The 144179-nt window shown below is 39.9% G+C and overlaps 2 protein-coding genes and 1 long non-coding RNA gene across 6 annotated transcripts; 1 reads left to right on the top strand and 2 right to left on the bottom strand.

Annotated features, from left to right (window-relative positions):
* Positions 1-79834: 79834 nt before the first annotated feature.
* Positions 79835-87036, bottom strand: LOC116439509. The gene is made up of 2 exons (XR_004238181.1): positions 86804-87036; positions 79835-80411 (listed from the first exon to the last, which is right to left on the bottom strand). It is a non-coding gene; the product is annotated as an uncharacterized LOC116439509 (long non-coding RNA).
* Positions 86946-103248, top strand: CHORDC1 (cysteine and histidine rich domain containing 1). Its single transcript, XM_032099134.1, has 11 exons — positions 86946-87132; positions 90492-90541; positions 92576-92632; positions 93118-93278; positions 93837-93937; positions 94864-94922; positions 95939-96009; positions 96286-96391; positions 97388-97507; positions 98142-98204; positions 98731-103248. Exons 1-11 carry the CDS (start codon positions 87069-87071, stop codon positions 98872-98874), a joined length of 996 nt encoding a protein of 331 aa, XP_031955025.1. The 5' UTR covers positions 86946-87068; the 3' UTR covers positions 98875-103248.
* A 6655-nt stretch (positions 103249-109903) lies between these two features.
* LOC116439507 (N-acetylated-alpha-linked acidic dipeptidase 2-like) lies at positions 109904-142192 on the bottom strand. 4 transcript variants are annotated; one of them, XM_032099130.1, is made up of 20 exons: positions 142058-142192; positions 140434-140545; positions 137305-137491; positions 135603-135704; positions 134654-134779; positions 133788-133974; positions 132603-132696; positions 132222-132320; positions 130451-130536; positions 129728-129847; positions 129250-129332; positions 126333-126396; positions 123508-123575; positions 119668-119759; positions 118141-118231; positions 117219-117483; positions 113891-113972; positions 113344-113460; positions 112801-112893; positions 109904-111214 (listed from the first exon to the last, which is right to left on the bottom strand). In XM_032099130.1, the coding sequence occupies exons 1-20, from the start codon at positions 142143-142145 to the stop codon at positions 111025-111027; spliced, it is 2346 nt and encodes a 781-aa protein (XP_031955021.1). In that variant the 5' UTR covers positions 142146-142192; the 3' UTR covers positions 109904-111024. The 4 variants fall into 4 exon arrangements, with proteins under 4 accessions (XP_031955021.1, XP_031955023.1, XP_031955022.1 ...); XM_032099132.1 differs by having other exon boundaries at positions 130451-130467; XM_032099131.1 differs by having other exon boundaries at positions 135603-135668.
* Between the last annotated feature and the right edge of the window lie 1987 nt (positions 142193-144179).

Raw genomic sequence — 144179 nt, 5'->3', positions numbered from 1 at the left:
ATCACTCTTTCTCAGTCTTACCCCTGTCAGCACTTCTCATGGAAACAGAGCTGAAAGCAGCAGGATCTTTCTCCCCTATTTCACCACTTGATGCGATGCACAGATGGCTTTTCCTTTCACTCCCTCCCTCCTCCTCACACAATTCCAACAGAGTAGTAGGAGGAGGGCTGTATGCAGCCTGCATGTTACAACACTTAAGATGGACTAAGGATGGTCACAGTACCTAAGTTTAAAATGAGCAATTCAGATTTTTTGCTGTGCTGGGACTATCAGGCCCCAATTCCCTGCAGCATCACAGGAAAGAAACAGTCACAATGGTTAACTTATGCTGCTCTTGCTGGTGGTCTAAATATTGCTCCTACCTTGCTCCACAGGCAGTATGGGATGCCAGTCCTTAATAGCCAGAGGTTGTAATTGCTTATTTGTCTTCTGAATTTAGACACTGTAATTGGAGTTTCATTTCATATAGAAGCCAGAATAGGCAGCCAGACCCCAGCCCTAAATCACAGTCTGAGCTGTTCATTGCTCTCACGAGGTTATTAGATGCCATAGCAGATGGCCTGAGGTACCAGAGGAGGAATTCCAATTATACCCTCAGGGCATCTGATAAAACTGACCTCTCATACATTTCATGAGACCCTCACATTAGAGTGTGTAACCTCAGGACTGTTTCAGACATATCTGCACACAATTTATTTTTTTCAATGCAGTTTTGCCTTGAATCACATTGGGCAGATAACAATGTTCCCTCAAATAATAGTAATCTTGTTTCCACTCCAAGCTGACAAAATTTGCTTTCACTTAAATAAAACCAAGAATTAAAACCAAAAAAATAATATAGAAATAGTGAATCCAGTATGTGGAAATAGTAAACAGTCTACTTTCATCAGATGTAGAGCTAGTGGGGCTGAGACAGAAAGAGAGAGGCCATCAGTGCTGGCCAGAATGGTGCATTCACCATATGCTACTGCTGAATGTCCAAGCTACCCCTAAAATTAGGCAGGGGGGTTAACCATGACTGGGTCCAGCCATGTGACAGCTGACATGACTTCTTCAGTCTTGCTTGTGTGTCTCTTGAGACATCTATTTCCTCAGAGAGTTGTGCTGCCCTTCATGCTATAAACTTTGTGTGTATTTAAAAGCTAAAAGCTTACTTTAACAAAGGGGACAGATAGCTGTTAATTCCTCTGTAAGGAGTGGGTAATTGCTGGCTAATATTGAAACCATGCCCAGGTCTTCCAGTTTTGGTGTAGCTGTGATGGCCTTTACATACAATAGAATATTATATTGGAATATGGTTCCTTCTTTGCCTGACACAATAGACTTCTCAGGACAATAATTTTCAAACTGTTACCTGAGCTTTCTTAGCATGCAACAAACTTGAGTAAAACCATCTCCAAAAAGGTTAGTACTGTTCTCTGATCCCTAATACTCAAAAAGAAACTTTAACAGGATAGAAGATACATCAAAACATATGCAGTGCTTTGTCTACGGTCACTTAAGTGCAATCCATGAAAAATATCTTTGAAAAATACCCATTTTCTTGTAATATTTCTGGCAAACAGTTTCTAGTAAATGATCAATATGTTGGTGTTTTCAATTGTTAAGACTTTACCTCTAGATTAAATTACTCAAGGAATGGTTTAAACCTGCATAACTCAGTGATAAACACCATGTAAGAGATCAGAGGAAAGAGGCAAAGAGACAGATATTTTCATCCTGAAAAAAAGCCATGGCTCTTGAACGAAGCAAATATTACACAGAGAACCAAATAGTGCTTGGTTAAGAACTCTTTTTTTTACTGCTGGAATGACTGACCTCAACAAAATTATTTGGATTTGGTCTCAATGGTTTCACAGTTCCTCAGTGCTGAGTTGGAGGCTGATTGAAGCACACAGAAAAGTATATATTAAGCAAATAATTAGTCTAACTGGGGAATAGATTTTATATGGTTGATTCCTCAGGCAAACCACCAAGAAGCTTTATGGTGGTTTTAAGTAACAGCTGCATGGAGGGATTATCAGTTTAAACAGGGGCTACTATTAACCTTAACTAGCAAGATCTTGAGCTCAGCTGACTGTTGTGTTCAGAGCACATTTGAATATGCCATAGTCAGGCCATGTTTGATATAGTTTCACCTTTCTGCTTCCTTCTTATCCAATATCTTGACTCTGACACTGGCCAATGCAGGCTGCTTAGAGAAAGATGCAAATAACCTAACAAAAAGCTGTTGTAGACAATGGGCGAGTTTATGATACACACAGCTCTGGCATCACCAGTGTTCTTCTCCTCAACATATCCACTGCTGGCAGTGTGGCTTCTCAGGCTGTGTGTGCCAGGAGATCAGGACTTCTTGACAGAGCCTTGTTTCCAAACCTGTAGACACATTCTTTTCTATTGTTTGGTTGAGATGTGGGAGAGCTGCAGGGGTGGTAAGTTGGACCAACAAGGACATAGGCATACATTAGATTCTGCTGACCTTTGGACCTACAAGGATGAAAAGCAGCAGCAAAGAAACAAGATAGGCAACCTGGAACAGCAATATATTAAACCATATTTGTAAAATTTTCCAGAACACTTCTGTCCACACCTTCAGAGAAACATGATATGATTCAACAGAGTTTTTGAAAGATTATTTTCTTTTTATTTAGTAGAGTAAATCTGAAGAACAAGACAAAACCAGACAAACTTACAATTGCTAACAAATCCAACTTTTGGGCTCAGGTCAATGTCTGGATTTTCCTTCTTCTGCCTTTCATAGGTTTGTTTGAAGCCCAGCTAGCCCACTACTATCACTAAAACTCTTCCCTTCTCACATCCAAAAGGAACATCCTCTGTAATCTAGGCTTGCCCTATGTCTTTGGGAGCCTACTTCTCTACTTTCTAAACCTCTGGCCCAATAGCTAGATTCATTATACCTGGGGGTTTGCCATGCAACAGACCCTTGCCTCCTGCAGACATCTGGAACATGTTGGCTCTACACAGTTTTAAAAAGCCACATTAAAATGTATCAAAGATGCACATAACAAAATATAGTCATTATGATTAATTACTCTAGATATACTCTCAGGACAATTAGATCAGGATGACTACTGCACAAACATATTCAGGATGATTCCAATAGCAGGGACAAGACAGTAAGCTACTTGCAATCCTGGCACAAATAAATACTATAAATCAAGTAGGCACATGCTGGAAGGCTCTTTAAAAAAACAGAGCTGCATAAAGGCATTTCTTGTAGAATCACTGCTCGTAGTAGCAATCAGAATTCCCTCATGACTTCTTAAGGTGTTAAAATTTTTCACTTTACAGTTTATCTCAATTGTTAAAGTTAAGAATTATACCACAATTCCTTGAGCTGATTTTAACAAAAAGATGTCTTTCCCTTTGGGCAGAGCCCCAAAACATCATATATATTCTTAGAATGTAGAAGTCTCTGCTCCCAAGACTGAATAATTTTTGCTATATTTACAACCAAAACCCCTCCAACTGTCCTGAGATAGCAACATATATGGCTTACTGAGAATCAAGTTTATGAATAAAAAAGGATTAAGCTGGCTGGCTCCCAGGATTATTAACTAAAATATGGTTGCTTATCTTTAACTGTAAAGTAGCAGTGTATCCCACCATGGCCCATTTCCAGAAGCTATAAACATTTTTCCTACTACATTTGCAGTACAGTTTTCAGGCATCTATTGATAGTTGAAATTCAAAAATATCATTAATTTTCCAGTTAATGTGTTCAACCTCCTCCACATGAAGAGTCCTTAAATAAAATAAAATCAGTGGAATGACTGGAATGACTGGTCAAGATCTCAGATGAATGTCATTTACTGCTAATATTCTGGCAGTAAAACTGGACTGCAATTATTAAGATCTCTAGCTAGAAACAACAAATACTTTGAATTTTGTATGCCTTTATAATTTTCAGGGGTTTTATATACACAAAAAACCCATGTGGTGATCTGCCAGATCTATCCAAGTTATATGCATATTAACTCTGGAAAGTGGAGTCAGTATATCCTTAACTGTAATCTATTTATCTATGTAGAACTGCATATACACATACCAAAGCAAAAGGGTAATACTTTCCACTTACAGACAAAAATTTTCCTGTCTGTTTTCATGGAGTGGAACAGAGCTTGGCAGAACAACTTCTCACTTTATTTTGCTTCAAAATACTTCTTTAGTTGTGCAGAAGGTTTTACAAATAAAGATTCATCCACAGGTTTTTCCATCTCTCCAATGACATTTTGTCCTGATTAATGAAGAAATTAAATATCTTCCTAAGGGGTACATACAGGGCCAACCACAAACTTTGAAAGCAGATCTTGCAGCTCTTTTGGCTCATAATGAGGACTAAAGTCAGTAACTGATGAGTGTTGATGAGAAAATACTCTGCTGACATGATATATTCTTCCTCCTTAGTCCGACTGGGTGCACCTAAACTTTCTAAATGTAGCACTCAGGATTTCATGTGAGAATTGTACTTCACTCACAGTTGTTAATTCATTGAATCACGGAATTATTTAGAACAGAAAGGTCCTGTGAAGGTCCTCCAGTATGACCCCTGCCCTAACCAGGGCCATCAGTGATTGCATTGCTCAGAGCTTTATCCAGTTGAGCTTTGACAGTCTCTAAGGATGGAGAGTCCAAAAGTGTTTTAGCCGACCCACTTCAAGTGTTTCTGGGGTTTTTTTTAAAGTCCAGTGAGACATTATATATGCCTTATTATAACTTTTGTCTGTTGCACCTCATCCACCCTACCTGCAAGCACTTTAGTTTTAACTTCCCACAGTTACCAAATAAATCTGGTCTGGATCAAAAGAACCCTCAACTGTTGTACATGGTACCTGTATTAGAGATGAAACTGGTGCACTGTAAAGGGCTTTGTTTGGACAGAGTCAGGATGTGACATGAGGTAAAGCATGCCCTAAGATGTTTACTGTAAACAGCACCTCACTTATTATAGAATCATAGAATCATGAAGGTTGGAAAAGACTTCCAAGATCATCAAGTCCAACCATCGACCAAACACAACCATGTCACATTGCAACCTGCTACTGTATTCTAGCAGTAAGACTGGAAAAGCCAGTGCAGCCTATTTGAAGCAGTTGATCTTTCCAAAGTATAAACATGTACAGACACAGAACTGACTGAAAAATCAGACTTAAGCATTCTCAGAAAAAAATAAATGTTTAGTCATACGTATTTTTATTAACAGTAATTGCATCTCCACTGCAGCAGCAGATGCTGCTATAGGATTACTAAGATACAGACAGTGTTGTACAGCCTCAACAGGACTGGAGACAAATTCACTAAGAAACACATTGAGTGACTTCTCCAGACCTACAGTTGGAAACATTTCTTTCAGTTAAGAGCCAGTTCTTTAAGACCTTCCTATAGTTGTGGGAACAGGTTAAGGGAGCTGATGATGATGAGGAGGAATGGTGACGTTTTCACCTAATACTTATCCTCAAAGATAAGAAGATAAGAAAAGGGCTCAGCATTTCCCAGTGGACAGCTCTGCAACATTGCACAAGATTTCAGCAGGGTAGTACTGAAGTTGAGTTAATGGGCTGAGGATGCTGGATCCTCAGATAGGAAGGAGGTCTGTGCATCCTAGGAGACCACACACAAAGCCTGCATAAGTGTGTACAGGAAAATGACATTGCTAATGAATCCCGCAGACAGGAAGAGTTTTAAGACTGCAATATGAATCAATTAATGGAGAAGGCAGGTCTGAAAATACACTAAAGAATAACCTCACAAAATGGAGTCTTACAGTGTCTAGCAGGCTCTAATGACAGCTGAGACTTAGGATGTGTTACTGCCTTCAGGAATCACCACCTTTCCTGGATGAAAGGACTGGTTTTAGCTCTGTGCTAATTGCAGGATATCTTCTCACTCCAGAGTGAAGGCGATTATCTCCAAACATAGAATAAGTTGACTAACTCCAGATAAACAACAAGACATTATCTTTCTTTGCCAGGCAACTAATTAAACAGGTTCAAGCTGTAATAATGTATGTACATAATTTCCATAGCATTGTAGTTACAAAAATTAATGTCAGGTACCAAAAGGAGCAGGAATAAGGGACGGATTGTTGAAAGATAATTAGGTAATTTTTACCTAAATATCTAGAAAAGTATATATGTTTGCACTGTAAAAATGCTCAGTTACAGATTATCTATTTGTCCCACAAATTTTTGTCATCTTTCTTTTGTTTCTCTGACTTGCTCTATGTCATTGTGCAATACTTGAACCCCACACCTTTCACCAAGTTAGGAATACCAAGTCAGTGGGTGCTTTACCAAATGAATTTCAAATTTTTTTAATACATTTGCAAGCAAATGAGGGAATGTAAAGTTTGAGGTTTAGTGTGTTTATATTGAAATTTGCTACTCAAAATATCCCGGCATCCTGGAATGCATTGTCAGGATTCCTCAGCATAGTACAGTGGATACATCCATCCTTAAAAGAAGAATGAAGTTAAAAAATGAACAAATATCAAAAATTACTAAATCTACACATTCAAAGGCACCCCGGGTTATACAAATCATTCTTCCATCATTGGATTGAAGGGCTTCTGTTGTAGTCGCTAGGTTTAGTTTAGCAAGCTGCAGCTTTACGGAGAGCTCAGCGGGGCTGCTCAGGGCAGTGCGACCATGGTCACATTCCTGTAGTCCATTTCGGACGGCCCTGCGGTTCTTGCTCCGGCAGCCAGCAGCGCTACAACCAGTGATGGCAAAGGAGGTGAGAAGGGTTTAAGCAGACTTTTAATCACATCCCGCCCCAGCGACCCTCAGAGGCAGAGAGACCTCGGGATCCGTCGCAGGGAGATTTTCTCAGGGGCTCAGGGGCGGTCCCTGGGCAGGGTTGGGGTACAGGAACCAATAACGAGAGCCCGAGGGAGTGGCGAGGGCTAGGGGCAGGGGAGAGCGGGAGGGGGAATATGGGATGCAGAAAAGCAGTGAGTAAGATCACCACAGGCTTCTTCAAGGAACAGGGCATCTCTGATCTGTATTTAAAATGAGCCAGGGGCAGGGAAGGTTTTGACCCCGCTTTATAGTCCCTGACTGTACTTGTTTCAGAAACCATCACTTCCTTTTGTCCTCTCTAATTTTGAGCTAATACCTGGCAAACAGGCAGCTGTTCAAAGAACAGTGATCCACAGTAATGATGAAGACATTTGAAATACAGACATACAAACAGTTTTGTAGAATTATCAGTTCCACTTTTCCATACTACACATAGTCATAGTCATGTTCAGAAACCCATCTCTGCAGTACCTTGGAAAGGAAGCAAAGATTTTTCAATGTGATTTTTCTATGTGATTTTTCTATGTGATTTTTCTATGTGTAGGTCCTCTCTCTTATTCAGAAAGGTGATTGTGGCATTCAGTGTGCTCAACAGAAGCCAGTCACTATTTCAGGCTCTCTTCTGCAAACCACCAGCCATCAGCTTTAAGGGTTACATTGCAAATGCCTCACACCGATAATTGGACAGCAGGCTTGCCAACATCTACCTGAGGAGCTGCTGACTTGAGACAAAAAAATATCAGCTTTTAGACTGTTTCTCTAAGTACAGGAGTTCCCATATTAAAGTGGCCCAGTGCTAAAGTTTCAGACTATCTGATGGAAAGTTTTGGAAGCTTGTTGTGACCATCATCAATCTTCCCAATGATGCAATTTTCCTGCTCTTACTATTTTGCTCCAGGAGTTGCAAGGTGTGCCAACACCCTGTGAACACTTTGTTCTCATTCTGTCCACTCAACAATCTTTCCACATTTCAGAAACAGCTCAGTGTCTCTCAAAGAGCCTAGTCTGATGCATAGGACTTTTCCTGTGAATGACACTGTAAATGCAGGCAAGAAGGGTGCCAGGTGTAAGATCTTAGGAAAAGAGTAATGTTCTGGAATAGGTGTGAGCATATGCTGAAGGCATAGCCGTACATACAGAACCATTTTCCCAGTTTAAATCAATATCGCTCCATCACCTTTGATGGAATTATGTGAATCTATCAGCAGAAAGCAAGTATGTTTCATTTTAGTACAAAAGCATCATCATCTCTTATATGTCTTGGAGTCTGCAAGTGGAACTGAGGACATTAAAGGGATGATCGTGCCCAAGCAAATCAACAATCAGTATTGAAAATGCATTTTTTACAGTAATTATTGCCAGAGCATTAACAACTTAATTTCTCATTTTCCCCTCACCATGTTAAGTCTTTAAGTTCTCAGTTCACTTGAATAAGATAATTATATTTGGAAAATTTTTGTTTGATGCTTCATCTTGATGCACAGAAATAGCTTCTCATTTCGTGGTTTTGCCAATTAAATAGATATAATGCCAATACAGATAAAAGTAATGAGTGAACATGTTTAACTCTTACTTCAGGCTGAGGCTCAAAACTATTAGAATACCTGTGTGTTTTTTCAGCGTTGCAAAAGTGGATTTGGTGCAGGAGTTACCAAGGCCAGAAAAACTAATCCAAATGCCAACCTTCTATTACAGGATAGTTTGGCTACATAACTGTTAAAAAGTTAAGAGATCAAATTTTTTATAAAAGCAGAGTAGTTTTTCTCCTCATACTGTAAAATTGCTGACCCATTATTGAGCATATTTTCAGCAATAAGGCTGCTCTTGGACAGAGCCTTGACAATTTCACCTTCAGAAAGTTTTGGAATAGAAGCTATTACACAATCTGAGCTATAACAAGCATCATTATTCCCTCTAAAGCTGCACCTTAACTAATTTTGTTGTGGACAGTAGGAGTTAGGTACTGTTAGGCCCTGTAAGCAAGGAGATTTAGAAAGAGGAAGGGGAACTAGCTACCACTTTATGTCCCAAATCCACAAAGGCTATGTGGTACTCATCTATCAGTGTAGTTGCTGGGAATTAGATGCCTAAATTACTTTGAGTCAGATGTACTTAAATACAAAGTCCCCCATAATCCTCAAGGTCTCTACATTTCTGTAAGTCTAACAAGTGCCCAGTTGAAGGAAGAATTCAAAACCAGATGTGTCTTCTTAGTTTTTTGTCAAGAAATAATAAATTCTGTAGTGGATGTTTCTTGATATTCCTTGCTAAAGGTACTGTGAATTGTCTATGTATGCAGAGCAGAGTAGAGGACATGAAGAAGGACATGAAGTCTTCCACACCCCAGAAGAGTGAGCAAACCACTAGGCCACTGGGTTTTAAGGGGAGTCAGAGGGAAGGAAATAATTTGGTTTGAGAACCAAAGTGCAGAAAATAAGTTTCCAATGTATCAGAAACTCCTAAAGCCAGTGAGAGATTGGTGAGGAAGAATACAAGATCACTGCAATGCTAGGAATTAGTCATTCTTCTGATTGTAACTGTCTTTAGACAATTTATTAATTTCATATCTTCTCTGTCAGCACAGTTTTTGAATGAACGCATGGAAGAAATTTCTGCTGACAATGAGAAAGACAGCTCAGCCAGTCCTGATCAGAAGCTAGCCTAGGGCTTGGGGTACTCATCCAGTACAGAGCAAGGTATGCTTCGGTATTTCAAAACATTTCTGAAGCAGAGGGGAAACTCCAATCCTTCTCCAGTTAGAAATAATGGAAAACATATGTAAAATGAACCCTTTCTCAAACCATAATAAGCTTTTCTTTGAATTTAAAGTGATAAAATTATTTAAGACTGAACTTTATTATTCTATTCTATCTTCTTATCTTTTTTACACCCCCAACATCACATTCTCAATCCATCAGTACCTGATCATCATTGCAGCAAGCCTCTTGTTATATCCCAAGCTGTACTTCTTGGAAAGTCATGCTATTTTTCTCCAGGTCACTGGTTCCTTTTCAAATTTAAATCCTGTGTTAAATTTCCTCTCTCTTCATTTCCTCTCTCTCATTCCTGTCCTCATATGCCCTCCCCTTTTATTGAGAAAACTTTGTATTCAGAATTACTTAACTGGTTATTGACTGTTGTGGAAACAGTGAAGCTGTGTGATTAATTGATCACACCATGTATACCACACTGGCAAGTTCTCTTGTGCCACACAGAACCAGGATTTCTGTTTTCATCACTTAAAACGTTGATAAATAAAACCAGAACCACTCAGTGCTCCTGTTTAACTTATCCACAGACGTTATTTCGAATACTCTGTGTTTCACATGCATCAGACAATGTTTCAAGAGATATTTGATATTCTTCAGCCTTGTTCCTCCCTGACAATCATGTATTGTACCAGGACACAAAGCTATCAGCAATTTAAGGAGTTCTATGGCAATAGTGTGGCAATCCTATTTAAAAAAAAAAAAAAAAGATTCTTCCAAAGAAATGGTGCTTGAAGCATTTGGCATCTTGCCTGTGTGTAACCATTCATGGTTGGTGCTCCTTGCCCCAAAAAACTGGCATGCCCCTGTGCGTGCAGGCATTGCACCATCCTCAAGTATAGGCAGCCAAGACATCATCTATGAACATCAAACATGTTTTCTGAGATCATAGTTCACAGCCAAGAATATTTCAATGGTTAGCTTCTTTGTCAGTGTAGGCAAGGAGAAAAGCAAGCCAAGGAGAGGCAAGCTCTCTCAAAAAGTCTCCCATTTTGAAAATGGCAAAAACTTACAGTCCAAAGCAATCAAAATGAGTCTCCCCCAAGAATATCTTGTATTCAGATACAAAATCTGCATACAGTGAGTTGAACAAGAGTCTCACTGTAGCAAACTTTTTGGAATTCAGCAAATTTGCTGCTAAATTGCAATAGGACCGTCCAAGACACTTAGCTCAGAGGTCATCAGCTCAGAGGACACCCAGCTGAACATCAACACCAGCTTTAGTTAAAACAGAACCAGCAATGTAGGACAAAGCCTTTGGAGAAGTCTGGAATTTTCAGTACTTTCAGTTGTATTTACTTGTACAAGCCTATGGTACAGAAATCCACAGTTTTCGGTAAATGTGGTTGTTACCCCATTAGACTTGTAACAATTTACTGAGGAGCTCTGCTTCTCTCGTGTGGGGAATCAGGAAAAGAAGAAAGAGATATGGTTTGAGCATCACACTAAACAATTCATGTCTTCATGATTTAAAGTGCTTTGCTGAATCAGCACTTGAATATATATGATCAGTATCACTGCTCACAGGAGTACTGTAAAGATGTGAAAAGATGGGATGTATGCTGAATGTATACTGAGTGGCAAAGAGGAACAAGAAGTATGAAAAGAGGAGTTTTATTCAGTGATGACATTAGCTGGTTTAAGCCGGACTGTTGCAGACAGACCTCTGAGGTGGAGTGCGTATTGTGCACCAATTCCTGAAATCCCCATTTTGTGTTGTTTTAGGTAATACACAGCTATGCCAGGAAACATTATTGTTCTTTTGAGTCTGTTTTGTCCATTCCATGGTTCCTGGTATGACATGTGAATTGCTCTCAGAATGCTTTTTGGGTATGTGTGGAAAGAATTAAAAAAACCCTACCAGGCTACTCATCTCACCTTTGACAATTAAAAACAAAATTCAGTTTAAACATCCCAAATACCAGGTTTATATACAGTATTTTCTCTTTTGTTGTTTAAAATTAATCTAAAATTTACTGTAAATGCATTTTGTTTGTATTTTGTAATCAAGCATTCCAAATCACTTCAAAGAAAATTGAAGAGTACAGAAGTGATCTCACCCACATTCCTAAAGCATGCCAACAGAAAAGCAATCATGCTGTAGTGGTTGAATACGCTCACTCTCATCCCACCCAATCAGATATTAGGCCCACTCTACTGCATATACAAGTCACAACTATGACCTGCAGCCTGCATTATTTCAGTTCATGATATTACAAAATAAAATCACCTATTATCAAAATTTCCTATTAGTTAAACCACAGTTCTTTGCCTTAGCAACAGCAATCAGTTTGGAATAAATTACTGCCCTTGTTTCAATTGGGATACAGTTAATTTTCTCCCTAGTAACTGATATAGTGCTGTGTTTCAGATTTAGGATGAGAATAATGTTGATAATTCACCAATGTTTTAGTTGTTGCTGAGCAGTGCTTCTTCTAAGTCAAGGACTTTTCAGATTCTCACCCCAACCCACCAGTGAGAAGGCCGGAGAGGCAAAAGAAGCTGTGAGGGAAAACGGCCAGGGCAGCTGACCCCAACTGGCCATAGGGATATTCCATAATATAAAGTTTCACGCTCAGGTTGTAAACCAGAGGTAAACCTTGCTGGGGGCAGCTGCTCAAGAGCTGGTTAATCATCGGTCAGCAGGTGGTGAGCAACTGCATTGTGCATCACTTGTTTTGTATATTTTTATTACTATTATTATTATCATAATTATTGTTGTTGTTATTACTGTTTTCCTTTCCTGTCCTATTAAACTGCCTTTATCTCAACACATGGATTTTAGTTGGTTTTTTTTCCTTCCACTTTTCTCTCCTACCCCACCTTGGGGGTGTGAGTGAGCAGCTGTGTGGTGTTTAGCTACCTTCCAGGATAAACCACAGCAAGTACATTGCTGATTCATCCTTCTGCACCAGTTTCTAAGTTTTCAGAGATCTGGGTGTGACTTGTGACTCAACCTCTTCCTTAGCTCCACACCCATCCATGATCACTCAAAATGCCCATGTTCCAATGAAACACTGTGAATGACTAACAGCAGCAAAAGACTTAAAAGAAAACAATTTTCTTGTGGAGGACTTCTTAAGTAGAAAATAATGTTTGTGTCCCTCTATTTTTCTAAGAAAATTTAAATGGAGCATCTCAACCAAATCAAACCCTTACATTTGGGCATTTTATGATAAATATTAATGAAGTTATATTTATAGTATTTGTAATTTGTACTACATTTTGCATTCACCTGTCAGTGAGCAGCTAGCAGTATTCTTTAGGGATCAGTACTGGAATCTTCAATGTTTAATGCCTTCATTAGTGACCTGGATAATGGGACAGAGTATACTCCCAGTAAATTTGTGTTTGATACCAAACTGAAGAGAGCACCAGGACGGGGCTGCTACTGCTAAGAACCTGGACAGCCTAGAGAAATGGAATAGGAGGAACCTCGTGGTGTTCAAACAGAGAAGTGAAAGGTCCCGCATCCAGGAAGGAATATGCTGGTGCAATATTATAGACTGGAATCCAGCCTTCTGGGAAGGAACTCCACAGAGCTTATCCACATAGAGGTCCTGGTGGATACCAAGCTGAATGCAGGCCAGCAGTGCACCATCATACAGAGCAAGCCAATAGTCTCTAAGAGATCCAGGTGAGTGATCTTCTATTCATTACCTGGGCATCTGAAGCAATGTGCTCAGTTCCGGCCTTCCCAGTACCATAAAAACTGTGGTAATACCGGAGCAAGAGCAGCCGTCACTCCCTGCCACCAAGTTAGACAGGAGTCTGGAGCACACAACACCCAAGAACAAGCTAAGATTGATGTGCTTGCTCAGCCCAGAGAGAAGGCAGCTCAGGAAATCATGATGAATTCCAGTTAGATACTAGGAAAAATATTTTTCATAAAAATGGTCAAATACTAGAATCCTTGGAGGCATTCCAGCTGAATGCGACATGGTCCCTGACAACCTCATCTAATTAGACCTCCTTTGGACAGGAGATTGGACTAGACATCCTCCAGAGCTTGCCTTCCAACCTAAAATATTCTGTGATTCTTTGATAAAATCTCTTGTTTACAGCAGTTACCTTCTTTGCCTGGGTACTGACTCCATGCTTAAATTTAGGCCTAGTGACACATACCATGTAAACCTTTTGAAGACTAAGCAGAGAGGAGGCAAGTGCAGTTTAACAGAAATCAGCACTGGTAGAAATGAAAGCTGTACTATTCCAGGTCGATACTCAAACTGTATTTCAACAACTACTTTGAAAAGTAGAGAAATAAGCAGATACGGCACTTTATTCATTAAATAGCTTACAAATACTATTTAAAAAAAAAACAAAACAAACAAACTTGTGATTCTGTATCTACTTTGATGGCAATATCAAGAGTGAAAGGGGGTTTTATAAAGTTGTATTTGTGTGTTTAAAAATAAATTTTAGAAGGACAGGAAAAGACCAAAATACTCAAAGTAAATGTTCAAAAGACAAACAAGGTTCTGCAATTTTGAAGACCGATCTTAAAAAAAATACATCTTTTTGTTCTTGGTATTTAACTGAAAATGGAGAATGGAGAAGGAGGCATCAAGTACTAAATTAGCTTGGGTGGGTTTTTTCTTGTTTTTCAGAGATTTTTATTACATGAACATGGGGTGTGCCCTTTTAATCAGGTGTAGGATTTGTCTGGTATCTTGTCTCTTATAGTAGCAGCAGATACATGAGAAAAAATTAAACTTTTAAGGCAGTGGTAGAATAAAGCACCTTCATGTTAGATAGCATATGCCCCTTGTATTAGTGATTGGCTTTAGCCTTGTAGCCTAGAATGTTAATTATGTTAGCTGTACTGTTAATTAGAACAACATTGTATGTTAGTGCAACCCTAGTACACCCCTTCTTTTATAGTGGAGATGTGTCATTTCCTGTGGCAATGAGTTCTTCAGGCTAATTGTACATTTTGTAGGTAATTATAATTGTAGAAAATTTTGTATTTCATCAGCTTTGACTGGTCTCCATTTTTATTTTATTAGATGCCCTCTTGTTCAAATATTTAAGACAGTCAGAGGAACAGCTCTTAAATTTACTTAAACAAGTGAATGCTCGTTCCTGTTGTTTTTGCAACCTCTTTTTTGTTCTTCCATTTTACACAAGATATTCACACAATGTCTGCTTGATTCACCCCGGCAACAATACCTGAACTCCATCAGCCTGTGGTTCACTTTCTGAGCCAATCAGATATAATGCAGGTCTAATTCAGAAGTTATAGGTCTATTGCATAACCTAACCTAACATGTCTTGCAAGCTAATTAGCAAAGTCTGCAACGAATGGGCAGACACAGCCCCAAACTGATGAAATCTTAGAAGCTGCAGCACTAAATTAGACTGAGTCCATTCACATTTACAACAGCAGTCCAAGTTCAGAGTCAGGGTATAACAAGCCCTCCCTTAAAAACTCCCCAACACCGAATTCTGTAGTCAAATTAACTTAATTAATATGACATCTATTAGAAACAACTCACACCTGTTGGGAAATTCAGATTACCAGAGAAGTCCTGCAACTGTGAAAAAATTTTTCCTCCTAAATTATTTCTGTTTGACATGGCCCTTAATATTTAGGAAAGAAAAATATATGTATTTGCTTTCCATGGCAAACATTATTTTTTAATGAAAGAAACCCACATGTGGTCACTTGAAATTTTGTATTTAAAAATACTGCTGCTGAGTCCCTTTGGAGCTGTAAGGGAGATTCCACCCCCTTCATCTCTCAGGCAACCCTTTCCAAGCAGCCTGTCAAAGCTGTTGATCAAGGTCATGATGTTGCAGTTCAGAAGTGAAAAAACATGGATTACACTAATATCTCTATTTGGTCAGCAATTTGTCCTCACTACCACTTTAGGACACTCTTTCTCTAAAAATAATACTAATATATTTGTGTACTATTAAAAACATAATATAAATATATCAATTAGATATTTATATGCTAAAACCAACTAAGATAAAGGCAATAGTGACAAAATTCTAGTATTGACAGCTTCAGAACTCCAGATTAGGATATAAGCCTTGGTATGAGCTTCCTGCTATAGTTATTAAAGCATTTATCTGAAGAACATGGAAGCACAAATTCCTTGGTCATTGCAAGGCAGCATCTCCATAGGCCATTCTAAAAGCAGGTCAATGCTTTGCAGAAAATCTGTGATAACTCAGTTCTCAACAAGACCTTTTCTTAGAAATATGCCTAAGAGTTTATACAAAAAGAAAAAAATACATCATTTAATGTGACAAACTGTAGAAGCAGATACCTTACACTGACTCCAGTGTATTACCAAGGCACAGATTTTGATAAAACTGAAGAGCAGCCATGTTACTATTACAATCAGCAGATGATTATTTGGCCCGTTTGAGCAGAAATAGCTGACACTACACTGAGCACAGCTAAACTACACTGACCAATGAATACAAAAGGCAGAATGAGTCATATAGTCCCTGTGTGTGCTAGAGGTTGAGAAACCGGGTTAGTAGTGTAGTTTATTTCCCCACAATCTGACTGAAGACTAGATAGATCATGCAGGAATAGAAGGCAGAATATTACTTCTCCTTTATTTAGGGCAATTTTTGTTACAATCTAGCCTACAGTGAAGAGCAATCTGTGAAAAATAGATGTCTATCATCCTATTTTACTAGCAATTTTTACTAGTAATTTTTTTTTTAGACTGATACATCACCAGGAAAGACAAGATTATTTTATATCTGTTAGAAAGCTGAAAACTGAAAGATTAAAGCATTTGAACAACGTAGCTAAGAGAAGAAGTGCTAGGGAGGAGTCAAGAATAAAGGGCTGTACTGGTCAGCGTTGCACAAACATGTGAAACACCAGTAGGCTGTTTAGCCAATTGTTCCCATGCACCACAGTTTCTGGGAAGAAGGGTCCCATGGCTTTTCATTCTACCAAGTTACTGTGGAAGAGGAACTGTTGTCTTGCACAAGGGCAGCTGCTCCCAGGTCCCAGTACCCACATTTCATGGACTGCACTTATACCACATGGTGGAATGGCCAATTCCCAGTGGTTACCACACACCATGCATTTCCTATGATTTGAAAATTTTCCAGAGCAATGTGAGTTTTCCATCAGTTGTTTCATCCATATCTTGAGGACCACAGCAGCCAAAGATTACAATGGAGATAACAGCATTATTTGCAAGGACGCAGGAAAGGAATCTCTATTCTTCCCAGGGGGAAAATAAAACTTGTTTAAGCTATTAGACAAGGATATGAAAGTTCCTGGGATGCCATCATGGCTCTGCAGATACCATTATGAGCTAATTCATTTACAGACAGAATATCCACCAGGGCTTTCTATTGACCTGGAAAGGCCATGGGATGCAGAGCAGTGAAGAAAAAACCTCCTGGGGCTCTCACAGATGCCTCTAACAGCAGCAAATCAGCCTTCCACATTCAGTGGTTTAAGTTAATCTCTCTCTCTGGTGCACGTTGTGGTGGGTCAGCTGCACACCCATGACTGATTATCACATTTCAGCTGGGGAAGGGTGTCCTTTCAAACTACTCTTTTGTTAATCTGATTATACTCTTCCATTTTTCCTGTATTCAACAAAATCACATTAGAATACATCCAAGGCAAAAAGTCTGCTTTTGTCAGTGGTGAGAGAGTCAAACACTGAGATTCAGTTTTTAAGGTGATACATTTTTTAATGCAGGTAATACAAACTGGAATTACACATGTTAAGGTAATTAAATCTCATGCTTCCAGGAAAAATGTCTCTGTCCTACTGATAGTCCTGGATATATGATTTATTGAACAGATGTATCTGTATCAAACACTGCTGAGCACAGAGCAGTGGCTTGATGAATCTATTATGTCCCCTGAAGGGGAAATCACCACTCTTCTGGTTTGTGCTACTCACAAGCTACATTAGCATAACAGATCAGACAGAGCAGAAGGCAACTACTGCTTTGGGAATAGAAGGCCAGGATCACATCCAAACTACAAGGCTTATTAGTGGAACAAGCAAACATCAAATCAGCATCTGCCGGGCCTGATGGGATTCACCATGGGATGCAAAACTGGGAGTCAACATATTCCTTGGCACAGATCAAAAACTCATTAAAATCAGAGATGTCACCAAAAGACCAGAGGAAATCTAAGTGTGGTGCCAATGTTAAAGTATGGGGAGATGAGAGTAATAGACCAGAAAATTTGGCTTCTGTAGCCGTAAACATGTTGGAATGAATCTTTCAATAGAGCTAAGGTGGTTATTAAACCAAATCCAAAGGGGCAAAATGATACAGTGGCAACAGCTTAATGTTTGCCATGTCAATAACAAAGGAACAGCTATGACCCTCTGTTTTCATTTTGCTCCATGGAGTTGGCTATAGATGCTGACTTTGTATTGGTCTTTGCCATAAATACCAGAGAAGAGCGCAGGAACAATGATTTTCAGAACAGAGGAGACACGATAATAGAAAAACAGCACATTCTGGAGGGGTTATGTTAAATAATAAATAACATGTAGGTACCACATATTCACATGTATATAACACATACATATATGTGCATATAATATGTAAATACTAAGTAATATGCATTATTTATCATAGAAAATATCAGACTGAAGTATCTAAACAACTGGAGGACACAGATGGAATTCAGCACAGAAAGCAAGAGACGTGGACAGAGCTGACAGGAGTAAAACTATAAGGCAGTAAAAGAGCCTTTTTTAGCTTTTTCTTTCTTACTTATCCTTTTCTACATACTAGAAAGCAAAATTGGAACCTACAGTATCAATGAATGCACTCCTCTCTTACAGTAAATATTGCTCATGAGCTTTAAGGATTTTCTGTATCACAATGGACAGAATTATCAGGGGGCCACTGAATCAACCAGTATTCATTTATGTCCTCCATTCTTCTGACAATTATTATTAAAGAGGAGACACTGGGAGAAATATATGCACTGAGACCTGATTGCAAATGGAACAAGCAAGTTTTATTACATTACATGGGTACATTACTAATAGGAATCCATACTTGCAGAGAAATTAACTGAGCTAGTGAGTGAATCAGCATCAATCTTCTCCATTCTGCAATATTAATAGAAATTACAAAAGGCTCATGCTAGAGATCACTTTCGGAGACAGCAATAGATATTGCCCTGCTTAAATGGATGTTCCAGGCAAACAGACTATTTTAATCATGGTGTATACTTCTGCCTCTTTGAAAAACTCAGTGTAAACCTTGAGGGCATCCTTGTCACTAGAACATATGGCTTATGGTTTTGCATCCCCATCTTCTAAAAACACACCATGAGAGGTCCTTTTTGGTTTCAAGCATTCATTTCTTATTATTACTGGAAAAGAATAATGATGCATTATTTTCTTATGTATAATTTTATCCAGCAGCTGGATCCAACTGCTTCATAGATGTTTGCACCACACAAGGTAATGCCAGTAAGAGATAAATAAAAGATGACTAAATTTACCAATAAATACTAGATAGATAGAAGCCGAGGGCTTGAGAGCGTTCCTGCTAGCAGCAGGTAGAGGTATAAAAGCATTTAAGGAAAGAGGCAAGTCAAGATGCAAGAGGGATTCTGCTAAAGAGTTTTTTTCAGGATATTAAAGATATACCCAACTTTTCCTTATAAAATACTTGAAGACATTAGGGGAATGCAGCTGATTTGTTGTCACAAAAGGCAGGCATCTACCTGCTTCAGAAACTCAACTCCAAACTGAATGTATCTCAAGCAAATTTACACAAGATAACATATCATAAATGTCTAGGAAACAGAAAAAGTCAAATTTAAGAGAAATTGGACCAGCTTCCATATCTTTGAATTTGCAGTGATATTCAAGACTGAGACCTTCCTCAACTTACATAATATCTTTTGAGAGGAGAAATCTCTCTGGATGTTTCCCCTTTTCCTAATGCCAGAGCAGGCAAAGAGATTTTCCCTTCTGATTCTGGGGAGGGGGGCGGGGGGGGGGAGTGAGCTGCTAGGAAGAAGACTTGAAACCACATAAATTTCACATTTACTGTTTAGAAAAGACTTATGCCCAAGCATGAATCTTCAGATCCTGATGAAATTTTATCCAAGGAAGTTTTTTTTCCTAGAAAATGTTGGTCAGTCCTTTCTGACCCTGAAGGATCATTCATGTTTTAGGGTTGCGGGGATGACCTAACAGGAAAGTATCTAAAAAACTATAATCTTAGGTAACATCTAGATCATGCCAGTGTAATGATGCAGAGATATTCACCTCCAGAACACAAATGCTTTTGTCCTGCTTTATGTTTGTCTTTTATAATCCCTTGAAAATTCCCAGTGATTTGCATCAGTTACTTCTGTAGAATGGTATTTTTTAGTACTCCTTACATTCATGCAACTATAAGCCTAGAAGATTTTTTAGGATGTGCTTAAGTTAGAGATTCTTAGAAAAGGAAAAAGGGGGAGAATGTGGACAGAGGAATTCTAGTTACTCAGACTCATTCTTCTCCTTGGGATGAAACATCATTTCATGACCACTATGCTGGGTGGTCAGCCACTCATTTGACCTGGTCTGAAGAGGGACTATGAATTGAGAACAGGTTGAAATTAATGCCTGGTTAACTTAATGTATTATCTTTATGTGATTATTGCACATTGTTGGATAGCTAACACGTTGTGGTTTGACACTGGCCTGACACCAGGCACGCACGAGAATCACTCGATCACCCTCTCCTGCCACAGCTGGGCAGAGGAGACAAAGGAAAAAAAATTAATGAACGCTTCATGAGTGAGATAAGGACGAGGAGAAACACTTCAAGGGTGAAACAGGCTCAACTTAAGGTTGCAAAGTTAATTTATTACTAACAGAATCAGAGGAAGATAATGAGAAATATAATAAGCCCTTAAAAACACCTTATCCCCCCCAGCCCCTCCCTCCTTCCCACTGACAGTGCAGAGAGACAGGGTATGGGGGGTTTGGGGTCAGTTCATCACCGAGATTTCCTTCCACTGCTCCGGGAGAGGTGTCCTTCCCCTGTGAGGCTGTGGGTCCCTCCCACGGGAGACAGCTCTCCGTGAACTTCCCCAGCGTGGGTCCACTCTCAGGAGCAGCAGCCCCACCGCCCCTGCTGCAGCCTGAGCCCCTCCCACGGGCGCACAGCCCTCCCAAAACTGCTGCACCGTGGCTCTCTCTTCCACAGGGTGCAGCCCTCCAAGGACAGGTTCCTCCAGCCTGGAAGCAGGGCCCCTCTCTCCGCTGGGTCTCCCACTGGATCACAGCCTCCTCCAGGCATCCACCCGCTCCGGTGTGAGCACCTCCCCCACGGGCTGCGGGTGGATCTCTGCATCCCCCATGGACCCGTGGGCTGCAGGGGCACAGCTGCTTCACCATGGTCTGCACCACGGCCTGCAGAGGAACCTCAGCTGCAGTGCCTGGAGCACCTCCTGCCCCTCCTTCTGCACTGGCCTTGGTGTCACCAGGTTGTTTCCCTCACATGTTCCCACCTCCTTCTCTCTGACTAGAAGCAAAACCTTGTGACTTTGTTTTGATTTTCTTCTTAAATATGTCATCATAGAGGTGTTACCAACCTCCCTCATTGGCCCAGTTTTGGCCACCAGCATGTCCATCTTTCAAAGCCATCATGGATTGGCTCTGCTGGACATGGTGGAAGACCAAGGATCTTCTCACAGGAGCCACCTCTGTGGCTCCCCTTCTACCAAAAACCAGCCCGTGCAAAATCAATACAACACATTACCTGGAAATGAATATTTATTGCTATGGGATTGACATTAGTGTCTTATTGTAAGTTGAATTGAAGCTTGGAGGTTTTTGCAGGGGAGCTTTTATTGTTTAAATCAAAACTGTCATTGTTGGCACCTGTAAAGGTTTTGAACTACACTAACTTAGTGAATTCAAACCTTTGAACTACTACAAGTCTGCAACAACCATGAGGGAAGAATCTTCATCTAGGAAAAACATAGAGAATACAAAGACAGGGAGATATTTAGATTAGCATACCTATAAAGGTAATCAAAAGGTAATCAAAACTGCAACAGCAGAACATCTTTTAAAAATTGTAGCTAGTTTTAAACATCATTTAGCAGAACACTGGCATGGCTGGGTAAGAAAAAAGTATAAATCAGACCTGCCTGGAGGGATTTCAAACAACATGTTTCTTCCCTTATATTTGCAGGCTATTAAAAACATCCATGCTGACTTGAGCAGCTTCTATTATCTACCCCAGCCCTTACCCAGTCCATTGCATGTGTCATGGCAAGGAAGGAAGACAAAAAAATTTAGCTCATTTTCTTTTAAGAAAAGAAGCTCACATGCCCACATTACTATTTTCTTTCATTGCTATGTCCTTCTCTAGTCACATTCTAGTGTGTTGTTTAAATGTGGCAAAGGGTGTTTAAAATAATTAAATTCATGTACTTTTTTGACTTTTAAGTGCACAGATGAATGGAAGTTTCACATCTCCACAAAACACAGGTCGATGCACACAGGGGAAAACACTACCAAATACAAATTATGGGTTGCTTCAGACACAACTCACAAAAGGCAAATTCAAGGACAATCAAGCTTCATTAGCTCTGATTCCCCCAGAATTGCTTCTTTATTGCTTCTCTTTTTAATAGGTACTTATTTCTGCAGATACTAAGGTGTACTGGATATCACAAGACTGACTGAAGCCTGTTGGAGACACTCTGAGTGTGTCCATTGGATCCAAAGGTTTTCGGACAAAGCCCTAACATAGCAGGAGATGACAGATTTCAGGAGCCAGAGATGTATCTTTGTGATATATGCAGTTTGTTTCTGCTACTGCTCTCTTATTGTTAACATCACAGAAGATTTATATACCACACTGGCAGTCAATAGAAATGGCAATCAAAAGGTAATGATGTATTTCCCAGGAGCTGGAATGTGGAGCTTTCACACTGTCTACCTTCAGGGTTTCTAACTTAACAGTTCAGTCTTGCTGAGTTTTATATTCCCCCATTGTTAAAGATTATTGTTGCCCTCTCCAGAGAGAATACTAATACAAACCCCTCTGTGAACTAACCCTTCAGATGGATTTCTTGCTCTTCATAGTGCACATGAAAGTTAGACGGCATTTAAAAATAGTGTGAATTTAGCCTTGGAGAAGCTGGCATAGCTCCTGAAGATGATGTGAATGAACAGCCTCCTTAACTTACCCTTGTGTGGCCTCCCTTAGTAAGCTTTTAGGACTCAGGCAAGTTGGTTTTTGATACTCCACCTTTTTATGTGCTTGCCACTGGGTATTTAACATGGACACAAATATTACAACCATCCATAAATCCACTCCTTTGCTTCCTACAGCCAACTCTAAGTTTTGGCTCACTGAGCTCCTGACATAGAGCATTCCACAGCCAAACTAAGTGCTTTTACTACTTTTCTTCTACCAGCTGGCAATCCATATATTTACTGAAGTCCAAAAAGCTCTCTAACATTTTGACAAGTCCCATGTTAGCATATGTCTTCATGATATCCATCAAAAAGACGTGGTGATTGGTTACAAGAAATGAAGATTTAGGCAACCCAGGATCCTGATCACCAGTTCTCACAGTACCCTATCATCAGTGCTGCCATGATTCCCTACGTCTGTTATACAGAGTAAAACAGAAATGAAGGGCTGCTAAGTTTTGTTTCCACCGTTTAAATCCAAGGCAGATAACAGAAATTCATCACTACTTTTTCGGCTCATAACTATTGCTGGACTTCCACTAAGGAAGAGGCCATCCAGGTTTCCTTCCACTAATGGCCTGTAAGACTGACACTACTCAGTCTCCTAGAGATAAGGACACTTTTCTAGTATTGAAAAGCCTAAACCTGCCTCTTTATAATTCAGACTTCTTACCATTTCTTCTTGTAAGTATGTAGGAACAAAACCGTCATCAGAAATCAACGGACAACACCTACTGAAGTCACTGGTAGCTGTACAGGTGCAAAACTCCTCAAAATAAAATTTTTAAATGGTCTTGTTCTCCTACGTAGGAGAAGGTAAAATATTATACTGCTTGCACACTGGATTTGCTACTTTTTTATATCCCTGCCAGTGAGGCTAGGACTGGGTCAGTGATGGGTGATGGTGGAACTGAGAAGATGGGATCAAATGCCTGTTACTTATGTCAGTGATTCTAGCCGAGGCTAGTCCTGCTGGAAATAAAACTCCACTTGTACAGGATTGATACATTTTGCCCTCAGATATGCAGCCATAGGCTATACTTCAGCTTCCCTGTGTGGATAAATTACAAAAAAGGTAGGAAATGGTCTGGAGAGGTTACCTAGTCAAGCCCTAAGTCCCATCAGAACTATTTACACTTGTGTTACCTGTTCCTAATAACTTCTGTTGATAAAAATCCCTCAAATTCCCTACATAATATATTCCCTGTGCCTCTTTTACTAGCTCCTACCTACAAAATTCATGGCATAAGTCTCAACAGTTCTATATAAAGGAACAAAGACTTCTCACATGACCAGGGTCATATGTCAAATAAAAGAAGAATGCAGTCATCTGCCACTTTGACCAGTGGGTAACCATCAAGGTACTGAGTTATCTGTACTCTGACCAAAGCCAGAGGCTCTTAAGAGTCTTATGCTTTGCAAAACTTGTTTTCCAGAGAAATAAAATAAAACCATTTGGCATGGCTCAGCTAAGGACTGTGTTTGCACTGCCTGTAAACAGCCAGCAAGGAAGCAGAATCCTGACAGATTACTGTGGCATTCCTTGCAGCACCAGCCAGAATCACAGAGAACTGACGTAAGAACACATCCCTGAAGGTCATCTCGTCCAACACCCCGTCTAGAGTAAGGTCAAGCAGAGCAAGTTGCTCAGGGCCATGTCCATTTGGGTTTTGAATATCACCAGGGTGGGGAACTCCACAATATCTGCAGGCAATCTGCTCCAGTCTTCAATTATGTTTACAATAAAAATGTTTTTTTCTTATTTTGGCAACATCTTGGAAATAGGATAAGCAATTGATCTGAATTATTAAAGGGATTGGTTATAAAAATGTCTATAAAAATAAGCTAAAATAAAGGAATATTTCTGCCAGTATATTAGTGGGATAAATCACAGCTAAAAACCAAGTCAGAGCTGCAGGTTGTCAGTAAACTGAGATTTATGTACTATCCGAAGCAAACAGCCTGGAAATCTATGGAAAAATAATGCTCTAATACGCATGCTGACCCCAGAGAAGTCTCCTTCTGCTACTCTCAAAACCTTGTTCAGGGGCAAAGAGAAACACACCTAAAGGCAAAATTTTATTCTTAATATAAATGAAGTCTTAACAGTTTAATTCAAGAATCATTATTACTCTAGATATAATTTAAAGCAAAGAATAAAGAACACATAGAAATCCAGTTAGAGACCTCAGTAATGGCAATATTGCTATTTAAACTGTAAAAAACACACTTAGTTTTTTTTTCCCTGAAGAAAAAAGATGCCTCTTCTCCAAGGAAATTAGTGACAGGACAAGAGGACATAGCCTGAAGTTGCACCAGAGAAGGTTCAGGTTGGACATCAGGAAGAATTTCTTCATGAAAGAGTTGTCAAGCACTGGAATGGACTGTCCAGGGAGGTGGTGGAGTCCCTGTCCCCGGAAGTATTCAAGAAATGATTGGACATGGCACTCAGTGCCAGGTTCTATTTGATAAGGTGGTGTTCTGGTTTGGCCAAATTTAGAAATGTATATATACTCTGAGAGAAGGCACAACCACCCCTCCCCCCACCAGGTTCGGGGAAAAAAAAATAAATTTTCCTCGAAGGAAAGTGAAGAAGATAAAACTATTTATTTAACAAGCACACGGGAAAGGAAAATAATGTTAAATGGTAAAATCTTTTGCTGTAGAGGAAAAACCTGGGAAAGTGTTCGAGTCCTCCCTTTGGTCTCCTCGGAGCTGGGGCTTGGCCCAGGGCCAGGCCCTCTGTGCCCGGTGGAAAGTCCTCCCGATGTGCTCTGATGTTACAGCAATCAGGCAGTCCAGTAGAAAAGGGAGAAAATCCGAAATTCCAGAGAAGGAAAAGTTCAGCTCTCAGCCTCTCTCCAGAGAACAAGGAACTGGAACAAAACTGGCCAAAAGCTGACTGGAAAAAAAACTGCCAGCCGGGTGCTTCCTCGCTCCCCCCTGCCCCAGCTGGAAAAAAAAAACCTGCTATCTTTATGTGACCTTGAACAAGTTTCAAACTGCTTTGAGAAAGTTTTGCTCAGTTTTTTCTTCCCCCTCTCAGGCTCAGTTCAGAGGCATAGAAAGGCCAATAATTAATTTCCGGGCATAGGCAGCGATATGGGATACACATCATAAGGTCACCCCAAGACATTCCACCCCTTATCCCATATTGTTGGCTCAATGCCCAAACTAAGATATTCTAATTCTCCACACACATTAATACATATGTAAATATATATATATAGCTATGTACAAACAGTGACAGTGACAATCAGCAAGCAGGGGTATACTGGCATTTCACACTACAGGTGGTTGTCACACAACAATCAGATCTCCCTGTGGTACACAACGTGTTGTTCCATCTTTCTGCATTACCCACCATGTGCAACCAGGTCCCTGAGCAAAGACAGCCCCACGGATGGGTTTGTCTGTACTCGGGGCAGAATTTATCCACACAGTCTTTCCTAACAGACCTCTGACATGCATTACTGGGACCTTATCTCCATCTGTTGTATGCAGGGATTCAGATTGGGCTGGACCAGCTCTATTGGTGGAACCTCGGGTGTTAACTAACCAGGTGGCCTTTGCTAGATTCTGTTCCCAATTTTTGAAAGTTCCCCCACCCAGTGCCTTCAAAGTGGTTTTCAACAATCCATTGCACCGTTCCACTTTGCCTGCAGCTGGTGCATGGTAAGGGATGTGGTACACCCACTCTATGCCATGTTCTCTAGCCCAGGTATTAATAAGGCTATTCTTAAAATGAGTCCCATTGTCAGACTCGATTCTCTCAGGGGTGCCATGCCTCCAAAGGACTTGCTTTTCCAGGCCCAGGATGGTGTTCCGGGCAGTAGCGTGAGGCACAGGGTAGGTCTCCAGCCATCCAGTGGTGGCTTCTACCATTGTGAGCACATAGCGCTTGCCTTGGCGGGTTTGAGGCAGTGTGATGTAATCAATCTGCCAGGCCTCCCCATACTTGTATTTGGACCATCGCCCACCATACCACAGGGGCTTCACCCGCTTGGCCTGCTTGATCGCAGCGCATGTCTCACAGTCATGGATCACCTGGGAGATACTGCCCATGGTTAGATCCACCCCTCGGTCTCGTGCCCACTTATAGGTGGCATCTCTGCCCTGATGGCCTGAGGCATCATGGGCCCATCGAGCTAGGAACAACTCTCCCTTGTGTTTCCAGTCCAAGTCTACCTGTGACACTTCTATCTTTGCAGCCTGATCTACCTGCTTGTTGTTTTGGTGTTCTTCATTAGCCCTACTCTTGGGGACATGGGCATCTACATGGCGGACTCTCACAACCAGCTTTCTTACTCGGGCAGCGATGTTTTTCCACTCTGCAGCAGCCCAGATTGGTTTTCCCCTACGCTGCCAATTAGCTTTTTCCCACTTTTCTAACCATCCCCACAGAGCATTGGCTACCATCCATGAATCAGTGTAGAGGTAGAGCTTTGGCCACTTCTCCCTTTCAGCAATGTCCAGGGCTAGTTGAACAGCTTTGAGTTCAGCGAGTTGGCTTGATCCACCTTCTCCTTCAGTAGCTTCTGCAACCCGTCGTGTGGGGCTCCATACGGCTGCTTTCCACTTTCGTTTCATCCCTACGATGCGACAAGAACCATCGGTGAAAAGAGCGTAGCGTGTGTCTTCTGATGGCAGTTGGTTGTACGGTGGAGCTTCTTCAGCACGTGTCACTTGCTCTTCTTCATCAGTGAGACCAAAGTTTTCACCTTCAGGCCAGTTGGTAATTATTTCCAAAATCCCAGGGCGATTCAGTTTTCCGATTCGGGCGCGCTGTGTGATGAGAGCAATCCATTTGCTCCATGTGGCATTGGTGGCATGGTGGGTAGAGGGAACCTCTGCTTTGAACATCCACCCCAGCACCGGTAGTCGGGTTGCCAGGAGGAGTTGTGCCTCAGTGCCAATTACCTCTGAGACGGCTTGGATTCCTTCATAGGCTGCCAAGATCTCCTTTTCTGTTGGGGTGTAGTTGGCCTCAGACCCTCTGTAGCTTCGGCTCCAGAATCCCAGTGGTCGACCTCGAGTCTCACCAGGCACCTTCTGCCAGAGGCTCCAGGACAGGCCATGGCTTCCAGCTGCAGAATAGAGCACGTTCTTCACTTCGGGTCCTGTCCTAACTGGGCCAAGGGCTACCGCATGAGCGATTTCCTGCTTGATTTGGGCAAAAGCTTGTTGCTGTTCAGGGCCCCAATGGAAATCGTTCTTCTTGCGGGTAACCAGGTAAAGAGGACTCACAATCTGGCTGTACTCGGGAACGTGCATCCTCCAGAAACCTATAGCGCCTAGGAAAGCTTGTGTTTCCTTCTTGTTGGTTGGTGGAGACATTACTGTGATCTTATTGATGACCTCAGTGGGAATCTGACGCCGTCCATCTTGCCATTTCACTCCCAGGAACAGGATCTCTCGGGCAGGTCCCTTGACTTTGCTCTTCTTAATGGCGAAACCAGCTTCCAGGAGAATCCGGATAACTTTCTCTCCTTTCTCAAACACTTCTGTTGCAGTGTTCCCCCACACAATGATGTCATCAATGTACTGCAAATATTCTGGAGCCTCACCCTTTTCTAGTGCAGTCTGGATCAGTCCATGGCAGATGGTAGGGCTGTGCTTCCACCCCTGGGGCAGTCAGTTCCAGGTGTACTGCACGCCCCTCCAGGTGAAGGCAAACTGAGGCCTGCACTCTGCTGCCAGAGGAATGGAGAAAAATGCATTGGCAATGTCAATAGTGGCGTACCACTTCGCTGCTTTGGACTCCAGCTCATACTGGAGCTCCAACATGTCCGGCACAGCAGCGCTCAGCGGTGGAGTCACTTCATTCAGGGCACGATAGTCCACAGTCAATCTCCATTCTCCTTCCGATTTGCGCACAGGCCAGATGGGGCTGTTGAAGGGTGAGTGGGTCTTGCTGACCACCCCTTGGGTCTCCAGCTCACGGATCATCTTGTGGATGGGAATCACAGCATCTCGAGTTGTCCGGTACTGTCGGCGATGCACTGTCGAGGTAGCAATTGGTACTCTTTGTTCTTCCACCTTCAGAAGGCCGACTGCAGACGGGTTCTCTGATAGCCCAGGCAAAGTGTTCAATTGCTTAATGCCCTCTGTCTCCACAGCAGCTATTCCAAAAGCCCACCTGAGTCCCTTTGGGTCTCTAAAATACCCGTTCCGGAGAAAGTCTATGCCCAAAATGCACGGGGCCTCTGGGCCAGTCACAATGAGATGTCTCTTCCACTCATTTCCAGTCAGGCTCACCTCAGCTTCCACCAAGGTCAAATTTTGTGATCCACCTGTTACACCAGAAATAGAAACAGATTCTACCCCCACATGCTGCGATGGAATTATTGTACACTGCGCACCAGTGTCAACCAAGGCATCATATTTTTGTGGTTCTGATGTACCAGGCCAACGAATCCACACAGTCCAAAAAACACGGTTTTCCCTGACCTCTACCTGGCTAGAGGCAGGGCCCCTCTATGCCTGGTTATCCTTCTTTCCCTGGGCCTGTATCTTAGAGGTTCCTTCATGGGAATTGGACATGCCGTCGTCTTTTCCATCATTTCCGGCAATTTGGCTACAGGCAACTGGAGCTACTTCCTTTTTGGTAGATCCTCCTTTCTGAGACTTGCGCTCCTTCAATTCACTCACTCGTGCTGCCAGAGCAGAAGTGGGTTGTCCACCCCACTTCCTCATGTTTTCCCCACTGTCACACAGGAAATTCCACAGCTCACTTCGTGGGATGTACCTTCTCTCCGGGGAACGTCCGCGGAGAAGGCACTCTTTAATCTCCTGGAGATTCTTTTCTATCTTATCTTCCATTTTCTGCATACGTGTTTCCACAGCTGCAATTCTTGCATGTGTTGGGCCATGCACAGAGTCTGCATATGCTCGGAGCTTCACTGCCATATCTTTCACAGTCTCATTTGCACCGTTGTCTTGTTTCATTATTGCTAAAGCAGAAGCGTATTCTGGTGGCCCAAGCTGTATGAGTTTTCGCCACATGTATGGAATAACTCTGGCCCGGTCTGGACTCCTCAATCCTGGGTCATGTGTGAAGACAACCTCTACCACCCCTAGTTCTCTCAGGCGTTGGATCCCTTGTTCTATGGTCTTCCACGGGGTTTGCTGCATGTAGAGATCATCTCCACACATATATCTTTCCATCACGCCTGTCAAAACTCGTCTCCAGAGACTGGTAGAGTTAGCCTCCCTTTTCATCTCTTGGTCGATCACTGGATCTTGTGACAGGGATCCCAAATGCCTCGCTTCAGCACCGTCCAGCATCACATCATCACCTGCCGCATCGGACCGTCGGGTGTAATCCTTTCTTAGGCTGTGAAGGTCCTTTATGGACATGGACTCAGTAATGGTTTCTGTGCCTGAGTCCACTGGTGGTTTTGAGGTTCCTTCCCCTGCATCTTTTGAGGTTCCTTCCCCTGCATCATCATCATCTTTCACTGGGCGATCAGTTTTGGTTGTGTGCTTTTTCCTCGTGACAGGAGCCACTGTCAGTGGCTTAGATTCTCCATCTGTTTTGGGCTGGCTCTCTGGTTTATCTGCAGCCTGAGTGACTGGGGTGTCTGCAGGCTTTGCTGATTGATCTTCCTGCCTCTCTACCTTTACTTGCTGCTGCAGTGTGCGATAGGCATATGCCAAAGCCCAACATATTGCAAGGAGCTTGTTCTCATTAGAATTGTCATTGTATCTCTCTTTCAGATATTTTCCCACCTCAGCTGGTTTCTGAATTTGTTCAGATGGGAAATCCCAAACTATCGGGTCAGAGAATTTCTTTAGGGTTTGGCCGATGTCCTCCCATTCCCCACACCACTCAGGATTTTCCACCTCTGGGTCAGGTGTCTCAGCAGTCACCCTGGAAATCTGAGCTCTTATTCTAGAGAAGCTGCGAATCATATAGAGGAAGATTACCAGATTAAATACCAGGAGGGTGGTCTCTTTAACATCCAGGGGATACTGAACATTCTCAAAAGATAACCTATCAAATTTAAAGGCAAGGGAAACCCCATCTCCTCCTCCTCTAACAATCTGGGTGCAATTACTAATAAATTCCCAAAACAGGCTACTGAAGCTAGGACTGGGGTTAGGACGGAGAAACCACTTATCATACACACGTCGAACAGCTGCCTGTACCTCTATCAACTTCTTATAAATCATTATCACTGGGCACAGCAAAATAGAAATCCTGATTCGTCTCCCTTCTCTGTAAAATTTACATATCAAGGACAAGATTGGAGCAAGTTGTGGATAGGCAAACAACCCTAGGGACCAAAAAAGCACCAGTACCTCTATGAAGCCTAAGGACCAGAAAGACATGAGTACATCGAGCCAGAGAGACATGAACTCAACCAGCATGGTGACTACTTTACTCCAACACAGAATAAGTAAATTCAACCCAAAATGTAATTAGCACAAGTTTTTCACTTTCCTTCGAGCCACACAGTTGGGTGCCACTAAATTTGTTCCGGTTTGGCCAAATTTAGAAATGTATATATACTCTGAGAGAAGGCACAACCACCCCTCCCCCCACCAGGTTCGGGAAAAAAAAATAAATTTTCCTCGAAGGAAAGTGAAGAAGATAAAACTATTTATTTAACAAGCACACGGGAAAGGAAAATAATGTTAAATGGTAAAATCTTTTGCTGTAGAGGAAAAACCTGGGAAAGTGTTCGAGTCCTCCCTTTGGTCTCCTCGGAGCTGGGGCTTGGCCCAGGGCCAGGCCCTCTGTGCCTGGTGGAAAGTCCTCCCGATGTGCTCTGATGTTACAGCAATCAGGCAGTCCAGTAGAAAAGGGAGAAAATCCGAAATTCCAGAGAAGGAAAAGTTCAGCTCTCAGCCTCTCTCCAGAGAACAAGGAACTGGAACAAAACTGGCCAAAAGCTGACTGGAAAAAAAACTGCCAGCCAGGTGCTTCCTCGCTCCCCCCTGCCCCAGCTGGAAAAAAAAACCTGCTATCTTCATGTGACCTTGAACAAGTTTCAAACTGCTTTGAGAAAGTTTTGCTCAGTTTTTTCTTCCCCCTCTCAGGCTCAGTTCAGAGGCATAGAAAGGCCAATAATTAATTTCTGGGCATAGGCAGCGATATGGGATACACATCATAAGGTCACCCCAAGACAGGTGGTGATCAGTCAGAGGTTGTACCTGATGATCTCAGAGGTCTTTTCCATTCTAAATGACTGTTATTCTGTGATTCTTTATTTTACAAAATTTTGCATTTTTACATGTTAGATACTGTTTCTTTGTACTTTTTCTTATCCCTAAAGTCTGTTTTTTTCAGTTGTAGGTCTGAGTTTCATTAACTACCACTGAGTTGTTTATTGTGTCAGCCTGTGCCCATTTCTCATAATCCCATGCCTGTACTTCTCTGCACCACATACATTGTCTCCACTTCTCAAGGCTTGTGTTTCTCTACAAAACATCGTTGTGTTAAGGTCATAAGTATTTCACTTCACATGACATATTTGTTTACATTTTGTTCCTGCTATCTACCTAAAAGTCAGGGGATATCATACAAAGATAAGGAAGTGATGCAATTTAGCCATTTACACCTGGTCAATAAAAGGAATTGATGTCAAGGCTAAATGAAGTCAAACAAAGATGCAGGCAGGTCAAACAAAGTTCACACAGAGGAAGCCTGACAAGCCCCCCTCCGAGAACTTGAAAACTCTGTAGAAACCCTGTGTCTGTGAGTAGCAGTGATGCATTACAGAGCTACAGAGGCACACTTGGGAGGGGATGACTGTGCTTCTGAGGTGAAAGCACATCAGGTTCAGAGTTGTAGAAGGTCCTCTTCAGATTTCATGCTAGAGCAAGTTATCTTTATCTCTTTATCTTGCCCAAGGTGCTAGTAAAGGAGGCTTCTGACATTTCAGCTCTGATATCTTTAAAACTCATTCACACAGGTCTGAAGTACAATCCTAAAACACCACCCATTCACACTCGTAGATTACTCTATAGTGACATGCATTTTGAGAAATAACACACTGCATCTGTCTGGTCTGTCTGGGCTAAATCTCTCTTGATCCAGATGGCTTTGCCATGGAATAATGAGAGGTAAAACCTGCATTTTTAGGTGTTTTTTCATTAAGATTGGATGGTATTTCAATAGATAAGAACAAAATATCCTCCTGTGACAGTATGAAATTTGTGTGGTTATGTCAGAGTGCATAATAACAAGAGTACTAGTCTGCATGAGGACACACAGACACACAACTCCACAAAACTCAGTGGCATTACAACCCTTGACTTAATTCCACCTTCCTGGGGAAGTGCTAGCAGCATGCTCTGAGATTAACTCATAAAAACAATATAAAATGTCTTAACATGATCATGGGTAGATTTTTTCCTTTGTGATTGACTCCTCACTGGAAGACCCTCAACTGTTAGGATGAAAGGTGATCTGTAAAGGCTACCCCTCAAAAAAAAAAAACAAACCAACAAACCAAACACCAAAACCAACCAACCAAGCAACCAAAAAAACCCCAGAAACAGGTAATACATATTTTTTTTAATTTACAAATTCCTATTCCCTGTGAATACTGTTTAAAGAATATAAAAGATATATTTCTTCAGAAGGAGAATAGATAGTTTCAGAATATTGGTATGTATACCAGGCTCTCTAATTAGTTAGCATTCAGATTACAGAAATGTTTTTATAACACTGTAAGAGAAAAGTTTCCCCATAATAACACGCCAAAATAATAAAATATGGCCAAAGCATCTTGCAAAGGCATGATTTTCCATCTGAAAATGCTGACTCCATGCAATAAAAACATTTAAAAATCATACAGTAATTTTCCTAATTTTCACACTTTGATATAATTAAAAAGTTTTGAGTTGTATCATTCTGACATTGAAGATTTATTACAGAACATATTATGGAAGTTAAAACAATGTAGATGAGTATAAATGAAATATCTTCTGAAGTGATCTGTAAGAAAAAAACAAAACCAAAACAACAGCTCTTAATTTGAGATGAAATAAAATAGTAAAAATCACATAAATTACTGCGGGACAGAATTTTTGTTTTCAAGCTCATACTAAGTGTTCTATTAGTTTGTCACATCATGTTTGAATCTTGGACAGTTAGAATAGGTAAAGTAAATCCAAATGTTCTCATAATAGTATTAGTATTGGTCTGAAAGTATATTACTTTCCCCAGATACCTAATTTCCTCAGAATAATAATTACTCTTTCAAAGAGATGAAACTCCTTCTTCAGTTACTAACTGCAATCTCCAAAGATATTTCAATTTTTCTCAACCAACATTAATTTAAAAAGACAGATTGGCAGTGATTTTCAGAGACTGACTAAAACCAACAACAATAATAAGAGATGTGAAACTTTTTGGTTTAGATATGACAAGAAATTCTCCATTAGAGCTGTTCATTATCTTGGCTTGGTCCCTAGTGAATTTCTAACCTGTCAGAGGAATCTATGGAATAGGGAAATTCCTCTAGGTTTTTCAAAACTATCTTTAAATAAAATATGTATTAAAAGTTTTTGAATAAAAAGGTTGGTCTTCTAACAAGAAAGCCTATTTCTGTTGCTGTGTACTGAGACAGAGATGGTGATTCTGGATCCTGTGCACCTTGTGACCACACGGTCAGCTTTTTATAAGGCATTCTGTACTGAAAATCGGCAGTGGTACTGTTTATGTACTAAGAATGGGATTTTCAAAGGTAACTCACTTGCCTGAATCCCACTGAAATCAAAAGGCCCTCCAAGTACGTATTTTCAAGTACTTCTCTTCACCCTAGGGTGGCATTCAGTCCATCTGACCTCACCCACTCTGAGAAGTAACAGTACCTCTTGTATTTGGTGCAGCCAGTGGATCAGGAGGCCTCCTAACCCAGGTGTTTAAGATTCATTGATATGAGAGCTTAGACACCTTGCAGTTTTATGGGAAATTGGCTTAGAGCTGAATATCCACACTTTCAAATGAAAAATCTGTAAGCAAGCCTACTTTTACTTAAGCAAGTAAAAGTACATTTTGATTGGTTGTTTTAAACCATAAATTATGAACTTTATGAAATTAGAAATTATTACAGCTGCTATTGGCATTATAATATTTGAGTATGGTCTAACAGCACTATTTGCATTTCAAAAAGGTGTTTTTTCACAGACACTGAAGCAGGTGATATGCATCTCTCTGCCTTTTGCTATCCTGCAAGTATCTACGTGGTACAAGGAGACACACGTGCACATTTGATCTGAGAATTGAGGTCCAAGTCCATTGTCAATAGCAAAATAAAGGCTCAAAGTTACATCTTTAAAGACCATATTTTTTATGTTTATATTGCAGCGGAAGATGTAATGAGAATAAGCCACATGGAATAAAAGCATAATGCATAATAAAAACTACAACTTAACTGCTATAAATGGTGGAATAACTGACATAGCTAAAAATATTAATATGGAAAATTACCTCTCGAGAGGAATAAACCACGAAAATATGAGGAGTTTTTCTTTATAAAAGATATATATACTTGTTCTGTGTTCAGAAGATAAAGAGAATAGACTGACTGAATAGGGTCTGAATAATGATGAGAAGAGAAATTTAATCATCTGAATGTATCCCACAGTTTGCCTTTCAATATACTTTAGAGTACAAGTCAGAAAGACCAAGAAAGGTTTAGTCAGAGCATACAGAACAATTATCAGAAGCTGGCAGTAATAGAGATGCCAGCTTATACAGCAGAACACAGACTATCTACTTCTTGAAATAAACTGGAGATGGGAAGTTGAGGAAATGGTCTTCTACAGTGTATTACAAAACCAGGGAATTTATGATGTGAGAGCTGGAGGAAGGGAAAGGTAGAACTGACCATTGAAAAACAGCATTCTTGCCTCAGGAAACAAAAGAAGGAGAATAAAGACCTCAAAAAAAAATAGCAAACTGAAATAGTTCATAACTGTGGAAGATAAGTCAGAGTCTACAGCTGTAGAACTAAAGCCACAGGCATTTAAGTTAGGTGTCACTGAGGGCTGATGGTGTCCTGGGTAGGGCATCAGGCACAGCATCGCCAGCCGGGCAAGGGAGGGGATTGTCCCGCTGGGCTCTGCACTGGGGCAGCCTCACCTCGAGTGCTGGGGGCACTTGGGGGTGCTACAATAGAAGACATTACAGAACATCCAAAAGAGGGCAACAGCGATGGTGAGAGGCCTTGAGGGGAAGCCGTATGAGAAGTAACTGAGGGCACTTGGTCTGTTCAGCCGGGAGAAGAAACTGAGGGGAGACCTCATCACAGTCTGCAGCTTCCTCATGAGGGGAAGAGGAGGGGCAGGCACTGATCTCTTCTCTCTGGTGACCAGCGATAGGACACCAGGGAATGGCCTGAAACTGTGTCGGGAGAGGTTTAGGTTGGATATTAGGAAAAGGTTCTTCACCCAGAGGGTGGCTGGGCACTGGAACAGGCTCCCCAGGGAAGTGGTCACAGCCACAGCCTGACAGAGTTCAAGAAGCATTTGGACACTGTTCTCAGGCACATGGTGTGACTCTTGGGGGTGTCCTCTGCAGGGCCAGGAGTTGGATTTTGGGTGCCTTTCAACTCAGAATATTCTATGATTCTGAAATATTTTTGACCATAAGGTTATGTAAACATGAGGACAGATCACCTAGGGAGATTTTAGTCTCTCTGTCACTGGAGATTTTCAAAAGCAGCTCAGAGGATCATCTGTCAGGAAAGACAGAGATATGGCTGATCCTTCCTCTGGAGTGGCCATGCCAATCTTCCTAAATTCTCTCCCTTTGATTTCTTTGATTTTTATGATCTGTGTTAATTAGCTTCCCAAATCCTTCTTTACCCTCTTTTTGCTGTGTTCTCCTTAGGGAATATATGTCACATGAAATAAAAATGTATTCCTTTGTTGGAGCCTCATTTGCTCTAAATTCAGCAGTTACAAAATCAATACCAGTTAGACAGCAATGAAACCTTTTTGCCTTCCTTTCTCCAATCAACTCTGTTTAAAGAAAAAGGAGGGCTATTACACTACATATAAAATATTGATCTGAAAGATACTAAAAGAAAGAAAGCATAAGAAAAGCTGAGATTTCTGTTTTGGAAAAGTCTAGCAAGACTGTTTTTTATTTTGTTATATAACAGTCCTGTTTATTGTCATTTTATTTTACATTTGGAATATGGATGAGCAACCCTCAAATGATTCCCCATAAAGCAATATGGGAAATATTTAAAATGCACAGTGAGCTGCTAGGCCATATCTCTTTGCAAACACCTAGCTCTCAGTCCTCAATCCATTTCCCTCAGTTTCAGCAACTCTCACTAGAACTGAGATTTAGGTCACCAGTGCCATTCCAGTCAGGGGGTGATTTTATTTGATCAGGAGGAAAACTGATAAGGAGAACTGTCAAATGCATCCTGGCAAGCCTAGCAGTATTGGTGGCAGGCAGTCCCACCTAGCAGAAACCAAGGTATTCAGTGGGACAATTCCCTCCCACAAAACTCTGTGTTTTCAAATGTATTATTGTACATAAATGTCTTCAATTAGCTAAAACAAGGTTTTAAATGCATTTTATTTAGTTCTGAAAATAGACTTAGTCAATGACTGTTTGACATCTTAATTTTATGTGCTTGGCCCTGGAGTGGAATTTAATATTACACAAAAACTTGGAAAGATGTTAGAATAACTATTGGAGAGATTCCAAATACCCTGAAAAACTGCCCTACTCAATAAACTACATAGTCATATTCAGTAGTGTTTGTTTCACCAAGGCAATGCATCTTGAATTTTTCTCTCAAAAGCAATGAGAAGAGGGACTGAATCCTCCTCCTGATTTCTCTCCAACTCCTACGTGCACTTGCATAGGTAAGGAGTGATGGCAAGTAGGAAGCTTCTGCTTCAAACTGCTCTTATTTTAAAGGAATCAAAAACTCCTTTTCAATTGACTTTTAGATTACAACAGCAAACATCATTCCTATTACTGAGTCCCTTTCAGCTCATACATGTGCATGCACAAACGCATGGCTAGCTTCAGTATCCAGTCGGTGGCAAAAGAGGCAGGATGAGTCTCTGCGCGTGTTCCAACAGGAGCATTTATGGCTTCTATACTGTCAAAGGTTACAGAGGCCAAGGCGAGAGCAATGCCGAACTCAGAGGTTTTATCCGGGGGCAGGGAAAAGGCGGGACTGGGGAACAGGACCAACGGGGAACTCTGGGGGAGTGACGAGGGGTAGAGGCTGCCAGCCAACCAAGGGAGCTAAACTGGGATAGATTAACAAAACAGAACAAGCATTGTGGGATAAGCCTTTCTGGTCACCCTAACCTTGACCGATAAGTCTCTGGCACCAGAGACTGTCTTACCAAGAGCTCTCTCTGTCCCTTGTGCCACAAGCCAATTGGCCACCACACATTCCTCCATTGGAGACTATTCTTACAGAAGTGTGCCAGCCTTGCTGTTCCTGAGAAAATCCCTCATGTGAGGCAGGCACAGGAGTATCTGCTCTTGGGATCACAGTCAAGCTTAAGCATGACAAAGAGGCCAAGGTGCTGTGCTACTGTCTGAGGTATATCAAAGTTAAAAAACTGAGGCAGCTTCTGGGGGTGCTCACATTAAGAATTGGGTGGCAACACAGTGGTCGTTTTTGGGATTGAATTCTATTTCAAACCTACTTCAGGACTGGACACAGATCCTTAACCTGTAATCAGGACAGGACAGATAACAGCCGACACACAAATCTTGACTTTTCTGGCTTCTGGTCAATTGAAATCCTTGTCTACAGGAGTCAATTTATGCTTTGGAGAGATGAAAAAATAGTTGTAGATGTCACATGTTTGGGAAAAGTCTACACTGTTTTGTGGGCATAGATGGGACCAGTTCTCTTCAACATCTTCATTGACGACTTGGATGCAGGATTTGAAGAGATACTAAGCAAGTTTGCAGATGATACAAAAGGAGGAGTTGTTGACTGCCTTGAAGGCAGGGAGGCCCTGCAGAGGAACCTTGATAAATTGAGTGACTGGGCAATCACCAACCATACAAAGTTTAACAAGGCAAAATGCCCAGTTCTGCACCTGGGATGGGGCAATCGTAGATGGACGTACAAACTGGGGAGCAAGGGATTAGAAAGCAATGCCACAGAAAGGGACCTGGGGGCCCTGGTCAATGGCAAGCTGAATATAAGTCAGCAGTGAGGCAGCCAGGAGGGCCAAGTGTCTCCTGGGGGCCATCAGGCACAGCATTGCCAGCCAGGCAAGGGAGGGGATTGTCCCACTGGGCTCTGCACTGGGACGGGAGATGTGGGAGACCTCATCACAGTCTGCAACTTCCTCATGAGGGGAAAGAGGAGGGGCAAGCACTGATCTCTTCTTTCTGGTGACCAGTGACAGGACCTGAGGTGTGTCAGGGCAGGTTTAGGTGGGCTATCAGGAAAAGGATCTTCCCCCAGAAGGTGGTTGGGCACTGCAACAGGCTCCCCAGGGCATTGGTCATAGCACCACCCTGACAGAGTTCAAGAAGCGTTTGGACAATGCTCTCAGGCACAGAGTGTGACTCTTGGGGATGGTCCTGTGCAGGGCCAGGAGCTGGATTTTGATGCACCTTTTGGGTCCCTTCCAACTCAGAATATTCTGTGATTCTATGAATTCACAGCTTCACTAATTCAGTTTTTCTATTGGCTTTAATGGAGTGATTAAACCTTGGGCTTACTTTTAGAGGAGTGGCTTAGTTTCTTCCTCTCTAATAAGAAGAGTGCTACTTCAAAATCTCTACGCTAAACAGAGATCTTGGCATGGTAGATCATAATAAATGTTTTGTTTCTAATCCTACAAAGACATATAAGATGCTTAAATATAAGAATGTCAAGCACTACAGAGCTGCTTCTCAGTTTGGACTGAGTATTCCACTCTCTTCCATGCTGCTAATTGCAATAATCTGGTGTTTTGAAACCTTCATTATTCAGTTTGCTCTTTTTAAATTATGAACAGAATTTGTGAACTTCATAGCCATGTTATCAGGGTAAATAAATTTCATTTCAGTATAAACTTGTACTGAGATCTTGGCCTGCAAATCATCATACAAGAAAGGGTTGTCAGAGTTGTAAATATTAAAGTACATGGCCAGACTTTTAGAGATGATTGGCATTAGCACTGGAAACATGAGGCCACCAGAAATTCTCTTCATCCGAAAAATACATTAAAATTTTATGTCTTTGATTACCCTTCCTTGCACATGGATTTGTATTTCTATATGGAGACAGTCAGATATAGTGCTTATGCATGTTCACAATCTTGAAGATTTTTTTTAAGACTTACAGAGATGTGTGTCTGAACACTGGTGAGCAGCATTGAGTCTTGGTGGAAAATCAGCTTAATTTTCTTCTTCATCTGTTTTCATTTTCCCATTTTCGCTTGAGAGATTCATCCCACATCTTATTATAACTTTGTGGCAATTTATTGTAAAGTTTTGGTAGATTTTCCTAGTAGGATTTAGTTATTGCAAGTTGTAAACTGATATTTTTACATCCACATTGTGACATTGACTTTTATAAAACCATCTAAATTACTGTTGCTTTGAAACTAAGCTGGAAAAAATATACTACAATACCAGACTTTAGTTCTGGTTGAGGAAATTGTTTGACAGAGACAGAATGATTCCATTGTCTAGGGACTAAGTCCTCACCTGAGAGGAAAATCACCTCCTTCTTGTAAAAGTAATTTAATAGAAGTGACTGGCAGACAGCCCTCTGCCCCCTCCACTCTCAGTGTTGTATGCTGTCTCTCAGCTGAGAACTTGTGGAGCACATCTTTCTCTTAAAGATTAACACATCTTTAAATATTTCATGTATAATGGCACAGCCTCCATGGGAAAGACTGATAAGCTGGGTGTCAAGGCAGTCCCCAAGGAAGTAAAAGTTTGGACATCTCCAAGCAAATTCAGAAGTGGAATCTGTATCTGCCACATCCTGTAGAAAAACCCCAAGCTGCCAAGTATCAGATAAAAAAGGGGCTGCACATCTGCTGCTGCTTTTATTTAGGACCAAACCCAGCAATTATGGTTTGGAAATTCCTTACCGATGCCTCCTGCAGACAGCCTGGAGGAATGCTGCACTGCTGAGCTAAATACAAGTTGTATAAATCACATCACAATAGATTAAAAACACCTACAGTTTTCAAAAATATCTAGGCACATAAAGGTGAAGATAGACGTGTCTGTGGGATCTTCACAGGTCCCTAAATGCCTAAATATGATTTGGAGATTGCATAATTAGGAGTTTTGCATTTTGTGTATTTGAAAATCTCACTGAGCTTCACATATTTCACCCCAAAAGTCTCGCTTTTAACTGACCTTTCAGCAAGTAGGGTGGTTCTTTCCCTCGTCACTCCTGTTTTATACTGTTAGCAGTGTTGTTTGCTTCATTTGTGCCGGAGCACAGCAAAGAGTCATGCCCAAGGAATGTCTCTTTGGATGCACACTCAGCTTCTGCTGTCAGTTTGGGATGAATGCCAGCAGCCCTGGTGTCACTGAGATCTCTCAAACCTCACTCTGTGCACAGTTGCTGCTCGATACTTATATAATCAACTCTTGATTCACCAGCTAGTAAATAGACAAAATATATGTACACATCTACTGAGACAGAATAACCCAAGAGGCTCAGCTTCTCTGCAAATCCTTTAATATTAAAAGCACCCAAGATACGCAGTTATGCAGTGATCCATTTGGGAATGTACACGTGCTAAGATATATAGATCTAATATTTCATTTTGGAGAAATGGTTTATTTCCAGCAGTAAATATGATGTTTGTGAAATGAGAATAGGCTATTTCAAACTGTTATAAGACCACTGAATAATTGAATTATTACTCATCAGGGGGAAGTGTAATTTGTTACCTGTGTGATTCCAACACTCTGAATCAAAGTAATTACATTCATGGTGTCATTTAGTGAAATAATGCCATGAAGGTCTCTATGAAGAGAAAGACAATTGCTGAAAGGATTTTGTCGAAATAATAGCACCAATTCAATTGGTCTTCTTTCTTCATTCATTTATTATATGGCTAAATAGCTCATTCAGCTCTGCTTTGTTAGAGTAATAAATATAAGCTTTGCAAATAGTATCTATGAAGGGAAAAAAAGCGCAGCTTCTAAGGGGAAAGTACCAAACAGGCCTTTTTAGGATCATAAATGTGCAAATGGCAAATGGTAGAATAAAATTACTAAAAAAAAAAAAGGAAGGAAGGAAGAAAGAAAGAACACAAAAGCAGATTTTAATATCCTTTGAAAGTTCAGTGATAAGATTCCACTAGAGGTTTGTCTGGTGTAAAGAACTGGTGGGAGATATCTGAAGATGGCTTCAAACCACAGAGCAATCACTGCTAAATCTCATGAACTAGGCTTCAGAAAACTATGAAACTGGCATAAAAAAAAAAAAAAAGTAAGGAGTCATTTTAAAGAGTAAGTATTTTGGAGTTGTTACGTTATGTTTGTCTACAAACTGTAAGTATGCAAGCATTCATGTATGACAGTATGAAGTGGTTTCTATTGTGCTACTTCATCCACATCTTACACCTAAATGCATTTATTGCCAAGACCTTTCTGTGATGTGGGACAATCCCACATACACTGTTCTGAGAAAACAAAGAGAAAGAGCTGAAAGCACATGATGGAAGCTTGGCTTACAACCACTTTTTCTTAAGATTTACTTTAACTTTCTCTTTAAAATTATTTATACATTGTTGAGCATGACCACAACCATCTTTGGCTTTCTTTAGGCATTTGGCTCCAGTGTGACTTAGAGAAGCACATGCAAGAGCCAAAAAAATGGGTGTTACAGAGTGGTGACCTGAAGCACCTTTTTTCAGATACCTAAATCAGTCTTAAAAAAAGAGGTTACTCCCCACTACAGAAAATTACTGATGATGGCCATGATGATTCTGGTGAGGGGGGTTAGGTTTTTCTGAGATATTCCACAACATGTTCATGCACTCTATGAACACAGGTGGTGAACTTTTAAAGCTGTAATTGGGTTTTCCTAGGTAGATTCAACACTGACCTGGAAACCATTGACTACCTACAGTTCTGAGGTTATTTCCAGTGGATTTCACCAGCACAATATTAATAATTACAACAAATGGCACTAATGATGTGGGGTGAGAGAAGAACAGGAGAATTTGCTTGTTCCTTGTGAAGCCAGCACAGAGCCAGTGTATGGAAAGGGCGGAACAGCAACCAGTGAAGAGTTTCGTCCGCTGATATGAACTCAGTATGAATTGTCAGCATTTTCTTGAAGCTGATCTGAAAGTATGACCTTGTTTTAAGCTAAACAGCTATCTGCTGGAAGCTATTTAGGTGTTGTGAAGCCTTGCGGTATACTTGATAATACTTCAGAACCATTAGGATATGAAAACATTTCAGGCAGGCCACTTTTTTCTGTGAACCCCTGCTTACCTCTGTGAGGTCTAATATTTTTATTTCCCCTAAGCTGTACTGTCTGTTCTGCTGACACCTGTGCTGGTACCAGAGACATCCCAGAACTGACCAGTTCAGACAGTGGGAGAGGTCTTCTCAGTGTCTGAGAGGGATCTGTGTCTGGTTAACAAAAGACATGTGCCAGTTCCAATAAGCCCTTGAGCACCTCAGTTCTGTAGTGTTTTTAATTCCTAGCCAAAGGCTGAGACCCTGATAACTGGAAAAATTTTGCCCTAAAAATAGATTTCTTCACATTGTTGGATTCATGTAGCATTTTATACAATTACAGCCCTTGGAAAATTTATGTTCCACAGATCTGGGTAATAAATTGTACACTTTGCAGTACTAGCGTGGCTGTGTTAAAAGCCCTTACTGCTGAGTCTAACATTTATTATTGGGGGAAAAGGTGGAAAACAAATCCACACTTCTAAAAGTGTTCCACAGCACCACAGTGTTTTAGCAAATTCTGAACTGCTATTTTCATCCATGGATTTATCATGGGGATTTATCATGGTGCCTACACACAGAAATAGCAGGCCTATATGCACATATTTTTTGGAATTATAAACAAAATGGTGATTTTTTTAATAGGAACACAGTCTTCTGATGTGTGTAATCATTTGAGGAAGCAGTCTTTCAGTTGAGTAATTTAAAAACAAGAGTGGTTTTTGCTGAGGGAATGTTTTCAGTCCCTTTTGAAAATCTGTCTCATCTTGAGGTGATCTTCAGGAGCCTGACAGTGCAGTTCCACATTATGGTATCTCAGGACATAATTTTATCCTGAGTTATATCTATAAGGCAAAACCAGCATAAAAGATGCTTGCCTTTCCCTGGTTGCCTGTTCCTTGTATTCTGATGGAGATACACCCTAATACAGATCAGTGAAATGATCTATTTTGGAAAGCAAACATCTTCCACTAGTTTTGTACAAAAAATTATCTATTAACACCCAGTTTATCCTAAATCAAGAAGATTATCAGGCCCTTTTCCTCCACTTATCATTACAGGGATTTGCAGTTTTCTCCTGGTCTCACTGTGAGACGTCACAGACAGCTGTATCCATGGCACAGAGCAGTTCTGCAAAGTGCACAAAGCCTCTTTCCAGCAAGGCTGGCACGAGCAGGCACACAGAACCATGGTCATAGGATGGTTATGGTTGGGAGGCACCTCTGAAGCTCTTTTAGTGTCACCCTCTGCAGTGAGCAGGGACATCTCCAGCTACATCAGATTGCTCAGAGCCGCTCCAACCTGATCTTGAGCATTCTTGAAGCAGCCTTAAGATTTGCAAAGGAAAGCCCTGAGGCAGGTTGAAGACTAGCAAAAAGTATTGTCCACACCAAGGTATACATTTTCCAAAGTCTTTCTTTTTTCTTCTTTTTTCCTTTGGAAATGCAGGTGCTGGCAATCTGGGCAAGCTTCCAAGACATGTAATTACATTCTATCATGTTACATTCTCTTGCAACTGATATTTACAGTTGTGACACAGTAAGAGACCATGGACAGTCTTGCAAGTAGACAGCAGCAGTACTATATTATTTAAGGCTGGAACACTGGAATTAAAATGTTAGCATGCATGTGTGCTATATGAAAAAAAAAGGCATTTATATAGGGAACAGAGGGAAGAGCTGGAAAGAAATCAATCAAATAGGGAGGAAATGTGACAGAGTTAGTAAGGCAAAAATTACAGCCTTTCAGTGTTCTTATTAAGGAGGGCACAGGATGGGCTCAGAGTCCCTGGCCTGACTGGCATCCCCTGTGAGTTTATGGCAGATGGCAAAGCTCCCCTCAGGAAATGCTGTGTGCAGAAGTTCTGAGGAGTTATCACTGGGAACGGCTGTCAGGTGCCATGGTTTAACAACTACAGCATCCAAAGCACAAGGTCATCTCCACCTCTTCAGCCTGGTTAATGAAAGCACTTAGGTTCCTGGAGAAAGGCACATTCTGAAAACATCTTCATTTACCTCCAGGGCTGTGTGACTAAAAGCTCTGAAATCAGAAGCCCTCTCCCCAGCATGGATTGCCTGTGCTCCATGTGGCATCCTGGCATTCACATGCTGATGACTCAGGAAAATGGTGCTTTCTGAACAAAAACTGGTTGAGAAAAGTCCTTGTTTGAACATAAATATTGCTTCCAAGCAAATGGAAAGCTTGTAGTTAAATACGTAGTAAAGGTGGGTTATTTCTAAATATCCACAGCTCTCTGATTGAAGGAAAATCGTCTGCCAGAGACAGCAGCTGCTTCTAGTGTTCTGACAATGATATTTACCTCCTTCCTTCCTTCCTTGCTTCCTTCCTTCCTTGCTTCCTTCCTTCCTTCCTTTCTCTCTTTCTCGCTTGCTTTCTTTTCTTTCTTACTTGCTCTTTCTTTCTTTCTTTCTTTCTCTGCCTTCCTGCCTTCCTTTCTTTTTCTCCCCTCCGTCCTTTTCCTTTTCCTTAGGTTCTTACTGGAGAGTTTCTAACACTCAAAGCCTCCTAGATTAAAATCATATCACTCCCCCTTGAGCTAAATAAGCATCCTTGGCTGCGTAGTTCTACTGAGTCCAATGGGCCTGTGCTAGATTTATGGTCTTTCAGGAATTGACTTGTTCACTTGGGCCTAGACTCAATACATGCATGTTACAGGTTGGGGAGCACAGGGTCTGTGCTTCGGGGGGAGAAACTTCTGCACTTCTTTCACTTGCATAAATAACTGAGTTTTACACATCTTACAGGCTTGACACCTTCTGAGCTTTGTTTTTCTGGAGGCTGCAAGATCTAGCTTCACTGTCAGGAGAAGTTTGGAAAGAAAAGGGAGAGGAAGAAGATCCTCAGTTAATCAGTTATGGTAAGGACTTGATCTGCTCAGCCGTCTACGCATTTTAGGAGAGGAATGAATATAAAAACCAATAAGATTCCAGACATAAAAATCAAACAGTTTTGTTAGTATAAAAATGTGCAGCCTGTGCACACTTGCTGCCTGTTTGTTCTGTCAAGTTTGATCTATGACAGAACATTAATTGAGAGTTTGGATCATCCTGGAAGCACAGTGGTAGAATATGGTGTTGAATTTGCCCCCTTAAATCCATCGATACTGGGAACTTCACTAAGCTGGACTTTAGACTGTATTCACACAATAACTGGCAACTGCTCTACTTCAGCATGAGTTCCTGCTCATCAGCTCACCCTCAGCCACTGGCCATGATCACAACCCCAAAGCGAGTGCAATTGCATCATGGAAGCTGACACGCTTTGCTTGGTCTTTGGAGCGAATGCCTAGAAGGTAAAAGGCAATAATTCAATTTCTTGACATATATCTGCTGAGAACAGCAGTGTAAGACTATGCTTTTTAAAAGGCACTAAACGTGTTAGGTTTTCAGTTCTCACTTGGATTTGGATGATGTGATTTTTTAAGGGCGTCCAGAAAATCTCAGGAAAAAAGACACCAGGAAGAATTCTAACTGTTAACTTTAAAACCATAATGTTTCCAGTTTTGAGGAGACACACAGAGCTTTTAGTATATGAGGTCTGAACTATCTTATAAGAGCAAAAAACCTTTCTAAGATGCTATTTAATACAGATTCAGTCCTATTTAACCCTCCTCTGGACACTGCTCCTATAGTCTGCAGATATATTTGGCTTTAAGGTATGACAATAAAGCAGGCTAAAAATGTAGAGCTGTTAATCAGAAACATAATTTATTTGATCCAGTATTTATTAGCTCATTTAAAATGGCTGTTTGAGCTGGTATGTGTTGTTATTTTGATAGGATAGAATGCCTTGAATTTAATGAAGTTAGCTGTATTTGAAATCACTGATAATAAATGCCTTTCACTTCAGTTGGGTTGGGTTTTCAAAAGGATTTATGAAATGTTAGACCAATAATGTCAGATCATTGCTTTTGTGGAAGATGACCTGTACATGTGACCATCCCAGTTGCCCTCATCTGAATCCTTTGGGAAGATAGGGTTTCATGACATGGAAATGAATTGAGCCTAGCAGTCTTGTATGCTGTATGTACTGCACATCCCTGGGCCCACATTCAAATTCCATGTTGGAATGACCTCTGGGTGAGTAACAGCACCTTGTCCCCAGTGTAATATTGTTGTGTGTGGGCTACCAGGGAAGAATAACTCATGCCAGCCAGCTCCGTGGTGTGGAGTCAGGAACTGCTGAACCACAGAGTGTATCTGCTCTGCAGCGTAAACACTCACCAGCCTGGGTTAGAAACACCCTGACTCTGTTGGCTGGCACTCCTGCTCCTGAGGGTCGGTCTTTTGAGCTGCTGACCGTCTCCAAGGAGCCCTTTATGGACCTGGGGAAACTGAAGAGATTCAGTGACTTTTACAGACTTACATGTGGCCATTCCTGGCTAAACCCAACACTGGATGTAGCTGCCTCTCCTACATGGCTGTGCCGCAGGTAAGACACCTGCACTGCTGCTGCTCAGAGGTTTCCTAAAATGAATGTATGTATTTTTTATAGATTCCTTAATGTAAAATGTCACATTCCTGGCAGAGAAAGCGTATAGTCTTTTGAAGTGTTTGTAAAAAATGTAGGAATGATAACTTTTTTTCTTCTTCAGGTTCCCCTATATCTGTGACTAAGTGGTGGGGTATTTGCAAAATTTAGAGAGGGATCAGAAACATGGCACTGTATTTGAGGTTCATTTGTAGAAGGTAAAGTAGCATATGTTATGAGTCAGTTAATCTCTTTAGGGCTTTATCCAGCACAAATTAGGCTCTGTGGTCACCGAGTCACAGCAGGCTGTGGGCCGCTGTAGCCTTGGAGCTTTATTCCGATTCAGCTGCCAAGAAATGAACTGCTCTGTGGGTGCACAAATTGGCTTATGCTCTGTGAACTCCAGCCAAGCGTGAGCAGTTTCAGAGGCTTCTCTTTCTCTGTGCACAGCCACATGATTTCATTCCCCCCACCCCTCCAACAACCTTGATGCTAAGATGCAGCCTCTAGAAAATAAGGAAGGTGCTAATTCAGCCTCATTAGAAATCAGTAAAGGTTGTGAAATAGTTTTAAAATATGTGGAAGCCCTCATTGCTTTGGCTGTTACAAATGCCCACTGCAGGGATTAGCTCTGTGTTGCTGCTGAAAGCGGGAATTGTCTTTTTTTTCTGTTTGCTTTGGTTTTGCTAGTTTGTTTTGCATTTTGTTTCTTCACTAGTTTCCATCAGTCTATAGCTGGAGATACTGTAAAGCCAATAAAAATAAAATGCCTTAGGTTTCCTAAGTGGAAAAAAGGAACTGGAAGGCATAGTTTTAATTGCAACTAATATCTTAAGGAGGCTTGACAAATCTCACTCTTAATTCACTTAACAGAGATACTGACCAAATCATAGGGAAGTCACAAGTTCTCTCATAAAGGTGTCAGGATGTCTGGCCCTACATGCAACTTCCTTCCCTACTTAATCCTTGACCTTGGTAAAGAACTCACCATATCTGCACTATATATAGCCCATAATAAATGAGGCTATAACTAGTTGCCTGTGTCACAGCAGTAGTGTTGAGACTAAATGAGTACTTACTCTTTGCACAAACTACAACAAAAATCAATTTATTGTTGCCATATTTGTTTTTGCCATGTTATTTATTTATTTATGCCACTCATATGAATTAATGACTCGCAAAAACATTGCTTAGTTATTTTCACTTCTACTCTTAGTGATTCTTTTAAGTGATCATTCCTGGAGAAGGGGTTAATTTTGATACATTTAAGTATAAAATATGTGGGATGTGCACAAATGTGACATCCTGAACACTCAAGACATTACTTGAATATCCGTGACAAGAAGCTGTTGCCACTGATGCTTGGCCAGGAAACATTGCCAGAGGAGGCCAGACACAGGGCTAAATGCCACTTTGTAAAAACCCTGAGAACTCCCCATTTCTGTGGAGCAAGAGCAGAAGGGCATGTGGAGCAGGACTCCAAGAAACAGTTGGGCTGGCTATTGACATGTTATTTCAGCTGAGCACCCACAGCCCTGCCTTTCCCTGCTACAGAAAAGTGCCTAAAGCTGTGATGCTGCATGCCTTGGACTCCTGTATCCCAGCTCAGGTTCAAGAAAATCTCCTGCTTCAGGCTATTTGGGATTCAAAATCTGAGTGTATTTTTGTGCAAAGTAACCTGAGAGATCTGATCTGGCAGGTGTGCTGAGATCACACTCACATTTGCTGGCAGCCCTGACTTCAGCATGAAGCATGGCAACCACTGTACTTGAGCTCAAAAACACAGCCAGACGATAAAGTGCCATTTCAAACTATTTAGCTCATGGCATCTTAAAAACCTGTCAAATTTAGGTTCAAAATGAGCACCCAGTAAGATTTAGAGCTGGTAAAATCTATGATTGTACTTCTCAGGTAGAGCAAGGCACAAGGAGGCTTCTTGTGCCTCTTGCCTGCTTCCCTGTCTGGCTCAAATATTTTGTATTCAGTCAGGATTGTAACATAGCTGCCACAAGTCCACTTCTCATCAATAGCACTGACTGCAAATTTTACAGTGCAGAATAAATGTAAATATAGCAGGAAGTCTTTCTTAACTCTCCTTATTATCTAAATTATGGGTCAGGTATGCAGCAGCCTAAAACAGTGTGTTAAGGGATGTTGAACCTCATGATCCAAAACAGAAATCTAGTAGCTTGCTTATGGATACCCATTTGTAATTTGCCAAATGCATTTTATCTGTGAGTAATTTTTCAATTATTCTGCTCTGTACCCAATAACAGTTGCAAAAATATACTTGGACTTGAACGTATGCAGATGTTTAAGGGGGTTGCTATATTAGGGCATGTGGGACTGACCCTAACATATCCATGTTACATAACTGGTAGAAATACTTCATCTGGTCCTGGTAATCCTTCATTATATTCTTCATTTAAAGAAGCTGCAACCTACAGAGGGTTGTCTCAAAAGTACTCAGGTACCTGTAGCAAGTCAAACTAGCTTGGGACAATCTCTAAAATGTTATTTTCTGTCATCTCTGCTGGGGTTTTCTGCTCTTATTGAGGAGTGCTGGTCTATATAAGACACAAATAGAGACAGTTTTCCAAGAGATTTGCCAAATGTTTGTCACACTACAGTTGTCATAAACCCATGCTTTTATTATTATTTTTATGACTAGGTCCCATAAAGGCAACAATTAAATGTGTTTCTACAGAGATCTCTGAATGTTAGGAAATGTAGAACTTTCAGCACAGAAAATCCTTGGGAGGCAAATTCTTGAAGGACTGGACCCTCCAGATGGAGCTGATCGTCTCCTTTTTATATATATTATATGCAGCACCTCTACTTCTGCTTTAAAATAAGAGCAACCAAAAGGAAGGCTTCCAGCCTTTCCACTGGATCTGGTGAACTTCAGATCCATCACATGTATATTTGTTCAGCATCTGATGTTGTATAGACCCTGCAATTAATACAGCCACAAGAGTAGTGATGTAAACATAAACACAAAATCACTGGCACAAAACATAAAAGAGCCAAGTAATTTATGAATATTGCTTTTAAATCTATATTAATCACTGTCCAGGGGAAAAAAAAAAACCCAAACCAAAGACATTCATAGAGACCTATTTGCTTTGCAGTTAAATCAAATTTAGGATAGGGCAAAATGCTTCTTAGCAATTAAATTCTCCTTTAATTCTTACAGATTTGATAGCGAGACTAGATCAGTAAATTCCAAGACAGAATTCCAAGTGTGCATGAACAACAGTACATGACAGCATGACTCAACAGTACAAGCAGCAGGTATGGACAAGATCACTAGAAAGAGACTTTCACTGCAGAGCAATGCTGTCAGCTGTCCTGTCTGTGAAGGTGACAAACCAGGAGGAGCTGCTGGACTACCCCTGGAATTAATGTCTTGAGTGTGTTGTGATTTCACAGCCCTGACACACAGCTAAACCACAGTTACAACCAAAGAGCAAACTTCATTTTCCTACATAGAACTCACATCCCACAGCTCCTGACACAGAGTTGTTCCAGATGGTGCTAAGCTGGATGCCTGCAGAAAGTTTTTGTAGTATTAAGGCAGACTCTGGTTCCTCCATGGGTCTGTTTTACTGAAGCTTGGCTACTCAGAGGTGTTGTAATGCAACAGTGAACATGGCATGCTGCTCTGGGTCTCCTTTGCTTTTGAATAATAATCCAAAAGCCAGGAAAGCATATTCTGTTTTTCACTGATCAGCATATAACTTTGTTCAAAGTGGGTCAGACCATCATGCAAATATATAAGGATCAGCTCATCACTGTGGAAAGAAAAGCCTGGGGAACAGAAAGAGACTTATGGATGACTTCATATTCCTTGAGGCTTTCATAGGGGAAGAGAAAAAGCAAAAAAGAAGCAGTGTTTGTAGTTTTGGGTCCTGGTTTGCATAGTGTCTGAGATCCCCATTCAGTACCACTGATGTTCTAGAAATTAGGCCAGAAATCATGCTGTTCCTGCTGTGATGGGAGTGACAGGTGCCTACTCGGATGACAGCTGAAATGCTCTCTCTGCGCTGGCAGGGCAAAGCCCTGGGCTTTTCATCCTGAATGTTTTTTTTACCAAAGCAACAGATTTGGGTTTGGTTACATCTTTTATGAACACTTTTTCAATAAATTAATCAGAAGCTTCAGGGGATTTAAGGCTTTTAAAAACAGATCAGTTCTTTTGCAATTCCCTTCTCAGAGCTTCAAAACTGGATTTCTTCCCATTCAGTTTTTCATATTTCCATTTTGCAAAATTGAAGGTCCATGAGCCAATGCAGAGACAGAGTCCATACTCCCCTTGATTGGAATTTGCCTCATAGCCACTGGCCATGGGGTCCGATGAGTGAGTGCTCCATGTCACTTGCCCAATTCAAAGATCTGTGTCTTTGATTCACAGTCACCATAATCATGTATGTCTGAACCAAAATTCCTCCAGCTCGTTAAAAAGCTCCAAACACCATCTTGTCTCAAATTGCCTCTCTAAGTTTGGACAGGGTGAATAATCAGCAGAGCTCCTGCAGTGCCTTCGGAGACTCTCTGCACCTGGGGAGCTGCATACTTTTTCCAAATTCCCCTTTGGACCAGTCTGGCTACTCTCAATAGCTATAGTGAATTGCACACATTGCTTTGGAGCTTCCTGACATTGTTTGGGAAGCTAGTTCCTAGTTAGTAACTTTCTTATATTCAGAAATAAAGAGCATTGAAATCACCAATAAGCTCAGGCTCTGGAGGACTTCAAAAGACTTAATGCTGGATAAAGAGGGTTCAGGCAGAGCCTGGAACTGCAGCTACGAGTATCCCCTCTGTTACACGAAAATAGGAAGAGAGGGTATATGCAGTTTGTTTCAAGCACTTCCCTTGTTAGCCAGTATGGTAGTACCCTTTTGTAAGAAGAGACACAAAGGAGAGAACAGAAGTCCCTACAACCCCACAAAACTATCCCACACACCACATACTGCATCATTTTTAAGGATTCTCCATAAAACAGGTGCACAAAAGGCAGGCTATTTGTGGTCTTTTGCTGTTTGCGCAGTAAAAAATCAAGGCAAAGGAGACACAAGGGCATAGTCATAGCTCATAACTTTTTACAACAAATACACAAACATACCATTCCTAGCAATATACTTTCAATCTCTCTTGTCTTCTTTCTAGTTATTTCTATAATATATATAGTGCCATGTGCACCATTAGGGTCTTGCAAGCACTTTGAAGTTCTACTGATGAGACACCTGACATGAACACAAAAGAGATGCCAATATTTCTTCAGTGTGGTCTTGACTCAGACAGGTGTCTCAGCAGAGTCCTCGCAGTAAGACACAGGATTTCCAAACCTGAGAATCCCTGTTAATATTAATGAAAGCATACAAGACCTTGCAGTGATGTAGAAAGCAACTGAGAGAGCAGAGCAGTGTTTGGGGTGAAGACAACAGCATAAAGAAGAATTGAAAACTGAACCTACTGGTCCTGAGCAATGTCAAGTCTCCTGGTGCTGAGGCTGCCTTGGAAACGCTGATGCTTGACTGTTTCAAGTTTGGTTTTTCTTTTGATTAAAAAAAAAAAAAAAAAAGCTTGGTTTTTTTCTTTCTTTTTCTAGCTAGCATAAGACCTTAGCAGTCTTTAGCAGGAAATCTCTCAAGACTCAAAATCAATACAAGCTGAAAAGGGTAATCGTGGTAAAGGCTTTTCTTTTGGAATCCCTTGGCCAGAGACAAACTTTGCATTTGCCAAGAATATATATACTCCAAGTAAAAGCATGCATATGCAGTAGGGAAAAGGAAAAGGACAGTCCTGCTGATGTGGGTTGACAGCAGATCTGTGGCTTTTCAGTCTGGCAGCCCACAGAAAATGTCTAAGGGATCTGCAAAGGGTAAGAAATAAAAGGCTTTTGTCAGTAGGCTAGAATATGGTACACAGAGGTCTACACTTCCACAGAAAAACTTGTAAGAGTTTGAAACTGAAAGAAGTTGAAAGCCACAGGAGTGGAGAATCATGTGAAAGAGAGACAGAATGGTTGATAAGTTATAAAATTGTTAATATCCAAAAGCCTTAGAGAGAAACTAGTGTAAATACACACTTTCTGAAAGATGACTTCCCATCTGAGAATCACAGAATCATGGAATATCCTGAGCTGGAAGGGACCCACAAGGAACAGCAAGCTCAGGGCTATGGAAAAAAATGAATAACAACTCAGAGATTCATCTGAAACCTGTATTTTACTGGCACCTCATGTCAACACTTACTATAAAAATAAACTAAAATATAGACAGTCAATGGGGTTATATCTGCAAACAAGGGATTACAGTAGCTGCAATTTACTATGGCATTGGTTAAATACTGTTCTTTCACCCACAGGGGAAGAAATTGCATTTTTTGATGGAAGATGGTACCTGGTGGCCATGGTTGCTGATGGTCAAGACAAGCAAGAGAGGACCTTGGCTGAACTGGTGTCTGTAGGCTGAGAGTCTGGCCCCAAAGGCAGCAAGACAGTGTTTGCAAGGACAGAATCACAGAATCACAGACTGGGTAAGGTTGGAAGGGACCACTGGAGGTCATGTAGTCCAACCCCCTTGCTCAAGCAGGGTCCCTTAGAGCAGATTACTCAGATTTGTGTCCAGATGGCTTTTGAATGTCTCTAGGAAAGGAGGTTCCACAGCCTCTCTGGGCAGCCTGTTCCAGTAGCTCAGTCACCTGCACAGTACCTCATGTTCGGGTGGAACATGAAACACAGAGGAGCAAGACAAAAGAAAGTGGTGAACCAAAGAAAAACACTTTTGTACCAGCAGCCCTGAAAAAGGGACAAAGTTAAAGGCATTTGAGGCACTGGATTTTTAAACTGTGTTCAAGAGCTGCCTCTAGGGGTTTCTGCCAAGTTCAGGGAAGCATAACTTTGTGAATATTCATTGTAAATAAGGAGGACAGCACCAAAAAAAGCTGTCTGATTTCTGTCATCAATTTCTCCTCTTAATAGAAACCTGGCCAGTCCCCAAACACTAATGGCTCGGGCCAGGGAGTAGTGATCAAAGAAATTACTTTAGCAAAAGCCATATAGTTTGAAGAGATTAAGCAAGTGATCCAGGCCTAGGAGGAGAACCATCTTTAAAGCTGATTGCTGTAAATCCCACTGCCTTCAGCAGAAATTAGAGGTGCACTTAACAGTCAAGTTCTACTGTAATGATTAGGATAATCATGCACAACACTTTCTGACCAAAGCTGAAAATAGATTTTCAAAAAAATTCAGTAGAATTATGGACAATTAACCGCATTTGTAAAATCCAGATAACAGGCAACCAGCTAAACATCAAGAGAGATGGAGTTTTCTGAATAAATAACTATTTTTTTTACAAATCATCAGTCTGCTTCTGATTTACAGACAGATAAGTATGGAATGCATAGTGATCTCTAACAGATGGGAAGAGTGAATTCTTTATACTGTGAATATTAATCAGTTCATTATTTTGTTATTTCTACATCTCCTGCTTTCTGCTCATCTCTACTGGAGTGGTTAAATGTAATTTCAATATTAAAAACCATCATCCTAGCTTGTGAGCCATGCTAGGGTTAATTACAAGGTGTTCTTTTTGCCAGTCTCAGTTTTCACTCTGGGCATACCATACCTGCACACAATAATGAGGCTGCCGGTGACCTGGATGGCCAGAACAGCCCTACAGAATTAGAGGTGCTGTACCATAAAGGAATGACATCTGAGTAAACAAGGCTCTAGCATGTCTACTTGAAACCCAATTATTTTTCTGCCATGTAGGAAAACCTACATAGCTCCATTTGTTATGAAAGAATGACACAACACAGCTACATGAATGGGAAACTTCATACAAAGCTCTTTTTCTTCTATGCACGCACACTTTCATGTTCGCTTTTACAGGTTCTCTGAACAAATATAGCCCATTAAAAAGCTCCCATTTACAAGCAACACTGCTTGGATAATATTTGTAAAAGTACCTGAGGGACTGGGAAACCAAACACTGAAGATTCCAATGCCTGTCACTTCAGAAAGTTTTCAACTAAATTTTCAAAACATCAGAGTCTCAAAGCCACTTGAATGGCTTTGGCTATGAATGGGATTTGGGCTTTGAAATCATAGAATCATAGAATCAAATTTAGGTTGGAAAAGATCTTTAATATCATTGAGTCCACCAGTTAACCCAGTACTGCCAAGTTACCACCAAACCATGTCCCCAAGTGCCACATCTACCCTTCCTTCAAATCCTTCCAGGGAAGGTGACCCAACCAATTCCCTAGGCAGCTTTTTCCAATGCTTGATAATTCTTTCCATGAAGAATTTTTTCCTAATATTGAATCTAATGAGGAAAGTGGCTCAGTGAGCACTTCTGCCAGCTCTCTCAGTACCCAAATCTTGAGCTTCTTGCATATTCACTAACAGAGAGTCTTTTCACCCCATCAGAGAGAATACCTGAGAAATGGAGGAGGAAATCAAACCCAAATCCAAATTTCCTGCACTTTAAGCATTTCTTGCATTAATACTGTAAATATTTTTTGCATTAATAGTGGTTAATACCAGCTATAATAAAAGCACTGCAAAGAATGGACTCACCTTCTGATTTTCCTTTCCTTTGTAGACCAGTTCTTGTTCTTCTTTTTTGCAATTTTCCAGAGAAATGCCATACAGGAAGAACTGACAGAATCATCAAGTGGAATGATTAATGTAGCAACTAGGCTTTTGGTCTGCATATGATGCATAGGGACAGCTTTATCATGAGGAGTAATAATAAAATCCTGTCTGGTGGTATCTGGGATGTCTGATATGAACCGTAGCCACTGCAGAAATTCACTCCAACTGACTTTCTGCATTTTGAATGTCTTTCAAAACTGTGCCTTCTCAGAACTGGAAGGGACTTACTGTGATTTCCTAATTTACATGGCAAAGAGACTTTATTCATCTGTAGTGTCAAAGGTAATTGTTGGGCTAATGAGATTTTATATTAGACATTTATCCAGCTAAATAAACAGACCAGACTCAGCTTGTGATAATGGCCAAGAGATTAATTTGAAATGTGCAAAAGAAAAAGTGAAATCAGGGAAAAGTATTTCTTGCTGCAATATGCAGACAAACTGCAAAATTGAAAAAGGCACAATCTCTTCCATCATGTGGTGTCAGTCATAGAGCTCAGGCCAGGCTGGATCCCTGAAGGATACAAAAATAGCTTTCAACCAATTCAAACTAATGAAGTAATTGAAAGCAAGCGCTGATTGTCATCTTTGATGTGAATCAGCATGGAGAGTGGGGAATATGTTTCTCTCATAGGGGAGATGGAAGCCTTCACATGTGGAGAGAACAAGGAAATACGGTATGGAAACCCCAGCCTGGTGCGGGAAGGCAGGCAGTGAGTGAATGAAGTGTCTGCCCTTCCCTTCACCCGCCCCAGCTTGATTCACTCCAACATTACCCTGCTCTCCTCTTGCTCTCCATTCCACTCCACATGGTTCATAGTGATTGCTTCTCCTAATCCTTGCCACACCAGCTTCCATCCAAGCTTCTCACCCCAATCCCAGCCATCAGACTTCAAGCACATTCAGTTCTCATCTCCCTGCTCCTTCTCCTGCACCAGGCTCCTTGTCCAGTCAATCCCAGTTCCCTCCCAAAAGTTGGATCCTTTTCCAAGACATGCCTATCTCACCTCCAGTGAACCAGTGACCTGCTTCTTGCCCTCTAATTCCAATCCATACCATCTAGGTCATGTTGTCACTCATTCTCCATAGTATCTTTGCCCAGGCTCAGTAATTCTGCCCCCTCTCTGTTCACTGTCCGTATCACAATCCAGGTCTGCTGGAAGCTGCTGACCTGAGGGCTCCTAAGGTACAAGGCCATTAGAAAGAGTTCGGGAGGAACTCACTATTTTCTTACCTAGTACTCTCTACACTCTGTCCCCAATCAGCCAGGCAAAGTCTTATTGATGAAAAGTATCAGATATTCTTAGCAAAATAAAAACATGAAACAACAACAAGTTGTGGGTCCCATCTCCATTACTGAAATATTTCCACCCTTGCTGGATGCTTTAAAGTCCTAATGCTTAGGCAGAAGAAGTTCAAATAAATAAGACCCTTTAGCAAAATTATTTGGACATAAACTGCCACCTTAAGTTTGCTCACTGGAGCTTGGGGACAGAGATATTAATGCAAGAGACAGTCTTTTTGAGAAAAACAGCCAAATAAGACCGGGAAAACCCTCCAGAGAATCTCTGAAAGCAACAGAGGTTTTCCTGAAGGGAAACAGAATTTAAAGACTGAAGGGGAATAATGTACTATACTGAACCATGAAAACACTAGGGAAAATGAAGGGACACTCACTGTATCCAAATCCTCCATAAATTTTGACCTATTGCTGACACAAGAGATATCAGGAAGGAAGCTGGGAAAAGCATTGAGGGGATAGTATGAAAGAAAAGGTGCTTGGTCTTGGCATGAATTTTCCTTTCTCATAAGGTATTTTGCCAGCTGCCTTGCAATGCTCCCTTTCTCCTTCCCTTGGTTTGCATAATCTCCTTCTAGGGATTGTAGTAGAGCCTGTATTGCCTTTTTGGTCCTTAAGGAATCATTATTTTACTTTTTCTTTATCGAGTTTTCTTCCTTAAGGGGACTTTTTCCCTAAGCCCAACAATACAATAAACCCAGAAAATTCAGTGATCAGTGCCAAGGCAACATGTTAAAGACATCACAATATACTATATTATGGAAATCTACATTTAGGGCTTGTGCAGAAACTTAGCCTAGGGAAATGCTACAGAAAAAAATCCTGTGGCATTTTATTGTTGGTGGTCTCAGCTTAGACTAAAGACAGAATTAATATGACTATCTATCATTCCCCTTCCCATATGCAGGTCTTTGACTAAACAGAAATGTTTCAAAAGGAGTGATGGCTCAGAATAAATCCAGCTTCTACTTGTGGGGCCAAACATGGCCCCATTGCTCCTGTCAGTGGCAGATGTAGCTTCCATTTGACAGTCATTCCAACATGATACAAGGATTCCTCCTATTTCTCCATATTGGGAGAAGCTGAGTTTATGTGAAAGCATGTATTTCTTTGGGGAATGAACCAACATAATCCCGGTGAGTTTGCATGTGAACCTTCCTGGTTTCTTGTGCTATGCCGCAGGACATTTAAATAAATATGACAAGCAACGCAACAGTTGGTTTAAGACAGAGACTGCATTCTGTGTTTCTCAGTTCACCAAAGGTCATATCCTTTGGCAGGGGTAAACCTCCTGAAGCTTTTTCTCAAGAGCTCAGAATGCCAAACAATAGAAAATTAACAAGGTAACTTTCCCCACGTGACAGGTGAAGTTACACTCCTTCTCCCTTCCAAACTCATACATTAAATGTGCAAGCATGCTGTGAAATAAACAGGACACACAGAGTAGCACATAACATCCACATAATAATGAAATTAATGTTGCATGAGTTGATATGTTCAGCATTTGTTTTGAAAATTGCTTGCATTTAGTCCTTTTGCCCTTGTTTGGTGAAATTGACAATCCATGCTCAGAAAGGATCCAGAACCCAAACAGAGGAAATGCCAAAGGCCTGCAGTGACACAGAACAGAGCATGTGGATGTCAGCAGTGCACTCTGGGCTTCTACTGATGCCCAGGAATTTCCTATCCTGTGATTACAGGTCAGACATTCCACATTACAGTACCCCAATGGTCTCCCAGAAAGTCCATGTCCTTCTCACAGCTGGGGTTCAGCAAATCTCCATCAGGAAGAGTAAATTCGAACCCGAAGAAAGACAGCAGCTGTTGGAGGGAAACTGAGGCATGGAGGGTAAAATTACCTATGAAGTTGCAGTAGATTAAAAGCCTAACTTTAAAGCTGAGTTTTGTAATTTTTAGCCTGGCGCTGTACCCAGAGCCCCATCTTTCTGCTGTGCTTATACTACCAGATCCTGCTCAGAAGCTCACTGAAAATGAATAAAAAAACTATTGACTTAGTAGTCTTCTGACTTTGCTCTCTAGCTCAAGAAATAAGCATCTAAGTTTACTTAGAAATATCTACAAAAGACATCAAAAATACTCCATTAATTTTATATTCATTAACTTTGCATACATGCTTGACTAATTTGTGTGTGTCAGGAGAATGCTGCCATTAATGAAGTTGACACTTTCACTAGGATCAGAGTGCTATGGATCTACTGGGCAACCGGCTGGGCCTGCACAGAGACTTGTGCCTTGTTAATATTTATTCACTCTGTTAGCAAATGCATTTCTGAGAGCAGGAAAATAATGCTAGTGTGTTTTCCTCTTTTTCCCATTCCTTCCTTACATTTACCTGACTCCCCTGCATTTTTGGTTTTTTGAGGAAATATAAAATTCTTAGATTCTGGCGCTGTTCATTGAAGAAATGACAAATTCCCCTGTATCAGCAATTAAACTGGAGCCATGAAAACAAGCTCAGAGATTTTTCCTCCATTCTTTCAGGCAAGAGAAAGTTCATGCCCACAGGTTTGCTGCAGAGAAGCTCAGCAAACTCATTAATACTCCAGGAGCAGGTAATCAATCCCTTCAGGTCAAAGAGGAGAGGTAATGGTATCAAGGCTTAAACAGCAACCCTTCAGCAGTTCATCTGGTGTTGGCTTCAGATTATGGAAATTCATCCCTGAGGCTGAAGGCTGGGTTTTGTGTATTCTCTCCCCATTTCACATAATCCTAGACTGTGGCTGGGGCATTTTTTTTTTTCTTTTCTTAAAGGAAAAGGCTTCATAAAATGCAAAGAGGCAGAATAATACTCCCTCTGGAAGTAAATGGATGTCCTGCTACAAAAAAACCTAACCTCTGAAGTGCATAAAATACATAAAATGCCTACATAAAATGAGAGCATAAGTTCAGGGCAGAAATGTTATGAAAGGTAAGAATGGTGCAAGGCACTTTACGCCCTTTTCTGTACCTGCAGGCCTGTGGCCCTTGGAAGCACAACATGTTTACACCTGGAAACCAAAAGAGTGGGTAATTAGTGAGTGAAATATCATTTTCTCTTATCTTACTGTTCTAGGTGCCCTATTGCCATCCTTAGCACCCACAATAACTTCTTGAGCCTCAGCTCTATTCATCAGCTATGAGCACCGCCAACAAAACACTTGCAGCTTAAATAAGAGAGCTATTCTTCCTACACAAGGCACTAATTTTGGTAAAGGGGAGGATCCCATAAGAAATGCCTGGTTTCATAATGTGCACTGCTAGTAGATGCATTTTATTTTCAGCACTACCTGCATTCTTTCTTTAACAATAGCTCTAGTTTAAGGCCTGTTTACTGACTTGCAGTATTCTGTTTGGTAGTGCAAGAAGGGACAGAATAAATTACAGGATGCCAAGAATTCAGGGAAAAGTATGCACTGTAGAAGCACATGGTTTCTTCCCAAATAGTGTGGGCCTTTCAGATGGTGCCAGACAGAACAAGAGACCCGCACAGACATCTTCTGAAAGCCTGGTGCAAGCGCTGCAGGAGGGAAGCAGGTCATGCAGTGCCACGGGAGGCCAGGAGAAGGGCTGGGGGTGAAGCAGAGGGCGGTGGGTGCAGAGCTCGGGGCAGCCTTTCAAGCAGCAGCATGGACTGAGCACTGAGCTCTGCTGCAGCCCCAGGCCTGCGCGGCTGTGGCGGGGCTGTACAGCTCCCCGTGGTGCTGCTCCGTTTATCCAGTGAGCACCCTGCCTGCTGGGATCCGTGCAGCTCAGTCCCAGCTATCAGGCCACAGGGAGCAACTCTTTATCTGCTTTCCACATAAAGTCTTATCCTTTGTGCAGCAAGAGCTACACCCTGGATCAACAAGACAGTGCAGCTGGAATAGGTATTGTTTGCCAAATGAACTGAACTTGTTGGTCTCAGACCACTCCTGGGTGCAGAGAACTGCACAGCCAGGGCAAAGGCATTAATTTCCCTGTAATTTTCAGTTTTTAAACAACTGGGCAGCAATTAAATTAGTTTTTGTAGGAAATATCTCTTAAAAAATGATCTCGTATGCCCCTGGGCTCTGTGGCAGTAGTGGTAGTATATGAGTAAATAAAGGGAGTAAAAAGGTTAAATTAATTCAACAATCAGATGCTATAATCCAAACGGAGGCCAGTTTTGCTAGAAAAGCTATCTCCGAAGTCCACAAGTGCTCCCAAAATGGCAGCAGAGCAAACGAGAAACAACTAGGGTTTAATTTTACCATCAGATTTGCTAATCTGACACTGAGATATGTTATTTGCAGTTATTGCTGAATTACACTGCTGTAGCACAAAGCACAATCAGACTGGAAGATCAAGTATCTTCTATATGCCTTAAGATTTCTTTTTCTTTTCAATTTTTTTCCCCTATCTTTTTGATATCTATTGAAGGTTTCACAATGTAGAACTTGGGCAATAAATTGAATTTTAGATTAAAATATGCAATAGTAGAACAGTGTTAATCTCGGTTTACTAGCTCACATGGAAACTAAATCCCATATCATCCCTTCCAAAAACGATTCAAGCAGATTAAATCTAACAGGACAGCATGGGGTAATTTGTGCTGTGGTAGCATGCAGTGGACTAGTTTTCAGATAATTTCTCATTTCCAGGGCATTTGAACATTTAGCTTTGAAACTCTGACACATAAAAGGAAAAAAAAATTGAGGAAAACTGTTTTCTCTCTTTCCTTCTCACCTTTTAGTTCACTTTTGAAGAAGCAAAGGGACATGAAGATGGATTGCCATCTATTGGTGTGACCAGGAAATTCCATGAGTGAAAATACAACTCGAGTACCTGATTTCTAAAAATCTAGAGATACTCAGTTTCTATATGTAGCACTTGCTTAAGCATATTAGATGCTGTCTACCATATACCTACAGCAAATTAAATTACCAGATTTCCCTCTTTTTCTCCTTTTTCTCCTCCAAACATATACCTGGATTCTCCAGTCAGGTCAGTTTTGAATGCAGTCAATAGGTACCAGGGATTATCTTTGTATTTTGCTATTATTTATAGAGGCCCTACAAGCTATATCCTAGCTCTGAAAATCAAATTAGAAAGACTTAAAAAACAAATGTCTTGTTTATAATAGCGCATTTTAGCAGAGGAATTTTAGGTAACATGGGAAGACACAAGAGATTACCTTCTTTGCAGAAAAACTCAGAGAAAGAAAAAAGTGGAAAGAGAAAATTAATTTAAGGATTTCAAGGCATAAAGACATTTCCTGATAGGCAGGAAGAGGAGAGGTTATATGAGAGAAAAGGACCAGGAGGGAAGCACAAAGAGAACATGGGAGAAGAGATGAGACCAAACATAAATATTTCATAGTTTTAGCCAGCTGGTCCCTCTACCCACCTTTCCAATCACAGAGTAAGTATTTTGTAGCTAATCTTTAAGTTTCATTGACTCTCAAAGCCAAGAGCAGACAAGCTGCCTCATGGATGATGCTACCTCGGGTGCATGTCACCACATAGCAGCTGGATATTGTTCTCTCCATTCACCACTTGAGAGGTTTACATGGCATTTTTCAATTTCATTCACAATAGCACTGATTATGGATATAACAGTGTTTATTATGATCCAGATACTTTTGCTTAAAGGCAATTATTTCACAAAAGCAGAACTAAAGGAATGACAGCCACCAGCAAAGAGAATGATGGTGATCTCTTCCCCCAGCACAGCTGGGTCCTGAGCAGGACATGTGGTCTGGTATTTAGACTCTATCCATCTGTGCCCCCACAGAAATGGTTCTTAGCACAGATTGGAGTTTTATTTCAGGCTATGATTTCCCTTTTTTATTGCTCCAAAAATTCATTTTATAACAGTTCAAAGACGTATGTCTTTGCTTCCTTTCCTCCCTCATAATAGGAATGTGTCAGCACTGGTTTAATCATCCAGCCTTACACTGACATTTTCTATACTTCTTCTGTCCATAAGCCTCCATCTGCCTTTATATTATGTTTCTGCCCTCCTCCTAAGCAGCCATGACACCTTGCACAGTCTTCCCTTCTTCCATTGACACAGAGCATTTCTCCAATCAGCATGGCTAATGTGTGGGATTTGGAGGGCATTTCCCTAACACCCTGGGAAATGTACTCTGGAACAAGGATTCATTCTGCAAACCCTATTATTCAAACTACAGACTGAAAAAACCTTTTATTTCCCCTGTGATCTTAGCAAGGAGAGCATGAAATGAGAAGATGGGAGGTAGCTGTTTTCCTGAGGAATGCTGCCACAAGCACTGAGTTGAACATGCAGAGGAAGGCTGGAGTGCTACAACCCAGCAGCACATCCCTGTTCCCTGAGCTCTGGGCTATCACACTGGCTGGTACAAGCCGGCATATCACCTTTGCTTCCACCAACACCACTTCTAGGCATCAAACCTCTCTCCAAAAGAAACTAAATGAAAACAGCATGTCCCTGTTTGAGAAAGAGACTTTTCATGACTTATTCTCACTGTCAATAGAAGGTTAAAAGTGGCTAGAGTTAGTACATAAGCAGACTACCAGGATGCTGAGCAATAAAGCATCTCAGAGATATTTACCAAGCAGATTGGTTGATGTTAATGCCTGTGAGATCAGCGTGGGAATGGCCTTTGAGATACATAATGAACAATATTATCAGAGTTTAAATGCAGAGAATACTAGATTGCACTTCAGACCAACAAAGGGAGAGATTGGTTTCTTTACTATTAAGAAACCAATTTATAGTGTTATGAGGTTCTGTGTCTCTGTTTAGCAGGAAACAACACATAGCTCTGATGTTTATTTATCGTGTAAACATTTCTCAGTTACTTGTTCCCCCCAAAAAAGCAGTTGGTGGCACTGTTATTGTATGGGAAGGCTTCGTTATACTACAGCGTTTGCTCACTTTGGTACTGGGAAATGAAATGCCGAGCTAAACCCCATTACAAGGAAAAAGCGTAATAATTACTAACTAAACCATAAAACCAGTTTTCTAAAGCAAGAGAGTTTAATATTAAGAAGAGGAAAAGTCCACCTTGGGGTTCTGTTTTTGTCAACTACTTTGCAAGTGAAAAGGCACTGAAGACCACTTTCAACCCATCTAATAGAGGTGCTGAACTTTGTCATCATCAACTACTGAGGTGCCAAAGCTCAAAAAAAATCATGTGGCACCCTAACAGGGGGTTAACCCATGTTATTGTCCACAACTCCCAGATCTTGGCTCCATATACAGTGAAGACAGAAAAGTACTCCCAGGGCCTTTGAGGTAAAGCACCCAATGCAAGACTTATCTTGCAACAGATTGCTTAGGCTACGTGGAAAGAGGCAAAGTACAGCCCCATGACACTTTGCTGATATTTGGCAATAAAAAATTCTTGTAATAACCACTGTGAAAATCCCTGTGAAAGAAGAAGCGTGTGGTAAACACAGGCCCTGTCTCTTGCTATTGACACCAAGTTGTAAGAAGTGCAAAACCACTGATTTGAATGAAAGAGAACCACATCTATGCATTGGACTTAGACTGCTTCCTTCTCATATCATCTAATGCCTTTCTGTACATCACTCATTCGGGTTAATTCATATATGGAAATACCTTTTCTTCAAGAGTCTACTTTCTTGAGCTTTCAGGAGTCTTGACAATATCACATCTGACAGCAGGGAAAGTCTGCTCATTAACATTATGGAATAACTATCTTCAAGCACTCAAAAGAAATTGTTAAAAAACTCTTAATGGGTGTAATAATAGGCTACTGGAAATATGCAGAGCTGAATGTTGTAAACAGGTGAATTCTGAAACTTTGGAGTCCTGGGAGCTAAGTCTATATGTTTCTGTGATAGCACAGGATGAATCACACCCCAACTGTAGAAGGAGCCTGTGATGATTCATTCAGATTTGGTCTTCATATCTGCTTCAGTTAGGACAAGGAAATTAGCCCATTTCCACCCCTACCATTCAATTACTTCCACAGATTCAGAGTTTTGTGAGACATTGCCAAGTAAGAGCTCCACTGCCATCTTTTAAATGCCTGTTCATACGTTAAAATGCTCACTTTAATGATACTGGTAAAATTTGTTACTCTATGAATACAGCCAGGAGAAGACCTTCAGCTATTTAAGTCATGGTGGTAGCATGTACACAGCTTATATAAGCTATTTGCAGAAAGAAGAATTTCCCCTCCTCCACCCCTGCATATTTTCCCAGCATTTCTGACAAAAAATGTGCAGCACAACAGCAACTAAGAATTTTCTTTCTACGTATTGGACCGTGCAAAACTAAGAATGTAATGAAGGCACAGATCCAGAAAAGTCCTAATAAAGCACCACCACATGGATATTTATTCCATTCTCTATCAATATTCACTGTTATCTAATTAAGAATGATAGATTTTTGGACGGGAGATTGTCATACAACTTCTACAAAGAGATGTCTTGAAGTCAAACAAGGTTTGTCTTTGGTATGAATTACACGTTCTGCCTGAAAATACTGGATATGTTCTGCCTGTTTCATTCTGGGACAGTATCCATCACATATAAAGTTCACATTTCATTAAGTATTGCACTATCCCAAATGTGCATTTCAGAGCTTTGGTTGTGGATGGAAGATGTTTTAAGATTAATAATGTTGATTTCATAGACTACAGATTTGGCAAAGGTTATTTCAAAAGTCAGGGCTTGATCTTGCAGCCAGCTGCTATTGACCCATTGGCTCTAACGCACTGTGTACTTAAGGAGAGCAAGGTCTGATCATCTGTGTGCAAAGGTTCAGCGTGGACTACAGGAGGGGGATCATTACAATAAGCAATATGAAAGCACAGCACTAGTGACATGAGAGTATTGACATAATGTAACAGAACCTGAAATCAGCATTCTCCAGCACAGCTAAAGCCACAGTTTTCAAATTTGTAATCATGCTGAACAGGGGCCTAAACCAGCACCAAAAAAAAGTACGTCAATTTTAGTGCAAATTAGAACAAGAGAGTCAACATGATGGGAAGCATTATTGAGAATGTTAGTTCAAGGACTTCCTTCTTCCCAATTTTTGTTTCTCATTTTTTTGTCAAGGCTTCCACTCAGGACATGTAGCAAGTTCTTCTGTAAAGAGAGACGAATGAAAAAAGCCAGTAGACCTTCCCGAAAAGGAAGTTAAACCATGTTTTCTCATCTACATACAGAGACATGTTACTCATTTGGAATGCTGGGTCATGCAAGGAGCAGAGCCTTGGCATATTCTCATCCTTTTACCGAAAGGCTGTTAAGTCACCATCAAACCTCTGTCATGCAGTGGGGTACTAGTAGCTCTTCCCACAGCCAGCTTCCCCCAGTAACTGAGTAGTCCTTGCTGGGCTTCCCTCTCAAATACACTGTTCCCACTGCCACCAACAAAGGGCATCGCACTTGAACACCTGTTCTGTTGTCCACTGTCACTTCATAGGTGTTGCTTCTGCAGCAGAGTTCTGGGACTCAGCCTGCTTCCAGGAGCTTTGTCTTAGGGATAAGTTTAACTCTTCTTGCATGTTTTCTCTCCATTTCAAATGGCACAATCCATTTCCATGGTACAATAACTCCTTTTGCTGTCAACTCTTATTTTGACAGAGCAGTTGTTTCTGATCCTGTCTCTTCTTCATCTACTTTGACAGAACCTGTTAGAGCAGAGGAAAGGCTCAAGGACTAATTCTAGTTCTGTGAAATATTCTGTTTTTGCGTTGCTGTGCAACTGATTATTATTTAGCATCTACAGTTGTAAGCCAGTAAATATTAACCAACGTTCCTGATCCTACATGCTTTTTCAAAGAACTCAAGTCTTTCCTGTAGGCAAGCTCTTTGAACATCACAAGTGCCTGACTTGCTAAGGCCTTTTGTACGAAGAAATTAACATTAAAAAATATAAGAAATAAAAAAAGAAAATATCAGGCTTGGTTTGCTAATGTGGGTTGCAGTCAGAAACTGGAAAATGCTTCAGCACTTGCAATGCAGCATTGGACATGACATTTGTGACCATCTTCACTGCATTCTGCTGATATGTTTCCACTGAGCTTTTAATACCAGTTTGTTATTTCTTAACATCTGGATCCGATTTAATAGCAATTACACACGTTGAAAAGAGCTTGGGGTTTGGGGCTTTGAGAGGGCAGGAAAAGTGGCTTTTAGTAGATGAATGAGCCTTGAGTCATTCAAAGGGAATCCCATTCAGGACAAATTATTTACTTTTTCCTTTACCTTACTGAAATACAGCTCAAAAAAAACCCCATCCAATATTTTAGTCCAAGAATTTCAAAACCAGATGGAGCAGGGTTCAAATGCCTAAACTTAAGCGTATAGCACTATTTTGGATCCAGTGGGATATTCAAACATCAGTATGGAGCTGTCAGCCATGTCATCGGCAGGACCCATGCCACTCTGGCTGGATTCAAGTATTCCAGAGGGAGCACTGAAAATTAGTAGCCACATTTGTAACCCTTGGCCATAACAGTTGAACAGGAGTTGGACAGACATTGCAACATACAAGAAGTGATAATAGAGAGTCGTTGGTCATATGGAAAAGTTGAAATCTGAGCCTTTAAACTAGCAAGAGCAGCAGTAGGTCGAAGCCATGGAAAACAAAAAATATTAAAGATACAGCAGCTTCAACGCAGTTGCCTTGGATGGTTGTGTTGGCTGCTGATCTTTACCTACCAGAGTAAAGAGGAGCTAAACGGGTTATCAACTCAATTATCAGTAAGAAGAAAATGGAATACAAAATGCTGTCATGTGCAGGAGATATTTGATTGGCTTTTATCATGTGCCAGGAGAAAAACTGTGATTCCAGATCAAATACTCCCCTTGTATAAAAATGAATTTTGTCGCCACTCAGTAAAAGGAAATGCATTCAATTACATCCCAAGAGAAGTCAATCCCTCCATTCTATGCACAAAGAAAAGATATTTTAATTCAAATCTTTATATTCCACAATATTTCCATCACTGATTTGATTTGTTGGGGGGCAGCAGGCAAATTTTATTTTGTCCACATGTGGTGTCAATAATAGTTGTGGGGCCATTATTACAGAAAGTAGACATCTGGGGTGGTAGTTACTAACTAAATGTAGATTTCCATATTTGAACTAGTCTCTATAGGCTTCCTTCATAATCAGGAAGAGAGGGGGGAAACATATTTAGCTGTTATTTTTCTTATGCTAAAGTAGGCATCTAAGATAGGCCAAAAAAATGCACCTTAGTTAGAAGTGTCCGTTTCTCTTCAACAGTAACATGGAACTTTGGGTATCTCAGAAGTACACGTCAGCCCTGCAGATGTCTATAGTTAGATGAGATTAATTCAGTCCCAAGGATAAGAAGATATGCAGATTATGTTAACACCTCTTAACAGCAATTACCTGTATTATGAGGTATACTCAGCTGTGGATTAAATGAAAAACAAGCTTAATGTTCCTTTGCCTTCAAGCCCATAATAGTCCTGCTACTGCAACATTACTTCTTGTGGGAAGTAATACACCAGTGATGATATACTGCTATTTAATATGACAATTTATGACACGAGTTGGATATCAGTTCTGTAATGCCCCTATTAATGTATTTTTCAGCATCACAGTTCATCATGAATGTCTACATTAAATATTAGGAGAACAGCATCTGTCTTGTGCAGAGAATTGCAGTAGAGGTGCTTAAATTGGTATAGATAAAAATGTACAGGTGTGGAAGCAGCACAAAGAATTACATGGCAGGAGGAGGGCTAGAAGCAAATGATGCATTGATGTCACTTAGATCAGGAGGTCATCAAGATCCCAGCACATCTCTATGTTTCTTCTCAGGATACCCAAACTGGGAAAGAAAAGGCACTGTGTAAATCCTGAGTGCTCCCAGGTGGAACAGGATGCAGAGACTAATCTCCAGTTTATATGGGGAACAAAAAAGGTACATCCAAAATCACCAACCTAAGCCAAACCCAAAAGACATGAAGAGAACCTGGCCTATTTCTCTCGCCCCCTGTGTCATAGAATATAGAATCATTAAGATTGGAAAATACCTCTAAGAACCATTGAGCCAGCACTGCCAAGTCCACCAATAAACCATGTCTATTAGCACCACATCTACACCTTTTTTGAACACTTTCAGAGACGGTGACTCCAGCACTTCCCAGGGCAGCCTGTCGCCACGCTTGACCACCCTTTCAGTGAAGAAATTTTTCCTAATGTTGAATCTAAACCTTCCCTGGCACAACTCGAGGCTGTTTCTGTTTGTCCTGTTGTTTGTTGCCTGAAGGAGTGACATACAACTGTGTCCCTGGGGCAGCACTGGGAATCTTGGTCTGCCTGCCTGCACATCAGCATCTTGGTGCTACAAGGGAAGAGCGACTATTTGAACATACATGATTTGGTGTTGCACGTGCCTGTGGAAATGTGTGGATTAATGAATGAAATCAGCTCTGTTTTAAAATACAGTCACCCTCCCCTCTCTAAGATGTCCTGCTGAGATCTCCTATGCTGTTGCTACAATGCTGCAGCATTGTTTCTGACAAAGTACCTCTCCGTCTCTGTCAAAAACCAGCTCCTCATCAGCCTAGATCCTCCGTTTTCTTTCATGTCAGTAAATATCTGAGGGCAGGAAATATTTGACACTACTGTAACACTAAAGACTTCATGAGTATTATACCAGATTTTTGGAGGCACAGTTAAGAAGAAATTCCAGTACTCTTCAACTGTTAATTTCAGACCAGCAGCATGACTAAACTCACATTATTTCACCTCGATGAAACCGAAGAGAAAAATGGACAGTGACAAAGCCTATCCTAGAAAGCACTGAATTATGGGAGACAGGATTTACAGTTTACAACTGATTATGTTCCACAGCTTTGTGAATGAACAGGTTGAAATCTGGCACTTACCTATAAAAAAGAAAAATTAATGATTGGGTAAATTATTAATTCAAAAGAAAAAGAGCCAAGCCCTTTGCTGGCATAAACTGCCACAGCTCTATTGATTTCAAACAAGAGCTTATTTGCATCAGATGAACATCCAAGCCATATTTTATAACATGCTCAACTTTAATTGTTATTACAGTCCCAAAAAGAATTTTTCATTCCTCAATTATTTTCGCACTACACATAAAAAGAAAACAAAAAGCCCTGCCACTGAATACACCAATAAATATTCTTTACCTGTAAGACAATTAATAATTCTTTTCATAATTTGAAGAACATTAGACTTGATGTTCACAGCTGACTTGTCTTGAAAAGTGAGCAACTACATCTCCTACACTCATTTGGGTGGACTCAACAATGTTGCCTGTGTTCAGTTTTCTGTTTTTCTTTTCACCAATGCCTTAGGTCATAAGGAACACCTCCTGAACAGAAATCCCCAGATGGACACTTTAAATGTCTGGACAAAACTGGATGTGGTTTTGTATGTAACTGTTGTAGAGGTGGCTGTATGGAGCCATCTGAAAAACTCTTATCCTCATTGTTCAGAACTACAGAAGTATTATTCATGCAGCAGTCTGGGCTTCCATTCTTCTGCCTTTAATTTACATATCATTACAATTCTTCCTTAGAAATAAAAACCCCTGCATTATTCTGAGTCCTGTGCTCCCATGTGATACAGACCAGGTTTTTCCTTGATCTGCCAATGATTTTATGGTTCATTCCCTTTCCTTCTGTATTATTATAGCAGCAATATACTGGATGTTTAGGAAAATCATATATGTAGGCTGTAGTCTCCAGATGTGTGAGACAGGGCGAAAGGAAGGGGAAGGGAGAGAAAAAAGCAGGAAGTAAGTAAATGAAAATTGAGAGGGAGAAAGGGGCAACGGAGGGAGGAAGGAAGGAAAATGAGGAGCTACGCCATGGCTACAGGAATCAACACATCAGATCGCTTTGGGAAATGAATGAATTCTTGAGGTCCAAGCACAAGTCTTGAGGTGTTTTCTTCAGCCAGATCTCCTCTGTGGATGCACTTATGCATAACAACCTGTTTACATCTAAAATTTTTTTCTCTGATAAATCTGCCTTACTTGTGTTTATTTAACAGCTGATTTTTTTCAGTGGCTTCATACTGAATACACCAATATATTTCATCTCATTCAACCATGGTGTAATACCTGATGGGGGTAAATACTTAACCTCTCCTTAATTGAAAGACTATTTAGAATTATGTCACGAACCTGGTCTGTGCTGTCTAGTGTCGTGATCTCCTCTGATGTCATATGCCAAGCAGCCTTGGACTAAATTTATACTTAGATGGGAGATCTTCTGAAGAATATATCTATTAAAATTTAAGAAAAAAAAATCCCACACACAGTAGTTTTGGTAGTTCAGAACACAAGGTTCTGTGAGTAGGCATTCTGAACCTTTACAGAGAGGTGTTATAGAATTTGCTATAGGATTATAAAAGGTTACAGGATTTTAAAGCAGATTGGAAGATTCTTTAATAGGGAGTCTATATACTGTTATATTTTATGGTCCTGACCCTTTCACAGTGACAAATCATGATTGATTAAAATGGTCACATGAAAGGGTATTTGCTTCAGCAAACTACTTATAAAATACGCTGTGGTTCCTAAATCAGGCTCTATTGTCAACCATAAACATCTATAGATGTTTGTAAACTTGATTCTGCCATTTGAAGATATGACCAGAAAATATTCTATAGTGTATTCTAGTGTGTATTATGGGAGCAATTGATTGATCCCAACTGCTAAAGAAATGAAAATATGTTCTTTCTTGAGGTTGTTCAAATCTAATATAATAACAACTATGGAAGGAAGATCAGTAAACACTGATTTACTCCCATGGGTTATTAATATTTTCTCATACATCGCCATTCTTTTTCATAGGATCATAGGGAAATTCAGGTTGGAAGGAAGCTCAGGAGGTCTCTAGTCCAATTTTCTGCTCGAAGAAAGGCCACATCTGAGGTCACACCACGTTATGTGGGGCTTTATCCAGTCTGGTCTTGGAAACCTCCAGACACAGAAGCTGCAGAATGCCTCTGTGCAGGTTGTCAATCTCCTGTTTCCATGTGTTCCCACTGTCCCTCATCCTCCAACCATGCATCACTTCCTTAGCTAAGGCTCTCCTTTGGTTTGTGTGTTGTCATAGCTATATTTTAATTCCTAAACTGGATTTATATTGGTGTACCTTAGTACCTGTAGAAAGACCTGGTGATACTAATGAGATTATGCCCAAGTGCAAAGGCATCCATACCTGGGGCAGGACTGCAGACTCTGCAGACCTTCTATGTAAGCAAAGGAGAACAAACATCAAGTTAAAAAAATATTTCATAGAATTTCAACTTGCCTTTCAAACAAACACATTTTCTGTAGATTTCACTTGTTAAGCAACACTAAACTCAAACACCAAAATCAATTAAAAAAAAACCCAAAAAACCCCCTAACAACAACAACAAAAAAATCAAAACAAACCCATAAAATCCCTTAAATTAGACGCATATATAATTTAACAAACCTAATTTAACAAACCTGGGTGTGTAAAAGAAACTGGAACAGTAGATATATTTAAAACAGCCTAAGTCAAATCCTGAGAAGCTTTATATAATGCAGTAATGATCTACCTAGAATTATAAGAAATTTTCAATTCAATATGCCAGCTTATCCCACATATTTAAGAAACAAGCAAATAAATGAAGACAAGATTTGAGACTGTGACTTAAAAAATAGAGAAAACGGGAGTTTAATATATACTGTCAGATAAAAGGAGCCTGAAGGGAGATGATAACACAGTTTAAATACCCTGAAGGAAGCAATATCAAGGAATGAAGAGAGTTATTCACACTATGTAGTAGAGCTAAACCAATTTGTGTTTAACTGGACCTGCAAATTAAAAAAAAAAAAACCTACTTCAGCAAGACAATATGAACATTTCAGGGGAACAGTACTGCATAACTAACTAGGACTCCAGCAGGGAGACTGCCACACTCTTCAACTTTCTTAAAACCTTTGTTCCCCTGCTGGTCAGCCAGGTAGGCCCTGGTGCTGCAGCTATCTCATCTCGCAGTGGGGTGCCCACCCTTCACCCATGTTAATCCCCTTCTCTGGCTGGAGCTCCGTGCTCACCTTTACCCACAATGACAGGGTCAATCAGTGCCCACCCAGCTCTCACCTGTGCCAGACACCATGAGAGCCAGCCTGTTTCTGGGAAGGCTACTTTGAAACCATGAAGACTGGGAAGCATCTCCATGTGAAGACTGGCCCATAGCCTCAGAGTGGTCACTGGTGGAACCCCATTGCACACCACCCACCAAGCTGCACTGTCCTTAGCACTTAGCAGTGACCACCATCAGCAGACCAAAACCCCTGTCATCAAGGGCTTTCATATGATCATTATCATATGATACCTGCACCACACATTTTCAGGAGGTTTCTTTCAGATTACTGGACTAGATTGCATCTAGTTCATTACTGTCTCCTGAATGCTCTCTACCAACTAAAATGGACCAGGTGTGCTCCTGGGATACCTCTTCCAACCTGGTTTCACCTGAGATGTTTCTAGTTTAGGTGCTCCGAGACTACTCTGAACAAAAGCAAAGAAAATGTGGATGGTGGCAGTTCAATTCAAAAGTGCACTCTTGATTCAAATTCAAACGATAATGGAGATTAATCCAATTGCTCAGAGTTTCCAGGCAATTGCCTTCTTAGCCCTCTTCACCTGGGTGTAGAAAAATCTGGGCTTTATTCCCAGCATGAAGCTCTTTTGTTTCTGCATTTTTGCTTTTGCATTCCTCACCCTCATGCTCCCAGTTTCTGCAGGGACCATCATTAATATCTATGATTTCAAAGTTTCCTACTTTGTCTTTTTCCTACTTTGTCCCTGATATATTTATTTTTTCATTGGAAATGGCAGTCCCTGTATATCACGTTTAAGAAATATACTTTTGTTTTTCTGATACCTTCTCCAAGACCAAGGATCCAAAGGAAGTGGAAGGAAGATCTCCAGAGATTCAGAGGCCCCAAGAGGGAAACCACTGCTTTAAGGTCCCCCACAGATGAAAGGACGAGGCAATAATCAGCCTGCAACAGTAACACAGCACTTAGGGTGGATGACCTACTTCTGGAGAGGCAACAATGCCTCTTCAAATGCTCTACTACTCTCTCTCTTCCACCCCATCTCTCCCTTACGGTTCATGATTAAATCAGAGTAATCATACAAGAGAAAGAAAATTCCACATATGTTACAATTAGATTTAAAAAATGACCTTTCAAAGCTCAGCATCACAGATCATCTTTGATTTTAAAGACATTTCATTAGTCATGATGACTCCATGTAGGCCTGAATCCATTGCAATAATATTGAAGATGACAGCATAACAAAAAAATAAGAGAAAATGAAGGCAGGCATTGTCTTCATTATTCCTTTATATTGCAATATCTTCTGCAGGATAAATCAAGTGGATTTTACAAGCTGAGTGTTACAGCACAGATTCATTTTTCATAGCTTTCATACACATTTTTCTGCATTAGGCAAACAACTGCCAAACAAAGGCTAAACTGTGCTTCTGGAGTCAAGCCATCCCTCAAGCAGTTCTGCATAAATCACACTGTGTTTATTGGTAGCCTCAGACAAACAAGCAGTAGCCCTGACTAATGACAACAAACGTAATAAAATAGCTATGCCTCATTGCTTCTAGAAAAGAAGAGAGAGGTAGCAGGACCATATTCCTGCTTGTTCTGATGTTACAGTAATTTTTCTGTCAGTGCCAGACAGGACAGAAATCCTTTCTCGAATTATTTCTCAAGGAAGGAGCGCCCAACCAACAGCAAGTAAATTAGGTATGACACAAGTTACCTGGATTTTATTCCTTGCTTTGATAAAGACTTCCCACCTGACTCAGACAAGTAATTTTTAGTATCTCTCTGTTCCCAAGCATTATGTATGAAAATAATTACTTCAGTGTGTATTAAGAAAACGTTCATTGCCTATTACTTGACACTATGGCAAGGAGAGTCAGACAGTCCAAGATCTTTCACATGTGGGATGAGTCCAATTGTTTTGAAAGATGTTATATACAAGCACAATAACATTGTTATAATAAAAGAGCCTGATTCATTATTGTCATTATCTTCCCAGGAATACATATAAAAGATTATACCTGAGTAATATTTCATAGTGTTTTTCTCTAGAGCCTGAGAAACCTCTGGAATGTTGAAATGCAAGTGCCAACATTCCTTTTTCAAATCAAGACTGAACAGAGAGGATTTGGAGCAGCAGCACCACCTGTCGGTAAATTTGTCACCAAATTACCTAAAAAGCAAACAGAAAATAATCGAAGCAGACCATGAAATGAAATGCAAGATATAACCTGAAAACTGTATCTTCTTCTGTATCATCTTACTGCCAAGACCCATGTGAAACTAGGACCCACATCAAGAGGCACCCACATTATTAGTGCCACAGAACTCTTCTTCCACATGAACTTGTTCTTTTATTATAGGCAATGTTTTCTTAAGCCACAATTTCACTCTTTTCCTCCCAGTAATTTTGCAGAGCAAAGGCTGCCTAATTTGTGCAGAAGCTTCAGATTAAAACCAGGGTGGTTCTTCAAAGTGAGTATACACGGGAAAGAATGTTCCTGGAAGAGGCAAAGCCATCATAAGTGGCAAACAGTTTATCAAGCTGTCAGCAGTGTCACTTCTGGCTGCGAAATCTGAAAGAGCAACAAATGCCAGGTTAGCAAGTGATTATTACTTGAGGAAGGGTGGCATTCACATAACTGTGAAAACAGGGAAATCTCACAGTTCTTACTGATGAGATTGTTCTTCCAATGTGGAATAGCAATGCAGATACCTAGAAGATCATAAGGAAAATACCCATCTCATAACCTTAAGCTCTGAAACAGGTTGTAGCGTGCAGATATTTTGCTTGCTAATATAGTTTTCTATGGAGATGTTAAGCAAGGATTATGGCACACTGGAATAAAGGTAAAATGACAGAAATGAAACTGCCATCAACTGTAGAGATATGAGCAACAATCTGAGGAAAAAACAAAACAAAACAAAACAGACAATTTCACCAAATAAGCTTGAAATTAGTAAAATCTATGGTCAGTCTAGTATCACATAACGTCACACTTCTTACATTGAGTGCATGAGCCTTTCTAGACGAAGAACCCATCCTCTGGCAGGTGCTGTTGTGCTCAAACTACACCATGTAGTTTACACAGGCCCATTGCTCACATGCTTATCTGCCACTAGGTATTACTGCAAGGCACTGTTCCTGTGGAGGCTTTGATCTATGGTGCTGAGACCATCCAAGGAAGACCTGGCCATCACATCACTTGTTCTGGAGCTGAGCATCCACCCAGAAGAGCTGTTCCAAAGCTTCTGTGCTCTTCTACTGCCCGCACAAGTTTGGTGTGCAATGCACCTGCATCCACTGGGATCTATTCTACAACCACAAAATTCTGGATACAATGACCTCCAGCTTCCCTTGCACAACAAATATAGATTTTTTTTTTTTTTTTAACACCTCTAGTAACTAATTGCCTGCTCACATATATTTTGAAATAACTCATTAGTTTTATTACGGATTTAGGCTTAAACAGCTGGTCACATGACTATTTACATCCCTCTTTGGAGAATTCTGAAACCAGCCCAGCAGCTGAAATTACAAATACATACCCTGGTTTTGCTGGTCCTACTTCTAATTGCTCATGCCTGAGAACATGATCAGTGTGAGCAGTTTCAGTGCTTAAGTTTCTCCTAGTGGTTACATATGATGAACTGCATGGTTTTCCTCTTTCTAAAATTTCTCACTGACTGACAGATGCATTTGTTTACAGCTTAATAGACACAGGCTGCAGACTTCAGTTACATCATTGTGATAGGATGAAGGGAAATATGAGCTGTGTGAAGGACAAGTGGCAGTTGGGTGTCCTCATTCCTCACTTGGTCTCTCACTGCCAGCAATGGAAAATTTCAAAGGGGTCAACATAGGACACTACAGAATGTGGTCTTTTCTACCTTTAACTGCAATAGCATTTTCACTTCAGTTCTAGGAAAGCAGCTCTCCAGAAGGCTTGTACAATTTGGCCTCTTTGCAAGAATTGTGGTGGTCACTGCTCTCCAGATGGAAGCATTGCCCGCAAATAAGTGTGCTGACATTTTCTCCTTTGCTCTTTTCCTCTCCTCTCCACATTAATAAGTTGCTAAGAGCAGGAAATAGAGGCCAAGTTGTTTCAGATGACTAATAGAGTTCAAATAACCCAATTAATTTAGTGCCCAACCTAAGGGACCTTAAAAGAACCTCAATTTTTCAGCAAATAGTCATTCAGCATTATATGAAGATATAATAACATTCATTAATCCCAAAGGAGATGCCAAGTACCAATTTAAAGTAAATGGGAACATCTTTGAGTTTCATTTGGACTTCTCAGACCTTGATATAAAAAAATCATATATTGTTTCTAAAAGATTTGCTTGTACCTATATAGAAATTACACTTTTGTAATTTTTTTTAAAGTTTTTGTAATGTAACTGTGAACATTTGAAATTGCAGTCACTGTGCACTTCAGAACTGTGCTGAACTGAACTCCATATCTGAAAAGCATTTTTGAATAATGTGGTCCTTTTCCCTCATTTTGCAGCAAAACAGAAGGATAATGTATTTTTTTTAACAGTAATGACAAAATATCAAAGCACTCTACTTACTAAGAGCATCTTTTCCTTCATCAGCCCCCTTTGATTTCATATCATTGTTTTGGTTCCCCAAAATAAACATTTTGTCTCCTTCTTTTTAGATGAAACAGTTAAATACAGACAGAGAACTGGTAAGCATTACACTAATGATCTCTAAATACAATTTTAGTACATTCATTATTTATTACAAGTATTTGAATTTCCATTGAATAAGTTCATTTTGGCTTAACCCTCTCCTAGCTTCTGCCTCAAGAGAAAACAGGGCTGTTGGCAAACTACTGTGGGGCTTTTCAAATGCCCAGGTGTTGCAATGTAATCTACAATCTTACCTCTGGCATCTTTACAACACCTACATGTTTGCCTAAAAGAGACCTTTCCCACAAATGCTTTCCCAGCATATATGCAAAATGAATGTCTGAAATTTGTGATTATCTCAGTATCTTCGCATGTCTTTTACACAGTACATACCCACTGGGTCTTTACCATGTTTTCTATATCTGTATTCTAATACTTATAGATCTATTGATATCTATATCTACTTATAATTTGTATTTCCTGCCATCTTTTCCTGTGTTCTAAACCAGCTCATTTCATATCTTCATCACTGTCACTGTTGTGGCTCCACTAGAAATTCTGTACACACTGCTGTATACACAGTGCCCCAAACAATTTCATATTTATACTATAAAGAACAGTAAATGGGGAGAGAAGCACACATGATATAATAGTCAGTTGTTGTTATCTTCTGGGTGAATGTTTTTCTCCATCAGAACTGCAGCAAGAGGAGACTAGGAAAGCTGCAGTCACTACAAAAAGCCAATTTTAAAAAGATCATCAGGTGCAAAATTGTAAGAGTAGCAGAGCTTGCTCTGAGCTCTTCCTTTTTTTTCTTTCCTGCATAGCTCCAGCAGCTCCAGCCTCATTACTTATAAGTCAGGCAGCTTATAAGTAAGAGACTGATGCTCTTTTGAACTGCTATTTCAGTTTACTGATAGCTAGATCAAGCACAGAATGACTTATTTTTCTAGCTTATTTTATTGTGGTGACTCTTCCTAATGTCACACTGAAGCCTAGCTCCCTCTATTTCCAAACTATCCAGTAAGTTTTAAGGAAAAAAAAAAAAAAAAACCAAAACCCACAAAACAGAAAACCCCAACAAACTACAAAAATCACAATCATAGTTACCATAGAAACTATCTCTAAGATACAGAACAATTTCTTAAAGAAGTCTGCAGAGGAGTACTGAGTATCATCAGAGCTGTGACACAGCGGTTAAGAAAAAATGAGGGGCAGGCTGTGCTCCATAGCCTGAATTTCTCAGAAGTTTCTTGCAGTGATGAAGAGTGTCTCTGTTGAAACAGGAATGGCTATGTGCACAAAGAGTATCACAAGTAACGCAGTTCTGTGCCCGCAGCACGAGCTCTGGCGTGCCCCAGGTCAGAGAGAATCCAGCGGTGTTACTTCTGTGCGCCGCAGAAGCGACCTCGGCATCAGGAAGGGCGCTGCTGGGCGCGCTCGCCGCCTTCTTGGCAGAGGAGACACGGCAGGAGCCGGCGGTATCGGCTCACGTTCGCTCGGAGATAAAGGAAGAGAGAGGGGCTTCTGGTAAGGCTTCCAACAGGTTTAGTGTCAGAAGTCTAGCAACCAGAACATGGCAATGATCATAATCACACCGGGAGGCTTTTGCCCTCAGTTTTACATGGGGTTTGAAAACCGCGGGGAGAGGGAAGGCAACCAATGAGTTACAAGCCAGGAGGAGAATACAATTCAACAAGAACCAATGGAGGAAACCAGGAGGTGAGAGAAACAACAAAGAACCAGTGAACAACCGAGTAAGAGAGAATTTTCCCGAACAGGGGAAGGCAGTTTGGACCCGGGCACAGCCCATGGGGGGATGCGGCTTAAGCTTCTGAGCCACCCCTCGACCCACCCTCCAAGTCTGTGTCCCGGGGAAATTCGATCCACGGGAGGGCCCGGGGTTGATTGGCATCTCGCTGCCCCAACCCAGCAGTGGGCTGGGTCATAAGAACAGACAGGTCCATCACAAGTGCATCACAAAACAATAAAACAGAGTAATAAAACTTATCCCTTCTCATCTTCAAGTTGCTGCCCTTGATAAGAGTATGACTGGGGTGCTGCATCAGTCCCAGCCGATGGATATCACTCTGCATTTGTGTTTATATCTGTGAAAGAATGACAAGAGTTCCTCTGGATGGAAATAATGTGTTATCTGGGCTTCTCATGGTACTGACATCTTCCAGTCTTGTGACACTATGAGGAAAATAAATCTCTTGTCATTTCAGCCCATAAATGGCTCCCTTTGGCATTAAAAAGTCTGTAAAAACCATAATTACAATTGCAAAAAAAACAGAGACAAAACCCAAGTAACAGATCCTACATGCATTCCCAATGCATGACATCTCAGGCATAAGTGCAGACACTTTTCTACTCAAAGATGCTGCCAAATGAAAAAAATGTCAGTGCTATTTGTTCCTGCTACTAAAAAAAATATGTTTTCTGAACCGTATTTCAAAATCACTTTGTATTGAGAATGCCTTCTGGAACACAATCCAGAGCTGTTATAGGAGAATTCTGCTACCACCTTCTGGCTGACAGAAACTCTTAGCACTTATTTAACCAGCATACACAGAGTTCATAATACATTTGCTGTTTTTCAGTCTGCACACTTTACATGTTACTGCCCCATCTTCTTTAATACATAAATAGGAATTACACACAAAAACTTAAACTGCCATTTTGCAAACCTTTCTGTTTTGTAATTAGGAAGATTTAAATTTTTCATAATCAAAATGAAACTTCTTGACATAAAACTAAGTGGGCTTTTTCCACATCTTTTCTCTCCCAAAAAAGTGTTGTGATTCAACCCAATGTATCACTACAAAAAATCTCACAAGAAGTGCAGTCTTGTAAATTCTTTTGCATACTTCTCCCATTGCATGTGCAATTAGTCCCACTAACTTCACAGCATCAGAAACAAAGGGGATTGGTATCCTGGACAGCTGCCTTTACTTGAATACACTTGCTTGCAGTGAATTGAATGAAAAAAAGCATAATCAGATCATAGCCTCCTTAGCTGTGCTATGACCTTTTCTACCTTTTCTAAATACAATTTATTCTTAAAACTTCTGTAGCTGCCAAACAAAATCAGGACTTTTTTCTTTTGGTCTTAAGTAGCCAGATGTCAGCTCCAGAAAAGCCTGAAGCTGTTAGATTCAAATTTCAGAACCATTATGACAAAGAAATTTACATTGTGTATTTACACATTTAAAATACCCTTATTTTGGAAACAACATCAGATATAGGGACCCGTCCAAGAGAGCACCTTGAATAAATTTGGTAATACTGAGCAAGTGAGAGTAATCGTGAGGAAAGTGTAGAGGAGCAAAGTAAAGGTCATCATTATTTCCCAGAACTAAGGCGAGGTCACTTCTAATGTAAGCCCTTTCTGCTGCTGAAACTGGTGCTCAGAACTTCAACCAGATTTAGTTGTTAGTCACCTCCAAGAGAAAAGAAGAAAAAAGGACAAAAAGCTGGAGATGGAAGCTCAAACACTCCATGAAAATATCCACCAAGGTAAAGTGAACGTACTACTATACTGTAACTTCTAAATATCTGATCTGTATTTAGAGACTCATAGAACCATTAAGTTGGAGGAGGGACCCTAGAGATCATCTACTTCCAAACCCCCTGCCATGGGGAAGGGATGTCACCCACTAGACCAAGTTGCTCAAAGCCCCATCCAACCTGGACTTGAACACTTCTATTCTCTGAGCAACTTATTCCAGTGCCTCACCACCCTCACAGTAAAGAACTTCTTTCTAACACCCAACCTAAACCTGACCTCTTTCAATTTAAAGCCATTATCTCTTGTCCCATCACTACAAATCCATGTGGAAAGTCCCTCTCTGGTTCTCTTGTAGTTCCCTTTGTGTACTGGAAGACTGCTCTAAGGTCTCCCTGGAGCCTTCTCTTATCCAAGATGAACAACACCAGCTCTCTCAGTCTGTCTCCAAAAAAGAGGTGCTCCAGCCCTCTGTTCATCTTCATGGCTCTCCTCCAGACTTGCTCCAACATCTTTCTTGTGCTGGGGCCCCCAGAGCTGAATGCAGCAGGTTGGATCTTTTCAGAGTGGAGTAGAGGGACAGAATCCCTGCCCTCACCCTGCTGGTCACGCTGCTTTTGGTGCAGCCCAGGACACAGTTGGCTTTCTGGGCTGTGAGAGCACATTGCCAGGTTGTGTTGAGCTTCTCATCCACCAACACTACCAAGTCCTCAGGGCTGCTCTTATTCCATTCTCTGCCCAGCCTGGACTTGTGCTTGGGATTGCCCTGATCCATGTGCAGGACCTTGCACTTGGCCTTGTTGGACTTTACGAGGTTTACACAGGCCCACCTCTCAAGTCTGTTAAGGTCCCTCTGGATGGCATATTTAGTTTCAGTTCTTCTCCCACCAGTATTCCTGTAATCCATCGACTTTGTGTTCAGATTGATTTGGGTCACAGCATTAGTGCACTGTATGTATCTACACAAATTATCTTAGTATCTTCTTTCAACTAAGGAGTTGAATTTTTAAAATTTCACCATAGCATTTATGTTTAATTAGTCACAGATTGTGTAGTATTTCAATCTTGTTTCAGCTGCAGGAAGGATGAAAAAGGTCATTATAATACATGCATCACTGCAAGTTATGACAAAGCAGCACTCTGGAGAATGGCTGTACAGACTGCATCAAACAGGTTTTACTTTCTGCAGCGAGGTCAGAGGCATAGAAAAATTTAAATGGAAACCATCAACATATTATCCCATATCCTACTGAACTCAGTAACAAAATTTCCAGTCTCCTTAGTAGCACCGGAAAGCAGACTTCTGAAAACTGCCTAAAATACTGTAATGTTTTCTAGATATTGCAGGCACCTACGCTGCTTAGAAAATTACCTTTGAAAATTCTGCCTTAAATGAATTCCAACAATTGCACAGCAAGCCTGTGCTAAAGTCTGATATCAAAGGAGGTGGTGAGCCTTAATGAAGCATCTACTTAAATTCAGGTCATGCTTTAGCAGCAAGCACTCTGGTGGATTATTAGAAGAGGATGCTGTTTAATCTCTCTTACCTCCTGGGAAAACCTGGCATTTAAAAAAATGACAGAAGGGGGAAAAAAGTGTTCTCTCCCAAAAAGTCAGTTGTTCTGCTTCTCCATGAGATGTGACATTTTAAGATGTTCTGCCCATCAAATCTGAACACATTCAGTTGAACAAGACAGTTTCTTGCAAACTCTGCAGGCTTTTGGCTTTTAGCTTTACAGGGATTTACATTTGTATTTTAAACCTCTGCTAAGCTTCCTAAAGACAGGATTGGTTTATTATTTCACATTTTGATATTTCTAGATCTGAAACAGAGCTACCTGCCTTGATTTTAAAAGAGTCCTCAGAATCCGTTTAGATTTCAAGGACTCCTTTGCTGTTCCAAGGAAGTTGAGAGAGCCCAAAATGCCCTTTGCCTCTGATTAGAAGCCAAAATATGCTGGTGTGACAGGTGCTACCAACACAACAGCTCTAGCCTGAAGCTTGAACCTTGAAAACCTTCTCCTCACCATCCTTCAGGTTTATTGAAAACTGATTTAGTTTGGGGCAATCCCATGTTCAGCAGTTCTGCACGAACAATGTCCTGATTTGAAGATGCCAGGATGAAAGACTCCTCACCCAACAAACTGGCAAGCAAATCAGCAGATTCTGCATCTTGAGAAGTAAACTGAAACATCCTGTTTCTTTACAGGTTCCAGTTCTACAGGGAACCCACGCCATTTCCAATGCTTGGAAATATGCCTAAGTCCCATAATCCATGGACAAGATGGAATGACTTTTGACTGGTAAAAATTCAGGGTAGCTTTTTTCAGAGGAAGTCTTTTTACAGAATCTAGCTCTGTGGAAAAAAAAAAAAAAAAAGGGTGGGGGAGGTGGGAGATAAATCCCTCTGCTGTCAGCCAGAAAACACATTCATCAGGTCAGGACATGTGCATACATACATAAAATCCAGAATGTACATCCTCCTGTGCTATGTCTGTTCAAGGTAGAACACTGCTTCCAAAATTGTTTAATTGTAGAATTTCTAACATGAGAAAAATAGAGCAGTTGTAATTAAAATAAAAAGTGTACACTCACAAATCTTTAACTATTTCTCAGATAAGATGTCTTAGAACACCTAATACAAGATCCAGTTGTTAAAGACACCATAAAAGTTTGTCTAGCATTCTGGAATCTAACACTCTGGACAACTTTGAAACTGAAAATAAAGGACAAAACACATAAAAATTATCTTTTTCTCATATGATCTTTATCAAAATTATCTTTATCTCATATGAAAGGTTTCTACACAAAGTATACAGGAATAAATTAGATTTAAGTCTATCATGCCCACAAGATGAATATCTAAATCTTATTTGAACAAGTTACTTTCTATCTTTACAAAACTGGGTTGAAAGCCTCTCAAGCCTTCCTATCAAGCACAGAAAATGCCTTTTTGAAGCTAGGCAGACTTCTGTGAGATGAGTCTTATGTACTGTAAATTTGTAGTGTTCTGTACAGGCCGAATACATGTGATTTCAAGAGTTGATTACAAACCATTGTTTGCTTCTGTTGTGTTCTGTGAAATAAAAAACCTCATTCTGTTTAACGTCACGTACAAAGATGATGGATACAGCTCGTTAACCTTCAGAGATCTGACTGTGTGTGTTAGAATTGACAACAAATTGAGTTTTCATATTAATTTTTATTTAATGCGATATGCTGTAGAGTTTTGAATTATGAAGCAAATACATTCTTTTTTGATTTCTGTCTAGGAGATATAAAGGCATGTCTCCATATCACTGAGACAGCAAACAGGTGTGGAATATACACGTGATACTTTTTGGGAACACATGGATTGTATTTTTCTTTTCACAAGTCTTCTCCGAGTGCTAGAACCAAACTCCATTACTAACGTCATAGGAATGCTACTGCTTAATCCAGTAAATACCATGCTGCTTAAACAACTCCTCTTGAATTTTTAAAAAATATTCTTAGAACAGAAGTTGATGCTGCCTCTACAGAAGCATAACTTTTTTTGCATTGTACAAAGCCAACAAAATGTTGATTCCTTCTAAAACGGATGTATGCTTGCACACTATGGATGAAATGCAACCACGGTCACAGAAATAGCACAGAACTTATTTTATGGATATAAATCATATTTTATTCTCATGTGGCACTTTCACTGACAGGGAAACAGGTGAATTTTATGTTTTAAGGACAATTCTTCACCTTATGGTAATGATGTACATACATCTACTTTAAATATGCAACATTTCTGTCAATCTTCTATTTATAAAGTAAGGCATCTTACAAAAAGAAACAACTTAAATGCTTTTATATAGAAAGAGAAGCATTCTTACATCTCCCCTTTCTTTCCAAACTCTTATCACCACTTTTATTTATACATTAAAATGCTTCTGGTGAATAGCAAGAGAGTGGGGGGTTTTTTCTGCTTGAAACTACAAGAGGCCTCAATGGGAACTGCAGAGCAGAGGTAAGCACTCGGCATTCGATGGCTCAAACAAACGTGTATCTTTATGTGAGACACACAGAAAAAGATGCCAGCAGAGCGCATCAGGCATAAACTCCTAAGTTTGCAAAAGTTCGGGGCTACATCAGAAGCAGTCTCCTGATTATCCCTTAAAAGGAGGCACCTTTTATTGTTCATTCTGTGCACGTGTGCTTCAGAATTTGTCATATGCTGTACTCCTAGGCAATTCTATTTAAAAGGCTGTGCAAAAGATGTTTAACCCCGAGAAATCAGTTTGTATTTGCTTGCAGAAACGTAGATGTCTCTAATTATGTATTTAGAACAGTATGTAGTGACAAGAGAAGGAATGGCTTCAAACTGAAAGGAAGTTTTAGATTCAGTATTAGGAAAAAATTCTTTATTGTGAGGGTGGTGAGGCACTGGGACAGTGGATGCCCCATCCCTGGAAGTGCTCAGTGGCAGGTTGGATGGGGCTTGGAGTGACCTTGTCTAGTCAAGTGTCCCTGCCTACCGTGGTGGGGCTGGAACTAGGTATCTTGAAGGTCCCTTCCACTGCAAACTATTCTGTGATTTTAAATACAACCTCTATAATGCACACTATAGAGGATATGTAAGTTGACCAGCTGTCAGGAGCAGCCAGGCAAACTTTCAGAGAACTAAACATAAATCAGTATTTCTCATAGTAGGTTTCTGACGCCGGTTTCTGCTTCAGTGCAGACGACACAGCCTTTTGATACGCACACACGAGCACTTATTTCAAATCAAACTCACAGGCATTTAGGAAGTAAGTATTAGTACTTTCTAGTTACTGGGGTTTTTACGTAGCCCTTTTTTTAATTTTTTCTGAAGTGACTTAGAAAACCTATATTAAAAGGAAACAAAAACAACAACAACAACAAAAAAACAACAACAACAAAAAAAAAACCAAAACAACCAAAACAAAGCAAAACAAAGCAAAAAAGCGCCAGAAATTCCCCCGCGGCCGAGCATTCACCCACATCCGCAGCACCACTGCAGGCCCAGCCGCCCGGCGGTTCCGCGGCCCCGCAGCAGCGCCTGCGCGGCTCCCCGCCCGCTCTCGCCGTACCCCGAAGCTTCGTGAAGATTCCGGAAGGCTCCGGCCGGCTCTTTCCGCCGCGGGAGCTGCCCCGCCCCCGGTGCTGCTGCCCGGCTTCCTTCCTTCCTTCCTTCCTTGCCTCCTTCCTTCCGCCGTGCACCGCGGGGTCGGCTCTCCCGGGCGGCGGGGCAGGAGGTCCCGTGGCCATGTCGCTGCTCTGCTACAACCGGGGCTGCGGGCAGCGCTTCGATCCCGAGAGCAACACGGAGGGTGAGAGCGGCGGGCGGGGCCGGGGCGCGGGTGCCTGTGCCGCTGACAGCGCGGGGAGCGGGGGCGGCCCGCGGGGCTCTGCGGGGCGGTGTGAGCCCGTCCCGCCCGGCTGCGCGGCCCTGCGGGGCTGTCACCCAGCCCGCGGGGTGCCCCGGGGACACGCGTGTGGAGCCGGGGCTGGCCCGGCGCTGCTCATCGCTGTCATGTGTGCTAAAGCTTCTTAAGGCCAACGTAGGTTTCTCTGCTGAGGGCCTCTGTGGGTGTTGCATACATCGCAGTTACCAGCGGCTTTTTTTGTTTGTTTTTGTTTTGTTTTGTTTTTATTGTTTGTTGGTTTGGCTTTGTTTTGGTTTTTTTTTTTTTAGTCCAAGTGTGTGGACTTGCCGCAGGTATTTAAATGTGTCTGAAGGGCACTCGTGTGTCTACTTTGCTAAGTGCCTTGAGCGCTTGCAGTGCTTCTCTTGTGTGTGCTGGGTATCCTGGTGAAACATCTTTAAAGCTCTGTCATTTTGGTTTTCACAATCCCGCAGAGGCTGCAGAAGAGTGATCTGAGTTTTCAGAAGGCTTGCCCTCACCTCGTTCATGAAGTAACTCTGTTGGTTAAATTTCTAGAAACTTAATTTTTAGTGACCCCCAGGGTTAGAAGTAGTCTAACATGTTCTAGCCTGTGCATTTTCTGTGATTTAGAACCATGTCAATAAAATGTGTTTATTTTTCTGAGCTAAATGTTTTCCAAAGAGGTGGGCAGCATGTTGAGTAGGACTCGCTAACCTTAGTAGCAGGAGAAGCAGGCACAGTTGTGGAATGCTTCCATTTAGTGATCTCTTCCACCACAAAAGGCAAAGCAAACAGGGGTATTTATTGTAAAAGAAAAAAAAAATTCTTATTAGGACTTCATGACCTGTACTCGTTATAAAAGTATCGTTTCTTTATGGTTTGTGATCAAGTTGTAGTAAACTAGGTCAGGTTGGCATGGCCATATGCTAACTCTGTGGTGCTTGGGCTAGGGAAAACAATTTTGTATGATGAAATTAGTTTCAGTAAATGACTGAAACATATAGTGGAATCCCTGTGTCCTAGACTAAGCAGTTCTGAAGGTAAATGTAATTATTCACAGATCACTACAGAGAACCAGGTTTTGCATTTGGGTGACCCCTACAAATTTCTACTTTGAGCTTTAATGATAGAAGTAAGGTGATGGCAGTATGTACACAGTAGGATCAGTTTCGCTATGAAATTGACATCAAAAAAGCCCCAAACAAGCAACGACAAAGACCTGAAAAATTGTGGTACTTGTGTCTCCAAAAATTATCTGAGGGTTAGAGAAAATGGCTTTGAAATACTTTGGCTTTCCTGGTGAACGAAAGTTATTAACAGCAGTGGAGAGGTAACTTGTTTTGGGTTGTTTTTTTCTCAGTGACAAATGTAGGATAGCAACCAAAGTCTGGAATCTGATCTCATACAAATCAGAAGTAGAATATGCCTTTATCTGCTTGTATCCTAATTTTCCAGTTTCCCCCACTTAGTGTGTGATGGGATCCTTCTTCTTGTCAGACAAGAGCTGTTGGACTCAGTATGAGTGCAGACAAGCTGATGTTTTGCTGTCCTCTAGCAGGGAGAATGCTCAGACTGCTCAGTGGACAAATCCCTCTGGCTCTGCTGAGCCATTGCAGAGCTCCTTGTGCTGGTATCTTCCCTCGTGGAGCACGCAGGGCGCTCAGGAGGCAGCAGCCAAGCGGGCTGTCATTCGCTCCATGATGTACCTGCTGCAGAGCAGGCTCCAGGGAGCAAGGAAAAAGGACTGCCCTTGGCCAGATGGACGACCAGACCCTTCTCTGTGTCTGCCTTGTGAGCTGGAGCATAGCCACCGCTGAGTTAATTGATTATGAGATGATTCTGGTCTCTAAAACAGTTGCAGTTATTAACAGCACCTCTCTACTGATGAATGCTTATGAAGAATTAGAAATATTCATTTAAGTCTTCTGAGTCAGAAATAATCTTTGCTACAAACAGAGTTTATTTTTGCTCTCATGATGCTTCTAATGACATAATTTTATACTTTTGGAAAAAAATAACCTCTACTTATATTTTTATTAATTTAACAGTGAAGTCCTGGTCTCTATGCAAAATTACCATTTTTTTTCTTTTTAATTTTGCTGTGAGGTTTACCAGTATTAGCTTTTCATTCTGAAACTGAAGAAATTGATAGAGGTTTATGTCTATATTTGTAAGTCTTGCTGAAGGACCAATGTCCCAAAATATGTGCCTTTTGAGTTAAGGTGGGAACTGATGTCCCTCAGACTGTATTAGTGTATTAGACTTAGGCACTGAATATAAAATCAAAGCAAGTCGTACAAAACAAGATTTCTCTAAAAATCTACATGTTTATAAAAAAGAAGAAAACAACCGCATTTGAGTTGGGTTTTTGCCTATTAAATATCTGTAGGCAGATTGCTAATAAAGCTATTTATCACTTTTTTCTTTTGCTTCCTATTATGTGTTTGTGTCACTTTTAAGTGTTTATTTTAAAGGCTAGAAGATAGTGTTTAGAATCAGATCAGTAAAATACTACCCATGCAGTAATGTCAGTGAGATGTTATATAATCAGAGCAATTCTATTATGTGTGAAAGGAATACAAGTAAAAAAGGAACAGCTGTGTAATGTTGATAAACGTCTATGAATATAAAGACTTTAATTAATGGAGGTTGTGTTTCAGTGTAGTGTTTGTACAGAATTAATTAGTGATAAATAGTATTGACATGTAAAAATTATGCATGTGGAAGACTAACCTTTGGGTTCAGGTCCTTAGGTGGCCTAGGATACTACAGATATTGAAAAAAAAAACCAAGCTAATTATGCTTAAAATTGTGAACTCATTATTTGCATTAAGAGAATTTTTTAACAGAATGCTTCTCAATAGAAAGCTCTGATCAGGTGCAAATAGATGTATTTGAAGCAGTAAACCAGTACTTTCTGTCTGTCAGGTTCAGCCTTAGGGTCACTGTTTTACTTCTGCAAAATTACCAGTAAGGCCTGATTATTGATGGAGGCCAGGGATGGTCCATAGAAAATTTACTTGCTCCATGTGGAAGTAGTAGTTTGTCTTAGATGCCTTCTTTCTAGTTTGTGTTGTGTAATACTTAAGAAGAAAAAAGTCCTGATTATTTATGTTTAATATGTGCACTCACAGAGCTTTTTCTGTGGAGTCTGGATTTTTCTGAGTAATGATGTGCACTCGGGAAGTGGGGCAGCTCATGGCATACATGAATGGCAAATGTGACATTTTTGCTGGGTTTGTAATCATATGAATAAAGATTCTTGGTATGCCTCGATATTAATAATAATTATTGTCTTCTAGATTCATGCACATACCATCCAGGTGTGCCTGTCTTTCATGATGCTCTCAAAGTAAGTATGCAACTGTCCTTTTAAGTATTATCTTTCTGTTTTTTCATATGTGTAAAACAGTGTGCTGCTTTTTCTTTTTAATTCCAGATCTTTCAGTATTCAGAAACTGATGTTTAGCCTATCATGAGCAACCCCATAAAATTAGAAAAGCACAGTTACTCATTCCTGAAGAAGAAATTTAAAACTCTGCTCATATGGTCTAAATGCCATGCAAGTCTAGATGACTTATTTCCTGTTGGTTGGCTGACTTTAGGTCTCTCAGCAGTTTAATTAGGTCCTCTAAATAGGACTGTGGAGCTGTTGAGAGGTTTTCATACTCTTTCAGTTAATTAACCTGCTTGGAATTCAGAACAGCTGCTTGTGGTCTAATGTGGCCAGGGCACTAATGTGTATGTGACATTTGTCTGCTGTAAAGAACAGTCACGTTCATTTAATCAGCCAAATGAGTATGTTGGTTAAATTGGGACTGGTCACCCATGCCTCTTATGCAGCTGTCCAGGATTCTTGGGCTCCATCTTCAATGATGAATTAAATATACCTGTGACTGGTCTCCAGTGCTTAGGCCAACTGCACAGCCCATGCTTGGTTTTGTGCTAAACTGTTTTATTACTTCAGGATCTCCTGGATGCCTACAAAGTGCTTACAGGGAATCCATTGAGATACAACTGCCAAAACAGTACTGGAAATCATTCTAATAATTTGATTGTGTGTGGTCAGAAATCTGGTGTCCAAAGATGGAGCCTGGCACTTTCTACTCTATTAGTATAGATGTAGCCTGAGTGACTTCTCTTAGAACACCAAACTGCTGTTTAGCTGAGCTTTGAGGGGGGTGAGTGGTTTTTTTCCTTGATGCTAAGGAGCTGCTTCTACTCAAAGTGCATCTCATCCCAGCAATGGGATGTCTTTTGGCCTTGTGAAAGCTTCTGCATTTGTGCTGGGCGGTGTGTTTGCTGTGAGCTGTTGCTTATATTGCAGTACCTGACTCTGGAGTCAGCCATCGTGTGCCACTGGCAAATTGGGACAAATACTCTTAGATCAAATACTGTACAGTTGCTTAGACTATAGCAATTTGTTTTGTACAAAATTATAGTTGTACTCATAGCACAGTACAAAAATCTTCTACATAATTATAAAGAGAGAAATTATACAGTTAGCTCAAAAACTTACATTTACTCCCTCTTTCTCTTATGTATGCACTGTTTATAAACAGGTACTGCTTTCCCCCTTATCCTTCTCCAATCTCTTGGCCTAATTAAAAATTTATCATAATTGCATATGAGCAGTTTTCTTCCTGCTATGAGTTCTAGATAATCTGGGTGGGCAGGGTGAATTTGTCTCCTCAATCGTGGAAATGGTTAATATTTTGAGGGTATTTTAGAACCACCTACCTAAAACCCATTGTGTTGCGCCACTTAAGCTTTCAAAGCTGTGGTGCATTAGTCAAGCTGTTGCCTCTAATAAGATTCTTTGAGATCTAAGATACATTATTCACAGTGGCAAGGCAATTTGCTCTAAAATTAAATTTCTGGTTTATATAGTAAAAAGTGCTCTTGATTGATGTAGTTGGATAGCTGTGCAATGCACATATCCAGCTCTGTTGGTGGGAAATAAGCAATCGGAAGATTTGAGTGGTGCTCAAGAAAAGAAAAAAAAAATCTCTATCATTTTTGGAAGAGGGCCTGTATGTTGGAGCACAAGTGAGCCTGGTCTCAGGTGTAGTATTTGTTTGTTTTGCTTACATGTTACTTTATGAGACAAAGTAACGTTCCTATTTACTGTTGTACAGAGTTGGCACCTAACTTGTCATGCAAGTATTGCCTCACATTTACTGAACTTTTCTGATTAAGGCAGTACAAGCAAGCTAGAAGAGTTTTGTGGCTTTTAAAAATGCAGATGGTAATAATATCCACAATAAGGAAGAAAACATTTGCTGATCTTGATGTGCCACATCTTTTAAAGGAATATAATTAATATTCTGCTGTTGTCAAATCTGGTAGTCATTGCTGTGTTGTTTTTATTCCAAAATGCTTATAGGGTTGGTCATGTTGTAAGAGGAGAACAACAGACTTTTCTGACTTCTTAAGCATTGTGGTATGTACTCATGATTATTTACAATTTTTATACTTATCAAATGATAGTGATTAATATTAAATGGTATGTATACTTATATATTTTAAATTTGCCTACTTCTGTTGAAACAGTCTTAATTCTTACGTGCTCTATTTTTCTTCATATAATGCTGAAGTCGTCTCATTTTCAAGCTTTAATGATTAAAATTATCTAAATAGGTTTTGATAGAACTACTTGCTAATAAAGAAGGAAAGTCAACATTTATTGCTGCTTTGCTTGACTGCAGAAAGTATGCATTTTTCTTTTAACTTACATCCAAGTTAGGAGATTTTCCACTTTAGCAGTAGGATTTCCTTTGCAACCAGTGTTTAGAGTGGGCTAAAGGAGAAGATGGAGTTGAAGAAATGAGTCAAGAAAACTTGTTGCAGTTTCTGTTAATTTTTAATGCACACAAAGTACACTGCATATATCTATATATATCTATGAACATATGCTTTCCACAATAGGGCTGTACAAAGGGTCTCCATAACAGCGAGAAACCTCCTGAGCCTGTTAAACCAGAAGTCAAAACTACCTCTGAACGAAAGGAGCTAGCTGAACTGAAACCCAGATTTCAAGAACACATAATTCAGGCACCAAAACCATTGGAAACAATTAAAAGGCCAAGGTATGGTACATGAAACTGAAGTTTTTCCAAATTTGTAGTCAGTTCGCCAAGTTAAAGCTTGTTTGGTTATTCAATGTTGCACATTTCATACAATGTAGAAGACCTTAGTTTTGGTAGCAGTGATGATGTTTTCTTAAGCTTCAAAATAAGAAAAGAATCCTGGTTATGACAAGGAAGTACTGGATCTCTCAGCACTGAGATCCACAAGAAGTAAAAATTTAGGTTTATAACCTCATAGCTTAAAATGCCACTAGTAACTGTGTTTAGTGGTTTAAACTAATAAAAATAATCCTGGGGTGCTTGTATTTAGATTATTTTGTATCTCTGATTTTTTTTAATTTTTGTAGAGTATTTAGGATTTCCAGTTGAAAGCCAAGACTGCCTTCTAAGTTTCTAGTCTCTTTTTTCATAAACAATAAGGATTAGTGTTTATAGATGTAGTTTGTTTGCTGAAGGGAGGTTTGAAAGGAAGAGCTTTGAAGGAAGATTACAAGTTACTACTTCGTCTTCTATAAATTGTTTTTCATGGAATTGACGCTAATGCATGGACTTTTTTAGCCCAGATGAGCCAATGACAAATTTGCAGCTGAAAGTGTCAGCTTCCTTGAAACAAGCTCTCGATAAACTGAAATTGTCATCAGAAAACGAAGGGAAAAAAGGTAAGGAAACAGGGAGATTAGGTAGGTGTGTGATTCTAGTTGTCACACAAATAAATGAAATGGTGATCTTGTAATTTCTGAAGTGATAGTTTCATGTAATTATGTTCTTAATCTGGGAATTACCTTCCAGTCCAGGGAATCTCGATTGCAGTTAAAATGTGGTTAACATGGAGACTTAGTTGTCAGGAGCAGTACATTGTCCTTAACATTATTTGAACTGTTTTTTTTCTAAGATTTCCTGGTTAGAATGGATGTAATGGGAACATCCATTTCTGAATATGTGACTGACAGAGTTACCAAGAAATGAACTTTACTCCCTATTGCTGCAGACACAGTATCATATAAAGCCTTCATAAACTGGTGAAATCCCTCTGAAGACTAGTTGGTTCTCCCTCATCTGTTTTTCCTCTTTTTTCCTCCCACATTTTATTTGGAATTAGGTTCCAGAACTACATTGCTCCTTAAGAAACTTTATAATTTCAACCTACGGTTTGGCTATTTTATGCTCTTTTGTTCTTGTGCCAAACTAATTTAGCTATTCTTTCTCCATGGTACCCAGATTATTTCCTTGTGTGTATTTATAGACAGCAGTTGAAGCCTTTTACATTCTTAGTTTTACAAAACTGAACAAGGTGAACAATTGTTCTCTTCCCTTGTGATTGTAATGATTGTCTTTACCTTTTTTTTATTTACCCCACTTAAAATGTGTAAAGATACAGAGCCTAGAATTTGATGCTTAGGTAATACAGTGTTGAGAATGTTTCTTTGTACCTCTCTGGCAGATTTCAATGCCAGACAGAAAATAGAAGCTTGAAGAGGGAGGTTTTTCTAATCTCCTCCTTGGCTCATTTTTATTCTTAATAAAAGCAAAGTGTTCAGTAGGTTACACAATTCATTTTCTATTTTCTGTAATATTCTGTTTACAGAGGAAGATAGTGATGAAATCAAGATTGGGACGGCATGTAAAAATGCAGGCTGTTCAAAAGTAAGTAGTTCAGTTGTACTCTAAATCCAGCTGCTCAGCTATTAAGTGAGTTTTTAACAGCAGTTTTTGTGTGCTACAAGTAGATTTGGAAAAGGCACAAAGTCCATTGGGTTTAACAAATGCACATTTGATAACATGCTTTAGAATGGACAAATGTGAGTTGTTTGCAGAAACTCTTAAGATTGTTTTTTTTAAACCTGTCATGAACTTCTAATTAGTAAGCTTGTCAAATCCATGATACTTACATGTTTCAACTTAAAATATTAAATATAAAATTGGTGAGAGGTGGCTTACTGATAACACTTGAGTTGGTCTTGATAATCTGTATATAGATCAGAAGCATCTACTGATCTTATCAGTTCATGTTTCCTGAATGAAGAATTAAAAAGTCAGTGTTTTAACACTTCCAGCACCAAAATGAGTCATTATATTACATAGTCATTGTAAGTGAAAGTTACACTGACACCCTTGCGTTGTGCAAAATGGGACATTAGGATTTAAATAGCTATTTTACCTGACAGATTTTGCATTACCTATCAAAGCTCTGGTGGGAGGAGAACTTTGGCAGTCTTTGTGTTGGGAAGAACTAATCTGATATTCAGTGGCTAAGTTGTGTAGTGTTTATTTTACTTTCTTTTGAGAATTCATGTGTTTCATGAATGATAAATTTAATTTATTTTCAAGGTAAGTTATTGTTTCCTCTGAATGCTCAGAGTATTTTAAACACGGATATCTCTGAGGATCTAAAGTGACCTTTATAATCACAGATGGTGTCACCATTGATGTGTGCCATTGAACTAACACGAAGTACAGCTTCTTAGCAGTGGCTTTGTTCTGTGAATGAAGGTTGAATGGTTACTTGGAGAAGCTAGGACAAGCCATTAGATCTAGATTATTTACCCAAAAGCTTTGTCGTACTTTGGTCAGTATTTCTGGTTTGTGTTGTGGTTTTTTTTGTTTTTTCCTTGCTCCAAATCCTGTAACAGTAATATACTTTAAATGCTTTGTCCCACCAGACATACGAAGGACCACACAGCACAGAAGAAGTATGTATATACCATTCTGGTGTACCTATATTCCATGAAGGGTTAGTATTCAGCTAACTTCCATTTTTGTACCTATATTCTGTGAAGGGTTAGTATTTAGTTACCTTCAGGGTTTTTTTGACTAATCTGTTGTGTGTTCATGCTTTCTTTGTAGATATTACCTTGATTTATTCTGTATTCCCTCTTCAGACAAAAATGGCAATGCTTGAAGAGGGTATACAAAAGCAAAAGTAATGTTGCATAAAGGAAAGATCTTAAATGTTCACCGTAAATAGTGTCCTAAACATTGTTTGTTAATTACTTTGCAAACTTTCAAGGATGAAGTACTGGAGCTGTTGTAAAAGAAAAACTTCTGACTTCAATACATTTTTAGCTCAAGAAGGCTGCACAAGAGGAACACACGTATGGACTAAAAAGGATGCAGTAAGTAGCATTAAGATTGCATTCTGTAATTGGCCACTCTCAGTTTTGAATACTGAAATGCAGTTTGTAGCTTGATTGACTTATTACTGTAGCTAAGCTATTACAGATTACTACCTCTGACATAATGTGGAGGATACTGTGCACAGCAGGAAAACTGAGAAGTGGAGTGTGAAGTAGTCTGCGGTACAGGTATACTTGATTCTTTAAGAATATTATAGAATATAATAATGGAACAAAACACTTGAAAAACATTATGTGGTGACAGGATGGATACAGGTGAACACAAAGTTCTTGTTATGAGTATATTGTCTGTTGCTGAGGCAAAATGGGTTTGACATTGCAAACATCAGGGATAAAAAGTGTAGTTATTCTAGAGCAATTCACAAATCCTTTACTTCCTTTAAATCTTATAATTGCTGCTTGCTTTGAAGATTTATATTTTTGTTCAAGAATTATTTGCAAGTGCAGAAAGTAGGGATTAAAAAACAGCTGAAGTTGTGAGCCTAAAGCAGGAGACTGTAGAAAAAGAGAGTAAAGAATTTACCCACATTTAAAGAAACTATGTGTATATTAACTGTATGTGTATTGAGATAATGGGCTTCTGTCCAACAAGGGGTTTTTTACTTTAGCTTTATGTTTTTCTTTTGAGGGCTTTTTTCATAGTTTATTTTTTCTGCATCAGAGAACAGAGGGTAACAAATGTTTTTGCAGGAATATGAAGCATTCTTTGAGTCATAACACTGTTTTTCTTCATTCAGTTCCTTTCTATAAACTGTTGGCTAACTGTAGTCTTGGAAAGGAAGTTGATCCACCAAGTAACACTTTTTTTGTTGTAGTTTGTTTAAGGGGCAGATACTGAAATACTTAATAAGAGTTGCAAGTGGAGTCTCCTGTGAAGATGAAATACAGTCCTTTATTAGCTATGCCATTTGGCTATTAGAAATAGTTTATGCTGTTAATCTTGTACCTTTTTTCTGTACCTTTTTCCTTATATAGGGTAAGAAAGTAGTTCCATGCAGGCATGATTGGCACCAGACTGGAGGAGAAGTGACTATTTCTGTGTATGCTAAAAACTCTGTCCCTGATCTGAGCTACGTAGAAGCTAATAGCACAATGGTGAGGCTCTACCTTAAGATCAGCAACTTGAACTTGGGAAAATCTGCTCAGCTTTATTTACAAGGCGGAGATAGCATAAGACTCTTTTTTGAGTAACTGCTTTTTCTTGGCATTTGCATTTGTTCAAGTATGTATATCTTTTTTTCTCCCTTCTGTTTGGACATCTGCACTTTAATGTGTGGGTTTTTTAAAATCCTCAATACAGTATGCCAAAAAAAAAAAAAAAACAACTTTAATTTGACTTCCATAATTAAAACCCAAGCGTGATGGATTTGCATCACCGTATGTGTGAATAATTATAGATTCATCATTTAATTGTATTTGACTTAATTGAATTTAATACCATTCTTCATTGTGTGCTGTTTCACAGCTACTAATATTACACAGGTGTTAAAATGCTTCTCTGATTTCTTAATCTAAACTGATAAGCTACCAGTGGCCACTGTTGACTGCAACTCAGTCAGAATCTGTTAAAATAGATACTCACTTCTGTTTCTGAGGGACATTTTCATTACTTTGGTCATTGTAGGATCCTAGCCCTTACATGGTATATTTTGCTTAAACATGCTTGAGGTGTCAAATGTTTTATTAACGTGATAAAATTTTCTAATCTTCTGTTGTTTTTCCTGTTAAGATAAATATCCATATTGTATTTGAAGGAGAAAAGGAGTTTCATCGCAGTGTTAAGTTATGGGGAGTAAGTATAAATTTTTTTTTCTATTAAAAAGAAACAAAAAATCAAACAAAAAACCCCAGAAGGAAAACAGAACATAAGCCTTTAGCCTCCTCTCTTTCAAAATGGTTTGGTTTTCCTCATTACTCTGTTTATTGAAATAATTTCAGTTGCATGACATTGAGTAGTTACATTTAAATCCAAATATAATGCCCCAGGAGATCCAGTGTGACATCATAATGGATGCTGCTTTGCACAGAAGGTGTCCTTCCAAGGTCCTTTCTGGTCCCAACACCATGGTAGTGGTGTTGCAGAAAACTCATGCTTATGTATGTTAGCCAGTGTATATGTTAGATATGCATAGGCACATGTTTATGCCATAAGCATTCCATAGCTTGGGAATGGGAAAGAGCTGACTTCTCAAGATACCAGAGGGATCTTCATCTACATAAACATCTACTGAAATTTAGTGATGGGGTACTCCCTAACTTGATTCCCAAATATCTGTCAGTCTGTTGAATTGAAGCTTGAAATACCTTTTCTGTTGCAGGTGATCGATGTAAAGAGGAGTTACGTGAACATGACTGCTACAAAGATTGAGCTCACTATGAGAAAAGCAGAGCCCCTTCTATGGGCAAGTCTGGAATTACCAGTATCCAACACACAACCAAAACAGGAAGGTTCAGATCAATAACGATTCCAAGAGACAAGTTATTTCCCATGATGAAGTGGTGACTTGCTACTGTAATCAAATATTTAACTTTTGTATAGATTTCTTTTTTTTTTTTTAATGCTAGATCATCTGTTCCCTTCTAGAAAGAAATTTGACGCACAGTAAATGGGGGTGTAAACTTAAAAGGGTAACAGTTATTTCTGCTCTTGCTCCCATGGGTATGTTTATGCTAGATGCAGTGTCTCCATGGGAATTTGGAGTAAAACAGCTATTGCCCTTTGCTTGCAACCTTCCCTGCCATGCACTGACTATCCCAGTAGATGTGCTCTCTGTTCACAGTGGGTGTCTTTGTTTTTCAGCTGTTCTGTTTAGACTGGATGCATTCAGTAGCCCGTGTTAAATCCAACACTGTTAGGAAGCATACGGTAATGCAGATACAAAAATCAGAGTTTGAACTGATTAGCATGCAATTCCACATCTAGAGTAAAAGGTTACATAAACAGAAATATGAAGTTGTACTCTCATAGGCTTCCATGTTCTGAAACGAAGGATTGTTTCAATACCTGTTGGCTATGGAGGGATGAAATAAATGGTATTATTCCAAGGATTTTAGTATTTGCTGACTCCTGCTGTCTTTCATGTATCAAAGCAGATCAGGTTAAAATTTTAAAAATTGGCAAGAAGGGATTTTTTTTTTTTTAACTCCTTTACTTTTGCTATTTGAATAGTTAAATAAAAAAGCAAATGGACAGTGAAATGGCTGGATAACTTAGCATTTCAGCTGTGAAGAGTATGTAAACAGCAAACTATTATAAAATTGCCAAAGTATATATTTGACAGCCTTTAGAATGTATATTCTATCCTATTCTACAACACTGAAAATCTCAAGACTCTTCTCAAAGTAGGTGGATATGTGTAGTAGGAGAAGCCAGGACACACTGTAGGTGTCTTGGTAAAATAATTTCCACATAGATGTGTATATCTTTTGACTCTGAGGATGGTAATGTAAGAACTGCATTTATGTACAGGACAAATCTTAGGAGAAACAACATGCTTTAAAATGTCTGTCTCAAATTGTAATTGTACCTTTGAATCAAAACACTTAAAAAAATACTGTATCTCTTGAGGTAATTAGAAATCAAGACCTTAGTTTTGTTTTCAGTTCATCAGTAAAGGTATGTGGCTGAAAGCAGGATAGTTGTAAAGATGAGATTTATTTTTTTTTTTATCCAAGCAGCAACACATGCAGTAATGTTGCTTTTTCTTTCTGCTTGGAATAGTTCCTTAATTTTGGCTTGCAGCTGAAATTAAAATGTTTTCCTATAAAAGTAACACAAAATGCACACTGTTATTAATTGTGCCTAATCCTTTATATGTAAAGAAGAGGTCTTGTGGACTGTGAAAATGATGGATGCTCACCTACTAGCCTTGGTGAACCTGGAATAGTGCCAAGAAAAACACAGGGTGTTGTAAAGACATTCTGAAGTGAAATACAGATTTCTAAGAATCTTGCTGTTTTCCAATGGGTATAATTTGACTTGAGCTCAGACTTCTGTCTCTAACAGTACTTGAAGTCCTACTTCATGCTTAAAGTAGTAGGAAATACATTACCAAAGAAACCATCCCTGATCACCAAGAAAGTAACACCGGTGTGATACAAATGTAACATGTATGTATATATACACACATACATAAAATTTGTTTTGGTGCTTCTCTGCCTTCTTTTCAAGATCCATTTTCCTCGATCACTTAGTTTGAGCATGGTTGCTTACTCCCTTGGGCCCTTTTTAAAAATTCCAGCTCTAAGATCTGCTGAATAGATTGTATTAACCTCTAATAATGCCTTTTTTTTTCCCTTTTTCTTTTTAATTGAAAATGTCAGGTACTGCAGAGTGATAGGGTACAAGTTTATAAAATGTGTGCCTGCCAAGCAGTCCTCTGAAAATTGAACAGATGTTTTCTGATGTGTTCTGAACCAACAAGTGGGGCACTTACTAGTATGACACTGAGAACATCAGTGGATGAAAAATTCTAGATAGCTGTAGCTGCTAGCATGCCATCTGTGTTTGTGTGTGCAGAACTCTGAACTTGGACAGCAAAATTAGTAGTGCTTAAATGCCAGAATAAAGTTCAAGCAAGTTCAAATGTGTCTATCCATATGGATATATAAATATCCTAAATATGTTAAAAAATGTGGAAAACATAATTTTCACTTAATTTGCATCCTCACGTGCAGTAGGTTTACATAATGTAAAACCCATTTTAAAGAACTACGTGGAAAATGGAATTCCTTGGGAAAACAGAATTTCTGTTTTGAAATGAGTCATATTCTGCCTTAGTACCCTAAACAGAGAGAAATGTGGATGAATGGACCATCTGCTGTGACTCATGCAGGCTTTGGGATCCTGTAACTACTTGTTACACCCTTCCAAACTACATCTTGCTGGTAGTTGAGTCACCTTGGCCATAAGTGGAGGGAGAAAGCTCCTTTAAACATGGTCCCAAATTCTGGTTTTGCTTTTTATTCATTCCTCCTGCTCTTCTCCTGTTGTTTATACTTTCAGCACAAAACTAAAGATACTTCAGATGTTCTGTTATGACTCTCCTTACCAGTGGCAATAAAACCACATCTAAAACTTACCTTGTTTAAAAAAGCAAGCAAACAAATTAAAGAACCCATAAAACCCCCACCAGCTTTGGTGAGGCAAGAAGGTATTGATTTTACAATAATAGCATAGTTTCTATGGCCTGGGATCCTTTTCAAAATAGAAAGATCAACCTTCACATGGCCTAGACTGCCATAAACTGTCTGTTTAACTGCAGCAATTCTTAGCAGTTTTTTATAACCATATGTCTGCCTCTGTCCTGAAGCTGCAAGATCTGTATCACCAGTGAATTGGTGTGTTTTGAGCAGTTGCTCACAACAGGCTTCAACATACCAAGGAAAATGGTGATCCTGGTATTTCATGCAATGACATCTTGGCATGCATGGTGGTAGCAGACACTTTGATGGAATATTGGCTTGGCTGTAACTTTTATTAGTAAGTGTGGAGAGAAGGCGAGGCCAGCTGTAGTGTACTAATCATACTTTCCCAAAAGCAAGATTTGTCAAGTAAGCAAAGTGATTTTTGATCACAGTCTTTCACCTGTCTAATATGACACTAAATTGCAAACCAGTATGAACAGGAGTACTTGGTGTTGAATTTATCCTTTTTTCATGTTTTCAAAAGTTGTGCTGTATTTATCAAATTGATTAGGTTGATACAGTCTAGCTATATTTTTATAAGTGTTTAAGAGCTGTAGTGTGTTTCAGTATGGGTTTATGTGTTACACGTGTAGACAAGCATGTTACACAAGTCAGAACTGACTGTCCAGGTGCATATAAAACTTTACCTTCATAATTCCTTTATAATATGGAAAATTGCATGAGTATACAAGTTTATGACAGGAATCTTAATCTTTTTCCTCGTGTATAAGCCCATTTTCCTACCTAACATAACACATTTTGTACCCTTAACATTACATCCTAGGTAACAAGTGATAGGATGAGAGGAAACGGCCTCAAGTTGTGCCAGGGGAGGTTTAGATTGGATATTAGGAAAAATGCTTTTCATGGAGAGGGTTGTCAGGCATTAGAACAGGCTGCCCAGGGAAGCAGTGCAGTCTGCACATCCTTGGATGTGTTCAAAAAACATGGATATAGCACTTAAGGACATGGTTTAATGAACATATAGTGGTGGTGCTGCCTTGGTGGTTGTGATCTTAGAGGTTTTTCCAGTCTTAACAATTCTGCGATCTTGTATCTGTAACAACATTTCTTGAAGGAATTGGAATTTATGTTAAATGTTAATACACTTAAGCACAGGGCTGTTCAGCTACTCTGACTCTTAGGTCATACATGGCACTGATACAACCTGACAAAAAAATCTTCCATTGGATGGTATTCTGGATCATGTACATTATCAAGTCACCATTTCAGTAGTTTAGGAATTAGTTTTACTAGGAACTTTGCCTTGGAAAAAAAAATCTAGCTATTCTACATAATGATGCATTTTTGGCTTGCATTCTCTAAACATGGCATGAGTATTGATTAAATACTTTACCTGTTAATCATTATTCTTTCAGAATTTGCTACAAATTTTTTTTTTTTACCTCTGTCCAGGAAGGAGATCCTTTTTAAAGTAATGAATTATGTGTCTGGAACACTGTTTTAGGGCGGTAATAATTTTGCCATGATAAGAGTCTTGAATTACAGTTGAAGAGGAGATGACTTTTTGCATGGCTGTTTGATTCTGCACATTCATAAAACTTACATGCAGAAATTAATCTCATGTCTTCATGCTCTAGTTTTTTTCTAAATGTATTCAATAAAATTCTTATTACATGCTGGTTGCATTTGGGGTTGGTTTTTGACTTCTTTTGTTATGGGTGAGAACTTCCCTGTCGGTTTGCAACATGGTTGTTGAAATAAAATGTAAGTGGACATTTTCCACATGTGAGTTTATATAGGAGGGAAACTGCATCGCCAAGGGGTTTTTCCCCATGTGTATGTCCTTTCTTTGCCTGTTGCTTTCTAATGCTACAGCCCAGTCAGGATATGTGAGTTTTGCAGAAATCCGAGTGTGGTTACTGAGATGCGGGCCTCTCTCATTCACAGAAATAGTTCAGTCCAAGAATTTTGAGCTGTCACAAACTTAATGGAAGTGGAATTATTCCAGATACAGCAGCTGTTTCTAAAGTTGCTGAAGATATTGTTGCTCGGATAAAAAAAAGATACTTTTCAAAACCTCTGGCATTCACTCAGTGTAGAAAAAGGGTTCACCTCTTGAAGCCTGTTATCTTCTATGGTAATAAATGCTTGGTGTTTTCCCAAAGTTGGGTGGATGTTTTAACTACAGGTAACCAAGGTACTGTCACAGATACTACCAACTAATCCACAGATTACTGTGTCAAATGAGTGTTAAGCAAAAAAGGAAGCATCCTTTTGAATAAAATACTGTTGTTACCTACTGGAAACAAGTATTTGGAAAATTAGTTACTTGTTAAATTTTAATGAAAGCTGCATTGCAACAAAATTCATTTAAAGCTACCTGAAGGCAGAGCTGTTACCTTACAATGATCTATTAAATACTTTCAGTCCAGTAACCTTGTTCTCTGAAATGTGATTTAAACCTATGATAAATATTGATACTGCAATGTTATTGCTGAATTCCATGCTTGGGAGAAAACTAACCTAATGTGCCCAGTGTGCTTAACTTAATTTGTTCCTCCTTAATGGGAAATTGTGTATAAGGAGGCAGAGTTGTGCTTCTGTACCCCAGGGGACTTAATTTTAGAGGTTTTTTAAGGGAATGCCTTGTAATCAGGTTATATCATTATATGCATAAAACCCCAAATTTTAAGTGTTCTGCCTATAGTGAAAGCAGTTAAGATTTGGAGTGTCTACTCATGAGCAAAACCTACAATAAAGAGGTAGTTTTAAGTTCTTTAACTGCAGCTTTGTGAACTGGAAGCTTGTCAGCTCTTCTGTTACCAGTTTTACTTCACTGGATTAGTAACTTAACTGGGATGCTTGTGCTTTCCAAGAGCAATTAACAACTGTAAAGAAGAGAAGGCTGGTAAAATGAATGGAGGATATTGAAATGTAGTTCAAAATAAGCTTTTAAGAGAAAGATTTTCACATATTAATAGAAAAATGAGATAATTGAGAGAAAACATGATAACAAAAGGCAACAACTCCCAATTGCTAAACTTGACAGTGTTTCATAGTTTCCTCACATACTTTTGTAAGAGTTCATCTCCTTGCTGTGTGAGCACCGTGGCATTGATCAGCACTTCTTTTGCTGTTATTTTTCGTCAACATTTTACTTTACAACACGGCCAATTAAATTTGTTTCATTTATTATTACACAGTTGTATTGGCACACATTGCCTGAAGACTTGGGTATGGTTGGGACTTGTACAGTGGAAAGTGGCCAAAAACTTCAGTGTGGTTGAGTGGCAATACCCAAATGCTGAGTGGATAATTCTTAAGCTAAACCATGTGTAATTTTAACGAGTTTTTGTATTTCATAATTGTATTATATAATGCACATATGTTTTACCTTAAACTGTCCCATGAGGGTACTTAAATACGTATAACTCTTCAGGAATATATTGCAACCTGCAGCATTGTACGTCCTCCCTTTTCCTCCATGCATTGCAGGTGTTCTTCCCTGAAGTTGTAAATAGAGTTTTGTGCAGACTGAGCAGTAGCTGTGGGAGAGCTGATAGATTTGGCCAGCTTCTCCAGCTTCTTCTCTTCTGGTAATTGTGCTTTAAGAGTGTAAAGCTGCTTGAGAGGCAAGTGCTGAGTTCTGCAGTTGCACTCTGAATCCTGTATAAATATCTGGTCCTCAGGCAAGTTGTTCTTTATCAGACTGTAGATGACAAGAATATTTGCAAAACCAGAGTCCAGTCAGACTGAATTAGATGGGCAGGGGTGGTTTGAAAATACAGAAAGAAAAGCTGGGTTTGTTTCATCCATTTCTCAGTTTTACCAGGACTGAACACTAAGTGTATATATGACTATGGAAAGTAGCTGTCCTTAATGATTGTTCTTTAAAAAATTTGTGACCTCCCCCAAGTAGTCCCCAAGTGCCGATCTCTGCTGACAGTTCAATGAACACAGGATTCCCATGGCTGGCAGCATGGCAGAAGCTTCATTCCAGCTCTGCAGGGTCCCCAAACCTGCCAGGCTTGCTTTGTCTGAATTTCTTTTAACCTGCCTGCAGCTTTGTTCTTGCTTGTTTGGCTGTTAAATTTTTCTCATGGCCAGGTGACTATTGTCTAATTGGTTTACCTTGTTTCTCATTCTATAGTTACTTGGTGTAGACATAGTTTTATATAACTACTAAAACTGAAGCAGGTTTACTGTGTAGAGCAACATACTTCTGATTCTAGTGCCATGTTGCAGAAGGATACAAGCAGGGGCCTTGAAAACTGGGGCATGGGATGTGGTGTAGAGAACCACAGACATGGGATGATTGGAGAAGAGGCACTTCTGAATAGTGGAGATCCCAGGAAGATAATCAGCTCATAAATATTATAACTGCTTTGTTCTTTCTTTTTCTTTTCTAATAGAGACTATTCTTTGATCACACAGTTATGATTTCAAGCATACCAACAATGAACCTGTCTTTACTTACGAAGTGGGTTTCTTTCTGCCTGTAATGAGACTGGCAGGATGTTTGTGTTTGACTCCTCTGCCGTGGCAGTGGGCAGCACTGCCCTACTGTCAGTGCCCACACTCCTGCAAGGGTAGTGCCAGAGTAATTTGCTGTGTGCTGCAGGCTGAAGAGAGCTTTAGCACAGGCAGAAGGTGTCCAGGCACGCAGGCTCCGGCAGAGAGTATGGAAATATGGCTTGGGAGAGAGCTGAGGAAACAAAAGCCGTGCTTCAGTAGGGAGGTGTTGGTTCCAGAAATATCTGATAGGATGAGTGACCTCAGAGAGATCTAAATCTTTCAGTGCTCAGTGTTCACAGCTGACCATGTTTCCTCTGCCTGAACTCCTGCTTCTTATGGGTTACGTAAGGGTGTGTTGTCACAACAGTCAGCAACTGTGACTTGGGACTTCTAAAAGTACAGCCAAGTTTGGAAGCAATGTGGATGGCAGCATCAGGACTATGTCAGCTGCACTGTCAGCAAGCTAGCAAAGCACATCTGGGGAAGGTGCCATGTGAACTTAGCAAGTCTATTCTTATCCGATACCCTCCTGTGAAATGCTTTTCTATTATTGCCTCTCGTGTTCTTTCCCTTACTGAGAGGTTGGAATGTGTTTGGAGTTTATTTGTATCAGGTCCAGCCCTTCCGCATGAAGTGCCTAACAAAGCACTCTTACTTCTCCTCCTCCTCCTCTTCCTCCTCCTAGATTCTTTGAGCTCCCCAAGCTGAAGAAGATGTTTAAGGGTGCAGGATCCATCAGGAGAAGCACTGTATTGATGCTGGCAGGAGCATCCTTGGCTTCATAGATTCTAACTGGCACGAGTCTCAGTGGTGTAATGGGAACAATCTTCTACCTTAACAAAGACTAAATTCAGCTCCTACTGGTTTCTCTAAGGACACTTCCTGTGAGCAGGTGCTGTTCAGTGAGGAACAGAGCACTTTGGTTCTGCTCAGAACAGCAGAAGCAAGATTTCTGTATTCCATTTAATAAGTGTTGTCTTCTCTGCTTTGCCATAGGGAAGTTCATGATGTTCACCATCATTCAGCTTTTTCAATAGCACTGTTAACTGTACATAGAAATCCCATGAATGAAACTAGAGGAAAAACACAGGTCATGCTGAGTATGTCCAGTTCCTACCAGCTGCAGGAAGAGGTCCCCAGATAAGTTTGACACAGTGTCACCAGGAGATTCCATCACCCAGTGTTACAGATTTCTTTCCAAAGACAAACCAAAGGTATTTCAACCATAAGCGAATCTGAATTATGGGATCAAAAGTTTGGGTTGGAAGGGGCCTTTAAAGCCCATCTACTCCAACCCTATTGCCATCTTCAACTAGATCAGGTTACTCAGAACCCTCACCCTGAATGTTTCCAGGGATGAGGCATCTACCATCAATCTGGGCAACTTGTTCCAGTGTTTCTCCATCTGCATTGTAAAAATCTTATTTATATCTAATCTAAATTGACCCTGCTCCAGTTTCAAACTGTTACCTCTTGTACTAATGCAACAGGTCCTGCCAAAAAAGTTTGTCTCCAGGCTGAAATAAACTTCCAGGCACTGTCCCTTTGGAACTGATTTTCTAAAGAGACAATTGACAACCCAAATATCCAAGTGATACTTTGTTCATCCAAGTTTTATTTTGCCATATGGTTTAGCAGCCCCTGTCTAGGCTGAAGGGTCAGTTTCTCCCAGCTGTAGGATTCACTGATTGCTTCAGCCAGGCTGAGTGAAGGAACTGTGCAAATGGAATTGGGGAAGGACCGAGTAGGTGATCTAGTGTTATCCATTTGTAAAGAGAGTGTGAAAAAGTCCCTTCCCACACCTTAAAATTATGGGCAGGCAGAGCTACGCTTTGGACTGAGGAACAGAGGCTTACTTGCTTGTCTATAGAACATAAGATCCTACTCATTGAGGAAGGAAAGGCAATTGGAGCTCTGAGTAACTGATCCTTTCAATACCAAGAGTAAGGGATTTTGTGGAAATCAGTTAGTATAAGCCGTTTATAAGTGGTTTGGTTTCCTTATTTGTAAGTGTTTGGCTGTCGCTTCCCTCAGTAGAAATTAATAGACAGGAATGGAAATAGATTTAATCTATTTTGTATACTTCTCAGGATGTAGCTGGCTATGATGAATCTCACATTCACACAGTTATCAATTAAGTTGACAAGAGGAACAAAGCGATCAATGCCAGCTGTGCACTCAGCCTGTTGTGAGCTGTAATTTATTCTTACAGCTCCAAACTGCACAGGGAAACGAGGAGAGATTGTATGTTCTTTTGCAGCAGCAAGGTAACAGTACAGAACCTCAAAGGCTAGCTACCACTGAAAGACTATGTTTACTGGTGAAACATTTGTTCACTGCCTTATACATCTCTGTGAATGAAGGAGGAAGCAAGTTTCATCAAATACTTCCTTTCTAGTGGAAACTCCTTGTTTGCCTTATACTCTGATGATGCTACAGCAGCAACAACTGACAGATCCAAGGTTGGCTGCTGCTCATAAGGAAGGAGCACTAATGTTTTTTTCCACCATCTAGATATCCTAACCCTCCCTTGGGGGCACATTCAGTACTGCCCATCTGTAGTACTGTAGTACTACAGTAGTACAGTACCAGTACTGTAGTTATGATGGAGCAGGAAGGGCACACGATCCAGAGAAAGGGAAAAAAAAAGCCAGTGCAGTTATGTATCAGTCACATCATTGCAAGATATCCTTAAACAATAAGTTCAGCTACAGATGTGGAGATGAACTTATTAACTGTGAGTGTCCTCAGTTAGGTAAAAATAAAGAGAACCACAAAAATGTAGTCACTGTTCATAGGATCATAGAATGGTTTGGGTTGGAAGGGACCGTAAAGATCCTCTAGTTCCAACCCCCTGCCCTGGACAGGGACGCCTTCCACTAGACCACTAGCCCCATCCAGCCTGGCCTTGAACATTTCCAGAGATGGGGCATCCACAGCTTCCCTGGGCAACCTGTGCCAGTGCCTCACCACCCTCACAGTAAAGAATTTCTTCTACTCTAAACCCACACTCTTCCAGTGTGAAGCCATTGCCCCTTGTCCGATCACTGCAAGTCCCTGTAAACAGTCCCTCTCCAGCCTTTAGATACTGGAAGGCTGTAAACAAGGTCTCTCCAGAGCCTTCTCTATCCTAGGCTGAACAATCCCAGCTGTCTCAGTCTTGTCCTCATGGGAGAGATACTCCAGCCCTCTGATATCTTCATGGCCTCTTCTGGACTTGCTCCAACAGGCCCACATCCCTGTTAAGTTGGGGCCTCAGAGCTGGAAGCAGCACTTCATGTGGAGCCTCACCAGAGCAGAGGGAGAGAATCACCTGTTCTGTGCCCCAGCATCAACTACTCCTGTCTCTTATCTGCAGGCTGGCAAGGTCAGTTTTGCACTCCATTTCTCAACAAAAGAGGTAAAGCATGGACTGTGGAAGTGCAGTTTCCTCCTTATGTGCCTAAGGCTTGACTTGTGAAAAGCAATTGAACAGTAAATTATGAGGACAACATCCACAAGTACACAATTCTTTGTCTTCCGTGAAGGCTTATTGTAGGGGATGCCAGTGAAAGCCTCTCTTCTTGGTGGCATATATCCCCCAAAACAACCTCCCACAGGAAGTAATTTCTGGTTCCCTTGTTTGAATTCAAGGCATCTGAGATGAGAACAACTCCTCTGTCCTGCTTCTCTAATTCTGTCCTTTTTAGTACCACATCTGTTCTATTCCCCATAAAACAAAGAGGATTTTACTCCCACAACCTGGTGCAATTTATGGTTGTGAGAAAAACTGTACTATATTTTACATAAGAGAAGAAATTGGTTAGTGTCAGTTCCCACAAGTGATTCAGTAAAATTCTAGCAATTTTATTCATTTTAAAGCATGTAAATGAGAATTACATCTAAAGGTCAAATGAAGCAAGAATTTATTTTTTTCCGTTTTATGCAAATTAAATGGTTTTGTACAACTGGCCTTCCCATGCATTTCAGTTCCTTTTTGAAAGCAAAATCAGCTCCTGCTGGGAAACCTTCTTCAGGTCTTAGTTGAAGACAGAATTATCTCAAGCCCCATGTCAATAGTAACAATGTCCTCGAGCTCCTTCAGATGGAAAAAATATGAAAGAGATTGCCCAGACAAAAATAGGAACAAAAGCTGCCATGGGTTTGGAACAAGAGAAAGTGCCAAAAAGAGCAGGGAGGTCAGGTTTTGGTTACCCCCCAAAATCTTTATTTTCCAAAGTGCAGATAAAGGAGGGAGATGCATAGTGACTTTCAGAGGGATGGACATGCACTCCACTGAGAACATGCTTCTGCATTTCTCCATATAAGCAGCTGTTTTCCCTGATTATCAAGAATGACCAGTATTGCTTTGGGAATCAGTAGGAGGGTCACTTTTTTTTTTTTTTTTTTAAGGGAAAAGAAAGCTAATCAGTGTAAAAAGCATTCACCAGTCTTGCAGAATAGATTCTGAAATGCAGAGATGCCTTTGGTGTCTAATATTATAAAAGTAATTATCAGAACAAGACAAATGGACAGGCCGAGTGCTACATTTTTTCTGTCAAAATGTGTGCTGTTGAACACTGCTATGGACAAAATTTGCAGGTAGCTTGGCAAATAATGGTTTTTGCAACTGTACATCCAAAACATTGGGTCCTCAAAGTTGGCAGATCTCTCAGAAAATTTTAAGCAGAAAATTATTGTTCCTGCTTCCCCTGCTTCCCACTTCTCCCCACATCCAGATTTGCTTCCATCCAGGGCTGTTCATAAAGCTACAGTTCTGTTAGTACCAGAGAGGCAGCAATTCCTAGCTCAGGAGTTCTCTGACACACAGAGCTCTGCTCACCTGCCATGCAGTTTGGGATGCTGGAGACTCAGGTGGAGCAGGCACTCAGGGAGACAGGACCACTGCAGTAGCCTGATAACTCTGCATGCCAGACTCTGCTGTGGGAGTTTTCAAAGCCATCATCTTATGCCACTTCCTTCAGTGTTCCTGCTGCTGCCTGCACAGTGAAGGCTGCAATGGAAATCTGCCTCTTCACTTCTTCCCAGGCTTCATGTTGATCAGCTTTGCTTTCAATATCAAACATGGCATCATAGATTCCTGGGAAGGATTCTCCTGCATATTTGTTGTGGCTGCTTGGAGCAAAGATAACATGTCTGTGGGGAAAGAAGGAAAATGCAATTATACTGAACAAAAGAAACTATTACTGGGGTGTGTGTTCATTGTATGTGTGCTATATAGAGCAGCTGTGAATCCCAGGAAGATCAGAACTTACTAAATACACAGGAAACTGGTATTTAAAAGGACAGGAGCAGTCCCAAGAGCAAAATCTATTGGAAAGGGCACAGATTTAGGTCAGGTGGCCTTCTCCTTGGGAAGAAATGACGCATTTGTCTAATTAGGAACAAAACCATGTTACATTTTTTGAAAATGGGAGCTCAACAAACTTGTCAAAGTAATTTGGCAATCTGGAACAGGGAATAAAACTAGTTATAGGTGTGTTGTGAGAAATGGAACAGAAACCTCAAAAACAACTAAGTAGTGCATGATGATCAGCAGATTACTTACCTGAGAAGGGAATGTAAAAGGAGAGGAAAAAAATCTGTGGGTGAATTCTTGAGAAAAGCATCAATTCTTCAGAAAAGAAGTGATCATATTGGATCAGAAAGGCACAAATATCAATCTTATTTTTTGGTGTGGGGTTTTTTCCTAAATAATGAATAGCTACAGATCTCCTCAACTTGATTTTAACTATGAAGTATCGAAGCACATTCACAGCATGTGAAAGAGTCCTCCCAAATGAAAAGAAACATTAAAATTACATTAATAAATGCAAGCAAGTAAGAAATAATAATTTAAAAATCCCATACAGCTCTAAATAATACCTAACACCCAACAAGAACTCCAGAAAGAAATTATTTCATTCTTCCCGAAGTGTGAATGACAGTTTATCCTAGGAGGATGGAAGTGTGATTCTCAGTTCTACCTGAAGAACTGAGAACGAGAACTTCTGGCATGGTGTGAAAGCCATGCATCAGTGAGTCAGATATATCCAGTCATTGGGAAAAGGGGGATACTGAGAGCAAAGTGAAGTGGTCACATGCCTGACACTGAAAGCTGGGTTCTCGTCAGGTATTCCTAATAAAAGCACTGGGTTTCTAGAAAGGATATAGTAGTTAGTGGTTTAAGCTTTTTGGAGCACCTGTAGAAGCAGCCAAAGCTGCGACAGATGGGGCTCTGCAGCACAGCTCACGGGCCTTTGTCCTGTGTCGAAAGGTCTCTCCCTCTCCAAACTCTCCCCAAGCTCTCCCTTTTTGGCTTCTCTCTTCAACTGACCCTCACTACACATCTGTTCTCATTGTTGTCTCCCTTCTACTCTACCATCTTTTCACATTTCTTTTCAATACAGTTCACTTTCCACTCAGTCCTCACTTTGCAGATGTTCGTTCACAAGAGCACGTTGTAACAGCAGTAGTACTGAACACCTACAAGTAAACGGCAGAGTATGATGGTGTTGTGCTAATATAGAGAGAGCAAAAAGAGAGGAATTTGGCTCCATGAGACTGATGTAGCCAAGGAGTTCTCCTTAAGGTTTATAAACAAAGTCCACTACTCACTGGATTGTACCTAAAGCAATGTGCTGAACTGTAACTCCTGTGAGACCTATACAGCAATTCAGCTGACCAGTCAGCTGCAAAAATACAGTGCCTTAGACAGCAGGTCAAGAAACTTTTAGCCTCACCTGTAAAACTTCCTTCCTGGCAAGCCCAGAGGATCAGTGAAAGCTCTTTCTATCAACATCAGCTGATCATTCATGATGCGCACTGCAAGTGAACTGCAGGAGAGGGAGGTGGAGAAATGTCACACAGTGGGGAAACATGTTTCATTTAAAACACTTTTCTTCTCTTTTTTTTTTTGGCAGGAAAAGAAAAAAAGAAGACAAGTGCGGTCTACAGTTCACAAAAAACCATGAGGTTTTGCAAATGGAGATACTGAATCCATGTTATATTAATGCATTGGTATTTTTGTGTTAGAAAACTCAACAAGATTTCACACTATGCAAAATAAAATGGGAAACTTCCTGAGAGTGTCAGATACTTGCTTAGTATTAAATGGCACTGGAAATATGCCACCTAAGAGAGGGGAGTAGAAGGCTGAGATATACATCAAGATGAAGATAGTTAAATTTTGGTGTCCACCCATAAGCCAAATGTCCATAGTCCTGTTCTAATCTATACAGTACCATAGTAAGGATGAGATTCAGCTGCCTAAACACAACTGGTACCATATGTGGCCTCCAGTCACTGCACTCAGAGGGCACAGTAGTCCTGCAGGGCCCTTAGGCTTGAAAGCTTGAAAGCATCTCAGATACTCTGAAGCATCATCCTCTCCTTGAAGTGTGCTGAAAGTACAAATTCTGGCATCACCTACAGCACTCAATCGTAGGTGTCTAAATAGAGATCTCAGTCCAAGTCTAACTTTCATTGCTACCTGCCTTTCCATGCATTACAGTAATTTTAATGACAACCTGATACTAGTAATAAGCTCTACAGCTCATACTATCAATCACAGGAAACATTCTTATAGCTGCTAATTCATCTTAGCAGACACTGCCTAACTCAGAGTTCAAGGGCTCTGTTCTACACTAATCAGAGACAATCCTTGTATAATAGAAGACATAAAGAACTTCCACTCTGGGTACCTAATGTAAATATATAGATGTATATAAATATACATCTATATATGTATATATGTATATATACATATATTTATGTATATAAATAGATGTAAATATATACATTATACATATATAACTTTTTTTTCAGACTTACTCTTTCTTGTCAACTTGTTCAAGTCTCCTGTGAAATTCAGCAGCAGCCTTTGAGAAGTTCACCACAGCAGAAAAAAGAGGATCTAGGAATGGAAGGACTACATTAACAACTTCACAGTATCTACTAAGCCAAATATACCTTTCAGTAGCCCAGTGAGAGAAGATCTACGTCTGTCTTGCTGATATAATAGCATTAATTTTCTTGTCTTTATATAATTGTCTTTATATAATTGAGGTTTCCCTAATGCAGACTTTAAAGAGCTGCACTACTAGCAAGTACCCTTTGCAATGAAACCAACAGTAAAGCAGAATGCTTGGTAAAGCTTTCACAACCATACATCTTCCCTCTGCCTTGCAAGGAAAAAATTGGCTGTCATTGCAAACTGAGAGCTCTGCAGTTTCCTATTGAACAAATGCCCTGCAGTGTTCAGGTATAAAAAGCCTGACTTCCATCAAGAATACCAGCTGTTCCAGAGGGCTGTGGAAGAACAGCAGGATTTCACTCTAGGAGAAAGATGTCCTATTCACAGCACAACAGGAGAGTGTGATAACGTGCATTGAGCAGTGTTAGGTGAGGCACAAAAGGCACAGCTGTCGTGGCACACAATGGCAGACACGGTGGATTAAAGCAGCCGAGTCCTGAGCTTTCTGCATGCTGGAGTTGCAGCACAGGAGGTGTCGCTGCCATGGCCCTCCGTGCTGTCCCGCCGCGCTGCCACTCAGACCCCAGGGGTTTGCCTGGCTGTGTGCAGTCTGGCTGGCAGGAATGGCTGCTGCTTCTTCCTGCCCTCTCCCTGCCAGTACGTCCAAGACATGTGGAATAACTTGGTTATTAGCAGCAGGCCTTCCTTTTAATGGCAGTAGCAGCTGTGATGATGTTCTTGCAGAAGGCTCTATTTAACACAGACCTGGGAAAAGTGTCGATTTATGCAAGTAATTTTTGTAGAATATGTAACAGGTGGATGTTATGAGGCTAACTTCTGGCCCCACCAAAACTCAACTCAATTAGAAAGAAGGAAAGTTTAAGACTTGTAAATTTTGCCCACAGGTTTCAGAAAACTTCAGCTAAACCAGAGTATCCTCTCTTCGATTGCACAGGAAGATAGGACATACGATTAGATCATCTCCTAAATCCAGTCCTCCGTTGGCAACTGTTATCCCTTCACTGTTTATACATTTATCACCCAATTTCACATGACAGGCTTTCTGTTCCCAGGACTCCTATTGAAAGCTGCTCCTCAGTCTCATTTGCTCTTCTATTTCTAGCAAACTTATTTATTCATCACGAGCCTACACTTGCTTCTTCTTGTCTTGATACTGTTGTTTAGTTGATGCAATTGGAGGCACAGATTTTGTGTATCCAAGTTGTTTATGGACTGCAGCACAGAGGGACACATCACCTTGTGAGGGTGAGAATTCACACTTGTCCACAACCCTGTGGCAAGAGCTCTAAGTTTCCCAGGGGCAGAGTTCTGCCCTGCTGACACCATGGCTATATCACAGCAACAGATTATATTTCAGAAGCAGTAGGAGGGGATTTAAGAGAGAAAAAAAAAAAAAGAAGATCATCTGAAAATATGTAAGAAACTTTCTGTTTGTGTTTGCTAGTTATTCGGTGTTGTCAATGCTGGCTATTTTAGAAAACATCACATTTCTTTTTTCCCCAATTGAAAACATTATTTCCTGATAGCATATGGCTACAAGCACATATTTTATGAAAAAAAAGTTTCCAGCCTTCATTGTTGCAGAGGAACAGCTAAAATATGAATCTAAATGCAAATAAGAACCTTAATCTATTATTTTAAAGGACAATTATATGATTTATTCAGACTTAATTAACAATTTTCTGACATTCAGTGTTGTCAATAAGCAATTCTATGAAAATGCTGAGTGAAATAAACTTTAAGTTTCACAGTATTGTAAAAACCACCTATGTTGTTTAATGTACTCTGGTGCAATAGAATAAATAAATTAGAAATTATAGGTTCGTTCAAGAAATAATTTAAAATCCATCAGGCATCAGAGAAGAGCCATGAAAATAATGAAAAGACTGAAAAACATGCCTTGTAAAAAAATGGTCAGAATGACACATTTATAAAGTTGTTAAGGAGAAGTTTCAGTGTTATCTGTGTGAAAAGAAAAGCAAAAAGATCCAAAAAAAGCAATCAAAAAGATTGCTTCTAGATTCTAGGAACACGAATAGATGCATTGGTCTGGAAGTAGTTTGTGCAACTTCTAATCTGAAAATAGATAGAAACTCAAACAATGAAAATAAATTATTTCACAGAAATTTTGATAGATATTCCACTACTGCAAAATAATTAGATTTGATCTTACAAGACATGATGCAGTGAACGCTAGAACATACTGAAATAATTCCTTGTGTTTTGTAGAATCTCAGACCAGATGATCCATCCCACAAGGCTTCCTCTGTCTCAACTGGCCTTTTTACAAAAAAGGGTGTCTTTTTAAAATAGTCAAGAATTTTGCACCTAAACCATTACATGAAGTTTCAAATGTAATTTTTAATTTCCCCCGAATGTGGGTTCAATTTGAGTTACTTACAATGTTTCACACACCCCAAACGAGGACTGCATCTCCAAAAGGCAGTTTTTGTTTCTAAATCATGGGTTTGTCAGATAGCCAGTGAATTAGGACTGACTGAAAAATCTCCTTGGTGCAGAAACACAAGGAGCGATCGAGGCAAGAAGGAAAAAAGAAGAAAAAAAGGGGAGACAGAAAATGACTGTGGAAGCTATCCCAGCCTGGCTACACTCTGCTGCTTTAGACCTGTTTTATGTGCTCCAGACCAATGTACTCAAGTGCCCAGCAAATGTATGAATGGATGTATTAATGCGGGAGAGCTGGAGAAGTGCTCCTGTGGCCTAAAAATGGCAACCAGGCACCGAGGGGGATGGTGAAGCTCCCTGGGGTCAGATGAAGTCTTTGGCTGAAGAGGAATGATCACCCGTGTCCCTCAAGTTCCAAGCAGTTGCCATAAGCACTTGACTTGTCTTCTTTTTCAAGCAAGGAAAGGAGAAGCAGGCTGAGATACCTCTTTGTCCTACATTTGAGGTCCTTGACTGCCCATGAGCACTCTAATAATGCCTGTCATTAATAATATGCATGAAAGTTGTTATAACTCTCTCATCAAGACAGTGTGTCAAACCTATGTTGTGTTTAGGAAAAAAACTAGAGGCTCTTTACTGTGATGGCAAAATTCAAACAGGAAAGAAAGGAATAAATTTGCAGAGCTGTGACAGATGTAACATGTCCCTGCACGATTCTAATTAATGCACCTAAGAAATAATCTTGTGGCTGTAACTCACCAAATGATACTTTGTAAAGTTTCAGCTGTTCTTCATGCTTCTTGGCCAATTTATAAATTCTGTTGCTATATCCTTTTAAGGCTTCTCCATAGTCTCTACAGTCAAATGGAATGACCTGGGAATCTGCCAGTTCATAAACCAGTTTGCCTCGTAGCTGGGCAATTGTTAACTGTTTCTTGAAGGTGGGGTCGTAAAATTTTTCCACTAGCTCAAATGTCTCATAAACAGTGTGATAAACAGGATAGTTGCTGAATTTGTCTGCTTTCTGGAAAAGAGCAAGAAAATTCGTCAGTGCTCTGTATTCTGACTGCAGTTAGGAGATGTATTGATCACTTTACAACTCTGATGTTTCGTTATGGTTTCCAAATCAAAAAAGCTATTTGCTACAAAACACAATTTACTATCCTTCATTTTTGTGTCTTCCTATTAAAAAATTAAACCAACCTCAATCCGTGGACTGTTGCACAGGATTAAGTGAGCAGGCTTCCTTCTCTCTACCTACACAGACCAGCCTTCAGTTCCATTGCACAGATTGCCTTCTCCAAGAGACAAAACAGTTTGGAGTTTGGGTAGCAAAAGTCCTCAATCACAGCCTTTTTTTTACCTTGTGTAGCTCTTTCTGAACACAACTATGGAAGATTTGTATATTAAGAGGACTATTAATAGCATGGTGGAACAAACTATCCACCTTCAGTCAGACTCCATAAATACCTTTCCGTAAACTTGACATCCTATAGGATATACATATCACTGTAACATGTTTTATTCTCCAAACATTTAGGTTTCTTGCTAAATTAAGAAATGTCACTGATATACAAACCATTCAAAGATGCTTTGAAGCTTTTTAATTAATTATGAATAAATGCTTTTAACAGGATGACTGCTCAGCACTATCAAACTTCAAGCAATCTGTCAGACTTACCCTGTTCTTGGTGTAACGAGCTCTGCCTGATGCAATTCCCAGTCGCTGGAAGTAAGCTTCAAAATCACTGCCCGACCCCAGTTTATTTATTCTGCATGTTGAAAAGACAACATCTTAGTGAGAGCACTTACTGAACAGTACGGTACTAATTTATGCAAAATGCAGATTTTTCAGAGAAATTGAGGTCAGTTCTTCTGAAGGGCACATCAGGGACACTAGTAAGATCAAAGACTAGATGCGTGGCAAGCTTAATTACTTAACTGATTTTATTCCAACTCTCTGATTCAGTATCCAATATTGCTAGGAAGATCTTTTAATTGTAGCAATCCTAATTATGGCAGCGATGACATCAAAAATACAAACAAACACTTTATGCACAGGAGCCATAAAACTGTACCAGACATGTCTCTGCCGTCTTAAAACATCAATCGTCTATTTCCAAACTAATACGAATTGGGCAGCAGTGTGTGTAAAGACAGATGTGTTTGTGTACTTGGCACATTCCACCGCAGAATCCAAGACCGATAAATAATTCCCGCTGCGGAAGGCACGGTCGGCACCCGGCACCTGCGGGCCACTGCTGCCATCTGGTGGGAAGGTGCGGCGTGGCAGGGGGAGGAAAACTGCAGTAGACAGACGTAATACTCTAAGTATTTTCAAATATTTACGTTTGATGTTCAGTTTTTGGTGTACATGTCTGGCCTGGCGAATAATAAATGTTTCCCAGCTAAAAAAAAAAAAGTTTCTTCTGTTCGGCTCAAGTTAGTATACATAGTTAGTATACATTTCTGCAAGGAGCTGTTTGCATCAATCAAGAAAGATTGGGTCTGGTAGCTTTTTCAAAAGGAAGACATCTCGGTGAGTCTAATGAATCCAAAAACTCAGCAGGGCCAGAAACCTGCAGAACATTTTGGTCAGATCACAAAAAGGGGCGGTTCTGTTTACCTTACATCAGTAATGCCACACTGTGAATAAGATTTAGCCTTTCTGAGTCATAGGTTGAAAGAGTGGAGTTTTAATATCTTCAAATATGAAGTCTTAATACACTCATACATAGATTTGTAATATAATACATTTACACCCATTGTATAAACAAGGAATAATTATCACAAGTTTTTTAATTACTGCTTTTTAATTACTGCTCTAGGCAGCTTTTTTCAACTGAGCATTTGATTATCCTAATAATTTTGATTTTATCTTGTCTAGTAGGTGACTAAACTATGTTTTGAACTCTTCCCCCCCCCTGCTTTTTTTTGATTGCTTTCCACATTGCATTTCTACTAATAAAAAGGCCTTTTTAAAGTATGAGGTTTCATTTTACTGCAGGAATAATGTCACCATCATTAAATGAAAATAATAAAATTTTATTTTATTTTACTATAAAAGATATTGCTAGAGAGTCACCTTGTGCTAAAAGGTTTTGTGTTGCTGCCATAAGTAGCACACCTCGAAAAATTCTGGTGAGCAGCCATGCCATGATATGATTAAAATACTGGGGGAAAAAACCCAAACATATTAAGAGCTTACCTGGGATAGGTATTATTTTCAGTCGTGGGATCTTTCTCAAGCCAGCTCTCATAAAGAGACTTATTTTCATAACCCTCATCAGGGCTTAAAATCTGGAGAGGGAAATATTAGATCTCACTGGAAGTACCTCTAGCTTGATTTGTTATCAAAGGAGATCTTCACAGCTCCCTGCATCGTTCTTAACCAGCAGTGTTGCTGCATGCAGGGAAGTGAATATTGGCACCTCTTTCACACATTTATGCATTCCCAACAAGGAAAGCATGTCACAGGCACTTGGAACCAACCTCAGACAGTAGGAAAGAACAGGTTAAAAACTTTAGGATGCTACCTGGAGCTCATCTACTACAGGGGGAATGTGCGTGTACACACACAACAGCATATAAAATACTATGGGACTTCTCCAGAAACTAGGGTGTCCCAGCTGCTTTCCTTTCAGCAGGCACGGGGAGATGACAACCACAAGCCTGTTTGGCCTGCACAGCAGCAATATTCTATCAACGCAGCTAAACCTAAAATTTGACTGCTTTTTCTGTAGGAAAGGTACAAAAGAACTATACTGGAAGGAAGGGTCTAAACCAGGCATATTACAGCTGTGCCAAGGGGACTCAACCAAGCCTGGAGAATCATTGTGCAAGACACTGTATGTACAAATGTAGGTCTCACCCTTACTCTAAAAAAAACCCCAAAATCTCTGTAACCAGGATGGAAAAGGTAAGTATTAGTGCTGTCATCATGCTGCCAACAAAACTATGAAAGAGTATAAAATAAGTTGACCAAAGCTCTTAGAAAATCTGTGGCAGAGTGAAAATAAATCAAGACTCCAGCCCTGGTCTCCACCTACACTTAAAGAACCTTTAATAGACATTGTCCTTTAAAATTATTTAAATTTAAATTTAAATATAAACCTATAAGATTAGTTATTATGTGCAGAGGAATGTATTTTTTTTCCCCCCAAAATAAAAAGCATAAATATTCATGGATAGATACACAGTCCCACCATATTGTTGGGACTTAAATTCGACACCGAAAAACATACAGAGTCCAAATTGAAATTCCAAAGAGTTCTGACCTCTGAGATTCTGTCAGCAGCTAGCAGGAAAATAACAATTTTGTGAAATAACTGCTTGGCTGCTGTCATTTTCAGGGTACTTTGGTCAAGTCCTAGGGCTAAAGTGAAAATGGCAAATTAGTAAGAGCAAGCTGAACTCTGACATATGGGAGCAAAAGAACTCTATGCTCTGGCAAAGATGTTATTCCGACAGCTCTGGTCATGTAAAAAAAGCATTGGTCAGCTTTTTCATACACCACTGAGAGCATAATAAAACATAATATTTGCCCTGACTTAGATCCTAATCTAGGCTCAGCATAAGCTTCCTGCTAACTCAAGGGAAGATGCAGAGTTCTTTAAGTATAAATGCAAAAGGAGAAGTGATAATCACAGGGGAATTGGAATTGAACTATTGCAGACACTCTCCGGTGCTGACCAAATGTCTAAACCCTGGCAGTAAAGCAGGGCCAAAAAGACAGTCAATAGGTGAATGTCCCATCTGTATGCTGGGGACCACACTTAAATGAGAACTCCCTGAAAGGAAACACTTCACGTGCACACTGCACTTCTTTCTGGTGAGAACTGGCTCACTAAAAAACAAGAAGAGCAAAGAGATCTTTGGATGTTGGATAACTGGATGTTGGACTCCTTAATAGGAACAGAAATAACTTTCCTTTGGACATGCATAATCAGGGGTCAGGATGCCAGGTTTTCTATTGTTTACATCATGCTTCCACTGTTAAAAGCTAAAATGACAGTGAATATGGCATTAATTTTTTTAAAGTCAGTCTCAAGTAGTTTGCATGGTACTTTAATGGCAGTTTTCTACTCTAACCAGCAATAGTTGAATAGTTGACTTAAGATCAAGAGCAAGTTACTATTTTTAGCCCAGAGCATTTTTTTTTAAACTTTGTTTATCTTTCACAGGAAAATGTCTTCCTGAGTTAGTGGCTTACTACAGACAGAAAGTAAATTATTTTATCAAGGGCCCTGCAGCACTAAGGACATGAAAAATTTTATAGTCAGAAGAGAATTCTCTTCAGTGTGCCAAGTGTCAGAGCTAATATTTGAACAGCACAGCTTCTTCCCTCTGCAAGGATGAAAGATTAAGATAGAAAGAATTGATTGGAAAATAAAAGAAAGGAAAAAGGAAAGGAAAATTGGGAGGGGAGAATGGAGAAAGGAAAATTGGGAGGGGAGAGGGGAGATGGGGGAAAGAAGGGAAGGGAAGGGAAGGGAAGGGAAGGGAAGGGAAGGGAAGGGAAGGGAAGGGAAGGGAAGGGAAGGGAAGGGAAGGGAAGGGAAGGGAAGGGAAGGGAAGGGAAGGGAAGGGAAGGGAAGGGAAGGGAAGGGAAGGGAAGGGAAGGGAAGGGAAGGAGGGAGGGAAGGGAAGGGAAGGGAAGGGAAGGGAAGGGAAGGGAAGGGAAGGGAAGGAAGGGAAGGGAAGGGAAGGGAAAGGAAGGGAAGGGAAGGGAAGGGAAGGGAAGGGAAGGGAAGGGAAGGGAAGGGAAGGGAAGGGAAGGGAAGGGAAGGGAAGGGAAGGGAAGGGAAGGGAAGGGAAGGGAAGGGAAGGGAAGGGAAGGGAAGGGAAGGGAAGGGAAGGGAAGGGAAGGGAAGGGAAGGGAAGGGAAGGGAAGGGAAGGGAAGGAAAGGAAAGGAAAGGAAAGGAAAGGAAAGGAAAGGAAAGGAAAGGAAAGGAAAGGAAAGGAAAGGAAAGGAAAGGAAAGGAAAGGAAAGGAAAGGAAAGGAAAGGAAAGGAAAGGAAAGGAAAGGAAATAATGGGAATAGCATAGATAAACCTCCCCAGATCTAAACCATGGCATTTCAGGTGGTAAAAGCATACTGGGTTTCAAAATAACTCAGGATGAATGCATCTGGCAGGATGGGAGATTGGTACCTGGAGTCATCCTACCAAGTCCTGTTGCAGGGCAGATTTTTACACTGGAACAAGTGACCTGAGTTCCCTTAAGATCAGGGGGAAAATAGTACGTATAGTACTATACAATAGTACAGGTTGTCTACTTTTGCACATACAAAGGTAGACAACCACATTTGGTCAAATTAATCTCATCCTTAAGGCACCTATTTCTACCCAATGCCTTTACAGGGAGCCCATGTCGCTCAAGTCAGACAGAGCTGTCTTCTGTTAACTGAGATGAATCCACATCTGAGGATGGTGGCAGTGGCTCATGAGAGGTGCCTAATCTGGTTAACTCCTCACATGGCCAATAAAGTTCCATGCTTTAATGGATCACAACCTTTCAGCCTTACGATAAAGTATCCTGAGAGGTGAAAGTAAAGGAGTCACGGTTAGAGCACTTGTAATCATGCAAATCCATACATCAGACCTGTTACAAAACCTTCTCAATCCTTCAGTATTTATCACATATTTCAGGGGCTCAGTGAGATATGGAGGAGATTCAGGGGAACAGACAGAGAGAAAATGGTAGCTAGCCAATGTGAAAATTTTTTCCTTCAATGCTTATCACTTTAGAGAATGGATCTTGCTGAAGCGTTTTGCCATCTTGCTTTTATTATTATTATTTTTACTATATATTGCAAATAAGATCTCACTTATGTCAATGTTTAAATCCCTTTAAGAATACTGAGGAACTGTGAGCATGGGCTGTTTACTGCCAATGGGATGTTTTGCTATTCATTTTGGTGGGATCAAGATTCTTCCAGTGCAGCAATAAAATAAATCTGACATTATTCAATAATCCAATTTCATCAAATAAACTTGGAATCTTACTTATTCTTAGAAATGCAGAAAAAATAGACTGATTCTGTACCTCTTTTGTCAGATTATACACCAGTTTGTTGAGAAGAGGGGTACAGTCAACTCTTAATGTGTAGTTACCTGAAAATAAAACAAAGACATGGAAATTTTCCCTTCATGTACCAGTGGCATTATCTTCTTAGTGGATTAAACCCAGCAGTCCTTTCTTAGATAAACTTTTTGACTCTAAGGGAAGAATTCATATCTTGCCTCAGAATATATACAGAAATAGACTGCATGGTCTCACTGTATGAGTTACTGCCACTACATGACGATGATGTACTGGGTATAGTACATCCACAGTAATGTAATTAAGCCTTCCCATAGCTCTAAAGTATGCCTAATTATCCCTCATTAGCTACAAGCCCTTGTCACTCATACACTTCCCAAAGCTTTTGTTAAACCGAAGGCAAAAAAAGTAAGGTGATGGAAAAAATACCACTTCCAAGGAGAGTCAGAATTTGAGAACTGGAAATTCAAGTTACAAAAGTGCTTAAAACAATGACCTGCTTTGCTTCTTTTCATTGCCATAGGACAATAAATAGAAATGATTTGCTGTCCAAAAAGTGGTATAAGAAGTGTTGTGAAGAACATAAATAAAAAAACCAAAATCTCAAAAGAGTATATGGATGCTATGTATCTACAGGGGATTTTACTGCTCAGTCAGGTGAGGGATGTGTCAAGAGACTGAAAATAGTTCATGCCTCAAACATTGATATAAAGTTTTGCTCATTATAAAGAAGCTACAACCGAAGAAGCTTCCCTGAAGAGTGGGACTTTGAACTGAAAGTCAAACTGTTGATTAGATAGAGGGAAATGCATTGTTCAGTCATCTCAGGCTGAGGGAAAGGTTTGCATCCACAAAAGGCCAAAGCCAGCAGCTGCAACTGTCCCTGGCTGAGTTTGAGGTGGGGGGAGAGCACAGCTCACAGAAGCCAGGTTTACACAGACTCCACCCAGCCGAGGGGGAAGGAGGAGGTTTTGGGTGCAACCTCTGGTGAGAGGCACTAAACACCCATCCTCCATTACACAAACCGGCCCAGCTGTGGAACCCCCAGCCCCACAGGGCACATCCACGGGACTTTCACATGAGAGGCTTGGCCCCACAGGGCTGCACGTGGTGCAACAGACCCAGAGTCTGCTGTGAGAGACTGACCCCACCCCAGGGGGACATGGCCGGACATGCCCACCCAGCCCGAGCATGTACACCCATGGGACTCTGTGCCTTCTGGGGCAACCTTCACCACCGAGAGACCAGCTGGAGAGGATCAACCAACATCATTGGGATCCACGGAGTGGTGATATTTTCCTTATTCTGTCCCCCCCACCTATCTTCTACTTCTTTCTCTCTTTCTCTTTCTTTCTTTTTCTCTTTTTCTTTCTTTCTTTCTCTCTCTCTCTCTCATATTTACCATCAAATAAAACCCTTAGTATTGTCACTGGCATATGGTCTAGTTTGCACCTTAATTTGGGCAGAGGCATTTCTAAGAACCTTAAAACTGGATCATAACAAAATGTCCAAGATACTTAAACCAGCACACTGAACATGGTGTTCTTTTCCTTATTACAGACTTCTTTTCCAGTTGTTTTGCTTTCACATTTTCTTTAATGCATGAAGCAAGAGACATGTTTGAATAATCAAGATTTAGAAGAAAATTTTTAAGGCAGCAGCATGTTGGCTTCAAACCAACTAAAAAATATGCGTTACAATCCATGGTGAGAATATGAAGCAGCTGTAAAGCCATTATTTCATTTGTGAGATTTTCTAGGCATGAAATTCAGCTCTACTTTTTACACAGCATGTAGGCAGCATAAATGAAGAAACAGCTCTAACCCTCCTTATTCCCCAACTCCAACTGAGCATTTAGACACTGGGTTTGGCTTTTCTTTCTTTCCAATCCTTTTGTGACAGACAAAATTTTCAGCTGACAGTAATAAAAAGAGTTCCTAAATATGCCTGTTGATATCCATTTTATTCACATGCAGGAAGCCCAGATAAGTTGGGTTTGACATGGGAAGAGTAATGCCCTGAATAACTGAGGTTATGATGCAGAGCAGCTTCGCAGGACTCTTCTATTATTTCAGCACAGACAACAGCAACAAAGGTCTTTCTGTAAAAAAGCACAGCCTATTTTCAGAAGGATTTTGTGATACAGATCATAGTGTTGGGCCCCCTCAAAAAAAAAGGCCAATTTCTAAGCAGCATTCCTGAATGACATATTCTTCTCATAGTCTGAAGGACAACCATAGTTGGGTAATGGTGCATAAGGGTTTTTTGTGAAACACTCTTCAGTGCTTATTTTTCTAGAAACGTCCTGCTGTAATAAATATATAACTCCCTGCTCCTGGCAATCAACAAAGGTGAACACACTGTTTCAAAGCACCAAAGCGTCTCCCACCCCCACAAAGTGTAAGCCTGAGGTCTTATAATCATAATAATTTACTGTCTCAAAATATTATAACGCCACAGGGAAGGGAGCTGGCTGTGATCAGGGCAAGGAGCAGACTGTCATATATTAAAACTACAATTGTAAATTAGAGCTAATGCTGTTAAGAGACAGTTTAACATACAGAATTCTCAGTTCCTTAGCACAGAATAATACACTCCTTCAGAGGAGACGTTCTTGACTCAGACATGTGGACTGCAGCTCATGGATGGCACTCTTTGCAAAAGAAAGCAGCATCAAAATTTAAATTGCTCTCTCTCTCCACTTAATCCTGTATTTGCAACACTTATTCTGTACAGCACAATACCTATCTCAAGCAATAAAAAATTCACAGAGAACTATTAAAAATTACATCTGTGAAGTAAGGTAAGGTTAAAAATAAAAGACCCACCTTCTATAGAAGAATCTGTGTTGATGTAAGCGACTGCCCGTTCCTGAAGGACTTTGGCATTTTCCTAGGGTTGTAAATGTGTAAATGTGTTACTTTCGATTAGTGGAATTTAGTCAAGAGCATGTTAAGTACATTGTTTTTTTACAGCATTGCCTTTAAGATCTCAGTCAGGATAATTACTACTGTGTACCTTACTAATTATATTGTTTGAAGATGGGTAAATGATCTGGGCACATAAAATTCACTATTCCTTTCTGGGACTTAATTTGTTGTGGAAAACATCCACAAAATGTAGGTGCTGCCTGCTGCATCACACAGGAGCAAGATGGAACAAGAAAATTATTGAAAAGAATTGTAACATGGTAAAATAGGGTTATTACATGCATTTTAGCTCTGCACTTCAGGACTTTCTGAACATGCAAGATGTGACTGTGAGGTCAGCCAGAATTCCTCCATGCTTTTAATCCCTAGTTATTCATATGTGCTCCCAGCACTGAACTCAATTTTAACACTGATAAACCAAGCACTCCTGTCATTTCTACAGCCTTCCATTTCAAAAAGGGATAAGTCAAAGCCCGAAATTCCCTACTAAAATGCAGTTGATTGACTATTTTGAGTCCCCTAAGCATTGCTTTCATGCTAAATGTATACACACATCTTGTTTATTTTTTTTGCAAACATGTAATTATGTTTGAAATTGATATTCTACTCAGTAAGTGGTATTCCACGAGGTTTTGGCTTTGTGACAGATATTTTAATTAGGTTAGCAATTGTTACTTGATTCATTCAATTAATAACCCAACTAATAATTTGTAAGTCATGGGAACTAAAATTTTAATTGGTAATTGATAGCTACACACTACATTAATGAAATTAATATCTTAAAAAAAAACAGTAGAGGAGACCCTGCAAAAGAACATGACGGGAGGGAGCAAGCCTGTATATGTCTACATGGGGCCTTGCCTGTATGCTAAATCATATTTGCAGCAAAAGAAAGTCCTTTGTTTATGAGCAGTGGAGATCATCTGTGTAGCAAAAGGATGCTGCCAGTTCTTTCTGTTACACAGAAGATGTTGAATATCATGGGTTAATTTTCCTCGAGATTTAATACATGACAGATCTGGCAGCTGCAGAGAAGAGGAATGTAAGCTGTGAGGAATGTCTCTAGGAAACTGAATCTAATTTAGGCCTAAAAGAGTAGTAATGCACACCACCAAGATGAAGCAAGGAAACAATAATATCAAAACACAGGTTCAAATATGAACTGCACTTGCAGTTTTCTAACCTTATACGGCTGCCATTTCATGGAAGAACGAATGACAGATTACTAGATACCAAATTATTAAACAAAACTCATCACAGAACAGCAGTAGCAATATTTAACAAATAGAACGTAAGAAAACTCCCTAATTTATTAATGACTTGCTCAAGAGAAATTGATCCTTTAAGTATCATTGTTTTGTATGCCTCATAATTAAAACAATTGTGTGTTTTTTCTTGACAGCATGTAAATGTATGCAGAGATACATAGACAAAGAAATCACAAATAAAGTTTTATATACAGCACACTTTGCCACCAGTAGAGTTCAGGTGGGATGAAACTTTAATGCCAACTCCTTAAAATTTATCAGTAAATGATTTAAAATAATTTCAATTACTTTTTCTTCCTCTAATGTTTCGTAAACCAACAGTAAGATGAAGAGACTCTGTTACAGCTGGAAGACAAACAATTTATGAGTGAAAAAATTAGTGCAAATCTGAAGGAATAAAAATCTCAGTTTTGTTAACAGAAGAATGATGGAATCCCTTTGGTGTTTGGGAGCCTATTTCTGGGTTTGTTACCTCCTCTGACATGTGCCATTTTGCTATGTAATTTTGTGATTTGCTGAAATACATGCCAATAAACTAAACTAAAAAGATTAAAATTTTTTATTTTATAGATTCTGAAAACTCTATTCACATAGCTAAATATTAACTTGTAAATAAAATTCTAATAGAAGAACAAGACAACACATTTCTATTAAACCATTCAATACTAATAAATTGACATAGTTCGGCAGAAATGTGTTTCATCAGGCAATTTTCTGCCTGCTCTATTTCTAATTTGGATTTTACAGACAAAGCAATGAAAACTCTCGTAAGACCTATATTTCTTATTGGGGTTGAACAATCCACTAAGAACTGAACATGCCCAACAGGAAAAGGAAGATAAAAGTATTCAGAACTTCACTTCTGAATTTTCCGACATTCTTCTCTCAGGCAGGAAAAGGAAGATAAAAATAACATGCCCAATAGGAAAAGGAAGACAGAAACACTCAGAACCTCACTTCTGAATTTTCCAACATTCTTCTCTCAGGCAGGAATATAGTCAGGGAGCGTCCTACAGAATTAATCGACTGTCCTGCCCCTGAGACTCTACAATGCTGGAATTCACAGGAATTTTGAGTTATTCTCTCACAGATTACCTATCCTTTGCTTTGCCCACTAAGACTGATTTTCATACAAAGGGCTTGGTGTGCTGATGGATCACAGCCTCAGGACCTGGACTTAAATTTAGAGAAACTAAGGAATTTCTCAAATAGAGAGTTAGAAAACGGACTGGTCTGTGTTATATAAAATACTATCATTCTGTTAAATGATGGGGTAGATTTCCACATAGAGACCACTGCAGAATATTAGCTTTGAATCAAAGGAGATTTGTAGATCTTAGAAGAGTTAGTGCACTTATGTTGTAAGACAGTAGGTAGGTAGGTAATTTATATAGATATATGAGTGCCTCACAGCACCTGAAGGAGTCTGTTGTGCTCCAATTTTACCTTGAAGTTTTTGATTGCAGTCCAGGAATAGATGCTGGGTACTGCAGCCACCTGCAACACACTTCCAAGTTTTGCTTTGCTTTACACAGTTTTTTATTTACCTCAGCCCACTCTGTAGAACCCAATAATCCAAATTCTTCTGCATCCCAGCTGGCAAAAATAATAGTTCGCCTAGGTCTCCAACCTGCAATCACATAGTTAAACTTGAAAATGCAACTTAAAAATCGACTAACTACAGTTAATTGAAATTGCTTTAAAAACAGCACTTAACTGATATAACAGTAAAAAAATCCTCTCAAAATCCTTAGAGGAATACATTATTGTAGAGGCATTTCTTCTTAATCCAATATTTTCATTCTGCACAGCTAAGAGGGTACCATTACGCTCATGAGGGAATAAATTCACCCAACTACCACACAATGCTACATATGCATCTCTTCAATGAATTTGCATCTTTCATAATGAGAAATAAAACTTTCTCTGGAGGTGAAAAGTTAAATCAATACAGCAGCTTATGAAAACCCTGTCCCTTAAAGCTTCTGTTTTCCATATCCATTCTTTACACCTGTAGTAAGTTACCTTCCATCTTCATTTTACCAAAACTCCGTACAATTTCTTGCAGAACAGCGGCACCAGTCGTTGGATCAATGCCACCAAACACCCAAGAGTCTCTATGACCACCTAAAATAATATATCTGTCTGGAAACAAACATACACCATCAAGGCATAATTAAAAATGCACATGGATTACCTGTATTTTTTTTTGACTGCATCCTTACTTGTATCAAATGAAATTCCAAGATCAATACCAGTGCTACAAGTTTATTTTTTAAGGGAATCTGCAATCATTCGCTTACTCTACTGAGGTATGCAACTAAAGACAAGAAATATTTAATAAATATTTTTCCGTCTAAAAGTCTTTCATGTGTATGACCTGCTACTAAGTATCAACAGTATAATGTTAAGGTCCCAAATCATCACTAGTTTTCTGTAATTTGGATGATGTTAAATTTTGCAAAGGCAAAATGTATGACTGATGTAAGGGGAAACCTACTGTAAAATGACAGGCAGCATAGAAAAAAAATCTCTGACATCTACCATTGTAGCATTCCCATTAAAATGCATTCTTGGGAATGTCAATGAAAAATTGTGTGATGGGAAGGACAGAAAAACTATTAAGAATTTCTTAAGACTCCATATTATATGGGCATTTAAAAATTTTTAAGCTTCTTACAACACAAGTACAACTTCAACAAAAACAAATAAAGAAGGAATTAAAGTCATCAAGCACCTGATGCTCACCTGGTTCCAGAGCTCCTCTGAGGATGCCAATGACGTTGTAAATTCGTGTTATTTTATTGCTTGTATGAACATGCATTCTGACTTTTCTGAAATGAAAGGCAGTGTGGAATATCCATTTCTGACTAATAAGCCAATAAAAAAGCCAATAATATTAACATATAAACCAGAGTTTGTGCCTCTGTCCTGCTTTGTGTTTTTTATGTGTGTTCAGCATTGTCATGCTGTCTCAGAGTCCCATTTTTTATTTCAGCTTAGCCTGTTGGTGATGCCTTAGAAAAAACCCTACAAGCTGGTCCAGTCTATAAATTTGCAAAGATTTACAGAATTTGTTGAATTTTTATTTATGGGAGCCAATCAGATAATTGTGTACTAGAGGAGTAAACTGAAAAACATGCACAGTAATTAAAAATACATTTACATTTTGACCAAAATGATAATTGTGGATATGCATATGTTTATAAAGAATACATTTTGATATTCTAGCACAGGTCCATGTAATAATATAGAACTTGGAGAAAAGTTCATTAGGAATATTCATCCAGGAATAAATTGAAATCTCTGTTTAGGACAGCAGACCTAAGTGACCAAGATTTGTCAATCATAGAATAGTGGAATGGTTTGGGTTGGCAGGGACCTTAAAGATCACCTAGTTCCAACCTCCCTGCCATGGGCAGGTAGGTAATCTTCCATTAGAGGCAGGAAACCTTCTACGAGAAGCACAGGTTTTTCTTCCCTGTCCCCCACCAATAAAATCCACTTGTGAAATGTCATAAAAACAAAGGGAATCCAGGTACTGGGAGAGATAAAATGAATACAGTATTCGTCCCCCTTAACCTGTAGGAGAAACAAAGCACCAAACAATGGGGGGGTTGTGTCTGGCAAAACCTCAGGAGTTTCACATTTGAAGTTATCTTTTCAGCAGCAGATCTGCATGGCTGTCAAAATCAAAACCTACTTCAGGACAGCCACTGGATCTTTGCCCAGAAAATAACTGACACCAGTGCCTTGGGCATGCGTATATGTGCACACTTTCCATGTGCAAGTGACTTTCTACCTAGAATCAAAAGCTTCATTTTGATATGGAACTACTCTGAGAAAGAAGTTATGTGCAGAATTAATCCATATTTACAAAAAATGTTATTCTGCCAAGTAGGAAGACGTTAAAAAGTGAATTCAATAATAAAGTTTTGCAGAGGAATCATATTGTTTTCTCACTGTTGTTCTTCAAGATACTCCAAACAGCGCTGTAATTATGTCAAATATGCTTTCTTATTTAGTTATTCCTACTTTATTCATTTTCAGCTAGTGTTAAAGCAGAGCAGGAAAGAATAATGATAAATGAAGTCTTTATAAAATTAAATATTCAGACATACTCTTGTTATCCAGGAGATGGAGTAGTGATAATGATACAGCATTTTTACCCTGTTCATCGAGGTCCTCTACCAGTCCTCACTGAATAATGACTCATGTAAACTGAAACTGTTTTTATGTGGAAAAGTCACACAAAAGTGATCTTTAGATTTAGCAATTTATTGCCAAATGTCATTGTCATGTGGCCTGATCTGCTAATCTATGATCTTTTTTTAATGTAATTTATTTTCAAATTCTAATAATTATCACCAAATGTAACTGTAGCAGAAGGTAGCAAATTTCTCCCAAGTCTCTCTAGATGTATCATTTCAGAGTCTTTCCTTCAGGGGGATTTTTTTTCTTTTTTTTTTCTTTTTTTGTTTTTGCAATATTGTATAAACAGGCAAGTATTAAAACAGACCTTGTAGAAGAGTTGCCTGTGAATCCTGGCCCTATGTTATAAGACACATTGAGACTTCCCTTCCAGCTGCTATCTGGTGCTGCAGGTCCTCCCATTGCACTGTGAAGTGAAAACCAAGACAAATGCAGTTGACAAGTAGGCTAAAATCTTAAATTCCCTTAATAATTATTGCAGCAAAACCAAGATGGCTTTACAAAATTCCTAAAAGCATTATTGCAAAAAACAGATTGCTTTGAATTTTCCACATTTTGTGAAGCACACATTACTACAAAAGAGTAGCAAATACAAGTAACAGCATAGATTTTGCCATCTTAATGTGAAAAATTTATCTATACATTTGGGAATACTGACTTCTGGTGAGGAGGACTGATGTATACTCACCGCAGTAATACTTCTGCATCATGATATCCAATGGGATGAACTGGGATTTTGGGAATCCCTACACCTTCGTTAACTTTATATCTGAAAGTGTACTCTGAGAAACCAGAACAAAATGTCAAGTTTATAGTGTTCTGAGCAACTTTTACCAAACTGGAAACACTTCTGAGCAGTGCAGCCACAAGCATATATGCTTCTTTTTGATTCTTACATCATTTCTCACATACTGCTTCTAGGAAACCAAACTGTAATGACAGAACCACAAACCCAGGAATGCATCTGCACAGCTGTGCAAAAGAAGTCCCCAGGCTTGATGCAAGCTTACATTTGCAGTCCAACCATATTATAACTTCTCCTCTAGGCTGGCTGTGGGGAAACCAAGCTGGTGTGTGAGGTGAAGATGGCACCTGTGCAGCTGGTTGACAAGGTACAGAGAACATCCACAGATGCATTTACCTGGGTTGAAGACAGGCAATGTCCCTCTGAGTCTGGTAGGCCTGGCACACACAATCTCACCTGGTTTTAGGTTGTCTTACACCCCCAACAGTGGTCACACAAGCCCATGAGCTTTCCAGAAGCACCCCTGTACAGCCATCCCATCAACAGACAGCACTGGCAGGCAACCTAGTTCAGACTGAGTTTAGGATGCCAACAAGGACAAGACAAGCACATGGTGCCAACTTTTGAAAGACTCCAGGCTACTATTATTTTTGCTACAGGAATTTAATTCCCCTTGAAGAGGATTTTAAACTGGTTTTCTGCTTGGAATTTATGATCAGCAAGGAAACATACCTCCATGTAAAGCTATTAGCCCTCTTTGATCGTAGGGTACAATCTAGTTTAAACTGGTCCTCTTGAGAAACACAGATATTTTAAAATGGCTATAAATTCTCAGTCATTTTCTGCTGCTTCTCAGTCTGTAAAGCTACACACCCTGCTTTTTTAAGTGTCACAAGGGTGGGACGATACAAAGATTCTGCTAGGAACTTTCTTCCCCTGCCTGACTGAAACAGTTAAAATGACACAGATAGAACTTGCTATGTAATAGGAAATTAACCACTGTCAATAATAATTTCAAGCAGCTTTTTTCTCTGCATCTGTACTGAAAATAAATGAATTTCTAGTGACACACTTTCAGCACCAGTTTATAAAGTACTTGATGGCCCAGGCTACAGAACTTTCACTCACCTTTTGCAGGATAACCTGGTGTTAGAGGGTCCCCAGCCCCATTCAGGTTTAAAACATTTCCGCGCTGGGCTCCTCCACCTGGAAGGTTCCAGCCATTTGGATAAGGATCTACTCCAGGTGCGCAGTAGTCAGCAGGGTCTGAATAAAGTATGATCCCTTGGGCTCCTGCTAATATGGCATTTTTAACCTGTGAAATTATTTGCTTTTAAGATGTGGCTTTTTTTTTTTTTTTTTTTAATGCAGCAATAAATCTGAATGTTGAGATTTGCTTCCATGCAAGAAGATGAGTATGTGAAAGAGTGAAAATTACCCCAGATTCAGCAGAAGGACCAAGCACAGTGAAACACAATATGTTCATTATTTGTGTCAAACCTTTAGTCATAGCTCAAGGCTATGAAATAAAGCACAGAACATAAAACTGAGGCACAAAACCTCACTCATAAAACTGAGGCACTGTCCCCACTGCCCCACTATCACATATTTTGCCAGATTTGTTGTCTAAAGTCAGAAGAGATAGTTTCTCAGTTTCTGTGCATCAGACTCCTTGTCAAAACGCTCCTATTTCAAAGTACTGCAGTTCTATGGATGGCAAGTATCAAAAGCCTTGGCTCTGCAAACTACTCAGTTGCCTAAACTATTCTCTTGCAAGAACTGCCTGGGGAGTTTGCAGTCATCTCTGTCTCAAGAGTTTAATACATTCATCTGGTTTTATTGTTTTGGAAGTTATTCTTAGACTGCAGTCACAATGGATACATTGCAGGCTTCCTTCTGCTCATATGTTCCAACAAACAGCTCTCACTGCTTCCCTCAAGCTCTACCATGAAAGTGCCTGACCCACGGAGGAAAAATTAAAGCACAACCCTTACTTTGTTTCCTCTGAAGATTTTCCCATATCTGGCAATGACAATCTTTCCTGTACAGTTAATTCCCATTTCACGCTCCAGCTTAAAAAAATCTTCTGTACGACCATAATTCACGTACACCAGATCTGCCTGGGCAGAAAAGAAAAGCAACGTCGTGGCAACTGGCCAGTGAACAAACAAAATACCCATTATCAGAAATACAGTTTCATTCACAATGTATCATAGAGGACTTTTCTTTTTTTTTTTTTTTTTTTGCATTTCTACAAATGAGATCCAGTGCCCATAAAAACAATAGCAAAAGATATCCACAATATTCTTTAGGAAGCTTTGGCTCGAGCTTCTGATGTTTGGATATTATCCCACACTTAACAACAGTCCTAGAAACAGGCTGGAAAATAAACCAATGTACTTTGCTAAACCGACAAACTTCTCTGGCTGTGACAAAGCAGTGGCATGCTTTGCATACACAAACACTCACTACTATATAATTTCATTTATTTATCCAATGCAATGTTGTCCCTGACCTGCTTCATAATGAATTAGCAGATTAAGTGAGGAACTTTTGTGGCCTTTGAAGGCATTCATTTAATCTGAAATGTCTTCCAACTTGATTTAAATATTGCTACTTCTACCTGTGCCTTAAACAACTCCTCTACATATGACTGAATAATATGGAGCAATCTGAGATGTATCCTAAATTTTCCATCAAGATAAAAACATTTCACTTGTTATGTGATTCAGAGTTCTAGCAACTTAAGAAAGATCTTTTTTTGGTCATAAAAGACTTCTAACCTTTGCATAATATGTGGCCTATCTGTGCCTAAGTGTTCTTTAATTAAGACAAATGGTAATTAAAACTAATACAACAAATATTTTGAGAAGTTGGAGCAACTGTCCCAGAAAGTATTTCAAAAAATAGGTAATAGTACCCTGACATAATTTCTTTTCTTACCTCTGGCACTCCTTGTGCTGAAAAAGCATTATATGGTGGTAGTATATCAGTAACATTTTCATACCCCTGTGGAGGTGGTTCAAACAATGATGTATTGAAAACCTATCAAAAAAATAACAGTAGTCTTTGGTCAAACACTCCAGGCACAAATTCACACACTAAGCAAATGCTAGTTATAGTTTAAACTAAAGTCAAAAGAGACAGTTATTCAGTTTCTGTGCATCAGGCTCTTTGTCAAATAATTACTGTTTCAAAATACTGCAGTCCTATGGATGAAAAATATCAAAAGCCTTGGCTTTTGCCAAGTTAGTTAGCTTTTTCAGCAGTTTAAACTATAAATTTCATAAATTGCTAGCAAAAATACAGTTCTAACTAGTACACATAAGTTCAAACAAAAACACAGCTAGGGATCCAGAGCTGAACTTTTGTAATAGAATGCAGATATAAATACAAAGAGATGGATCAAGTGTCAGAAGATGTTCATCAGCCACTGCCTAAACCTAAGGAAAGAAGTAACTGAAAATTGGCAAGAAGTGGGGACAGTAAAACACACCTGGTTCATCCATGCCATCCCAGATGTCTTTTGTGGTTTCTCCCACCTGTATTATTATTATTATTATTATTATTATTATTATTATTCTCTTCATGTCTCTTCTAGTAATGCTCCAGTTAAACATACTGCCTTTTATCATTATGTATTGTAAAACTCATGTTGCTTTAAGGTTCATGACCACCTTTTGTCACCTTGTGAGATTATAGTTGAGACACTGTTACAGGGTTTCTGGAAGAATTTCTTCATTCTTTCACCTCTAAGCTCATGTCATCCCTGAGCACATATTCCTTACTTTCTATCCTGGCTCTTCATCCTTACCTATATGCTATGATGCTTCTCTAGCAGTTCCACCTCCTCTCCTTGCTCAGGCTCCTTGTCAGAATCTACATCTACTTCTTTATTTCCCTGGGTATTCAAAAGGGAGAAGATGTCTATAGACTGACTAGTTCATTAGTACTTCCAACACTAACTTCAGAGACACCATGGGAAGCCAGTGGAATCAGGTTCAGAGCAAGGGAAACAAGGCAATACTACGTAAAATTGACAATATCTCTGCATTCCTTACCTCAGTATGTTGTGGAAGCAAATATTGTACAGATGTTCAAGCAGGGTTTGGATAGGTACTTGGAAGAGAGATGTAGTGAGGGTCACTGACTGGATAAATACTTGGAAAAGGTCTAACAAGGATTTTTTCAAGAGACTAATTGCAGCACATTTGGAAAAGCCCTGAGCTGAAAACAGCAAGACACTGGGAAGAACTGCATGCCTGAAGTACATTTCTTTGTTCTTAAACGTCCCTGTGCATCCACTTAAGGCTGTTTATGGAAGCAGGAGATTAGCCTAGATATATCCTTAAGCTGAACTCTTCTAACACCTTATGGTCTACTGGTGTTAATTGCAGCCTCACCACACATCCCTGCTCTTCTGTTATGAGGCACTGAGATCTCAGCCACTCTGCTGTGTTTTCTGCATAGCCTGGAAAACCATTTCTAAATATGAATTCCCTTTGCACTGGATTTTTTTAATAATATAAAGCACATGCTGAGCTGAGTAGGTAGGAATACAGAGGAAGACACTGTTTTTTTAACAGGAAGTCACTGGGGTTTTTTTGGTTTTACATAAATATAGTTTTGTCATTGAAAAGATCACCTCATTCCCTTGATCATCAATTACTGAAATGTAGTTTGGCTGCTTTTCATTTGGGTATGAAAGAAGCACATCATAATTAACAAGTTCTGCTGAATCCAGTCCAAATTCCTTCCACTGGCCTTGAATTTTTTTGGCAAGAAGAAGATTCTCTTCAGTTCCTGCAAGGTGAGGCAACTTGGTAAATGAGCTAGAATAAAACAGAAAACCACTAGTAAGCATCAAATGCAGAGAGATACAATAGTGAAATAGGATCAGTGTGTATAAAGCTAATCTTCAAGACACATTCCATGGACAGTAAAGTCTTAAAGTTTGAGCTGTATAACATGATTGCTCATCAGAGTCTGCTTCATGACATGTAGAAAATATAGTCAGAGCAGAGGATCTTTCCTCAGGCCTTAAAATAAGTCAGCTGAACTTTTCTCTTTGCATGACAGGAACGGCCACATCTACACACAAGCAATGAAAATCAGTGTCAAATATTCAGCAAAAGAACATTAGCAGTATGCAAGAAGCAGAAATAAATATAGGAGAGCTACACATTCAGAAAGGAGCCTTCCAGAAAATTCTGGTATCTGATGATGGATTTGTACTGTGGGCATAAAGTGTCCTAATAAGTTTAACTTGAAAATCATTACTTAAATTATCTGCATAGGTTTGCTCTTTTTTCTTCTTTTTCAAAAGCCTGAGTAACAAAATCCTTCTTAACATTTATATCCATATCAGAAAACACATACTGGTGATAAACAGTCAGGAACAGGATCCAGTCCCTCTGGACTACCCTAAAGAAATCTGTCTGCAGTTTGTTCGGCCCACTGAACAAGTAAGTAATGGTGAAAGCTCATCAGTCAGCCAGGTACTCAGCATCAGCTTCCAATTCCCAACAGGCTACTTGTCAATGGTTGCCCCACAGATGTCAGATACCAGCAATTACTTATTAATTACCATTAATAAGTGGTAGCAAATACCATGATTAATATCACTTCAGACTGTTTTCAGCCCATGCTCTGCACTGTGTACTTCCTCAGCTTCCAAAGGAGAATGATATTCAAAGCCTTTTTGAAGTCAAGGATGTTACAGCCACTATAATGCCTCATGCATGTAGCCAGTCATTTCCTTACAGAATGCAATCGTGCTGATCACACAAACAAATAGGAAATAAATGCTGACTGTTCCTAACTGTATTTCTGTCCTTCATGTGTTTGGAAACAGATTCCAGAAGGATGTTTTGTCGCCCTTCCAGACCTGAAGCCGACCAGCTCACGGTCTCTCCAGGTTGCCCTTACTAAAGGAGGGGCACAATATCAGCCTTTTTCAGTCACCTGCGGCCTCCTTCAATCATCAGAACCTCTCAACAACTGCAACATTGCAATCATAATATCAAGGTCTTTCACATGAGTCCCACCTGGCCCCAAGATCTGAATGCATCCAGATTCTCTAAGTATACCACACCCTCTGTGCTGTTGCCATCCCCGCTCTTTAAACTGTGTGGGTACGCACCAAATCTGGGAGCAACCTTTGCCAAACCTTGTTGCTTGTTGTCTTCTTGCACTTTAATTCTCACAAGCATTTTAAGTACCTTTTAATTCTTTAAGTGTACTAAATACTACATATGCCGTCAGGAAAAACACACATGATGATTTTTTTTTTCCACATTTTCCCTTCTAAGCAGTTTAATCCTTTTCAGAGCTATGATACAATGTTAAGACCAAAGTGTCTGCATTTTCTGAGACTCACAGATTTTTTCCCCACTTGATAAAAGCAGATTTAGTACTGTGAAAAACTAAGAACATGGACCAAAATTCTCAAGTTCACATTTTTTTATGCTTTTAACAAATTTTTTGGATAGTGTGTTAATACAATTTTTCTGCAGTTCCTGATTTTTATTTGAATTTAGGCAAAAAAACCCCCAATCAGCATGAAGCATTTGGCCCATCACCAAAGCAAGCAGACAAATGAGAAGCCATTAATGTCCCACAGCCAAGAGACTTTGGCATAATTACAGAGCTGTTTCGTGCTGTGTTGCCTAGATTCTCACGCAAACATAATTTTCAGGAACTCTGCAATGTACTGAAAGCAAGAAATACAAAATAAGATTAGGCCTGTAGACTTAAAAAGCTAATTGATATTAGGTATGAAACCTTTTGGGTTTAGAATAAATGTATAGAAATCTAATTTGTCAGTAATCCTTTGATGTTCTTGTTGCAGCTGCTGACTTACATGCTGAATACCAACACTTTTCTAACCAGAGTTTGTATATATTTACTTTTCACATAAATATATTTTTTCTTCTGTAGAAAATATAAATATACACAATAATGTGTGTTTTTTTCGTTTTCTGTGGGGAAAAAAAAAGGTTTTTTCTATCCCTAGCATTTTAGATGTTTTGAAAGAACTGCATGGATGCACTGGGATGCAAAAAAAGATTATTTACTAACAATTGCATCATGCAAACCTTAATCAACTGTACAAGCACACTGACCATGGACAGAGCCCTTTATCTCTAAACCAGAAGACAGGGTATAATGGGATGTCAGAGCTCCCAATTAACAGCACATTATCCAGTATGGCCACACTAAAGGAAATATCAGCTGTAAGTATACATGCAACTCAGTGCTCTGCAAATCTGTAGCATTAATTTTTAACAGATTAATTTTCTACTCAGACTAGCTGCTCAAATGGAAAGTTTAAGGAGACACTGAGCAGATGATCAGTCAGATGTAATTCATGTCAATCATTGTATCCCAAATACAGTAAAATCATCTCAGTCTGAAAGAAAGAAAAGGTATCTGATGTTAGAGCTTCAGACACTTGCAAGAAAAAAAAGGCATGCTTCTTTAAACCAAGAAGATGGGAAATCATGAAGACTGGTAAGCACTGGCAGTAATGCAGCTGAGGGAAGTACACTTGACAGTACAGCCACTTCAAAAAGGCAACTTCAAAAATGGGGAAGGGGGAACAGAAGAGTTGTAAGCCTCTCTCTTCTTCCCTCAGACATTCCATACAAACTAAATACTTCCAAAGCATCTTAAAAGCTCTGCTTTCAGAGGCCCTTCCTTGGAGCTGATGTTATTACTTTCTGGCTTTCTTGCCTGATAACATTGTTCAAAAAACAGGATGCACAAGGCTTACCGAAGAAATTTCCTGATGTTCTCTGCTTTCATTTCAGCCACAAGTTTCTGTCTCACATTTTGACGGACATCTGAAGAGTTGGGGTTTTTCTCCGTCAGTTTTGTAAACCATCCTGAAACACATTTGAAAAGTTTCCGACTTAGCAAGAATGTCCTCACATGTTTGAGCGCAGGTGCCACCTGTGGTACTAAACAGTTAAAACCACAAGGATGAGCAGAGCTTAGAGCACCCTCTGTCAGTGTCTGTAGGCTCAGAGAAGTGAAGCAGAAAAGTAAAATATATTTCATTGACTGAAATGCCTAAAAGTAACATAATGAAAAAACTACACCCTAAATCCCTGGTAAATCCCCTTTTTAAGGCACTTGTCTCTCATTAATTTTAAACTATAGTTTGAATTCTCAATTAACTGTTTGCAGTGTGAGATTTGAACTCCTGATACTCATGATGAATTTACTTTATTTAGTTTATGCATATATTTTAAAACATATATGTTAGCATATTTAAATGGAAGGTCTAGGACTCAACAGCCACCCTGACAGCACTGTAATAGTTACAGACTTGGGGAAGGGTGGGTTTAGTCTATTTAACAATTAAAAGAATAAAGTTAACTGTCACCCAATCCAGTTTTAAAATGTTTATTCATTAACCATAAATAGTAGTAGGAGAGGGTATATCAACTGTATGAGTTTGTCTTAAGAAAATAACAACCAAAAAAAAAAAAAATCCTTTTATTATTATAGCTAGACAATCCCAAACTGGGAAATTTTTTGTAAGAAAGACAAATGTATGTGCTGTCACATGCACAGTATATATGATCTGTTACACTTAAATACAATTGTAGTAACTCTCTGAACTGAAGAGTGATGCTTGATCAAACCAAAAGGCCATTTTTCCCAGTGTCCTGTTTTGGAGCAGGGCCAAACAATGATGTTCAGGGAAATGTATAAGCACAGCACAAGTACCAGAAATTTGCCACTCAGGGATCTCCTAAATTAAACTGATATTTTATATATTTAATAGCCCTCATGGATTTTTCTTTCATGCTTTAGCCTTAGGTTTGTGTTAGAACACAAGTTTAAAAAGGACATGCAGTTTTAGATTTAAAATCAAATACTGCAAGTGACATCAGAAGAGAATCTCTAGCAAAGTTCATTGTGCATGATGAAAATTTCAGTAACTTGGCTGTCAGTCAAACTCCTCCTCCTTCTCTACATTCTACCCTTAATTTCTAAAATAGCAACTGAATAGGAGTATTTAAATATATCTTCAGTAAAAAACAGGAAATAAAAATTTGAACAAATCTGGGAGATCTTGCAATCGCTGAAGTCTCAAACTCTTGTATTAATCTTTCCTCTTTGAAAGCCTGGCTGCCTGTTTCGGGAAGCTGCCAGTTCACCAGGGCTCGTCCTGAGCTGAAGCACGGAGCCACTCTGTTCCTCACTCCCTAAAGACCAAAAATGCTTGAGAGAAAAACTTCTTAGAAAAGCAGTGGGACGGGTACTTTACCATGTCGCTAAAGAGCACTATAATCTCCCTGATGGTGAGTTAATCACATCAGGCGTTGCACACAAGTATGTGCAGGGGAAAGAAGCCGGGGGCTGAGCCCCTGGGTCTCTGCACTCACCTGTAAGAAAGCCCAGCAAGAAACAGCCGAGCAGCCCAGGGCACACGAGCCACGCACGGAGGGCGGCCTTGCTCCTGCTCCTGGCCATACGGTCAGCACTGGCCGGCAGCTTGGCAGGCTCTGAGGGCTGGCAAGCAGCTGCCTTCCTCCTCCTCCTCCTCCTCCTTCTCCTCCTCCCCTTTCCACCCACAGCCCCAGGGCTGTCCCTGTCTTCTTTGCTTCTCAACTCTCACGCTGCCTAACCAGCCTTAATCGCTAGGCGATGATGATACAATTTTCCAAATGAAACTAAACTCTTCCACTTCTTAGCTTCACCCCACCAGACAGCTCCTGTGTAGCTGCATGTGTATCTTCTGTAACAAATATGTATCCAGGCTGTGCACCACACAATGCACATATACTACTTAAGAGGCTAATTTCTATTAGTTATTAGGAGTTTCTGGTTTTGAAAGTTCCTGTTTTAGGCTTGTTCACAATGTGTTCCAGTGGAAGTGGCCAAGAGATGAAATTAAGGGAAAACTTGTTTTCTCTTTACCAATGAAACACTGAATTGCTTCCCTTTTTTGATCCATGGTAACATTAATCGTTAGCAAGGAATGTATACATGGAGCAGCTGAGAACAGAATTTAGATTGGCCAGCAAGAACACTACCAGATATCATCCAATTTGCAACTGGGAAAAGTTGCAAATTTATTTCCTGTGTTCTCTAGCAACTTGCACTTAGAATTACAAGGTTCTCGAGACCAAGTTTTCCTAGTCTACTTTATTCAAATCCATCAGTACCTCATGGGGAAGGAAACAACTGCAGCCCAAGGAATAGTCAAAACATACATTCATAGAATCGTTACATTTTGCACAAACTTGCTCTGACCTTGCACATCACTCCTTGCTGCTGAGTCCCTTCATGGGGACACAGAAGCCAAGACTGACCTTTCTGGAACTGAGGACTCACCCATTAGAGACCAGTTATATGGCTGAAGGCAGGAACGCTTTTCTGGGAGCCTGGGATTGCTCCAAATTCCTACCACTCACTCCCAAAGGACAAAGTAGATACATTTTGTGAAAGAAACTTCAGTACTCCGAGTATCAAAATTTTCTTAAATACATTTTGATGAGCTGAAAATATTCAGAAAAAGCAGAAAAGACTGGTTAATGTCCCAATTACTTAAACTAAGGCTTTTCAGAGAAAAATTACACCACTTGGGTATTCTGCACCAGTCACAGCCACTGTCTTAAGCATAGGGCTGGATGTCTTTGTTCAAATGATAAACACGTCCAGTTTTGTGATTTTTTCCTGTCATTTCCCAACTGCTCATAAGCCATCACAAATTCTGAACAGCAATGACATTTCACACCAGCATCTGAATTGACATATACAAACCAGATGGAATTCCACCTACAGAATTCAAAAAGAATGAGCATATTGATGTATTATTAGCATTTATATAGCACCGCAGGTGTAGGACTGGCACATAATAGACAGCAAAGTGACAAGGGCTTTTGGAGATTACTATCAAAATTAGACCTCACATGATAATAACATCAGTGGAGGAAGAAGGCAAGAATAGCAACAGCAAGAATGTATGAAATGCATTTATTTCTATGCGTACGTCTTTTTAAAGTGACAAGGGCACTAGCAATGCTGAGGTTGAACAACGAGCAGCAGCCAAGTGGCTTCTACCACTTAAAATACAGTCCTATTACTGTAAGTTGTTAGTTGTGACATGTTCTTACACGCCATGGATTGGCCACAGGTGGAGTATATTATGTTACAATTAAATGCAAGTGTAACATACAGTGTAAATCTGTCTTCAATCACATGCTCTCCACAACAAGACTGAGGCAGGAAATAAGACGAAAAAGCTCATGGGTTGAAGTGAAGACAGAGATATTATCTGCCCATTACCATCATATGGCAATCTGAAAACAGATTCCACTTAGGGAAAAATAATTTATTACAAATTAAAATAGACTTGGATAGTGAGAAACAAAGCCAAAAATTGACATCTTCTCCCACAATGCAACTATTTTTTTCAGTTTAACCTTCTTCACTGCCGATTTCACTGCCATAGGGTTACCATATGCAACACAGAGGCCATCCTGGGATCCGGCCAGACATCCT

The sequence above is a fragment of the Corvus moneduloides genome, chromosome 2, assembly GCF_009650955.1.
Source record: "Corvus moneduloides isolate bCorMon1 chromosome 2, bCorMon1.pri, whole genome shotgun sequence".
Taxonomy (NCBI): domain Eukaryota; kingdom Metazoa; phylum Chordata; class Aves; order Passeriformes; family Corvidae; genus Corvus; species Corvus moneduloides.
This window is presented reverse-complemented; position numbering and strand designations above follow the sequence as displayed.

Bases quoted from the DNA above. Each gene is read 5' to 3' on its own strand.
- CHORDC1 (XM_032099134.1), top strand. From the start codon at position 87,069: ATGTCGCTGCTCTGCTACAACCGGGGCTGCGGGCAGCGCTTCGATCCC. The intron at 90,542-92,575 runs GTAAGTATGCAA...AAATGCTTATAG, and splicing joins TCTTTCATGATGCTCTCAAA to GGTTGGTCATGTTGTAAGAG. The intron at 96,392-97,387 runs GTAAGTAGCATT...TTCCTTATATAG, and splicing joins TATGGACTAAAAAGGATGCA to GGTAAGAAAGTAGTTCCATG.
- LOC116439507 (XM_032099130.1), bottom strand. From the start codon at position 142,145: ATGGCCAGGAGCAGGAGCAAGGCCGCCCTCCGTGCGTGGCTCGTGTGC. The intron at 132,697-133,787 runs GTGAGTGAAAGT...CTGGTTTCTCAG, and splicing joins ACCAGGTTATCCTGCAAAAG to AGTACACTTTCAGATATAAA. The intron at 119,760-123,507 runs GTACAGAATCAG...TTCCCTCTCCAG, and splicing joins TGTATAATCTGACAAAAGAG to ATTTTAAGCCCTGATGAGGG.